At 49.6% G+C, this 116,947-nt stretch overlaps 4 protein-coding genes across 12 annotated transcripts; 1 reads left to right on the top strand and 3 right to left on the bottom strand.

Annotated features, from left to right (window-relative positions):
* Positions 1–3,653: 3,653 nt before the first annotated feature.
* LOC122391904 (protein eva-1 homolog C-like) lies at positions 3,654–78,272 on the top strand. Of its 8 annotated transcripts, none has more exons than XM_043386234.1 (8): positions 3,656–3,975; positions 44,928–45,118; positions 47,204–47,327; positions 48,748–48,894; positions 49,316–49,459; positions 55,219–55,356; positions 66,279–66,503; positions 76,956–78,272. In XM_043386234.1, the coding sequence occupies exons 1-8, from the start codon at positions 3,900–3,902 to the stop codon at positions 77,363–77,365; spliced, it is 1,455 nt and encodes a 484-aa protein (XP_043242169.1). In that variant the 5' UTR covers positions 3,656–3,899; the 3' UTR covers positions 77,366–78,272. The 8 variants fall into 8 exon arrangements, with proteins under 8 accessions (XP_043242172.1, XP_043242171.1, XP_043242169.1 ...); XM_043386232.1 differs by having other exon boundaries at positions 3,667–3,975; positions 44,916–45,118; XM_043386231.1 differs by lacking the exon at positions 3,656–3,975 and adding an exon at positions 37,033–37,173 and having other exon boundaries at positions 44,916–45,118.
* A 4,391-nt stretch (positions 78,273–82,663) lies between these two features.
* On the bottom strand, positions 82,664–90,365 carry LOC122391913. The gene is made up of 3 exons (XM_043386254.1): positions 90,244–90,365; positions 89,515–90,210; positions 82,664–82,832 (listed from the first exon to the last, which is right to left on the bottom strand). The coding sequence occupies exons 1-3, from the start codon at positions 90,363–90,365 to the stop codon at positions 82,664–82,666; spliced, it is 987 nt and encodes a 328-aa protein (XP_043242189.1).
* Positions 90,366–91,191: 826 nt separating this feature from the next.
* LOC122391912 (kielin/chordin-like protein) lies at positions 91,192–95,472 on the bottom strand. The gene is made up of 8 exons (XM_043386252.1): positions 95,304–95,472; positions 94,949–95,152; positions 94,538–94,750; positions 93,938–94,045; positions 93,162–93,374; positions 92,647–92,862; positions 92,250–92,348; positions 91,192–91,843 (listed from the first exon to the last, which is right to left on the bottom strand). Exons 1-8 carry the CDS (start codon positions 95,470–95,472, stop codon positions 91,710–91,712), a joined length of 1,356 nt encoding a protein of 451 aa, XP_043242187.1. The 3' UTR covers positions 91,192–91,709.
* A 996-nt stretch (positions 95,473–96,468) lies between these two features.
* On the bottom strand, positions 96,469–108,677 carry LOC122391915. 2 transcript variants are annotated; one of them, XR_006258423.1, is made up of 4 exons: positions 105,749–108,677; positions 104,970–105,144; positions 97,644–98,929; positions 96,469–97,272 (listed from the first exon to the last, which is right to left on the bottom strand). XR_006258423.1 is itself a non-coding variant. In XM_043386256.1 (3 exons), the coding sequence occupies exons 1-2, from the start codon at positions 107,289–107,291 to the stop codon at positions 105,017–105,019; spliced, it is 1,671 nt and encodes a 556-aa protein (XP_043242191.1). In that variant the 5' UTR covers positions 107,292–108,677; the 3' UTR covers positions 96,469–98,929; positions 104,970–105,016. The 2 variants fall into 2 exon arrangements, 1 of the variants encoding a protein (XP_043242191.1); XM_043386256.1 differs by having other exon boundaries at positions 96,469–98,929.
* Positions 108,678–116,947: the final 8,270 nt, after the last annotated feature.

The raw sequence follows: 116,947 nt of genomic DNA, 5'->3' as shown, positions 1-116,947 counted from the left end.
AAATATGTCCCTAAATAATTAATCAGCATCACCAAGCTAGGGCACTAGCGGTCACTGCTCGTTTCATGCGCGTGTCGTCAGATCGGTCACGTCCATGACGGACCTCCTGTGAGGTGAGGTGTGACGCACTGGGCGGCGCGTGGGTTGTTTATTTGCGCGCCAGAGTGGCCTGTTGTTGTTGTCACAGACGCCCCAGAGGCGTGTCAGACGCAGGGGGCGTGCTGGACCGTCTGACACCGTAATGGATCATGGGTGGGGGGTGTGAGGGCCGGGGGTGGAGGGTGCGTGGCCGGGAGGGGTGCCAGTGCGTAGACTAATGACGCTCGCAGCTGTCGGAAAATTTTGGTAGTGATTTTGTAATACCCAAGGACAGTGCGTAATTGGTTACTTTTATTTAATCGCCTGCACTTTGTTAGCACTTTGTTAACGACAAACAGAACTGTGCTCATCACAATTACGAGTATAAGAAGTGACAATGCGTTTGACCGTTTATCACCTCGCAAATGTTTGCCCGTGTCTTGAAGTGCGTGGGTTCGTGGTGCTATCGTTGCCATATTGTGTATTTGCAGAGATTCGAGTCCCAGGGCCAAAATTTTGTATATCACTTTACACTTAAAGGGAAATTAATCCTAGCGTTGATCTCTTTGAAGAAAATAGCAAAATAATAACGTTGCAGTTGTTGCTTTCTTTGCATTTCGCTTTGTTGTTGCCGGAATATGCACCTGATAATGTTGCTTCATGCTTGCATATCCTCAGGAATGCTCCTTAGAAGTTCCCCGAGATTAATTACGCCTTCATTATATCCTGGAAGGCCTGTGAAGAGTGCAATATTTCCTTGTTTGCCCGAACACAGGTTTTACGTTAAAGGGTGGTTAAATCTGACGACTTTTGCATAATGTTGTGCGTCATTTTTGCTGCGCATTTTTGCCCAAAGTCCATCTTCGGCTGCTTCCAGCTAGATTATGATGACGCACGCGCAAATCAAATTAGTGAGCAGCATCGATGGTCATGAGTAAAACGAGGGTGTAAAGTCTTCAGTCTTGTATTTGCCACGAACGGTGACAATACACACATCCAAGACCGACAACTTCGTCCCAGCACGGACCAACAGCCAATAATGCTCGCCACAGCCCCCGCTACCGGCGGCCCGGGCCCGGTCAGCTGATCGCTCACCGCCGGGGGGCAGGCCGAGCGCACACGAAACTCACGCGGCACCGACCGACCGAGCCGCCGCGCCCGCCAGCCGGCGCTCGAGCGTCCGGCATTCGGGCCACCCGCCCGGTAGACCGGCGGTATTCCCTAACAGAGGGGATTATAAAGGGTGTCATACATACAGGGTGATCCAAAAAAAAAATGGAACCCCTAACTTAAAATGTCTGTAAGTCCGAAAGTTTTCATTTTATTGACAAATTGCAAACATCATTAGAAAGAGCGCTCAATTCTCTATAAAACCAAGCTAATTGAACTTAACTATTGCTATAAATACCAGTATAACGCCTTTTGTGGCGACTAACGGAGCGAGCGAGAGGGTGGGCCTTGCACGTGCGAAATTGCGAGGGGGTACCTCCAGCTGACTTTTGCACGGCACCTTACTAACCGGTCTCTAGCGATGTGCCAAATTTGAGCACAATCGGCCCAGCCGTTCTCGAGATCTGGAAGCGGCACCCTGCACGTGCGCACGTGCAAAATGGGTCCCAACTGACTTGTGCACGGCACCCTACTAACTGGTCCCTAACCGTGTACCAAATTTGAGCGCAATCGGTCCAGCCGTTCTCGAGATCTGGAATCGACCCCTGCACGTGCGCACGTGCAGCAGCACCCCAACTCTGGCACATGGATATGCATTGCCTAGTGGGTGCCTACCTACATGCCAACTTTCAGCGCAATCGGCCCAGTAGTTACCGAGATATTGCAACAATTACAAAAGTGACACCTCTTCGTTTTGCACGTGGCACGTGCATAAGGGGTCACCCACATGCATCGGGAATAGTTCAATACTTGGTAGAAGGAATGAAGCTACCCTACAAAAATTACCGCATGTAAATCGGTCAAGTGGTTGCTGAGATATAAGCTTCGCAAAAGCGTGACCACGGCCGGCCGGCCGGCCGGCCGCTCATACTCAGAAATTTCCGGATTTTCTAAGGAAAGACTACGCTCGCTTCGCTCGCTCCGTAATTACCCTAGTTATATGCCTATAAAATTTGTGTCACGAAACTCAGTGAAACGGCTTTCAACATTATCCGCAAATCAGTGATTTGCGGTTTGCTGTTCTACTTCTGACCATGTCGCATGTCGGAGGTTCATGAATAAGAATAGCTCATTCACGTGCTATTGTAAATAATGAATTTAAATTACAACAGGAGCAAAAAAATGTCATTCGGTGCTCCGTGCCACACGGCCCACTCAGTGGTCGAGTTTCAGGAACAGGCCTGCCCGGTCTTCATCGAGCCAGATGCTTGGCCACCGAAGAGTCCTGTCCTCAACCCTTTTAACTTAGGTATTCGTGTGGAGCGAACTGGAGCGAATGGTGTACAGAGGTCAAGAGGATCAGCACCATCGAGGAGCTGAAGGAAAGGCTGACGGCCTGCTGGGACCAGTTGTCCCAGAGACTGCTGGCCCGCGCAGTTGGAGCCGTCCGCAAGCGACTGCAGGCCTGCGTGACGGCCCACGGAGCTCGGTTTGAGCACATGCTGAGATGAACAGCGGAAGCTAGGATGCGTGTATCTGTTTTATTGTGTGCTTCTGCGTAAACTTTTATGTAATAAAATTGAATGTGGATGTGGTATTATTCGTAAAAAACAACAGATGGAGTGCTAACGGATTTCAGTGTATTGTTAACAATTGGTGATTTCGTTTCACTCAGTTTTCTGACGCTCATTCCGAAACCTAACAGTGTGTCAATACTTTACATCATACATGCACCAACTTGACTTGATTTTATAGAGAATTTAATGCTCTTTCTAATGGTGTTTGCAATTTGTCAATAAAATGAATGCTTTTGGACTTATAGACATTTTAAGTTAGGGGGTTCCAAATTTTTTGGATCACCCTGTATTTGTGTGAAATTAAACGGAATTGTTTCTTTACGGCACAGTTTTCCCAGCCCGGCCATTCTGTGCCAGACAGCGGACACGTGCCTGAGATCATACTGCGCTATATGCAATAATTCACGCATATTTCTGATGTTCTTGCTCCCTGAGTCCCAACCATTTTACGGTAACATTCAGTGGGATCATTTGTGTCTGTGATTATCTAAGCTCGTTTTTACCAAATTTGCTGCAATAGTCGCACTCTAGCAAGGCATGGGTGAACTAAACCATCACTCAAAGTGAAAAAGTAAATGGTAGTAAACGGTTAGAATATACATGCCCACTTGCTGATTTGAAGCGTTGCAGCTTGAAATACAGTTGATTTGAAACCAAAGAGCTGAACTATGTAAATCAATCACCAGAATCGAAGCTGTCAGTGTTCCGTGAAAAGGCTGATGGCATCGATACCTCGCCTGGCTCAGTCCCCACTCCAGTCCGTCCCCACACGACTGTATCGTGCGGTAGTCACTCTGCAGCTTCCTCTCCTGCACGCGGCGGTACGGCGCAGCCCCCTGGCGGTCGCCGCGGGGGCGGCAGCGGCGGCGGCGGCGGGCGCCGGGACTTGCAGTGCCGGGCGGTCGGTCGTCGGGGTGGGTCGAATGGGGAGGCGTCCTGCCCGCAGGGAACTGAGGTTGTTTGTTTGCTGGTGCGAGAGAACTGCGGCTCAGCCGCTGCGAGTCGAGTGCAGGGACTGCAACTGCAGCTCGGCTGGTGACTGGGTCTGACAGGACGGTCACTCCGTACGTCGGCACTCTTTGAAGTGGAGTGCCGGAGAGTTCGCCGTGGGTCCGTCACCGCTGGGGACTCACGATGAAGCGCACTCTCGGCTCTGCCCAGGTTCTGCTGCTCCTGCTGCTACCGGCTGTTACGCTCGCCAACACATTAGGTAAGTTGCAACAGCTTGCTTACCCGACTCCCTGCCCGCGCCGAGCCGACGGAGTTGTGGTCGCGCTGCGGCCAAGTTGTGCCATTTGCATCACAATGTTGCGGGTCGAGTGACGGTGTTTGGGTGCCGCCGCGGCCCGGCCGCTCCGGCTGCGGTGACAGGTCGGGGCAGATAAGGCCTGCGCTTCAGAGAAACTCAATCGGCGACCCTCCGCAGCAATCATCACGCTAAATCCAATCAGAAAATTGAATGAAAATAACGTCTCAGTTGGCTATGTTTATGGTGTTATTTAGGACTTTAGATAGCTACAACTTTGATTGATAAACAATAACAAGCAACAACCGAGGCGTTTAGTTAGTTAGTGAAATAAATGTTAGCTAATTGACGGAACGCCTGATTATTGCTGACGCTGCTCTGGCATTTAAGACGTTATTAAGAGCATTTTGCTTCAGCTATGTTCATGCAATAGATATAAGCATTTCTTTAACTTTTAGGTAATTTTGATACAATATTATAAAGTTGATGAAACAAAACTAGAACTCTCATTGATTTAGCCAAAAGTATACATTTCCATAAGCACGTTGACTGTTGGATAATTGTACTCTGAGCACCTCGCTGCAAAAGGCAGACGCCCAGTCATGCATACTCTCCTGTCCATTCTCTCCTCAGTCCTCGTCTCTCTCGCTCTATACGACGGCCACGTGGGGGCGTGGGTAGTGTATGTGTGGGTGTATGGTATGTTCGTAATCCCGCCTGCGGCTGACGGGCAGAAAGAGCCGACACCGAACCCGTCCAACCGCCAGCTGACGACCGGCCCGCTAGGAGAATAGAGCCTTCCTCCACCTGAATGGAGCTGAATGGAGAGTAGGTTTATAGCCGGTCGTAACTGACCGCGTGCACGGCACCTACACCTGCTCTCTATCTCTTCCTCTCTCTCCCTCTCTCCTCACCCCCTGTCTTTTGACTCTCTCTCTCTCTCTCTCTCTCTCTTTCTCTCTTTCTCTCTCTCTCTCTCTCTCTCTCTATCTCTCTCTCTCTCTCTCTCTCTCTCTCTCTCTCTCTCTCTCTCTCTCTCTCTCTCTCTCTCTCTCTCTCTCTCTCTCTCTCTCTCTCTCTCTCTCTCTCTCTCTCTCTCTCTCTCTCTCTCTCTCTCTCTTCTTTTCTATCACTTCCTTCATAACCACATTTGCATGCGACCGATCAGGACCAAACCCGGCAGCGCGTTCCATGTCGTCCTCACAGTGCCCCCAGTCGTGAGTATGAGTCATCAGAACGGCCTGTTACTTCCAGGGAGGTCCCTCAGGCCCGGCCTCCCGCGTATCGAACAGCGTCGCCCACAAATACGCAAGCTTTGTTTATCCTAAATTGGAAACATGAGCGCTCATAGTCGCTGGAAGACGATTGCATTCACGAGTTTTTTTTTTTTCGCACGCCCGTTCAATGTAATCCAATATCGCAAGATATTGTTTTTATGGCAGCGTATCTGAACTAATTACGTTGCTCTTCCCTGGAAGCGTGACCTGAGGACGCATGTCACGGCGCGGGGTCATTGAGGTCATCGGACGGAGCTGAGAGCGCCATTTGGGCCGAACGACCGACCGACCGATGCAGGGGGTGTCTGGGGGGGGGGGGGTCCGTCGGATATCCGGGACGACCTGAGTGGGGGTTGTGTTGAGACTCCCTTTGTCAGGAGTCACGGACGCCAACAATAGTTTGACTGGAAACGTGGTTCGCTATGAAGCTGAGGATATCATGCTCAAACAAATGCATCGATCATGATATAATCTGCGACAAGTCACTATCGTTTATGTTTCCAGGCGCATACTTTTGGAAGTTTGAAACAAACTTTGTGTGTGAAATGTGACGATTACTGTCATGTGGCATCAGCGTTGCGTGTGACGGTCAATACTGTCCCATGACTGTCAGTGCCAAACTTTGTCAGTACTGTCCCGTGCCTATCAGTTATGTTCGATTTGATCACTGCATTGTCGGTACTTCCCTGTGCCTGCGTGCTGTGTCCACAGTCCAGCTGCTGGCAATGCTGTCTTGTTTCCCAAACTGCCCCCTCCAGGTCCGTAATAACGCCCCCGGCGTCGGCTCCTTGAGCAGCTCGTGCAGTGTTTTCCGCGCGGCGCGACCTCCCGGTACAGGGAACCGTTCGTTCTCGACCGCCGCGCCGCTGACAGAAATTAAACCCGTTTGTCGTCGGCAGCCCTATATCAGCCGCACATGGAGCCGAGCTCTCGTAACCAGTCGACGCCGACGGTCTCACTCGCATTCTGCCGCGCTCAGAGGACGGTTTTATCAGCGGGGCAGGCATTGGACACGTAAACACGGCTACCAATCCAAAATTGCCTGACTATTTGGAAATACAGAAACAAAATATGCTTGTAGCCGCCACGGAGTTTTGTTATCTCATTTAGTCCTTGGAGCTCAACTAAATCAAAAAATGTTCCAGGGAGCTACGAAATGTACAAATTTCTGCCTCCTTTATCCAGTAAATGCGTGAGAACCCTGCAGCATATATCACCACAATTAGGTATTTGTTATGCTTTACAACTCTCACCACAGCAGCGTTTGATCCATTTACAGTCCAACCCTACCCCTACCACCTCAGAGCGTCTCCTGCTGCTGCCGACAGGAAACCATGTGTCGGACAGGTGGCGGGTCGCCGTCGCCGTCGGTTATTCCCATCGCCTCTGTACCATAAAGCGCCGGGTCGGTCGGCCGCGTGCGGTCTGTAGGTATGGTTAACAATTACAGTGACTCTGTCGCTGTCCTTTAGTTATTCGTTTAGTACCATTCACTGAATCGCGCATCAAGTACAGTGTAATAGTGTAAATAGTTGGAGTCAGTGCTGTAAGTAGGCAAATCAATTTCGATGCTAACTAAAAACAAACTGACCGTAATGATGAGAAATATTGCTTCTACTTACCATCGAGCACAAAAGCTTGATTAGATAGCGCGACTCTTCTTTAGTGCGTTTCCTAAACTAATTGATTCCATTGTTATTAAAAACAGTACCTACAGTTTACAATACCCCGCTTCTTCTTTGAAGGGTGCGTTGTTTGAAAAGTAGATGTGTGTATTTACTTATAGCATCAAACAGAGAGACCGCTATAGGCAAAATGGCGCTATCGGAGCAGGTACGCGACAATCGGCTTTGGAAAATGGCATGGCTCTAAAACGTTTGCTAGAAGCGAGGGCGATCTAAATCTTGGTAATGCCGCTACAGAATAGTAATGCTGGCCCTGCTTTTGTGCTTATTTTTTGTTAAATAATAAATGGCACCCCTCCAACCATGCAGCAAAACCTTTTCCCCGCTGTATTCACTTTGTATTAAACCTCTCAATCTTTTTTCCGAACACATAGGCTGATATAACTTATATGGCCTTGGCTGAGACGACTGTTGCTCTACTATTGATACGAAAAACGCCAACTAGAACACCATTCTGATCTGTTAGCAACCGATAAAACAACATTGCAAGCCAGGGCTGGGTTGTTCTGCTTAAAAAGTTCTGACCAGCGTTCTATTTGCATCATGCTGCAGAAGGCAGACTCCTAACGGTCTTCTAATCAAAGGTATCTAAATTTATCATGCTGCCCACACGAATGTAATGGGCATGGCTGAAACTCGACCTGCTCCGGACCGTTTCCAGGAACGTGCAGCCTGGCCACCGTCCCGTACCGTGAATTGTTTGGCGCAGACGAAGCCTCTTTTCGGGCAGCGGCAGCGGTCTATAATGGGTGGAGGCGTTCTGCAGCTTCACTGGTCCCGATCTGTTCCGCTCGGCGCGTCTCGAGCGTTACCGATATAGCTGGCGGGAGAGCCCCTCCCTTCCCTCCCCTGCGGCCGTCAGGGGCGGACGACTGTATCGGAAAGTGGAGCCAATTCGCCTATCCTCTCAGCAGTGTTTTTCAGGGAATGCTGTGTGATGTAGTTTGCATAACATGGCATTGCATAACAAATAAAATGTGGATACCTAACAATTCTTGGGATATTGTGGTGAAAGCGATTATTATTGGCAGAGAGAATGCAACTCCCACGAACAGTGTACCTGCAACTTACAAGTACAACAGTCTTGACGCCAATAACTTCCGTCGCAGATATTTTCGCCTGTCATTCTTAGATATTTTTGACATGCATGTGGCGGTTTGACAGCTACCCTCTAATCTTACTGATCCTGCTCTTAGCTCATAGCACCGATAGTAAATTTGCTACTGTGTGTAAAGGAGAGAGACAAACTAGCCTGATACTGGTGTCGTGACTATCATCACAGCACACCCCATTAGCTCGGATGGAAGAACTGACTGGATTTCTGAGACGACTGACGGTGACAGCCCAGTTAGATTCACTATCGCGCTTGCCATTGGCTTCCAACGATAATAGTTTGGAGCTGCAACAGTATCGTTGCTACATGGATGCGAAGTAGTTTGAAAGCCCGTTAGTTGTCCTATATCTTCCGAAGAACTGCTCGCGATGGGCAGGTGCTGCTCGTGGTCTTACTGCACTATACCCCATTCGTCTCTTCAATCATACAAGTGAGGTTAGATAAGAACGTTTTCTGATGAGTGTTTCATTCTGTTACCTCTTGTGTTCCCACTATGGGAACTATACCTCCTGTGTTCCTTCCTTCCTTCATACCAATCTGTCTTTATCACTGCTTCTTCTGCCTCATTCGCTCAAGCTCTCAGCTTTCTCTTCTCACCACTCGTTCATCTTCTCTCACTCTCGCCCGTCCCCTCTTCCTCACCGAGTCCTCGGCCTCGGCAGTTCGCTGTACCCAGCGTCGAGTGTCGTCCGTCCCGGGGCCTCTCTTCTCTCTCACTCGGCCGGACAGCCGACACAATGCGCTCCACACTTGGCGGCGGCTCGAGCGGCGACACCCGTCGGCTGGGCGGGGGCGGCGGCGGCGGCGGGGGCGGCGGCGGCGGCAATCCATCTGTACGGACGCCGCTCTGCGCTGTTGCTGCTGCTGGGGACCGAGAACCGCGTACGAGCCGTCGCCGGACCGAGGGGCTCAGTGCAGAGTCGAGGCGTCTGCAGCGGTGTGAAGGTGATCGAACGTCTCGCAGGAGACGGCCGATGAATGGGCCGCTCACCGTGGATGAATGGCGCAAGACAGAACGAGTCGATAGTATCGGGAATGGCACGGAATTCCGTTGAGAATTGTATATGGGGGGGGGGGGGAGGATGGAACGATAACAGATGGGACTGCAAGGTACGAGATGACCTTAGAAGAAATAGGTCTGATGCTGCCTCAGTGGTCCTGCCATGCTGTGCCATTGGTCCAGGGATATACTCCTGGCCCCCTGCCCCGCCCCGCGTCGTCGGCCAGCGTCCCTTCAATGACCGCCAGCTCCCGGCTGTAATTGCGCCATATTAGTTGGGGCCGCGCCGTATGTGTCGGCTCTCCGGACGCGGGCTGCGATGACAGCTCACAGCCGCCATCTGGCGCCGACGCCGGCCGTCATCGGCGCTGATGACGCGCGATGGCGCGTGCAGCGCCGCGCCGAGGTGCCGCAACGAGGCGCTGCGCCCCACCCTCTGCCCTCTTCACTCCATTGGCCGGCAGCGACAGAGCGCTGTCCTTGCGGTGATCGAAGACAAATAAACAGGCATCGTGCATGATATTGCTAGCGTCATAAGCTCGTTGATGGTTGTAAGGGAAATGATGACATAGTGCTTGGCTTCATCGAAAATGCATTGAAACCTAACATTTTTTTTTTTATATCGGGTAACACCGATGATCCAGAAATGTTATACAAATTAATAGAATATAGCAAGCGGTCTGGTTGCAATTTTGTAAGCAGGTAACGGCTCGAAATTATATTGGTACTTAAAATGGTTTTGACTTTTGACTCATTTGAGGACTGGTGCATACCATTGCTTTCATCGTGATCACTCACTGAGTATGCCTACTGTCGTGACATTCAATGCTTAGGTATCTATAGCTGATTTAAATTGAAATCAAGAGACAGCATCCAATCAATGATTCCAATTCCTGCTAGATAATAAAAGCTGTAGATCAGTATCACCGTCAAGTCACAGTGGAATGTGCTACGTGTCCGAGAACTTCTCAAGGCCGCATCAGAACTCTGCTTTAATGACTTCAGTTCTGTTTGACATCAATTAAGCTGCCAACATCCCACTGGGTATCTTTTTAAACAGCTCTTCAGAATCTCTCCCTAAAACTATTTCCAACACATGATGATAACTGAAGACAGCTCCTCCAAACAATTCCTTGCCGTCAGAGCTCGGCGGGGCGGCTGTTCACTGAGGCCCAGCTCTGTCCGGGCTTTGTATCTGACTCCGGCCCGGCCATCCGTCAATCACTCGGCGACTTGTGTCTCCGGCCGCTGGAACCGACCGACGTCGGCCTGCAGTGACGTCCTGTCACTGCTCGGGACGGCGTCACTGGACGTCACCCGTCACTGTCTGATGCGACATCACTGAGAGTCACCCGTCTCTCTGACAGGGATGCCACTGGTCTCTGCGTCTTCACGGACGACCTTAGACTGTCTTTTGCGTCTTTACGATCTTCCTGACCATGGGTGGCTATCGGTAAATTCTCTTACTGGTGGTGCTGTCCGTGCTGACCCCTGATCTGATATAGCTGCCATTTTCGCCGTTGTCCCTAAGTTGCCACCGCGGCTGCTACCGCTGTTGCTGTTGCCGCCGCCGTGCAGCTGCCGCCGCTGCCATCTCCCCAATCTGAAGATAATGCGCGACAGGCTTCGTCGTAATTTTTGTCCGGCTGCGGTGGCCGGCGTGTCGTCCTCTCAGCTCCCCGGGCGTTCAGACGCCCGGCCGGACCGAAATGAGCCAATTCCGCCAACTTTCTATCTCCGCATTTTATAAATGGCCCACTGGATGGTAGTTCAGATACACCGCCGCCGGAATTTGACATATGTTGACTTATTTCTAACCGGCGCAGAGAGGAAGTTGGCGTCGGATCTAGCCGACCGTCTAAGCGTCGGATTTGGTGGACCCCATTCCCGTCATCTGGGATAAGGCGGATATAATGGGGGCTGATTCGGAAGGTTATGTATAACCGGATACGGTTGATCCCGTATCGTCGGCTGTTAGACATTTGGCTTTGCGTGCATCCGCCAGTATGCTTTGTCTGTCGTCACATTTATGACATCACAGAAGTAACACTATTATTTTATTTTTTTCAATGGATCTAGATAGGGTCAGGCCCTCCAGTTTCGTGAAGAGATCTATCCACTCGATACTGAGATCACCGATTCAATATTCGGATCCACGCTGGCATTGCAAATTCCTGGGTGCACTTTGCACCAGGCAAGGTTTCATAGCTAGCACAGCAATATGCTGCCAAACGCTGTAAAAATTGCGCAAAAACATTATCTGTTTGCGCGGAATATGAAAACCTGTGTGGCGAACAGATTCGAATAATGTGTCTCGGGAACCAAGCCATTTTTATTCCTTGTTTTCCATCACATTACTTACGTCGTTGGCAGTAAGTGACGTACGAAATGCAGCGGTACCATCCCTGATATTCATGAACTAGCTCACGCTCCGTAAATCGTTCGATCTGCTTGTTTCCTATTGACTGATTTCACTGAGTGGCTTTCACATTTGCAATATTTACCATAGTCGGCGTCTGGTTATTATTCATCAGACAGACGCTGTTCATTTCCCGCTGCTCAGACAGCCGCCGTCGATGGCATGCATTAGGTGCATTCTAATGGTGCCATAATCGCGTGTCATGCACGGGCATCACGTCGGCTGTCGTCTCTAATGCACGACATCCCGGGGCGCCGGGGCCGGCGCTGGCCGGTGCCAACTCGGTCAGGGTCCTGGGGGGGGGGGGGGGGGGCACTCTACCTACCGGCCGATCTGCAGAAACTGTTGGTCATCCTTCCGCGATTGACCAGACGGGGAGGGGAAGGGGTGCAGCAGCAGGAAGGCTGCCCAGTGACCAGTTCCGCTACCAAGCGGGAGTCGTGGGGCCTGCGAGGATGTGGTCAGCCAGGTGAGGGACTGTAAGGGACAGGGATAGAGAGAAGGAGAGAGAGAGAAAGAGAGAGAGAGAGAGAGAGAGAGAGAGAGAGAGAGAGAGAGAGAGAGAGAGAGAGAGAGAGAGAGAGAGAGAGAGAGAGAGAGAGAGAGAGAGAGAGCGTGAGCGTGAGAGAGAGAGCGCTCTCATAAAATGTCAGTCCGGCTTTGTAATGCGGAATCAATTAGGAAAATACCGAACATTGCACGCGACAAAGGGTGGAGAAGTATTTTCATAAAACTACAAGCGTCGCCCCGATTCGGGTTAGCCCTGTTGCTCAACATGGAAATGACTTTTCATTATTCAAATTTATATACTCTAGTAGGTCGTCAGCTCATTCCTAAGCAGCTGTTGGACCGGCCGTTTTCTAGCAATCTCGCTGTGCGCGGCTCTCGTTTCTCGTACTCCTGCACCTCTCTCCCTCTCCGTCTACCTCCACTGGATATGTGCATTGTGCACTGTGGGCCTGCACGCCGCACATCACACGGCGCGGGGCCGGACTGGCGTTCTCGGAAGGCCCGAGCCGTGCTGCGACGCACTGTCGCGGCGCTCTGATCAAACACTGCGCTCGGCACATATGCTGATTGTGCCGGTGTGAACCCGGCGGGAGGCGGCCCTCCCGGGACGGAGGGACGCCCCTGCCGCCGCCGGCTATTAGAGGCATCTCGGTGAACCCTGCACCGTCGCGGCGCACCCGTAACGCGATTCCACCCACTGGCCGGAGGCGCCGCTTTGTCATGCATATGCTACAGGACTACACTGCAGATGGAAACTGCTCATCGCTTAGAGCATTAAGCTAACGTGAGTATACTCAAGAGATCTTATGAATACGCCGCTTCAGATCAAAACGGACGGGAAGCTTTGCCCGCATATGCAGACACGCTGAATAAATGAAACGAAAACGGAGTCAGTCCCCGGAACGTTTCACATTACCTGGCTAATAGAGAGTCCCGGTGCGCCGACCGCACACGCTCCTGTCTGTCCGTCTGTCTGACGCGTTGCCCGTCTTTCTTTCCTTCGGGGAGTACGTGTGTCTAATTTTCGGTCCGTCTGTCCGTCTGTCCGTCCGTCCGTTTGTCCGTCCGTCCGTCTGTCCGCCTATCCGTCCGTCCGTCCGGCCGTCCGTCCGATGCAGCAATGCGCAGCGCCCCCGGATGGGCGGAGGCGAGACTTTCATCATCGCCATCGTCTCTCCTCATTCCGGCACCATTGGTATTGGTCATTAGTGGCGCTATCGACAGTCGTGGTGATCAGCGCTCGGGCCCGGCCCGCGGGACGGGCGTGGCGGGCCGTAGCGGCCGTAGCGGGCCGTGGTCGGAGCTCCCCGGGGTGCGCCCGGCCGCCTCAGACGGCCGCTCGGAGCCGGCGCACGGCCGTCGGCAGGCTATCATGCCTGCAGATGGTCGTGCCGAGCCCGCCCGGGGGTCACACGGCCTCCCGGGGACCGGTATCGGACCGAGTCTCTCGATCAGTGATGCTTGGATGGTGCTGATGAACGTGTTGCTGACCGATAGTGGATGGTGCTGCCGGCGCGCGATGGTGGAAACGACAGCGCAGTGATGACCGGTGCGGTGATGACGGGTCGGCGATCGGCTCCGTCGGCCCGACAGTTCTGCAGAATATTGAACCCGAGTGACGGATGTGACTACTTCTGACAGATGACGTTGATGACGGCCTGTGCTCAGCTGACGCCGCCATCACGACGTCGTCTGTTGCCTGTTGCTCTATCGCTCGATCCCCGTCTCGTTTCAAAATCTGGCGTCCAGCTGCTCACTCAACCCTCCCGCCCAGATGACTCCCCTGAGCCGCCGTAACTGCTCCATAAGCAGGCCAACTCGCACCCCGTGTATCCATAGCTGCTGTTTATTATTCCGCGTAAGCCTCCCGACGAACTAGGGAGGCAGCGTTCCGTGTTGTCGGGCTATCCAAACAGGACTGGGCTGCAGAAGACACGCACGGGGCCGATGGCGGCTCCCCGGGGCCGGCTCGGCACCGGGGCCGATGTCCTGAGGTGGTTCTCGTCTGGCTCGCCGGGCGGTGCGGGCAGATCAAACGGCAAACAGTCCCCGGCACGACACGGAGATAGTCCCAGTCGAGACTCGTCAGCCCCACCGGCGCCGATCCGCATACGGAATCACCGCGCCGCGCACTGACATTGATATGAACCGGCACGACCTGTGCGCGGGGGATTCGATGTGTTCTATGTCAAGATCTACACACTACAATGTATTTCATGCTTACTATTAGCATGTACCTCCAGCCTCATAAACGCATTGCCTAGTCTAACAGACTCGATGTGTTCTTATCGCATGGACAGAATCATACCTGCAAATGATGCCTGTCATTTGTCCTTACTTCATAAACGTATTACCTTCACAAGGCGCAATGATGAATTATTTATGCAAGGACCGATGTGCTCAATGTTCCCGATAACATCATTACCATGCCGTGAGCGCCGACGCCCCGTCGCACCTGTGGCATGGTCCGTCCCACGCTGACGCGATGATTACACCGCTCACGTAAGGTGCCGTGTGCCGGCGCGGCGGTAGTGGTGTCGAGTGGCGCGCGACCATCACATTACCATAAGGACGCCCATCTCATGGGAGTGGCCGCTGTCTCCGGCGTCCTCAGATGATCTGCCGGCCCGCTGGTCCGCTGGTCCGCTGGTCCACTGGTCCGCGGTCCCACTGTCTGGCTGACAGATGGTCCAGCAGCTCGACTGTCCGGTGGTCCAGTCCTCAGCCGCATAAGGTGCCGCTGTGTCTACATACGTGACAGCAGTGGTGGGAGGTAATCCGAGCTGCTGCGAGGCCGCGCGGAAGTGGCGTCCCCGCTGCTCTGCGCTGGGCGCCGTCTCCCCGGAATGCTTAATGTCGTCTCTGCGGGGAAGCTGAGGCCACTGCCGGGTGCCTGGGTCGGCGCAGTGACCTGCGGGCGTGGGGTACCTAATGGTGCTCTGAGCGGTCCCCGTCCCATGTCGCCGCAGATGATGCCGCGGCGACCGGCCAGCCACTCGCCCAGGCCATGCATAACCTGCAGTTCTGTTCTCGGCCCTTGGTCACGGACCGTGCGCCCGCCGGGACCGGAGGAAGCAGCCCACCTCTCCCTACAGGCCGCTGTCCTGTTCTGTATGCATACGGATTCGCCTGCAACTCATCGGGGAGATGAAAACCAACATCCGTGTGACACTATCGCTCAGTAATGTCGCATAAACGAGACACTCCAGGAAAATACAGCACCAGGACAAATTCAGAGGCGGGATGATGCTTCAAAGATGGTGCAGTCAGAACAATTTCATAATACAGAGCGGCACTGACTACTGACTGACTGACTGACTGACTGACTGACTGACTGACTGACTGACTGACTGACTGATGACTGACTGGCTGACTGACTGACTGAATGACTGACTGACTCGTCTCCTACCCGCGCTGGCTGACTGGCTGTTGCAGCACGCTCAGTTCCTGGTTCACAGCTCGTCAGAGACCGTCTGAGTGATGGCACCTGTCAGAGCGTCCCCAATGACAAACGACCGAGCCCTGGCACCGGTCCATTATCATAGGTACGCCCGGCAGCGATAAGGACTCATTTGTGAGCTGAGCCGCCCAACGGCTGGTCATAGGGCTGCATCGCAGGCTGATGTTACGAGATATTCCGCGAAGTCATGCAAAGCCATGCCAACGCGAACGGCCTGATGATAGCGTAAGGACGCTTGTCAAGAAGCCGAGCATTATCATCCCCTAGTGCATTTATCGAACCTTTGATGTGTCGTAAAATAGCTCAGACCGATAAATCACAGCGTAAATCATCAACCGTCCTGACTTGTAGTGGCGGCGAATGCGGAAACTGGAATAAATCAATAGCTGAGTGATGCATTGCACAATATGTTCAAAGAGCATAATCGGTAGCAACTGAAATGTTTTGCTGTGAACGTATCGAACTATTGCCCGAAACATCCTCCGTTTCATGGATACGTAGGTACTGTCTCATGAGTAGTTTCCATATTGGCGCCCAAGTTGACTTGATCGTGGTTTCGCCAGTTTTCACTGATTTTCAATTGCACCAAACATCGTAATATATCACAATGCTAACACGAAGTGATCAAAATGCACAATGAAAAACAAATACAGGCTGGCTCTGCAATTCCAATCAATCTGATTTCGTCGAAGGCGCCAGACTCGATGAGCGCAGCATTTCTAATGCAGGACAGACATTACCAGATTCGACGGAACCCCACTATCGGAAACCTCAGCGGCTTCTTCGTTCAGCCGGCGGGATCCGGAGATCGTTGCCATGCAGCCTGGAGCTAGTGACAGGAGATGGACGCCCACGAGGCTCGAATCACGTTCGATTTCCGCTCGACGTGCCATTCTGCCCACGGATCTCAGCGTTGTCAAATCCTCGTCGTTGTGAACAAACGGCAACGACAAGCACGATAACAATATAACAATGAAATTGTCATTGGATTGTAGGTTGCAATCACTACAGACAAGTAGTGGGGTGTTGCGTAAACGGGGTTGCTTGCAGTGACAGAAATCTGGAGGCGAAGGTTGCTAGTTTCTGGGATCTCCGAGGTTTGGCCTCAGTCGCAGGAAGTGCGGAGTCCCGGGACGGGTCGCAGTGGCTGAGAATTCCGGGACGGTGCTGCAATGACTATGGATTCCCGGAGCGGGCTGCTGTGACTCAGGGCTCGGGGGCGAGCCATATTACACAAGGAGTATGCGTGGGCTGTTCTGACACTGGGCTCAGGAGTGGGGCACAGACACAGCCACGGGATTGTGTGCTGGCCAGACTTCCCTCCGGCTGTAACCACAGCCGCGGGTGGGGCGATCCATACAGGGGACAGGCCCGGCGGGCGGCGCGGACCACACCCCTCGTCTGCACGCGATCGTGTCCCCTGGGAACCGGCCGTCCCCCCACTCATCAGAATTAGAGGTGCACCGTCGCCGACCCGCGCGGGCATGAGTGCCAGAGTTGAGCGCCGCTCCGTGCCGGCCGTGAAGGATGTCCATGACTGGACGGTGGCAGGAGTGGGCTCCTCATCAATGAAAGTCATGCTACCGAGTAGAGACGTCAATCGGATACCAACTTTTTGGTATACCGATACCAAACCGATACCAACTTGGTATTTGGTATTTCAATCGTAATGTGTTTGGTATTTTGTTGGTATCATAAGCCCTCACTAATGTATAATGGCCCTTTCACACGTAGCAACTTTTCAGTCGCCGGCGACAGCAGCAGTCGCCGGCGACCGCCAGCGACCGCCAGCCAACGATCGTGTGTGACGTAGGTATGACGTCAGCAAGTCGGTGGCGATCGCCGGGCCACGGCCGGGCAATCGCCAGCAACTGGTGACGTCAGATCCGCGTCACAGGCCAGTCGCCGGCGACTCTTCTCGAGCAGCGGACGCCGCCATGACAGTTTTGTCCTTGGTGAGTGGTTTAGGTGATTTGTGATGCATTTTTTCCTAAATTGGTTGGTGTGGCTACCTTAAATTTGTTGCACAGTAGCATAGGGATTATTATCTTGTAGTTTGCCTGTCGTGAAGCTGTTGTGACTTGAATTTAAGCTTGATTCGACAATATTGGAGGGTTTATGTCATTTGTGGCGCACTTGCCCATGATCACCCATGATTTTTATTTGTGATAAATATGTATTTTTTCATCAAAATTGAATATTTTAATGACATTGAAATTGACACTAATTTCATAAGGTAATGAAAACTTGCTTGTTGTGTCACAAGAACATTGTTTACATTCAGTATCAGTGCCCTTGAGGACAAAGTGCCTACCCATCAGTCAGCTATTTGCCTACCTATTCGTGCGACACAAGGAAATATTTGATAGCAACAAAATATTATATTGCTGCTCATTAATTAGCATGATCAAAATCAAACAGGTAGCTTTGCAATTTTGTTATTGTTTCTGCTGGAGTTTTCCTTGCTACCATGGATAAACAACCCAGGCCAAACTTAATCCGCATTGGGTTCGCATGTGTGTGCGTGCTCACATGGCAAATGATAATCCATGGCTTATTAGTACATAAATAATTGCAGTATGCCCAGTAGGTGGTATGTCATGTATTTTGGCAAGGTATTAGGTGGTATGTATTTTGGCCCTGGAGCTGTTTTCTATTCATTGCAGCAATGCTGCCGGCATGGCTTATGTGTACCATGCGCACACAAGCTCCACCAATGTAAAAATGTCATTTTCACACAAAACTCATAATTGGAGGAAGGTAGAGCAGACCAAGAATAAGCGGGCATTTGCTGCAGTGTGGAAAAAGTCACTAGAGGCTTGATACTTTTTTTTTACATGCAGCAACCTGGAGATGTCCACAGAGGCATGCCTGAGGATGTCCACAGAGGTGGATCCAGGCAATAGTTTTTACAATCTTCTCCCCTTGTGCCCGCTGTGTGTTGTGCTGACTGCTTGTCCCCCTTCTGGTGGTGCCTAGACTTGCCTCTGCATATCTCCCCAGGCTGCTGCATAATGTCTAAAAAAAACCCTCAAGCCTCTAGTGACTTTAATCACTCCAGTCTCTACAGCATATGCCCACTCATGCTACAGCTGCCTTAACAATACCAAAATTAGTAACAATGGTCTCATAACCATATTCAGTAGGAAATGAATTACCTAGAAAATTAGGTATATTAAAAAATACACTTGCTTTCAAAAAGAATGAGCACTGCCTTAAAATGCTAGGTGTGAAATAATGCTAGGTTTCTGAACCACAAATTCCAATTCTGTGTCACTGAATACTGATTGCCAATTGTGCAAGACAAAAAGCGTCAACAATGCTACATCAAAGATAATGATGTAAGATAGTTCTCATTTTAGCCTGAAGTGTAAAAACCAAACCTAACCTGATTTGGGTATTTGGGTAAACCAAGCCTAACCTGATTTGGGTATTTGGGTAGTTTTTATGATGCTAAGCAATAGCCTATTCCAGGCTTCCTAATTTGCAGAGCTTTTGGTTAAAAAATGATTTTTAAAAATGTATTTGAAGTATGTTCTGACATGTCCGCCCTCTGTGCCTGGCAGACAAGTCACAGCGTTACCTGATGAGTCAAGAGGTTCTGTACCTACCTGATGTACCTGATCAAGAGTACCTGATGATTCTGCAACACCACCTGATGGCCAACTCGACGGCATTGCTGACCCGAAAAGGAGTCTAGCAGCTGAATGTTCAACTTCTGCCACTGCACTGTTGACTCTGCCTAGAGACAGCATCTGCACCACGGCCCACAGACGATCTTCCGTGGGACGGTGTGCTGCGCACCAGTCACCACACTGACGGCGTTCACCTGTGTGCTGCACAACTTTCTGTGAGGTCAGGAGATCGACACTGACGGCCCCGGACGGTGTGCTCTGATTGCGCCGAGTGTGACTGTGCTCCCTCGTGTCCGGGCCTTGATGCCAATACCGCACGCGAGGCGGCGCGCGTCCGCCAAGCCCTCACATACTGCGTCCAAGGTGCAGGTGGTGTTCGGTGACAGTGTGCAGCTTCTGCCGGCCCCGTGGACGGCACCGCGTGTGACCATGGCATGTGCATTCGATTTTCTGACATAAGTGCAGTGAATTCATTTGTCATTTTGCTTCTGAATGCTGTCGCCGCTCGGTAGGGTCGATTCTGCCAGAGTAAAGAGGTCGCCACGATCGGCGCCGGTGGGCAAGGAGCAAGGCACTCAGCAATCAGCTGCCGGGAGGTGGCGGCGGCGGCGGCTGACGACTCGGGCCTCGAAAATCCTGTCGTGTGCGTTGCTGGCTATTATGCGTTGTTGGTGTGCGCTGTTTTGCAAGGCCTTTGGAGCGGCATGTCGAGTTTTGAGTTTTGGACGAAGGAGCCTTGGTGTTTTGTTGGTCTATTTTCGATAAAAACGGTCATGAAGAGTGAGCTGTGTCCAGGCTGATTTTAAGATTTCTGTCACAGTATTGTCACCTTTGACCTAGGCTTGTCTCTTCTTGGGTATCGGCATATTGTGCCACCGTCCTTGCCCCGTGTCCGCGCGTGCTGCATTTTTATGTGGTCGCGCGTATGGTGTCATACTGTCACCTCGCCATGTTTAGTGATATCCACTGTGTGGAAAAATGCATTTTGTTATAAGGGGGGGGGGGTACACTTGTGTTCCCCAATCCAGCGCTTTAGATAATACAGCATCTGTTTTTGACATAATGAAAGCCTGTGTTTTATGTGGGTGGTAGGCTTCGCCGTTCCTCAGGTCCGTTTCTGGCATTTGAATTTCTGCTACATTTCTAGAATGCCTTTTTTCTGTTTTTCACATACAAAGCACGGTTCAAATGTGTGACCACAAATCACTGTGATTGTCCCATGCTTACCACCAACCATTCCTTCAATGCTTATGTCGTTACAGCGAAGTTATTCATTTATTGAGAACAGGGTTGTGTTGAATAAACAAGACAGGTGAGCAAAATCTGCAGCACTCGTAGTCTTGGCTGATGCGTTAGGAAAAATGGAGGAACTGCAAGTACACATCACTTTTCAGTTTTATGCTTGAGTGCATTGAATTCCAATGTAGAAGAATCGCAGTTTGATTGTATTTTCATTGATATTATGTATTGTTTCAATAATAGATCTAATAAATATTATTCCAATATTACCTAGACGGTAGTTATCATCCTGCAAAACATGTCCAAATATTTGGTACCTTGAATAATGCAGTAAAATAAGCTGCGCCGCTGCATGTATCAGCAGCGCAATATCTGGTGCCAACTCAAGGTCAAGCGGGTCACGTGACAGTTGAGCGGCGGCTGGCTAGAACAGTCGCCGGCGACTTCAAAATGTTGGAAAAATTGAACTTTCTCGGCAACGCCGACAACTCTTCAATGATTGGCTGACACGACTGCTACGTCACACCCCGGCGACTGGTCAGCTGATATCGACAACTGCGGAGTTGCCGGCGACTGACCCCGGTCGCTGGCGATCGCCGGCGACTGACCCCGGTCGCTGGCGATCGCCGGCGACAGTTGCCGTCGCCGGCGACCGGAAAAGTTGCTACGTGTGAAAGGGCCATTAGAGGCTAAGAAATCGGTAAAAAGTTGGTTTTCCCTCAGTTTCCCAAGTTGGTTTGGTTTCGGTATTTTCCGTGGTTTTGGTTGGTATTTGGTTTGGTATCGGTATTTCGATTTTCCGTAATTGACATCACTACTACCGAGCCGACATCACGAATAAACGTCGGCAAGCTCGGATGTTCGATTCACAGAAACTCTAATCAATCTGAGTGTGGCGTGATATCTGATACACATACATCTGTAAGGCACTCATGTTAGATTCATGTAATGTTTAGTATGACAAAGCAGCCCAAGAGTCCTCGTCAATGTTCAGTAGAATTTAAAGGAGGATGTATTAAATCAGCACACAGACATGAGACAACGCCATTCGTTGCGCAATTCGCAGCCCTCGGGTCCTCCTGGCCACCCGCGGCTCGTAGGCCCAATCACTGAGAGGCATGGGGCACTGCTGCCTCTCCAGCGCCAGGGGACCCACCCGTCCGCTTCCTGCAGAACGGGTCAAAGGGTTATGTTTAGCTGAGCTCACCCTGCCGACTGGTAAGCGGGGCCTTTCGGGCCGCCCGTTCGGCCCAGCCAGTTGACATTTGATGGCTTTGCACCCGGAATAAACACGAAGTGACGATTCCCGGGCGGCCGTCACCAAAGCCGGAGCGAGCGAACGACTGTAAACAAACGGTCATGGCCCGCGCCATGGCTGTGATGTAGATCATATCAATCCTGCAAACATGTTGATAAGATCAGTTACTGCCAGGGAATTACATGAAATGTCGTCATCACATCGAATCGAGTGCTGCGCAAAATAACGTGTTTATGTTTAAACAACATACAATAGTATTGTAGTAGCATAACTTCACATACAGAAGACCTGAATAATGTAATTAGCTGCCGAATAATAATACAACATACAATAACATTACACTTCATTTACAAGACCGAATTCCCCAATACAACAAATCGTTCCACCGATAATTTCACAGCGTTCAACAATAATTTACCCATCCTGTCATTTCCGTCGGGGCTGCCCACATGGAACGATATCTGACTAGGCATTTAACCATCGTCAGTTGCGAATTCCGAGCCGCAGCCATTTCAACACGGCCGCTTTATAAATGGTCTCGGCCCAGTTAGTAGAGAATAAGAATCGTCGCATTAGCGTATTTATTGGGTGCATTTATAACGGGGAGTGGGCCGCGGGCCGGGCTTGCCACCGACGGAGGCTCCTCTGCATACGGAAACAGTCGGAAAAATAAGTGGAAACTGAGTCTCCAATGTCGATCAAGATCAGATATAGGAACTTTGGTATTGCTTTCCGCTCTGCATACTGCATACGCTTGCATGTTGCATTGAACTACTTACGAGACTGATCTAGAGCAAAGCGAAGCGATGTTCGCGGTCGCGTGCCGTACGCCAAACAATCAGTCATAAGACCAGGCTGTGTGACCGATTTCCTGACCTGATTATGATCTAGCTGTGCCTTATATGTGCGGTGGAATTCGGTCGGGCTCGGGCACGCAGTCTCCCGCAGCTCGCAGGCGCCGTGCGGGGCATGCCGGCTGGCCCCTGTATGAATCTTTGGTTGGACCCGTTCCGTTCTACACAGTTGCTGGTTAGACCCATCTCCACCGGCCACATTCAGCAGCTCACAGACTGATGCTTTTCCTGGTGACACTCGTGGTCGCTCGTGAGCTAAACCGGGATGTTGTCCTGCCTAGGTCAAGGCCGAGCGGAGGCCAGCCGGTGAACACCAGTCGTGACGCGATGTGGCCGTTCCACTCTTCCGGTACTGCATGCACTGTCAGTCCTGTCTTTGCAACCCTTCCGGTACTGGTCATGGCGATCACCCCACCCCCAGTGGCTGTGATATGCAGTCCCCTCTTCCCTCACGCTGCAGCGCTCGACTGCCACGAGGCCGCGAGCCGTCACGTCGCCCATCGTCCCCATTGTTCCGGCGGCCGCGGCGCGCCTTCCCTGCTAAATCCGTCGCTGTGCGGCCGCCGACAGCGCGCGGCAGCCGGGACGGCCGAGGTCATGACCGTTGGGCCCCGTCCGGCCACGCCCGACACGACAGGGGCGGTCCTGGAGCGGCGGAAACGAGCCGGCAGGTCGGCGCGGCGCGGGTGCCGCCGCCGCCCCGGCCGCCGCCCGGCCGCTTTAATTAACTGGTCCGCTATCATCGGCCGGTGAGGCCCATGGTCAGCCGACCGACCGCGGTCTGGGGCGGTCATGGGGACAGAGGCGGGCTGGTGATACACGGCCCCTCCACCTGACCGGAGAGCGTCCCTCTCTAACCGGCGCCGCCCGCCGGATGTGGTCAATACGTGGCGGCCAGGGCCGACAGGACGGCCGCCTTTGGAGCGCTGATGTGTGGGCATCGATGGACCTCCGGCTGCCATATCGCGGCTGCCATATCGCGGCGGCTGTATCGCTGCCGACGATGGATGTAAAATGGATGGCGGATAAAAGGCGCCGGTGGCAGAAAAATGGCCAAAGCTGAAAAGATTGCGTGTGGCGAGAAAGGCGATGCGGTGGCAGAAGACAGGTTAAATATTGTAGGCATTGACATGAAGCATAGGGATTTTACCTTGATTTGTAGGAGCAGGCAGACTGCAGAGGATGTGTCGACTGTCGAGCTTCCTCCGAAATGCTTACAAGTATTCATCATTTTCACATGATTTAGCTGGTTTTAGACAACGTTGGGCGGCACGGGTGGACATCGATAGCAGCGCCTTTATCGGTCACTAGGGAAAGCTGGGCTGTAGGCGACGAAATATCGGCTGAGTTGTCACACGTTGAATAGGTTTATAGACATCAGTCTTGTGAAAAAGTTGAACTTTTGCCTTCAATATTTCTACAGGCAATTTTAGAAGTATGTTCACATAGATTACAAAACCGTTTAGATTATTGTAATAACTTCAAGCCTTCCCTATTGTTCTTGACGCTGATGCAGGAACTATTTCTTATTAGCGTTTCTAGCTTAGTAAAAGAACATGTTGTGCAAACGATGAAAAAAGCATAAATGGAATATTTTAAATGCAATTTTCTCTAACAATTAATGGTAAATTCTCTACACATCAACGAAAAGGTGCATGCTAACTGATAATTTAAAGTTCTTGGGGCCAGTTGTTTTCTTCTTTTCTTACGTCGCCCCAATGGCCGCGAATACACTCGTGATAACGCCTATCGATAAATGATTAGGTAGTATTGTATAATTAGATACAAGCGAATATTGTGCCCATTCAATGTTATTCGTATACCAGTTTCTTACGTCAATTTCATTTCCGATACACAAACTTCAATGCACAAGTGTGCATTGATGTTTCACGGCTTTGAGCCCTTTGAAAAATGCGATAGACGCAAGTGTGGAAATTATCCAGTGTGGGAGCTAGTGATGTCAATTACGGAAAATCGTGATACCGATGTCAAACCAAATCTCTACAAAAAACAATACCGAAACCGAACCGACCTGGCAATATGAAGGAAATACCAACTTTTTACCAAATTATCAGCGTCTTTTACATTAGAGAGAATTTATAATACCAACAATTGCATAGAAATACCAAATACCAAGTTGGTATCAGTTTGGTATAGGTATACTAAAAAGTTGGTATCCGATAGACGTCTCTAGTGGGAGACCAATCAACCCAAAGACTCAGAGATCAAGTTAGCTACGCCACCCAGCACACTGTTGCTGTTTTATCGCAGCGTCAAAAGGTGACTCACGACTCAAGCGCACAAGTCGCTCCCTGTTTGATCAGCTTCTCCAATCTCGCAGATTCATCGAGCCAAGTGGCGCCGTTAGACAAACTTCTACTGAATTTGATGAGCAAGCACATTATGCTTTTATTCTAAGTTGCATCACTGTGTCCGTTTCTCTACATCTTCCAGTGTTTTGTGTTAGTGTTGGTAATGGCGCTGATGCCTAGGTTGGTGATGTTGTTGATGCTTCAAATAAATACTGGATGCTGGACTGGTAATGGCAATATAAATATATGAATGCTGGTGATATTAACGATTTAGATTGTGGCACACCTCGGCATGGCATATGGGAAGGAGGGGAAGAGCGAGAGAGTGAGGAGAGAGAGAGAGAGAGAGAGAGAGAGAGAGAGAGAGAGAGAGAGAGAGAGAGAGAGAAAGAGAGAGAGAGAGAGAGAGAGAGAGAGAGAGAGAGAGAGAGAGAGAGAGAGAGAGAGAGAGAGAGAGAGAGTGAGAGAGAGAGAGAGAGAGAGAGAGAGAGAGAGAGAGAGAGAGAGAGCGAAAGGCAGGAATGAGTAACAGGAAAGAAGGACCTGTTTGCAAACAAAATATCTGTTTATCAACTAAGATATCCAATGCGGTGGTCTTGCTTCAGCTACATCCTGCGCCATTATTGGTCACCTCTCACTGTTGGCAGTGTCGCTGAACCTGTCACCAGCCTGCCGGGGTGTGTTGGTTCTAAGCGGTAAAGAGGTCATTGCCGAACAGATATAATGGATGAGGTCGGCTTCTGTCTCGACCACTGCTGGTGTGATTTATGGCGAAAAAATGACAGGCCCGCCAGTGTCCAGAGTGCAGTTATTGGTGGGAAAGCCTGGTGGACGTGGGAACTGGCGTATTTATGTGTCAGCGCTGTCTGTGTGTCTGTTTGTCTACCTCTTCTATGCATGTACTGCGTAGCTTACCTACATCATTTTATAGTTGACTGCAAATAGATAGTGTATAACTCGAATAGGTATAGTTAGATAATGCGGTACGCTATTCTGCCTGATACGCAGTATAGCGACCTAGCACGACCCCAGAACGGCACTGCAGTAATTGATGTGTATCGCTATTAGAAGTAGCATATTACTTTGTATTCATTAGCGCGTTAAGTAGCGTTAGGGTAAACAAGCTGAATTGTTTATGGAGAAGATGGTGTTCAGATACTGCTGGAAAAACACGCTCAAATTGCGGCTGCGGTGCTTTCGAGGCACCTGCCGGCGCTATTTTACATAGCATTGTCGGTATCTGTCCATTTATCTTGGCCGTTAAGCGGTCAGATCAGGGCCCAGGTAATCAGCCTATTGAATTATCTTGACCATTCCCGCCGTAGCAGCGTAAGGTCAAAATTAAGTGGAGATTTTCACGACGCAAATAAAAGCCAGAAATGTAAGTTTTTTAGAGGAAATGTTGACACCAATGACCTTAGCATGGAAAGCGTGTTCGTCTCACCAATAAAATGTGCATTATTTTTCCGAATGCAGCCCCATATTTATCAGCATTGAGCTGAACTGCGGGCTGTGTAAACGGCCACTGTTGACAGTGTCCCGTGAGCACATCCCGTCTCTCCGCAGTGTTCAATCACAGTGTTTCGGACTGATAACATAGTTTCGCCCCGGTCACCCGGCTCGTGCCCATTGAGGCCCGCCTCGTGCCCGTTCGATCCAGAAGTGGAGGAGTCTGAGGGATCCGCTCGTGGGTCTCCTGGTCTTCGTGGGTGTCTGTTCTGCGGCGCTGCCACCCCCAGGTGGATTTATTTCAGTGCTGGTTTGCAGTAATGTGTCATTCTCAGTCTCAGCTTGAGCCAGTGCAGTGAGTTCAGCACCGTGTCATTGTCCTACGAGGTCGGTTCAGTGGGCTCAGCACTCCCACTGTTCCTTCAGGCAAACCCTGCTAGAGCTCTGCACCAGACATGACATGCCCGCGCACTTCCGTGCCAGGTGCGCTCTCATAGAGCCACCAAAGGGTAGCTGGGCGTCGACTCTGTTCTGGCTCGACTCTAACAACGCCGTTCATCTCTGTTCTGAGCTCACAGGGACTGGTGCGCGAGATACAGAGATTGTGTGCAGCCTCTCGGCTCAACCTTTGTCTGACCGACACTCGCAGTCCGCAGAGAAAACGCAGGTCACCGTTAGTGCCAGTTACTTCTCAGCACAGCTGACGGGGTCTGTCATTCCGGTGTTTCCTTGTTGGAGATCCGAGAATACAGCCAGTAGTGGCGGAACACCTTCAGTTAATTAAGAGGGGGGGGGGGGGGGGGGGCACTGCCGACTTTTGGTCCCATTCTTTCCATGCAACGCCCATAGGGCTAATGTTAAAATGCCAAAATCAAAGGGGGGCACGGTGCCCCGGTGCCCTCCCCGTTCCGCCGCCTATGAATACAGCGGAGGGTGACCTGGCAAGCGTTGACGGCATCTCTTTACTCCTTCCTCACACCTCCAAACAAATAGAGGGGCGAGTTGAGAGGAGTATGCCCGCTAGCGTGACCTGCGGCCATCAGCGGCCGGACACTGCGGGTCTGTGCTCCCATTTAACGCCCTTCTCCGCCATCTATAACAGAGACTACCGAACAAACAACCTCAGAAGCAGCAGCAGCAGCCTCAGTCCTACACGGCTTTGCGGATAATGTTGGACTGGACAGGCTTCAAAACACCACTCGGCAATGTGTTTTTCTTTTGTAGTGCTCCAACATATTTCAACATTGTTCAGGATATATCTCAGCCTTTACCTATATCAGTTAACCCATAAGATGTATGTCATTCTGTCTCTCTTTTCCTACTACATATATCGACACGACTCGGTCCCATCGCTGTTTGAATTGAAAATAATGATCCCTATGGGACACTATGCGAATCACGAACCTGTGAGTCTCTTCACATCCGGCGCATCTCGGAGCGCCTGTTCGCTTCTCTCCGCGTGTTGCGTGCATCTCAATGCACCACCCGACCTACCGGAGGCGTCTCGGGGGACCGTCTCCGTCCCCAAGGAGTCTGAGACAAACAGTCACCTGCCGGCGGCGCGCGTGGCTGATGTATAAGCACGCACTCTGTGTTGACAGTTGTGTCCCGTCTCGCTGATTGCCCCGAGCATAATCAGCCGGCCGACTGGAATCAAATCATCGCGACTGCAACTCACTGCAACGGCGCAACAAAGCGCGCTCACTGGAGAGGAAACGGGCTGTCGTCGGCGCCGCGAAACTCTCACTCATGTGTGACCAGTGTGCGTGCTGGCATGAAAAATGATTCGTTTTTTTTTTTTACATTTGGAAATGTTACAAGGGTCTGAGAACTCCTAATTTCAGTCATATGTTTCCTCCTTAATTGGTAAACAGAAGTCTTTCTTGCTTTATTCCATTTACCATCCACACTCCACTGTTTTCATTCATTCACTTTTGTGCAAATTGCAATTTACATTCATCAACTTGTAAACAAGCATGTAGATACATACCTGTGCCTGAACATATCAAACTGATAGATAGTGAATACTCAGTTGGTCGTTATGCATTTGCCAAAGCATTCGTCACAGTATAATTTTATAGTGAATAAAACTTCCTCTGCCTAGATGCCTGCATCGTATTAGTTTTTTTTTAATCACTGCGTAAGCAAGAACAAGCTTGCAAGAATGTCGATTTCTTACTAGGGGAAGTTGGGGGAACGCCGAATACTTTTTTTCTGACGCCCGTAGCACGCAAGGTAGACAACATAAGCTATTCTTGTTGGCGTCATTCGAGAGGCCAGTCTTTTGCCTTTCAAACATACCAGGCGCATTTGATGAATTCGCATACCGTTAAGCTCACGAACTAAAAATATCAAAGAAGTGACTTTTTCGGCGTTGCCCCGGACTGCGGGAAAGCCGAAAATGGGAGAAATGATCTACGGGGAATGCTGAAATTGATGTTTTGCCATTTTATCTCAAACTTTATCCAAAATTCATCAAAGCTGACACTTTTTATTAGTTTGAGGACGCTTGGTGCACACTGAAAGTTATAATTGTGTGATATAACAAGAAAAGACCAGGTAAATCATTCCTTATAGGAAACAGGCCGATGTGTCGGTTAAAATATGCGTTGCTATTCTACAGCAGTAAAGTCCACGTAAAGTAAAGTAAAGTAGCGTGCTTTAACGTGCGTAATTGCACGTTTTCGGCATTACCCCAGCCAGCCATACTTTCATTTGCAGGCCCATAACTTTTCAACGTGCTGTATGAATTTCAAATAGGCAGCACACTTATGCAAAGACATGCTGAAGATTACTTGACCGAATTGGCCAGACAAACGTTAGCATAATGAGTAAGAAATGCTGCTTGAAAGGCGCATGTAGTATAAGGAAAACGTACCTTAAAAACGCTCTTGGCGCCCTAACAGCCGAAGTATTCCGAATGACGACTCGTAACAAACATGCGATAATTGGTAGTCACCCCGCGCCCCGCTGGGCTATTCAGCCATACGCGCCCTGCTGGGGGGGGGGGGGGGGGCAGATTCTGCCCCCCCTGTCTAACTTCCGAACCGATGGTCGTAGAAAGACGGGGAAAACGGCAATCGAAAGCTCTCAACAAGGCGGATCTTAAGAGCCCAAATTTTTTTGCTTAACCTTCGCCCCAGTGGGGGGGGGGCATATGTTACCACCCTGTCGCGTTTTTTTTGCGTGTGAATAAAAAACCGCGGCGCGTAGCGCCGCGCCGCTTGGGGTAGCTTTTGGTACATCAATTTTGGACAATGTGTGAAATTTTTAACCCCAGGTCATGTCAGGTCAGGTCACCAGGTCAAGTTAACTGACCAAGCCTAAAAAAAAGTTTGCAATCATGTCCAGCCTGCAGTGTTTGTCTGAAAGGTTTCAAACTTGGTGGATTGCATGCTGTTATGGGTGCCTACAATTTGTATATCTCGGATTTTTTATATCCGTGACCTAAGGTCAGGTCAGTGGCGAAACCTTTCCATTACAAGTCAACGGAGAAAAATGAAAATGCCTCTAGATCCGTGTGTACGCATCGGAACAGTCCAAATATTTCAGAATCACAATGATTTAGTCCACTCGTGATGACCAAGGTGTCATTTTTGCTGATAGCCTCTAGACAGGTCATCCGAGGTCACTTGAGGCTACAAACAGTTTTTTGCCAATAACTCGCGATTGGAAAGAGATAGAACGCTGGAGATGGTCTCATTGTGTTTGCCTTGTTGAGACGCATCGACTGATATGCAACATGACCTTTTCCGGTAAGGTCATGACCTTGACCTGAGGTCAAATTTTCAACTTGACCTTTCAAGGTCAAATTATAGTTCATTCGACGCGTCTCGGCGAGAGGAACACGATTCTGGCAATAGAAATGTCGTGGCTTTTTGTAGTCGAAAGTTATTGTCGAAAACACTTTTCGTAAAAACAGCTATTTTTGGACTTTTTGCCCTCTGGAGGCCAAACCGTTGACCTGAGGTCAATATTGATAATGACCTTTTCAAAAGAAGAGTTCAAAAGCTATCGATTGCTCTTCCCTGCGTTATTCTAGCTACCATAGTTCCTGAGATAGCGGCATGTTTTCTGAAAAATATAATGACAATTGGCAAATTTTGACCTTTGATGACCTCTGGTGACCCCAATATTGCTCTAAGGTGAAAAATGACTGAAGTACTTTCAAACGTACGCATTGAGAGCTATCGACTGCTTTTTACCGCGTCTTTATAGCCCTCTTAGTTTTTGAGTTAGAAGTGGGTGGTAACATATGCCCCCCCTCACTAGGGCGAAGTTGGCTGAGACCGCCACTGGGGCGCGGGTTAAGTAGGTCAGAGGTCAGGTCAAGGTCAGGTCAAGGGTACAAAATGCAAATTTCTACAGTATCGGCCTTGCACCGTAGTTGCCGAAGAATGGACTGAGACTGATTGCCCAAAACGTGTTCTTAGACTACCAAGACAATATTCGTTGCATACAATGTCATTTAAAGGTCAAGGTCAAGGTCAGGTCAGGTCAGGTCAGGTCCCAGCCAGCAATTTTGCTCCGGGCCCAAGCAGGCTCAAGTGCGGATTGCCCGAGATTTTAAGTCGGGCTAAAGTCGGCTAGGGCTTGGGCTAAAGTCGGCGTATGACACAAAAACGCCGACTAAAGCCCATGCTCTGCCGGAGGTATGCCCGCTCTGCGAGCTCCGGACAGCCGTAGTTTAGCCCTAGTTGAGCGACGATTGGCGTTAGCCCGATTTAAGCCCGAGCAGTGAATCCATTTATATAATGGAGGTTACTCTGGGCCCGAGCGGGCTGAACTCCGCCAAGCCCACTCTGTGTGCCCTGTCTATCCCGACTTAACCCTCGCCGGCCGAGGGGGGGGGGCGGGTGCCGCCCCCCCCCCATAGGGTTTTTTTCGCGATAGCTCCGAACACGCTGGCGATAGAGAGCTGAAACTTGGCATACCTGACCTTTGATCCAAGCCGCATCTTTTGACACCAACCGCATTTTTGGGTCAGGTCAGGTCACTGACCTATGACGTCATAAGTGAACCTCTGCACGGTCTTCAGATGTCGCAACTTCGCAACGCCCTCACTGCCAGAGGAGATGTCACAGGGAAATGAAACTTGCAGGATCTAGTATCCATTATGAGTCTCACAACTTGTATATCTCGGATTTTTCCTAAAGGTCATATGAGGTCAGGTCATTTTCGTGACCTCACCATTATAAGTCAATGGGGAAAAATGAAAACTGCTATTCTGGCGCCGAGAACGATCTCCAACTATCTCAAGCACACAGAATCGTGATTTGATGCACTCCTTGCAAGGTTAGATGCGTCACTTTTGCAATGTTGACCTTGCGTGACGTCATTTATGACGTCATCAATGTCATATTAGTTTTTCGTCAATAACTCTTGATCAAATTGAGCTAGCGAGTCGAGAAAGCCACCAATGGACTCAGGAAGACCTGCCGAATCGAATGATATGCGACATGACCCCTTTCGACCAACTTCGTGACCTGGGGGTGCTGACCTGACCTTGACCTGAGGTCAACACCCCAAGTTGACCTGACCCGGACAAAAAGTATATCATTCGACGCGCCTGAGCGAGGCGAACACGATGCTGCCAAAATCGCGGCTCTGCGGCCGTTTTTGGCGAAGTTATTCACCAAAAACTGAACCGTACCCTGGGGCACTTGACCTGACCTCAGAGGTCACCGGTTGACCTAGGACCTTAAAATCGGGTACCAATCTCTGCGTCTCGTAACGGCGCACACGCTCGTTTTTTTCTGCGACGCGCTAGCTCCACCAGGGGCGAAACGGCGAGGGGGGGGGGGTTCGTACCCGCCCCCCCCCTCGGCCGGCGCGTATGTAGAAAACCAATAGGTCCGGCGAGGGTTAAGCCATAGAAGTGAATGGGGTTTATACATTGCAAACTGCTGTGGCTATGCTCGGGTTCGGCTCGAGTGACGGCTCCTGTTTTCTCAAGTCTCGACTTGACTTCATCTTGTTTTTGCTTCACGCTGGATCAAGTAGCAAGGAGCAGCCAATGCACTTTCAGCAGGTTGTGCGGTTACAATGCATATTCAAAATTGTTACGGTCACTCATGTGCTCTGTTAACCGGTCATCGAGCATTGCGAAAGGAAAGTAGTGGTTGACTTTGATTGAATGTATATTTCAAACGACTACAGACACGTCAAATGAAACGAAAATACATGAAACAGTGGACTGCAAACTGCAGCAATATTAAGGCATGAGTCATGAAAAAGCGCCATCAAAACTATAAAACAATAACAAGGCCCGCTAGCCTCCCTCTCCGTTCATAATACTTAGTTGAACACCCAACCGAAAGCATAAAGTAGGAACAGCAAGTAATCGCTCATAAGACATAAAGCAATTAGCAAACAATCGTTTATAAGGAACTTCACTCTGGTGAATGGGAGCTTTGTAGGCGTCTAGCTCCTCCACACACACACATCTGCAGTAGATGGTCGGCCAGCTTTCGGCGCAGTTTCCATATACATATGCAGGTGTACCTACTTAATTATAAGCAGACAGTTTCCGCTAAACCACTTGGCGAGGGCGACTGCGGCGTCCACCCGATCCTGGTTTGTATAACTATTCTTTTTTTTAACCATTTGCTCTAATGGTACGCACCTGAAAAAGAGATTAATTGGTTTAATTTACATTGCAAGTTTGCTTGAAAAATAACTTATTGTTGCATTTATACTGTAAAAGCACTTCTCATTGATCCGTATATAAAATGTTCATTCGATTTTCAACGCGGACAGAGAATGAGCGTGCTCGGTGATAAGTAGATAAATATTTGTGTTTTGTATTTCATTTTCCTGGTCCAGAAGTGCTGGTATTTCAGAAAGATATAAAGGCACGGAATGCGGCTTTTCTAAACGAGGGTATAAGTCGCCAGGCTGAACAGCTATTCACCTTCATGTTTGGTGGTGTGAAACTCAGTCAAAATCATGACGTTTACATACGATCAAGCGCACCATTCAATACACTTACCTACCGTAAAACTCCATGCCAGTCCACTTGATAAGAGCAGTGAGCACTATCCCTTCTTCGCGCTGCCACACGCGCCCAAATATCAACCACCAAATGCCCCAACACCGGTGTGTCGTTTCGTCGCACAGCGCACAGACTGTCACAAACGCTGCGCATGCGCGAACAGCCGAACAAGTATGGCTAAGCTCCGGCTTTACTCCAGTTAGCCGAAGGACACAGCCAGCTTGATCAGCCCGCGCTCCGCCCAAGTTAAGCCTGTTTTGGATGCGCGGGCAGATGTCGGGCTGAGCTACTGCTTTCCGCACGTGGGCATAGCTGCGGCATGCCCCAGCTCAGCCCTAGTAAAAAATACAATGGTTTTGATCAAAGTGGGCAAACCCAAGCTAAGCCCAAGCTGCCCGACGTTTGCCACAGTTCAGCCCAAGCGAATTGCTGGCTGGGGTCACCAAAAACAAAATATAGAAAAAGGCATGTGCGACACATGTTTTATGGGTCATTTTACTCATAGAATTCAATAGGCACACTCAATAAGTGATATGGACCACCTCTGGACGAATTTCAGGTCGAGGTCAGGTCAAGGTCAGGTCAAATAAGGTCAAATTTTGAAGTTGCTTGTTAAGGCCTAAAAAGGTGCCTATCTGATGCAGTTTTTCACGGCGAATCGAATGGTGCTATTTTCGTTTCCGTACGAGGTCTAGAACTTCCAAAAAAATCATTTTTCAAAATTTGTGTGTGTTGTGACGTCATAAAATTTTGAATAACTCCCACATTTTTGAACCGATTTTTCTAAAAATTGGTATGTAGGTGCACATAGACCTCTTCTCTGACATACATTCCGGTTTTTTCGATAGACTCAAAATTTTAGATTTTATTATTATTTTTCCAAAAAAGTCAGTTTTTTGAAAAAATTTGGGCCAAAATCCAAAATTTTCAAGAAACCGAGATAGCCATTTGATAGACAAAGTAGAATCACGTATAACCTTTTTTGTTACGTCTTGATTCCTTTACAAATGAAGATGTTAGCGGCGTTTGAAATTTTGCCGTTTTTGAGGCGAAAATTGCGAACATGACGTCACTAAAACGTCAATTTCACAAAAATTTTCCAACGGATTTCGCTCAAATTTTCAGGAAACATGTCAAATTGCTGTATGATAAGGTACCGAAAGTTTGACGTCGCTGGCGTAACGCGTTTAGAAGTTACTGGCGAAAAACGGGAGGGGGGGGGCAGATTCTGCCCCCCCCCCCCAGCGGGGCGCGGGTTAAGCTTCAGTGCATCACTGACAGGTGGCACCCATGTCGTACAGTTTTCGAAATATCTCGAATTTCGGCTTTGCCCCAACTCCGGCATTGCCCCAACTTCCCCTATCGCTTCATCGAATGTCGGATACCCATCCCAACCTCAGTCTCAATGTGTTAGTGCACAATCGGACTGATTTATCACTGAACCTGCTCCGCCCATCAGTGCTGTGTGAATGGGCCGAGTTGTGCAAACCGTGCCCATTATTCAGCGGTAGGTATACCCGGCGGACCTGGAGACTGCGCGGCGCTGTAGTGTTGTATCTTCACCGGGTCATGGCCACAGTTAGCTGGCGCCGCCTGGACTGGTGGGGACGGGGGGGGGGGGGGGGCGGAGCTGACCGTGACCGAGGCTCCATTGGGGCGGAGTGGGGTGGGGAGGGGGCAGTGCAGCCGTCCCGTGGGACATGGGCCCACTGGGCTCCACGGTCAGTGTAGTGCTGAAAAGTGGATGAGAGGGGAAGAATGGAAAACAGATGCAGTCATGCGAGATGGAATGAAGATATAACATACTCTGGCAGGCAGCCTCAAGATAGTATGCGGTATGTAAAATATGAACTAATCGACACGAGATGAAGAAATTTATGAATTATATACCTCTAATAGCATCACACTTGGCAGTTCTTTGCACGGGACGGGAGCGCAGGTAAAATGCGTTAAAACTAGATTGCGTTTGTGTTGTGACAAATACCTAGGTATGATTTTGATATGCAAAGCAAAATAATCAAGAACAATTCTCAAGAAGCAAGTATAGGTAGGTATGTAGCATTCAAATAACCAGTCTGTAGCTTTACAAGCGATTATGCAAATTTGATGGAGGAAAGGAAAACAACGTCGGTCATTTATTAAAAAAGGAATATGATAAGTATGTATTCGTTGTTGTGCCTTCCGTTCCGTCAATTTGCCAAGTGAGCACAGTAACTTCTGACTTCTGGGAAACACTGCATTACGCGTTCCTGAATCCAATTTACTCGAGTGGCCGCTTGCGATGCATAAGTCTGAGTTAATTTCTTTTTTATTCTGCCAGGAATCGGAGAGCCCATCCACTCCTCCCACCACGCTCCCTCGCCGCTTTCTCCTCTCTCCCTCTCTCTCTCTCTCTCTCTCTCTCTCTCTCTCTCTCTCTCTCTCTCTCTCTCTCTCTCTCTCTCTCTCTCTCTCTCTCTCTCCATCTTTCCCTCACCTGGCGCCCGTTCGGCGTTCTGCTCTGCCCGCAGACCGATGGGGCGGATTAGCTGTGACCGCCGGATGGTGTCCCCTTACCAATCGCCGCTCGTGTTTCTTCGGCGCGCCTCTGCCTCCGTCCTCCCCTCCCTCTCTCTCTCCCTCTCCCTCTCTAACTGCCCATCTCACGGTCGATTAGCCAGGTGGTGACTACTGACTACTGACTACTCCAGGCGGTCAGGAGGGAGGCGGGGAGGGTGAAGGCACGTGCCGCACGTCGGCATACAGAATCCGTCATATGATGTGACTGATGAACCTTGATGCGGCTGATTTACGTAGTTATGCACCTATCATACCCATTTGAGTTCTATGAATCAATTTTCATACAATTAATGTGTGCATATAGGTAGCTGTAGGAATGAAAATTGATTCGTGCAAAGCAAACCATCTGCTCATGCGGTCAGGAAATGAGCATTCCCGTTTTAAGCAGGGTTCTGTTTCTCTTTTTGTAATGCATACAGCTTGCAGTGCCACTGGAATGCATGTGCAATAAGTAAAATTAATTTTGAAGCATTTCATTTGGATACGTGTCTGTTATCCTCCTATATTGTCGGTGAATCGCTGTTTTCAGGATGTCATTTCACTGAAGTAGCATTTGGCGAGCCGTACTGCGGTCATTCTCCAAGATTGTGTGTTTGAGTGGACACTGCCGTGAGAATGGCACCGCGTCCACTTTAGCCATGCCCACAGTTAGCTCAGACAGGCCACTACGCCCTACGGTTAGCGGATGGCTTCGTTAACACCGTCTTACTGGCCGGTGAGCTACACAGTGCCCTTTTTACGAGCCCAGCTGCAGTCTGACAATGCGATCCTGACCCGTCGCCTTGTTTCACACCTGTATGCATTATCTCATGCCGTGCTGTGTGCAAAACCCTGGATACCTCACATCTTGCAATGGACCATGAACGGCACATTGGATGGTGTCTTGAATGACACGGTGTGATTTGTGCACGTGTTTTGCACCCTTCCTTCCTCGACCTGAATGAAGCGGCTCTGACCCACCAAACTCAGTCGTGTGCTGGCCGAGGTATTTTAGTCGACAGGGCCAGACCAGACCGGGCGCAGCTCACAAGGCCGTCCCTAGTTCGGCCGTACGACGGCAGGTGGCAGGTGCAGCGCCGCCAAGGCCTGACTGGTAGTTCCACGAGGGCCGTGGCGGTCGCAGCAGTTGTAAGAAGTGGGTGGGAGCGAGCTGCGCGCTCCAGCGAGGCGGCAGTGGACAGGGGCTGTGTCGGGTGGTGTGGAGGCAGCCGCGGCGGTCAGCGCAGACAGGTGACCCTGTGTGTGTCACGGGTGTGCAGGTGACCCTTGGTGACCTCTCCGGTCACCCAGGAGTCCGCGGTGTGCGGGTGTGATGGGAACGGCGGTGGGTCTGCTAGTTCTGTGGGCGATGGTGGCCACCGGCAGCGCGCAGCTCATCTACAGGGAGAACAGACTAGGTCGGTACCGACGAACAGACACAGTGGGCTGAGGTGCGAGCGGGTGTGACCCAGTTGCTGGCGAACTAGCGCCAACATTTTTCGTTGACATTTTACATTTGAAGTTGTCCCATCAGGTGACCATTATTGTGACATGTATGAACAATAACCTTTTTAACGCATTTAAAAGAACCTGAAAAATACGAATATGATTTTTGATTTTTCGGTGCGGCACTTCCTTCAGCATTCAGCATGAGGCTATCATTTATTCATAACAATTATAATCGTAGTAGAAGGTAATGCAGAAGAATTGTTTTAAGCCATCCCAAAACATCTTTAAACAATTTAACGACATTTCCGAAAAATGGACCCTATTTTTTATTTTCAAAGCATTGCTTCGCGTAATGAATTAAGCCATAAATCATAAGTGGTTTGCAACGGGTAATAACTGTCAATCAATTAGGGCTTTTGGAGTAAAAATTGCCGGTCTTGTTGAGAAAGATACGACTGTTTGAAAAGCAAAAGGAGCTCGGCAGAATACAGCCAATAGTGCGGTTTCATTCCTTGGGACATTGTGTCTGTTGATTCTCTCGCCCTTCACGCTGACGGCCGCCTAAAAGCTTCGACGAAGATCAATGTCTTCACCGAGAGTGACACATGGCTGTATCAACAACTTCTGCCGCCGCAGCTCTTGTGACCGGCCGTTCGGCTTCTGTTTTGCAACGAAGCTCAGTGAAGCTTTTGGCAAACTATTTTCAGAACCGCGACAGAGCCCATTTCTGTATTTCTCAGCAGAAAAACACACGACCTATTCTTTATCGCTCTGTCGGCGCCGACGGCAGTGGAATTCCTTTACGTCGCGCACGTCGGGCGATATTTTATCTCGGTGTCTCCTAGAGCCAACTGCCGCGGACAGAACAGAGCGAGCACGACCACAAGGCACGGCTGCTGCGTCATTGCGTCATACCACAAGTCGTGTCATCTCGTACCGAGGCACGCGATGTCTGCTGTGAGCCGTTACGTCTGTCACCGCCGACACTGAAATGAGTTCTGGCGTTCATTGAGCGCATCTCGTCTCGTCCACTGGCACTATCAGACCAATCGAATAGCTGGGTAGACGACGCCCACCACTTATGGCTCGTTGTGTTGGTTAGGGAGACGCCCCCAGTCATCTATACGGGTCTCATGTCTGAGTGATGACGGCTGAAGCGCGTGGACGCACGTACCACGTCCTGTCCCACGTCCTGTCCCACGTCATATCCTGCGATTTCTCCGGACAGTTCTCTATGTCGTCCACTCATATACTGATATACACTGTCCACTCATAAACTGTCCACTTATACACTGATACATATGTCTCTATGTATCGTATCAGGTCTCTATGTCGTCCACTGCAGCATCGTTCTTGGCTGTCAGATACGTGCACTCGTCCTCGTGGCCCAGTGCGCCGGCCCTGCGCTGCCTGGTCACAGGCACGGGTCGCTGGCCACCCGCCAGATCTCTCGTCCGCCCGTGCCCCGCGAGATTCCAGATGCGTTCCTCGAGCGTTAGTCGGCGTGACTGGCAGGCACTGGCTGGCGCGCGCTGATGGACGGGACCGCTTGGGAGTCACTTGTCAAATGATAGTAGACGTTTAGGAGGCAGATAACGCCTTCATTTTCGTCACACGTGCTTTTATGTTACCTCAGAAGATTCATGCTCCTCAGTTCTTGTTTCGTTACGCCGACGTCTAAGCCCACCGGACTTGAACTATCTAGCGTTTGTCTGAAGAACCCACACGGGATCCAAACTATCTTCTGTGTGCCTGCAGCGCTGACATTTGTATATATCTGCCAACAGCTCACCCTTGTTCCTCCTCCCGTCCCGTCCCAGAGTTTACCACCTTCCAGTCCGGTGTGTGTATGTTTATTCTCCACCGTTGTTCCTCAGTGTCGGCGCAGATGATACGCTCAGCGCTCGATTCCCACGCCCGGTAGGCGCCGTGGGAGATGGCGGGCCGTCCGTCATCCTCCCGCAGCTGACACGCAGCCGTACGTCTCAGTAGGACCTCCGCCAGAGACAGTGCGCACAGACCCCAGCGCGCCGTCGTCCCCCGAGTGATCCCCCGTGTGGTGTGTCTATCCGTGAGGGGGTATCTCTGTGTAGGCTGGTGCGTGTCCACGTGTGCCGATGTGTCTCCGAAAAGTGTTATTTTGTGTGTTGTGTGGTATATTTCTATCTAGCGATACCTACGTCTGTCTCTCCCTGTGCTCTTCCAGTGTCTACCCTTGTGGTGGCGTGCTTCCCCAAGTGGCACATCTCCCTATCTTGCTGCCAGTCCTCACATTATTCTTCCGTCGTCCCTTTGGGCTTCTGAGTGTGTATCGATCCCCGTGAAATGGCTCACCTAAGTGTTTGTTTACAGCGTATTAATGTTGAAATATGCTTTCCCTTCTGTTTCAGGTAAGACGATCCAAGAAGGATGTCGTATCTCATAAATTGGCAAACGCATGGATGCGAGCAACAGTAAGTCCGAAGGAATCGCAGTTCAACGAACCGAACCTGGATGAATACAGCCAACTGCCACGGAACTTAACCAGATTATAGGCATTCAGTCAGAAGTTCAGACACCATAGTGCCGCATGGTGTCGTCAGGTGAAGTATCTTTCTTTGATCATTACACCCAGCTAAAGCCGTGAAACTCCACCACCACACGCAACAGTTACATGCCTATCTCTGAGCAGGGGAGCGGAATGCCTCCGATTTACATATGTTAGAGTGCCGCAAGACCCCGACGCGGTCACGGAACACCTGCAGACGGTGAGGGTGGAGTGGGTGCCCTGCTCGCAGCCAATCTGCATAGAGATCTCACCGCTGGCACGCTAGCCAGCGGCGGCCATGTGGCGATCATAGGTGCTGCGGTTCACAGGAGCTGGGCACTCACTGCGGCAGTGGGCAGTTCAGGGTCGCGGTCACGATCAATTCCCGATGTGGCCAGCGGGTCGCGGGTCATGGTCTTTGGTTTGCAGGGCTGTGACCCGTGAGTGATGTTGAATGAGCAAAGGAGGACTTCTTTGATCATTTGCGACACTATGATCAACCCACCATGATCGGCGTGGGTTCCACCGACAGGTCACTGACCATCGGTCTCTGACCACCGCGGGTCACTGACCACTGGTCGCCGGCTGCTGTCAGATGACAATCCGCTATCAGGTGACAGAGACTTAGCCCAGAGCTGTGAGAAGCTCTCGGCGCACGTCTCTGTCCGGTGTCGTGCCGACCTTCAGAGCGCGGCCCATTCATGTCCATCCATCAGACTCAGCGCGGCCGGCGGCGGGGCTGGCGCGACGCTCACTCGAGTGACCTTCACGCAGCTCAGCAGGGCGCCTGAGGAGTGAGCAGTTGTCGCGGCCACGGGCCAGCCACGCGTGGCTGTGACCGGCCGGCCACTGCACGGAGCTCTCCTCTCGACCAGCCGGCCGGGCGAGCCTCCGGCGTCACACTCTGCGCGGCGCGCGGCGGGCTCTCTGTGCTCACAGCGGCGGTACAGAGTGGCCATAGTGGGGTCACGGGCCGCACTGAGTGGCGCCGCGGCAGCTCTATTGCTTCGTGGGCACCGCCGCGCCCGGCACCGTCCGCTGGCTGCGTGACCTGGCAGAGGGCCGCTCTGCACGGCTGACCGACCTGGCAGCGCGCGGCTGCGCTGACGGCGGCGCTGACGGCTGCCGCCAGTCATCAGCCGTCCGATTTACCCCGGCCTAGTGGGAGGTCCGACCGGCCCGGCCACCGGACGGCAAAAAACTACACTTCCGGCGTGGGTCCGGTGGCTGCCAGCTTTTACGTGGGATTCGGTGGGAAAGCGGGAAGCAGAAGAGCTGAAAGGTGGCCTGAAATGGGTTGTTTGAAAGGTGTGCCACTATGCTGGAGGGAATGAAGCAGCATGGTTTTATTTGGAAACTAAGACAACTATTTTTGCACATTCTTACCTGACAGCTTGGAGGAGGTAAACGGGAGCACAACAGGGCATCATATTCGCCAGTTTGGAGGATTTCTATGAGGCCACTGACGCGACACACTGCGCCACGAAATACCGAAGCTCTATTCACGAGACATTGGTTAACACACTCTATTTTTATGGCATTAGCTTCATGCTATGTGATTCATACGTTCAGGTAACATGCTATCACACCGTCTAGTTACGCAGGTATGCTAGCATATTTGTGCACTGTTGCTGTTAAAGTAAATGGTGCTTGCAAGTTGTAGTATCTATTATTATAAAATATTTATATGCATGCCTAACTTATTTTGCATTCTAGGTAATTCTGTTTGAGGCATGTGTGTATAAATTGTGTTTATACCTATTTAGGTTACTGGATATTCCGAAACATTGCTATTTGCGCATTCGCCATCAGAAGGCTTCATTTTTTCCGATTAGTATATTTTTTGGCATTCTAGGAAATATTCCAATCAAACATGCGAGTGCAATGCCACATACAATGAGTATTTGTACATGTAGTACGTATGTTACATGTTTGTGTGTTTGCATTTTGCAGCCTGATATGATATTTGTGTTGGTACTAATATCTTGTGGATGACAGTGTTTGGTATTCGTGGCATGCCGTGTGTATATAGACTACCTGCATAGCATAGCCAGTGGTCATGTCCGTAGTGAGCGAAGAAAACTCGTGCTTCATCATTCACTGATAACCAGGCATATTGTACAGCCCTCTGCAAACTGCGTGGTAGGTATTATTTTTTCGACAAAACCGAGAATAACGCGAATACTATGCCATCGGTCACTCGGAAATCGTAACAGTATGACGCGCGAGACTTCGCACCTTAGATTGGCATTATCATCGTGTTCATTTTCTATCCAGTTTGGCAACAAAATCCAAAAGTTTATATTTGCCCCCAAAACAGACTTTTGCATTTTGTTGCCACACAAGGCGTATACTTTGTCTAGTGATGGAACTAATCGAAGAAGTGGAGCATGGCGCGTCTATTTGCAGTGAGTTCCGACCGACTGATAACATAGCCTTTGAGTTATCACCGGTTTTGTCGAAAAAAGAATACCTACCACGCAGTCTGCTGAGGGCTGTACTTACATGCATATGGGCTACAGCTGTGATGATCAAATCAATCACAATATCTGACTGCATAGTGTATTATAGTGCTTTTACGTTCACAGTTGTGTTATTTTATTGATTTTGCACCTGAAAGAACTAATTCACGTTGCCCTAAAACAGAATTATCACACACGTTTTTGCATAAATCACTTTGCCGAACAAGTATACCAAACTTGTAATATACCATGCTGTTCATTTTTGTTTCGCTCTTTTCATGTTTCAAAACGCTCCTCTCCCCAGAGTCATATAAGAATAGACTTTGAGTAATGCATCCACGGCTGCTCTAAGTTATCTGTCCGGTGAAGAATGGCGCTCTGCCATGGATTTCTCGGCCAGCCCTGGAAGTGATTTTTATCTGGCGCAGACGTTACCGATAGTCCTCCGATACTTAATGAGGCTATTTGTCATTACTTGGGGGCAATCCTTCGTAAGTCGCGATTTTGCAGTTGTCTGAACATCAGTGAGGCAGATTTTCAAGGAACATGCATTTCAAAAGTTTCGCTGATAGTGCATATGTCAACGCATGTTCATTGTGCAGCTAGCATATTTCGCATGCATGTAAACTTTATTGGCTGTTTGGGAACAGAGGCGGCATTATCGTAACAGCTATTCATTCGAGGTGCCTGAATAGTTAGAATGCCTGAATGGTTAGAAACATTTGACGTTGCACAACACCGTGGCAAAATATTTTTAGATTCAGCTATCATAGTAGGCAACCATGATAATCCAACATCCGCTAAAAAGCTGACGATCCGGCTTACACTGTTCGAGATTATCTCGTTATTGCTTAACATGCACAACAGTATCAAAGTGTCAGCCCAAGAACATTGACTTGCCACTGAATACGTAGTGTAAAGGGCCTGAGTGGACTTTCATTTACCTGTCATTTACACCGACAAAGCCATGAGGGCACGACCTCGGCCGAATAGTCGAATAAGTGAATTACGAAGGAACTGAATTGCCTCTTGTTAACGTCATTCTGCAATGCACCATACAATACTACCATTCATAATAACATTTATTACACTGTGCTCATTCAGAAACTTCTAGATGATCTGTTGTAATGTGCTGTGATTGTTCAACTCTGTGCTAAATTGTTTTTGAGTTTTTCTTTTGTGATTTTATTCCGATTGTGTGAACAATGTGAATTAACCGATGACATGTCATCCCATTCCCGGGGCCTAGCAGCTTTACACTGCCTTTTTTCGCAACTGTTAAGGGCTACACCAGAGTTATTCCCTCGCTGGTCCCCTCTGCTTGTCGCTGGGTTTCGGTGCAATTTGGGACGTACCCCAGCCGCATACCCGGCCTCACAGCTGCTATGGGTGGCAGAAGCTGCACTAGCGGGCCGCGGCACTGCACTGGCCGGCTGCCGTTGGTATAGTTCGGGACGCAAATCGGGTGATGAGGCACTTACATACACACCTGGGGCTGCCTGTCACGGGTGAATTGCGGCAACCACGACTGACCGACAAGACGGTCTGGTCCGCTGTCCTCACCTCTTTTCCCCGCACGTGAGGTTCTTACTTCTTACCATATCCGGCTGCCGAGTTGGGACGGGGCACTTTTTCAGCTACGCTGACGACTGGCAAATGTCACGAGATGGGTGAATCCGGGCGCAAATCAGCTTTGATAAATTGATTGTTAAGCTTCTCCTTAAAGCAGTCTGCAAAGCTGTTCAATCAATCTACTGATTCGATTAGCTTCCCTGACTTTGGTAGGAGCTGATAGTCGGTAAATGCCGCGTAAATTAGGAAAGACCTGGTTTTTTTGCGCATGTGCATGACCTTGACCAATGCTGGTGTCAATATATGTTTCGCATGACGAGAATACGCAGTAAGATATATTTTCCTTCTACCTCCTGCACTGCCTTGATATCATCACTTCCATAGTCGCTATAAATCACGAAATCCATTGGGGGACCAACACCATTGGCATAGACTGACTGACCGGAATGAATCAAAATGCACTTGACGAGACCTGGCCTGAATTGAGTAGCTCTAGTTGCTCTCAGTTCAACAAAGCAGTCATTTGGCGTCACCCAGATTTGTCGTAACTGCAAGAATCTCGAACCAGAAGTGACTAAGTCTGACTTAACCTCAGCTAGGTCGTGACCTGTGACCGGTCTTCTTCCTCATCAGTCGGTTCCCTCTCCCCTCCAGTCCGACCGACCTGAGAGCGGCCCGACGGCCGGTCCGAGGGCGACCCGACCGCGCCTTCCATCGGCGCCGACGACCGTCGACGCACGGCGTCTGTCAAACGGAGCGGAGCGCTGGCACCGCGCCGATCTCCTCCGCCGCCCGGGTCCCTCCGTCTCGGATCGGACACGACACGCTCCGCGGCCGTGGGTCCCATGACAGACACGCCTCCCGATTGTGGGCGCTATTCTGGCCGCGGCACATCTGAGCTGCGGCCATCCCTGGGTTATTCCGAGGGAATCCTCTGTTTCCTTGTTTCAACTAAAGTGCATGCTCGGTAGCTTCATGTTCCATGCTTTACACCGCCACTGCATGTTTGTCTACCCGTTAATTGCATGGAGAACACTGATGCATTTCACACTTACAAAAGCTTCTTGCCATGCTTCAATCGCTTCGCACGCTTCGCTTCGGTGCCGGGTCCCTGACGCGCCGCTCCCCCGTCTGTCTGTTCTCATTCTAGCCCTCTTGTCAGGCACGCTGCGCACGTTTCAAGTAGCGTCCTGCGACGGCGACCAGCTCCGGCTCAGCTGCCCCATCAACACGGTCGTCGTCATCAAGCTGGTCCACTACGGCAGGCTGGCCTCCAAGCCGGGCCTCTGCGGCCACCCGAGCGACATGCAGCGCTTCAACAACTCGGACTGCATGGACAGGAGCGCGCTCAAGGTCAGTGAACGGTGGCGATATGTTGAGGTGCTTCGATCCTTCAAGGAAGTTCTCCTGAACGCTCAGTGACGATCCCAAACTGAAACTGGTGTATTGGAGCTAGTTTTAGCGGGCATGAATTGTGTTTATATCTTTAAGTTGAGCACAAAAAAGTCAATAAGACGATGGAAAAGTAGTGTGTAATGCACAATTGCACATACTCGTAAAAAGAGAAATAGGCTAAAATGGCTAGTGAAGGACTTGAATAGACAAAAAAGTTATCATATTTTCTCCAAAGATCTTACTTCAACACGCTGTTAGGGCCGTCAAATTCAGTTCAAACTTACTTCTCAGAACGTATTTGTTTAACCTATACCTCCTTTAACATTTTTGTTATGCTATGGCTTGCAACGCACTTCAAATACCTAATATTGTGACGGTCATGACCGTATACAATGCTCTCCAAAAATGTTCAAAGGTTTGGAATTGGTCATCATACAATGCATTCTATAACTATTATTTAGCACGAAGTTTCTTTATAGTTGTATAATATTTTGGATGCAGGAATGTCTTTCGGTAGACACATTGCGTTATCTAAGCACGCATTAAATGCCGATACAGTTTAGCATTATTGCAAGAGCTACAGACTTGGAATTATTATTGGCTGGCCTGATTAAGCCCCCATTTCATCTGGGATTCAGTTTGAGATGAAGCCAAATGGTGTTTTAACGACCTGCGCCTGGCGAAACCGTTGAACGAAACACACCCGTAAGGCGACGGGCTTTGGACGATAAATGAATTAGCGTTAAGTGGGCCCCAGTGGCCCTTTAATCCTGTCACGTTATTTGCTGGCGTTTGATTTACAAACTCAAATGGCCCATACGTTACAAATGGTCTGTCCATAAAACTTGTGATCGTTCATTCTATTTCGCTTGGCCGAACATTCCTGATTTCTGACCGGTCAAAAAGGATTCATTGAGATGACTGTAGAGTGGGTGCCCCGTCCCAGGCTCCACAATAAAATTGTTGTTGGCAGATATGAATCACTCCATTCCAATATGGGTAAGAAACGGCATTCCATTACATTCTTGTCAAAAACGACTTTCCATAGCACCCATCAACGGAATCAATATGTGTGTCATCAGCTCGTTACAACCACCGCAGAGTTGCATCAGCCATGCTGCTTGCAACATCCACGATGTTTTTAAGTATCTCGGTCCTACTACACTATTTTTATCATTTATTCGAACCCGTTTGCCATCAGGGCTGCTTCCTGGTACTCGGATCCTTTGCCCCAGACTCTCCCTTATTTACTGCAAACAGCAGTTCAACTGGAAACGAACGGCTCCAATTTTGATCAGCGTGATTGATAGGTGATTACCTGGGTCGGATCGTGACATGATTTCGATCGATCTAATGCGGATGCTGCTGTGCTCAGCATGAGTTGACTTCCTTATCGGTCTGATGCTATCTAGTATAATAGTCAGCTGCTTTTGTGTTTAGTTTTTCATCGATCAAATTCGCTTACAATGGGGTTTTATATGATATATTTAAGATATTTTTTAACAGAGTAGGCATTAGCCTAAGCTTACCTTCATTCTTGTGGGTTTAGAATGGCTGAGTTACGCAGAACATACTGACATTACGAACATCACGCAACATACAGAACATACAGAACATACAGAACATTATGCGGGTATATGAGTTACGCAGCCTGACGCACATCTGCACCTGAACTGTACGTGAATACCTCATTGTCATGCGTCCTGGCAAAAATCCACATGATGTGACACATCTTCACCTGACTAGTTTCACCTGACACAACCCATCAGACACATATCAGACACATCTAACCTGATGACACACTCCCACCTGACACACCTTTTCTGACAGTGGCGGCGAAACACCTTCAATTAAGGGGGCTCACCGCCGACTTTTTGTCCCATTCTTTTCATGCAACGCCCATAGGGCTAATATTAAAATGTCAAAATCAAAGGGGTCACAGTGCCCCGGTGCCCCCTCGTTCCGCCGCCTATGCTATCTGAGACACGCAACCTGACACACTCCCACCTGACACACCTTATCTGACACACCTATATCGACCAGGTGGTGATTGATGAGTGCGGTGGAAAGCAGGAGTGTCGTCTGCACACCTCGCCCAAAGCATTCGGCATCGACCCCTGCCCGGGCGTCCGCAAATTCGTCGAGGTGCTCTACAAATGTCGACCAAGTGAGTAATGATCTTGAGTGTTACCCACATCAACATAAGGAATGTCTTTGTGGTGGTGGAATGGAAAAACGGAGAAGAATGTGTCGAGCCTATAGCTCCGCACTATTGGTTTCGCCGTCGCGTATGCCGGTGGTGAGCAGCTGGTCATGATTATGTAAAAACATATTGATTGAGAATTTGTGCTTGGTTGTTTATAAAGTGATATTTGCATCACTTTATAACCATATAGTTTTGGAATCAGTGAGGCCTAAATATCTTTTGTAACTAATTACGCTAGCTGGGTCGCCAACATGGGAGAGATCAAACTTGTAACCTTTTTGCGATTCTCATGCATCACTTTTTATATTTTCTTTTGTCAAATTTATTATATCGGTTATGATAACATAATAAAACGTTTTACATGGCAACGCACAAGGTTGAAAGCCTGCTCACAGTTTACACCATGCACTTGACAAATAAAAAAGAATGTCACACAGCTGTGCCACCTGACCTGACTTTATAGTGTTCCTGGACCTACATAACTCTTGGATAAATCTGAAGGTGACTATAAATGGCCCCAGGGCGCACCTCAGTGTGATTGTAAAGGAGACGTTTGGTGTCCACGGGGACGGGGCGAGAGCACCCATTTCCGGCACTGATTGCTGCCAAAGCGCCATCGCGCGCCCCGAGGGCCGCGACTCTTGGACGAGTTCCGAATCACTAAACTACACGGACGTAGTCTTCTGCATCGCATATTGGTGCAGTCGCCGTGGGAGAAAAGTACTACCTTTCCATACTTTCCATACCAAATAGTGAGCTGCAGATGCGATAATAATATGCCGCAGAGTTTTGCCGAGAATAGTGCGTGTTTGTCGGGGGTCTTGGGCACGGCGACAACAGAACCACCATGCGCCCTTTCTATCAGCCCTGGATGTCAATGGGTAAATTGGCGGTTGTAAACTGATAGCAAAGTAATCAGCGGTTCTTACATTCATAAGCTGTCTTATTTGGCGATGTAATATAAATGTGTAGACTCATTCATGGGTTTGCTCGTATGCGTTAAAACATGCATCAGAAGCATTTACCAGAATACACAAAGTCTGATGAAAATGGTTGAATGTCGTATCAAGGTACGAAATCGTTACTTTATACAGGCTGGCACGTTTCATTAAGTGCCCTTTGATCTGAGCAGGCATGTACAGATCCTTCTACAGCAAACTTCAAACAACTATTGCTGTAACTGCTAAACTTAGTAATTTCATTGTAGCGCAATTCCCTAAATTCCTCGCTCGAATAATTGCTTGAATAATTTCATTATTAACAATGTGAAAATGAATTGGTTTCAAGACCAAAATGTCCTGTATAGTGTATAAGTGTATAGACTACAGATTCCTGTAGACGGCTGACACGCCATAATCCGTGTGTCTATCTGTCTGCACAGACGTGTTCCGAAACCTGGTGGTCTGCCAGGGCCAGCGACATCAGATCAACTGCAACGACGCCAAGATCGCCATCTACTCGGCCAGCTTCGGCGTCACCAAGCACGGCAGCGTGGAGTGTCCGCAGGCGCCCGGTGTCACCGTCACGGGTGGGTCCGCCTCCGCTCCTCAGATATTGCAGGGCTGGCCACTGAGCACTGAGCACTGGTCAGTAGTCACTGGTGGGCTCCGCCAGTGACCGGTTAATGACACAAAGTTGCAAGCTGCAGCTTTTGTTACTGCTGCCCAGTCCAGTGCTCACATGTAACAATTGGAAGTGCTCTGTTACATCCTGATGTTGCCATGCCAAATGGCACATGAGCTGCACACTGTACATGCTCGTAAGATGATACGCATACAATGGACGGTAAGAAAGATTCGTACGTAATTTACGCTCAACAACATCCACATACATAAACCATACGGTATTGTTTAATATAGGTAGCATAATTCGCCAACTGCGTCATTCGTTCTATTTTTATCTCATTCACCGATGACCGCTAACCCCCTTTCCTGTTATTCTTCTCGCAGATTGTCAGGCAAGCTTTACCTCGGAGAAGATGATCAACATGTGCCAGGGTCACTCCAGCTGTGAGCTGAACGCTGACGCAAACTTCTTCAACCGTCCCTGCCCCGCCGACCACAACGCCTACCTCAAGGTCACCTATACATGCGGTGGGTGCTTCTCAGCAGAGGAGGTACTGCCAGTTGCCACTCTTTTTCGTATCGGATGACAATGGGAATTACATGATAATTGAGTGAGCTGGGTGTTTATGAAGCGCCTTCTGTGATTTGTTTCACTCACTTATATACCAACGTATTTGCCCTATGTTCACAAGGCGGCGAAACTTTATTGCTCGTTCATTCAATGTTGGCGTTGCTGCAGTCTCTGGCGAGCCTTTGTACGCGAGCAGATTTACCACTGGTATAGATATACTCTCGGACAGAGTTGGGCTCCAGTAGCATTGTTTATCGTCACCGCTGACGAACTTACTACCATCGATCGCGGTTTCGGGTCCTCGTATCTCTGTTTGGCTTTTGTGAGCTATTTTCGTCAACATTTGCAGTAAGATGTCGAAAGGCGTTTTAGTGTCACTGTTATATAGATATCTAGAGTCTGATGTTTAATTAGGATACAAATTGTTTCATTGTTACACTGATGACATATTTTTACCGTCAGGCAGGCCCCAAAACAGCCATCAAAATTGAATTAGTTAACACATTGAAGCAATGCTCATTTTCTGAACAATTTACGCCACCAGCTGAAAAAAGAACGTAAATTTATGGATTCATGAGATGATGAAGCTCACACTTAAAATAGACGCAATTTTCTTTTCGTTCTTCACATAACTTGTAGGCACCGTCGTTGCTTCGGAACATTTTTTTCTACATATTTTACTTTTACTTATCTGCTTCTCTCGGAATAGGTGAAAAATTGGAGCTTGTGAATAGGGAATCACGGCAGCAGGGGGGGTCCGTCCCTTTACCGGGCCGTAGGAGGGAAATGGCTACCAAATGCTGCCAATGTGACGTCACTGGGATGGTCGAAAGCTGATTGGTCGCTGAGATTCAGGCGATGCTGTCAATTCTGGCGCACCGGCGCAGTGTTTTCCAGCCGTTGCGTGTATTGTTATACAGAGTTTGAATATTGTTTATTTGATATTAATATCACTTTTTATGTGTTTGAAGATCGGAAAAGCATACACATAAGTGGTATTCACACACTTGTCTCAAAGATCATGAAGAATGACCAGCTTCAGCAGTTCAGCTCAGGTATTCAATTCAACTGTATAAGCATGAGTATCATAGGCAGATCAGCCACGTTTCAGTTCAACCCGGTTTAACCTTTTTTGTCATTTTTGGCTTTCAAAGGGAGCATGATTAACTTATATTAAGTTGTAAAATGCCTTAGCATTGTTGAAAAGATAATGAGAAGGAGATGGAATGGTCGTAAATTGTTTCGGAAGAGGCTAGCTTCTATAAATATTAATACTTTGTGAAAATAACTACTTATTTGTAAAATAAAATAGCATCAAATAACAAATCAATCTATACTTACCTCCCAGACTGGAAAAAAATTCACACACTGTCAGATGCGTCAGGGGCTTTCTGCTTTCATGTCTCAATTCAGAGCAAGAGATTTCTCACCAAATTTTAGGCACATCTTGCGTGCAAAGTTGAAGCTTATTGTTACCTCTTTTCAATATTAATTGTTGCCAAATTTTATCATATGTATTTAAACTGTCAAATTTTGTGTGAAAATTTTGAATTTAAAAGGATTTCTGACATGATTATTGCTGAAAAGCCCATTCTTGTTCATGTAAAAGTTATGTAATTGACATTTGCTAACTAAACAAGCTCGTCCCCGTATATATTGGTTTCCATTTATACCACCTGTGCTACTACTTATTTCTATTTGTTAAGACTATTTACCTAATGCATTTCCTTCATATGATTTTATACGCAGACGCACCTGTGCATGGAACAGTAATGCCAGACTCAGATTCAAAATATTAATGAAATAAATTGTGTTATTTGCTTGTTTCACCTGAATTCTGAGTCAGGCCTGCAATCAATACATAAATATGAAATAGGTACATGTTTTGAGGCTTCATGTCAGCACATAGAAAAGGCAAAAAAAGGCACCTTTGGGGCATTGATTTTTTTTTTTTGCTTGCCATCGCCTAGTGAAATGTTTTTCATGTTGCATTGTGTTAATAAATTTGGTAATGTGTTTTGCAGGTCCGTGGCTGGTCCTCTTGACGGCGTGCAGGAGAGCGAGGACTGTGGCAACCTGCACATAACAGCACAATGACTGGCACCGAGCTCTGGGCATAAAATCACATCATATCGACTTCAGCATCTGTCTCCCAGCTTTGGAGACGTCGCCCGAGTCCCTGAGTGGCGAGCGCCAGTTTCCGAAAGGAAGTTAAGGAAGGCGACCCGAAAGCACCCGCTGGGCTGCCGACACTCCTGTGCTGCCAGCAGGGAGTGCTGCGCAGCAAAGCCTCGCTGCGTGGTCTGTACGACATCCGACACCGGCACCCAGACGTGCAGTTTCTGATGACATCCCACCTCAACCAGGGCTGCCCCGAGAATCTGCTGACTGCATGCTGCTGAGGCCGACCTGCTGAGCCTGTCGCCGCCCCGACGAACCTGCCGACGACCTGCCGGACCTGTCGCCGCCCTGGTGAGCCTGCGGCCGCCCTGGAACCTGCTGCCACCCCGGCGGACCTGTCGCCGCGTCTACGCTGCCGCCCTGGTGAAACTGCCGTCGCCCTGCCGGACCTGTCGCCGCCCTGGTGAGCCTGCGGCCGCCCTGGAACCTGCTGCCACCCCAGCGGGCCTGCCGCCGCGTCTACGCTGCCGCCCTGGTGAAACAGGTCCGTCGTCGCCCTGCCGGACCTGTCGCCGCCCTGGTAAACCTGCTGCCGACCTGTCGCACCAGCCACCGCCCTGGTGAATCTGCTGCCGACCTGCCTGACCTGTCGCTGCCGTGGTGAACCTGCCACCGACCTGCCGGACCTTTCTCGCCGCCTTGACGAGCTTGGGGAGCCTGTGCTGAGGTGCCACCGCTCTGCTTCACGTGTAATGTTGCCCGGTTCCTGGCTGTCGCGTGGTCAGTCGGCACATTGTGTTTGGAGAGGCGACATCTTGTACAACTTTCCGACAGTTCGGAGCATTTTAGTTTACCTACTCAAGTCGCAAGAGATTAGGCTTGTGCCTTATCTGTCCTCTACCAATCTGTCCAATATGGTTTTTAACTATAACTACGATTTATGGTATGACATAAACTGGTATATTGTGTACGCATTTGGTCCGTTCCAGTCATAAGTTTGGAATGTGTATGCTTGTGTTACGGTACAATTTCGGTTTGTGCAGTTCATACAACCTCTCTTAACCCTCGCCGGCACAGGCCATTTTGCGTCCTTCGACGGCACAAGGGTGGTACGACCCCCCCCCTCGCGTTTGGCCCCTGATCGAGCTAGAGCTTCGCGAAAAAAAACGAGCGTGTTGCCCGTCACGAGAGGAAGCCGATGTTACCCAATTTTAAGGTGCTAGGTCATCGGGTGACCTTCCAGGTCAGGTCAATGACCCGAAAACCGGGAAAATCGGGACCTGTTAGAAAGTCGTTAAGTGTGACTGTGGCTGCTATGTGGTTTTCCGGGGTGCTGATCACGAATATCGTGTTAGTTTTGATCAGAGATGATATCTTTAAGCATTTAGACCAGGTCGGGTCAGGTCAACCGGTAGGGGTTGTGACGGGTATTCGTAATACGTGTCAACCGCCTCTGACAGCTTCGTAACATGTTACGAAGGCACCAAAACTACTTCGTAAATGTTCAAATGGTTGCTAAATTCGAATTCAGCTCCAAAAACTAGCCTAGAAGCATGTGAAACTCGAAAAAGTGAACCGAGGTCACCCGAGGTCACCAAAGGTCAATGACCTGACCTGACCTTCAGGTGACCAAAACACCCACCCTAATGTATGGGAGCAACATCAAATCACATGTTTGAACGTTTGAAACCACGAAAAGCTTGCAAACGCGCGGCTAATGCGAGCCGACATATGCCGAATCGCGATTACGGCCAAACATGGTCTCGGAAAAGAGGTCACAGGTCAAAGGTCATTTGGGTCAGGGTCATGAAATTTTCAGGGTAGGTGTAAAATTCATCAATGCGAGGGTACTGAAAGTTTCGTAGCGATCGGCGCTTTTTACGCGAGTAATTCGCGAAAAACCTTAGGGGGTTGTTGCATCAACCCCCCCCCCTGTGCCGGCGAGGGTTAATTACGGGGCGAAATAGACGCAGAACCAGGGCTGCGGAGTCGGAGTCAGGGTCGACAGTTCTGACCGGACTCTGAGTCGATTTTGGAAACCGAGTCGGAGTCGGGGTCACCGAAAATCCATCGGCTCCGCAGACCTGGCAGGGCTGCGGAGTCGGAGTTGGAGTCGGTCGGAGTTGATAACTCAGCCCGGAGTCGGAGTCGGAGTTGGTTTTTGGAAGTCGCGGTTGGAGTCAGAGTCACCAGAAATCCATTGACTCCCAAGACTCGCGCAAAACTATGGCGATTTTCATCTACGAGAAAGCCGCCGATGTGCTGGCCGGATCACCGGCGGGGCGCACGTTGGCTCGGTCCGATCCCAATAATGCCGCCAAATCTTTGAGTTCGAGTAACAGCTGGTCCTGATTTGCTTCACTGAGGAAACATCACACCGTTCTGCCTTGCATCGGACATCAAAACTGCACTAAAATCCGCTGAAAACGTATTTGAACGTCCGTCCTCCATAATGGCTACGGACGGCGGCCGGCGAGTTACCATCCCAGTGACGTCACTCGGGCCCGGTAGGGGGACGGTAAAAAAAAGCCTGATGACCATACCTGGTTATATGGCCTTGCACGGCAGTAAGATGAGGATATCCATTGAAATGCACCTTCAGTGTTATTTCATTCCAACTAAGTGAGTTTTTGTTTTGATTTGTAGTTTAAGTCCCGTTCGGCCTGACCAGGCCTTTTTCAGAGCGGAAGGATGATGGGACTCAGGGGAGACATTGGTCCGGGCGGTCACCCTGGCGCGCCGCCGGGGCGGAGCCCGTCACAATGCAGGTTAACCAGCCCCACAAACGGTCACCCACACCGCACGTGAGCCTGCTCCTGAGGAGCTACTCATGTCGGACATAGGTGATAGTCCAGTCTGGATCAGGGTATCATAGGCGTGGAGGAGAAGGGGTTGATCCTCCTGAGGATGGAAAAGACTGAAAAGGTCACTAAATATTTCTGAAAGGATCGACTTTGTGATGTCTTCCAAGTGTCCTAAACTTAAAGGGACACTCCCACCTTAACATGAGTTTTGAGTTGAGATAGCCAAATTGGTGGCCATGGCCTGCAAATACCGGTTTGGGCACTCACAACATCGAAAAATGCTTTAATTCGAAGATTTGGAATTTCAAACTTGCAGTTTTCGGATTCTAAGGGGCTAATGCATTGGAATGCCCCCTTAGAATTTGTGACGTCAGCGGAGATCTAACGATTTTTAAATCTTAGACTAAAATCATCGTTAACACGTGGTGGTATATGCTGCTTTGCGCGCAACGTCTGCCGCACTTTAAGGCTGCCAAATTATTGCTTCCAAATAAAGTCGCTAGTAACAGGGGAGATCCCAAAAAGTAAACACAAGTAAAAGCCTAATATCTTGAAAACCAGTGAATATTTTTCGGTGAAATTTGGTAGACATTCGTTTTCGCTCTTTCTGAACCAAGGGACATCACTTTCATGCCAATTCATTAACTTTTTAGAAGGTGGGAGGGTCCCTTTAATTCTGTGCTTCCCGCTAGACAACGATGACTTACAATTTACCTGATGCTCTCATATTGCCTAAGAAGACTAATATGTATGCGTTGTGCGTGAACATAATTAAATAAATCTGTTTTCAGTTCCAAAGACAATCCTCCGTGAGAAGTACGATCAGGAAGAAATGGCTCGCAGACGAAACGCGACAGAAGCGCCCTCTGTAAAGCGAAAAGTTCTGCCTCCGGACCAGGACGCCTCGAGCCCGTCACCTAGCGGAAAAAGTGAGTACTAACGCTAGCTAGAGCTCGCTACTGGTTAGGTACTGGTTCGACCGGGACACTAAACCCATTTGACCGGGGATTGGCTCGACTTGCATGCTGTACACGATGATCTTCATCATGGCCCGTATTAGAGATGTCAATCGGATACCAACTTTTTGGTATACCGATACCAAACCGATACCAACTTGGTATTTAGTATTTCAATCGTAATGTGTTTGGTATTTTGTTGATATCATAAACCCCCAGTAATGTATAAGAGGGTAAGAAATCGGTAAAAAGTTGGTATTTCCCTTATTTTCCCAAGTTGGTTTGGTTTCGGTATTTTCCCGTGGTTTTAGTTGGTATTTGGTTTGGTATCGGTATTCTGATTTTCCCTAATTGACATCACTAGCCCGTATCACCTGTCTGTAAATAATACGTTGTCAGTTGATATAAAGCTAATGTGCAGTAGATTTCAAATCAAAATAAAACTTAACGCGTCCCGGTTCACATCCGCTAACATTCTAATCTAACACCACGAACGACTGTTCTACACATACCTAACTTATCTTAGAAGTGGACTATTTCTTTAGCGTTCTTATAAGTTATAAGTAAAAAAATGCATAACGTCTTGGCATCGGCATTAGTATGGAGATGCAACGAATTTTCTTGTCATGCTATACAATGTTGTATTAATTAATGTTGCGTTATCATTAGACACATACATGACTGCCAGGCGAAAGAAGATCACAGGCTGCTGATTAAATCATTAAAAGGCTGCTGATTGCTGCTGTGATTCACAGCAGCAATCAGCGTGGTTCTCAGCGGGTTATCAAAACCTTTTTAAAGAAATACTTTTGATGCTGACGTTATCAATCAACCACCACAGCACTGTTCGGTCGGTGGTGCTCTGGGGTCAGGCCTCATCTAGGCTTTCAGGGTGGTTATGGGGGAAACAATGGAGGACGCTGTTTGGCGCGTGACATGAGCCACTTTGTCATTTATATTTATGCAATATCGCATTAGAAAACAGTGTCTTACTAAGCATGCTCTGAAATGAGGAAGAGTGAAAAAGAGTGTCGTTGACACATTACCATTCCGTTATGATGAATTTGTACTATAATATATTACTACCATTATGGTAATTAAGTGTAGCAACAGCGCAAAGTGCAAACTGCAGTGCAACCAAAACGACGCTCGTTAAACATCAAAGGTAACAGTTATATCACTGGTGGCCATTGCTTTTGTGTTGCAAGGTACAAAACATTGTTGCGCACAAATAACCTATTATCAACCCTGTTTTTTAGAAAATTTTTTACTCGTCCCAGTATAATTCGAAGCTTGCGTTTAATTTTTAGCCTGCTTTAATTACCCGATCTATAATCAAGGAATCGATGCGTGACAAAACCGTTTTGTGTAACTGGCTGACTACCGACCGGTGGCCAGCGTAAACTGGCGGCCGGCACGCAAAGCTGCACCCAAATTCTGAGAAGTAATCGAAGACTCTGCAGTCAATCGTGTGCAAATTACGGTATATTTGATAGGGACTCTGTCCACGGTAAGGAGAGCCAGGACTGAGTGCTACAGGCTGCCCCTTGATTGGACTCCGGATGACGTCACCAGCACTGTCGCTTCTGTGCGAGCTATTTCGGTCTACTAATGACGCTCCGGTTCGGGTTGGTTTCCCGTGACCTTGTCGGCTATTTCTAGGGGCGAGCTATGTCAACATTGATGTATGTGGTTCAATATCGTAATTTATACGTGGTGCGAAATGCGTAGTATTTGCATGCTTATTGGTGACGATTATATAATCATATACTGAAGATTATAATTGGTCTCTCTGCGACACTGTGCGTGCACGTGAGGTGCAGGCCAGGGGATTCCGTGAACGCCTTATACTGTGAAAATGGACTCGGCCGGTGACCGTTATTGCCCGAAATCATGTTCCAACGGCAATTGCTTTGAAAGAGTAGGGTAACCGCTCGATTTTGCGAATTATTTTTGATACGTTATTAAAACATGCAAGACGTAGTCGCCCCTATTTTTAGAGGGGTTGAGGGTTTTTTCTTTCAAAAGGGTATGTGTACTCGATAATAGCAATTGTTAACCCATTTATGCCCAGGAATATTGACCATCATGAAAATCGACGAAATCAAAATATGTTATGCTCCTACCAGGGCCTTGTATGGAATCGAAAATAATTTTTGCCTGCAGCAAAAGTTTCTCGAGAAAAACGTAAAAAACATGCGTTGCGAAATCGCAACGAAGGGCACACCGGGCGCCATCAGCTTTGCGAAAACGCAACGACGGGCACAGCAGACGGACATAAAGTACACTGAACTGCCGTATATGCTAATATATTTTGACAAAACATCAATCAACTGTTGACAACTATTGCTTGAAAATGCGGAACCCACATCCGTCATGCTCTATAACCCGCCTATAAGAGCCTCAGTGAGGAAGCATAACTTCATGATTCGCGAACGGGGAGATGGCAACACGGTCATTATCAACCATTTACGTTGTCCATTGCTGTTCATTTAAAGTTGTGGTCGACACGTATCCAGGGTGATGCTTTCTTTTTGGAAGCTAGACAGATCCATTACCTCCACCTATCAGACCCTGCACAGTGCACACTGAATACAATTAAACGGAGGATTGGGAGTAAACCAGTGCCTCTCGTATGCGCGTATATCCGCAATCATTTTTAACCACCCTCCTAGGAGTAAAGTTAAATTCCATTGCAGGTTAGTCGTACCCACTCTCAGCAAAAAGAAAAAAGGACCGATCCGGCTCTAACAAATTACCCGCGTAAGGCGTAGCGCATCACAACAAATCGACTCCCAGTTTATCATGTTACCTAATCCAAAATTTTCATGGCCCCACTCTCAGCGACCTTCACGTGTAACCTCTTTCTCGAGACAATGCCAGGACAGAATGGTGATTCGACGTCAATCCGACCTTTCCATCTTCAGAATAGTTGAATCCTCCTCCACGCCTCATCCCCCTGTTCCGGGCTGGACCGGCAACGTATATCGCAATCGGGCAGTTCACATAGGAGCGCGCCTGTAGCCGGGTGCAGTGAGTGCTTGGGAGGGGGAAGGGGGTGGGTCATGGGTGGCGGCTGCCCACTGGCTGGGCTCAGTCTCCAGTCTACGATTGACCGTGTCCGGTCAGACAAATGTCTCCCCTAATTCCAATAATCCTGCTAGCTCTAAAAATGGTCTGATTAGATAAAAAGCCTATCAAAGTAAGAAAACAGGCGTATACTCCACATCAAGCAGCTTATGAATCTATGCGAGTTATGAATCCTAAACATTATTATTTTCCCATGGGTCCGCCCTCATTACCCCTGCCGAAGGGCTCAGCTACCCTCAGAGGGGGCCTATCCCACTATTTGCCGACCCTCAGTTATCTTTTCTAACGTAAATGCTGGTAGTCAGCAGATTCTATCCAGAGAATGGCGATGCCTATCTGTCGCCTGATACCAGAATACATCCCCGTTATTCATTATTTATGCACAATGTACATAGTAGATCCAATTTCCAAAGGACCTAATTATCTCTCAGCTCCGTTAGCATCGCCGACCGTTTGATGCATGGGTCCTTTTCCTACCATGCGATTTTCAGATGCATGGGAACACATTGCTTAGTGAACGAACAGCCCGAGGCCGAAAATCTGCGAGAGAAAAAGAAAGGAGTGTTTGTGGCTGTTTGAGCCAGCAAATATGAAATGTGTCGCAACATTTTACGTGCGAACGCACCTTGCACTAAACATACCTATATACGTCCCTCATGGCATAGGCGGCGGAGCGGGGAGAGGGGGCGCCGGGGCACCGTGCCCCCTTGATTTTGCCATTTTAACATTATCCCGATAGGCGTTGCAACTTGCATGGAAATGGAAATGGAAAGAATGAGACCAAAAGTCAGCAGTGCTCCCCCCTTTAATTGAAGATGTTCCGCCGCTACAGCCTCATGGCTACAAAATGAGAGAGAGAAAGAAAGAGAGAGAGAAAGAGAGAGAGAGAGAGGGGGGAGAGAGTTGGGGAACGAGGAGGAGAGGGAGGAAGATGGGGGAGACAAAGAGAGAACCCACAGCGTATCACGAGTGAAGTCTACTGTTGATATTCATACTTCCGCTACCCTGCCAATGTGCCCATCGTTGCGTTTTCGCAACACCGCTGTCTTTCCGATGTGCCCTTCGTTGCGTTCCCGCAACGCGACCGTAGTCATATTTGAAAATAGTCACAAACCCTTTTTGTAGCATTATTTCTTAACAAAATGCATATCTACGCTATTGTAGGGACTCTGCAGAATGCGTTTACACAATTTTCATTACGATGTTATTAAGCACTTAGCCTACTTATCTTGGTTTTCGTGACGTCATCACTCACAAAACCTTCGACTTCCCTCTGGGAGCTCTAGGCAGTAACTTACCGGCCGCACAGACTTGTAACTGCGTAGTATCATGCGCACAACCATGCTACACACGCTGAAACTTGTCTCATCGGTTAGTCTCTTTTACACACTTCTCAAGCTTCGATCACGTCGACGCTTGCTTGCGTTGCGAAAACGCAACGAAGGGCGTAAATGGGTTAATTCCAAGCTAATTCATGCCTAATATACACCATTTTGCTTGTACCTGAATATAAATAAATCTCATGCGTGATTCAACTATCTCGAAAAATACAGAACAAGCTGTCATCGTTCGTAGTGTTAGACACAATCGAACTTGACTGATTGCATGGGGTTCCATTGAAAATTCGTCTGTGTCGGAATACGACAGTCACAGCATCTGACAGGCTCCGGCTAGAGGTCCGTCTGCCGCGCCTTTCAGAGGCTGGTTCGTGACCGGTTGCCACCATCCGGTCTTTGTGACGACACTCGACAGAGATCTGGTACTCGTCGTGAGCTTTCTGCGCCTGTGTGCTGCGAATTCCCGGCTGGCTGAGAGACATCAGTCAGCTGCTGTTCACTCTTGGTTTGGGTTTGCTGAGCGTAATTAGGCCTTCCTGCGTGAGGCGGAGTTTTGAACTCCATTCAACCGCCTGGTATAACCGGCCCTCGCCAGGCACAAAACTGTCGCCAAACCTGCAGTCGTCGCGTCGTGGCGTGCTCGGATGTCGTTATAGGCTCGTGCCGCTATGCCGTTCATTTGAACAGCGCTCGGCCCCGAGCCGGAGTGCGTGTCAGGGGCGACGAGTTGGTCGCTACTGGTGACACCGCTGCCAGCAGTTTGAACAGATGGCGGTTCAGACGGTAGCCAAGCTAACTTGGAGGGTCAGGGACGAGCTGGTGCCCAGGCCACGCCAAAGTGAACGGAAAGAGTCACGAGGCACCTTTGTGGCATCGAAAGACAATATCTTGATGGGTTATCAGGATAGCGCTACAGCACACCAATAACGGGCTACTGACAGAAATATGACAGAATGATGACCGAGCTCTGCCGGACACTAACGGAGCTAACTATGTACGAACTCAGAGATAACAACCGAGCTATAACGGAATGCTGACATAGCCCTGACGGAACCCTGATGCACACCTGACCGGACACTGCATCATGGTATGCCAATGGAACGGCGGCAAACCCGCACAGTTGACAGACAGAGCCGGCGGCCGTGTGCCGTTTACTCAGCAGCCTATAGTGGCATGTAACGACATTGACTGGCCCTGTATGTACGGTCAACTTCTGGCCTGTAGCCTGAGCCTCGCCACCGGCGCATGTCGGGTCGATTGGTTGACACAGCACCAGCCACTATTGGTGGCTGATGCCTGCATGACCTTCTGGCTTCTGGGCCTCTCTGCAGTGAGTGGTTGATTGGATAGTCACCGCACTCATGAAAAAAACGTTTTGCTGCGTGGCCACTCGATGTTTAGGAAATATTAGTTTTCGGTTGGAGGCGTATTTGTCAAAACTGTGCTGTTTTTTTTTCTGGATTTTGTGACTTTAGGGTGAATAAGTACGCCTGGCCAGTGGCTTCATTCTTGCACTGTATCGATCATCTCATGATGAAGCGAATCTCCTGCGTGACTGGGGTCCCTCCTCACTTCGGAATAAATAATTGAGCGCCGATCGACCCTGTGTCTGTCTGCAGTATGAGCCGCTCGGAGGGCCTGTAAAAACCGCTCCAACAAAATGAAGTACAGTTTATAGACTGCACGTTTTCGAGTTTAAACTGCTGACCAGCGTTATTTTTTTTTAATTACATAGTTATTAGGCGATGCAACATTCAGAACAATGACTGGTATATGCTCATAGGACTTCTTAGAGGTGGAAATTATGACCCTAGCAACGCTCAATTCCGGTGAAAAAGACTTATCCCATTTTTTTTAAACAGAGGGTTTTGCATTTTTCACTGTTTTATAATATAGAAATATGTAATACCACTTTCACTAACTTAGCCAATAACAATAGTAGCCCCACACATTCGCTGGATAGTGCCGCTGTTAATGCATGCCCAGCCCCAGCAGCATTTCATTTTCTGGTGAATAAAGGTGTGTGTGTTGTGAATGAGTGTAATACACATTTCCCGCTACGACTAATAACTTATAATGCCTGCTGTAACCGTATCGTCCTGTCTTGAATAAGTGTTTCTCATATGCATCGCTTCATGCTGTCATAATAGTTCAATGTGCTCGTAGACAGTCACTTTTTAGCCATCATATCTATTGTACTCTTATGTTTGTGCTATACTCTGTAACAGTAGAGTTCAAAGCCATGTGTGTTTTATCTTGTTTTAATTTTATTTCTTCGCATTCATGTACTCATGTTCCTCATGTAACATACCTTCATGTCACAATGGTTTTTGTCTCCCAATGGTTCACCACTACCCAACCTACCGGTTTCTGCATCTCTCTGTAATAGGTCGATTTCACTCGACTGAGCCTAGACCAAAGTCCCATCGCCTGTCGACTGAGCCTAGACCAGACTTCCATCGCCTGTCGTAGCCAGATGTCCACCCGGGATCTATGCCTTCTGTCATTGATTTTTCTTCCAATACATATCCGGCCAAACAACGTCTTCCCATGCCACCTTGCATGGACTCATGGCCTGTCGTTTCCTAAGTACCTCGTTAGATTGCAGTTTATCCCGTCTTCAGATAATAACATTCTGCTGCCTATTGTTCATGGCATGCTCTTATAATTATGTTTTATAAGAAGATTTCTTCAAATGAACGACTCTAGGGGCTTCAAGACTGCTTCATTCCTGCTATTCTTAATTCACCTTCGAAATTTATCAATAAATAAAAATACATCAATATAGATCATATAAAGCAGCGTTACAACACAAACGTGCTGGTATGTCAAATTGTGCGATAACTTTTGCTATTGTCCCAGTAGATTACTGCGAAATTGAGAGATATCTACCGATCAATATTGATCTTACGATGCTTTCAGAAACTTTTGTGTAATAACTTTATAATGCGTTGCTTGTTATATTACCTCAATATTTTCCCTACATCCAATACTTTGCTCCAATCCATAAGCCTAAAAGCCTCAGAAACTGATCTTTTTTGCGCACGACCGATGGCTTTACTGTATCGTAGTTCATAGACTTTGTTCCTGTTCAATGTATTTTGAGCTGCATGCTTTATGTTGCATTCGGCTTCTGGTTCGAATGCTGCATTGCAAACTACTTATTATTGCTTTCAATAAGAAAAGTACTGCAGCGAATCATGCATTTTAATAACGGATCATCAAAATATTTGTTGAAGGCTCTAGGTAAGAGAAGCAAGAATTAGACCGAGTAAAAAGTGCTACAGGGAACTGCTGTGGACCAATATCGTCTCATTGAAAAAGTTATTTGTTAAGAAAATAAGTTCATGCTTCATTTTTTTAGTTTTCGAGTAGGCTATAGCCGTGAGTTTTATCACAAAGAAGAGACAAAAATGCCCACGTCAGGGATTACATTTTCCTCTGGCAAATCATCGTCGTCGTCTTTTCATATAACATGTTAACCCTATTAGTGGCAGGCTCCTGGCTACCCCCTATTAGTGGCAGGGGGGGGGGCTGTTTACGACCCCCCCTTGATATCTCGAGATCTAACGGGCCGATTTTCAAAATTCAAACGGCATTCGATTTCGCTCAACGTGATCTACATTTCTAAAAAATAAAAATTAAAAAATGTCAATAGGGGGGGGGGGTAGAGGGGGGTAAAAACGGGCAAATTGCAGATACATTTTAGACTGTTTATCACGGCCAGGTTTCTGAACCAATCTTAACGCAACTTTTGCCGATCGATAGAGAATGAACCAGGAATTCACATGGATCCTAAAAATATGCATTTTCAAAAATCATAGGCGGATACAGATCATTGAGATTGGGGGTACACAAAAAGTATAGTAAATAAGGTTTTTGTTGGTACTGTTTCTAAAAAGGGTGGTAATGGTCTTGTTATGTTATAATTTTCTTATGAGAGAACGACTAAAATTGTATTGGTCATGCATAGGCGGTGTCAGGGCACCTATGTTGGGAGGTAAAACATAACCCCCCTTTTTGGACGCCTGGATCCGCCTATTATAGCAAAAACGTGTCAAAAGAGGATGCACAATAACTGTATATGTTATCACATGATACCTTTTATTCACTGTTCGTAAAACTGGTGCAGCATCGTGATCTTCGCCCAAATGACTCGCTTCACGAATAGGACCCCCCAATTCCCAGTGCTCTGGAGCCGCCCCTGGTAAAGTTATGAACTTGAAATTTTCAGGGAATGTGCCCAATTTAGTTTTAGGAAAAGTCAGAAAATTTCAGCATCGTAGCTTCAGCGGTTTCGGAGTTATTCCCGAAAAACCTGAGGGGTGGATAAAAACACCCCCCCCCCCTGCCACTAATAGGGTTAAAGGAAATAGTTCACTTTTTAACATGGGTTTTGAACTGGAATAGCAGTTCCGTAGCTTGGGCTGAGACGAGCATAAATCAGGAGCTTTTACAGCCCAACGATCACCCTATGGCAAAGATATTCTATTTCTCGTCCCGATTGCGTTGAGGATGTGTGCCTTGCATAAATTTCCATCCAGTATGAAAAGAGCATGGGTCCCGAAAATTCTTCAGAAACTAAAGAAATTATCTACGAGAACTCTAGAGAAATTCTCGTACTGATCAATTAGGACATTCAGGGGAACATTATCAGATCGAGCAGATCGCCCAAATGCCGGTGGCTGCGATAATTTCTCTGTTTCTGAAGAATTTTCGGGACCCATGCTCTTTTCATACTGGATCGCGTGTGCCTTACAGAAACTGAAAAGTTCTTCCTATATCAAAATATAGAAAAAAAATCTTTTGTTATAAAAAGGTTTTATTTTCTTTGCTGATTATTTTGAACATAAAAAATAATAAATCGTTGCAAAAAAAATAATTTCGTGAAAGTGAACTATTTCCTTTAAGTAGTTTACAGGATACTATTTATAACACTTATGTAATTAGAGTGGACACATATGTAAGAAGATCTGGACCCATTGGATATTAACATCCTTCGTAAAATGTATTTTTTGGGGGGCTTCACAGTTCACATTAGTCCTTAGTTACTTTCAATGTTATAGTAAACTATTATTATTTTTACTTTGAAAATATTCTTTATTCTTACCGCATTGGCAGAAACTGTTTTATGGAAAAATCTTTTTATTAGCAATGGGACCAGCTTTTCACTTTTTTATATTGGCCCCATTCTCCAAAGGTCCTTCTTGCGTCCCATTGAAATTATCGACCTTAGTACATATATCTTATTTTTTAAGGCCACAATTAATCGGAGTTCTCTGGTAAGTCTTGGTCCTGCTTTCCTTAACCCTAGAACGCCTAGGGGGGGGGGTTGTATCAACCCCCCCTGAGGTTTTTTCGAAGTGCACGCTAAACGGCTTGTCGTAGCGGGCTGAAATTTTCAATACCCTCTGGGGCAACCTTTGCGCATCTTTTGCCGAAAAAATTGATCGGGTCATGTCAGGTCACGGAGGTATGACGTCATAAGAGGTACAGCCTCCGGCCGGATTTTCACAAACTGAGTGCCAACGCCCGAGGTTTCCTGCCGGTGGTACGGACATCGGTCGATGGATCGTGATGAAACTTCCCATGCATGTTGGGGCAAGTATTGGCTATCATATGGTATAAGAAATTTCACCGGGTCAGGTCAGGTCACGGAGCTATGACGTCACAAGAGGAACAGCGTCCGGTACTATTTTTGAAAAGCGCCCGAACCACTATTTTGCTAATTCTTGTCACCTCAATGGGAATATGCAGCAATATCAGCTTCTATAGGGAGCAAATGGACCTCCCAAATCCAAAAATACAATCAGATTTCAAAAATTTAAATTTTGATTTTTCGAATTTCTGCCGCCGACTGTGACCTTGCCGACTTCCGGCGCTCCCAACGCGCCATTTTTAGAGCTAGGGAAACGAAATACATACCAAACGATAGAGAATTGATCAAGGAACACGATAGTGAAGGTTTCAAGTCGATATCTCCCACCGTTTTGCCGCAATCGCCGCCGAAAGTTGAAAAAAGTCTATTTTTCCGAAAATTTGACCTTTGACCGGTCAAAAGTAGGTCAAATGTTGACCTAGGACCAAAAAATATACCACCAATCGCGAGATCTCGTTGAGAGCAATCCGTTGGTTTTTTCCGCTAAGCTCTACGACCTTCCGTTTCGAAACGCCAGGGGGGGGTCGTAACAACCCCCCCCCCCCCCATGGTCGTTCGTGTTATGAGAAATGGCCTGGTCGTGCGAGGGTTAACCTGGCAATGCTCCTTCCTCAATAGATTAAAATTCGAATTTAAACAAAATATCCTTTCTTGCTCGAATTAGGACGTTCCTGATTTTTTCCCTCTGGCTTATCTATACCGCTCCTCTGCAGATCCTCTTATTTCGCTCCTCACCACTCTTTCCTCCCAGGAGTCCTGCCCAGTCCTTTCGCAGCTCGCCATCGGCTGTAACTGCTGCCGCTCCACAGTGATCGCCTCTATCTACGATGGTATCCAGGGAGACATAAGCTACGCGGCGGCCCCGAGCCGACCGTCGCGCCCGGCGGCGGCCGCCCCCGCCCCCGCCCCCGCCCCGGCCGCCGGTCAGGAGGAGGAGTGTAACTCGACGGAGGTGTCGGTGCCGATGACGACCAGCCAGCGGCACGTCATCGGCTTCATCACCGAGTGGATCACCACCTACCGATACGTGTCAGGTATGACAGACAGATAGCAGAGATGAGTTTTGGAAGTAGGGGAAGGGCAGAGTGGTTCGGGACTGGGAATTTCGTCACTTTTTATCATCATCCCAGTCTGGAAACACAAATTTAGTGTCCCGGTCCGATATTTAGTGGGGGTATCGGTGGATATTTAGTGTCCGAGCAGACAAGATCCTCAGTTTTGTCATTTCGCACAATTCAGATGGCTCTCCTCAGTCCTGAAGCTGTGACTCGATAGAAAATTCAGTTGATTAGACGTCCCTACTGCATTGACGCGACACATAAGAGTAGACGAAGCAGACGTGTAGTGCGGTACTGCATAACTGCAGGCGTTCGATACTAGTGCCATCTATCAGGTGAGAGTTGTTGATCTGGTCCACAGGTGGCAGCAGTAGCTAGCGCCTGAATACATGCTGCACCGCACGACATCTACAGCTCGGCGACAGTTAGATGCTTGCTAGTTGTTATTGGTGGGCCAAATTACTTTACTAAGTGACCTATCCGTGCTTCTATCCTCAGGATACTGAAATCCTTCTCCTCCAAGCCGCAACCCCCCTCCGGGCTGGACAGGCAACTTTATCTCATGCGGGCTGCTCCCTTGGAGCGGCACCGCTGCTCCCGAGGGAGCGCACCCCGTAGCCGGGTGCAGTGAGTGCCTTGGGGCTGGGTGGCCTGTCCTCTGGACGGGCTCAGCCCCGGCGACTCACTAGGGTGCCTGCCCAGACCAATGTCTCCCCCTAATTCCTATCATCCTTCCGGCTCTGCAATGGTCTTGTCGACCGAAAGGGCCTAACCCAACAAAACAAACAAACAAACAAACAAACTTTACTAAGCGGATGCAGCATAAGACACAGGGGGGGGGGGGTGGCGGAGGGGGAGGGGGTTTCAGGGGCCCGTGTACCTACTTAGTACCTACGCCCCCGCTGTGGGGGGCCCATCCTGCCCTGGCTGTGTTTCTATGTTATATAGGAGCTAATCGCCCGGGCCTCACAGCGATCTCTCTCTTCCCATTCGCGTTATCAGAAAGGACCTGGGGGTTTCAGGGGCCCGTGTACCTACTTAGTACCTACGCCCCCGCTGTGGGGGGCCCATCCTGCCCTGGCTGTGTTTCTATGTTATATAGGAGCTAATCGCCCGGGCCTCACAGCGATCTCTCTCTTCCCATTCGCGTTATCAGAAAGGACCTGGGGGTTTCAGGGGCCCGTGTACCTACTTAGTACCTACGCCCCCGCTGTGGGGGGCCCATCCTGCCCTGGCTGTGTTTCTATGTTATATAGGAGCTAATCGCCCGGGCCTCACAGCGATCTCTCTTCCCATTCGCGTTATCAGAAAGGACCTGGCCTACTCTGGCTGATTGATTTTTACGATGCGCCGATAGCCGATAGCCTAACGAACATTTCTTTTCAATGTTATGTTTCCATACCCAGACAGTTTATGTTGGCAAGCAGTCATTTCAACTTACCCTTACTTGAGTGAAGTTGGGACAAAATGTTACGATAAGCATGCCATGGTGTGATGAATACAAGTGGTGTGATACAACGTAAAATATGGTAAGCATGCGCTCTGCAGTCGTCAATAGGTTTAGCATATCAAAATATGGTGCCGATAACTTCAGCTATCGATAGTAGGTATAACGAGCAATCGATGCCGGCAACGAGCATCAACAGTGCGACTAGAGGTATTGATATTGTCAGCAGTTATTGATGTCGGCCCATCAGGTCCTGACGCTATCTGCGGTCATTGTCCGTCTATTCAGCGGGCCGGCGCGGCCTTCGGGGGCCGATTCTCGGTCGGAGAGGTCGATCCAGCATCGATCCTCCTTCGGCACCGTCGTCATCGACCTCAGGCCACTCCGCGCGCTCCTACCTGGCGGCCGCTGTCTGCGACTGTCTCCTCAGCGGGACAGCTCTGTCTGGGACCGTCTGCCCACCTGGGACTGTCTAAGGTCACTGTCTGCGGCTATCTGCCTACCTGACATTTTGCCTACTATCTGCCGTCTGAGACTGCATTGTATCTGTTTATGATATGGTTCGTCCTATCTGCCGACCACTTTCTGCATCCTTTTCATCCAGCCGGAACTAAAAAAGGGTTTTCAGTCTTCGCTTTGAGAGTCCGGAGTTATTGTATTCCAGGAGAACCAAAGTAACCCACCCAGAAACGCTGAATGGCAGCTGTGCATTGTGCGCCGTGGATGCATGCGTGCAGGCCACACATACCTACTGCATGTCCCTTCAACACGGCACTATTTAGCCCAGGGTATGAGGACTTTGGATAATGGATATAGGGGGAGCGAGCTGCAGTACATGACAGTCATTAGCGGTTCGCGGAAACTGACGCCCTCGTCGTGCAGTCCATGCCAGAGGTGGTCTACCGAGTTCAAACTGCCGTCAGCTGCTTGGCTTCCAAGCCGTATAGCTGCTCGGCTGCTGAACATTCCATCTCCTTGGTATTCTAGCATGACCGACTGTTTAGCAATGCAGCTGGGTCAATGTCATGTGTCCAGCAGCTGGGCGGGTCCGCTGGGCCCTGTCGTGTCCAGCAGCTGGAATGGTCCGCTGGGTCCTATGGTGTCCAGCAGCTGGGCGGGTCCGCTGGGTCCTGTCGTGTCCAGCAGCTGGGCGGGTCCGCTGGGCCCTGTCGTGTCCAGCAGCTGGGCTGGTCTGCTGGGTCCTGTCGTGTCCAGCAGCTGGGCTGGTCCGCTGAGTCCTGTCGTGTGCAGCAGCTGAGCTATTCGGACCAGCTGCGGCCCTGACCGTGTCGCACCATGTCGCGCTCCGCAGACGGTGTCAAACGGGCGGCCATTAGCGGTGGTCGAACTGGCGCCTTTGTGTGCGTCTCTGTCCGGCCCCGCTCGCCGCCATTCAGCGCCGCACACAGCGCCCGACGCCCGCCGGTCAGCTGTTGCACGTGACGTCATCGGCGGCGATAATGGCGGCCCGCGGCGTTCGCGGCGCGCCGGAAATGTCCATTGATCAGTAATGGTGGTCCACTCTGAATGTAGCCGTGGCAGGACCGCCTGGCGTGTCCAAACAGCTCATGATGGCGCCGAACTAAAAACGTAGAACGTCACCGGTGTGAAAAGCATTGCGTGATGTACTTTATGTGAAGTAGGACAGAAGAATAGGTACTTGTGTTTTGGTTAGACGCGACGAACAATTTTTTCGATATATATCGATGCTAAACTTACCTATATCGACCGTTTCGGTATTTCATTCATTTTTACGCGTTCTGCGTCAATGAATCCTTTCTGTTGCCGTATAGATAGGCTGGGGGGATCCAGAGCGTCGTAAGTCGTAAGCCTTGTTATTGTTGATATCATTTTGGTCTCGTCTCCTAACGCTTCCAAATTGGCGTAACCAATAATGGAACACCATACGTATGTAAATAACTGGGATTCCTCATTTGCGGACTGCGGTATATCCTCATCATGCGGTATGTTCTCATTAGTATCATCTAAACTAAATGTATTTTCAAATAAGTTTATTCTAAGCCTACGATTTTATCTATTTTCGTGGGGCCGCTCCGGTGGTACAGCTCACTTTGCCGATTGATAACCCACAGGGGAGAGTCGTTTTGGTGCACCATTTTTCCATTGACCTGTCCCGGTGGATTTACTTTATGGGTGGAGCATAATTGACGTCGGCCCACAAGCCGTCGTTGTGCCACCAGCGGCCGTCCCATGGCCACGCCTTATGGCGCACTGCACGCATATACCGGACGGCCAGACGTCGGTCCCACATGCGTCACACGGCTCCGAACAGATTGGATAGAAATTAGGGCGTGTCGCGGCGTGTGCCGGCTATGTGCCGGGGCTGGGTCGGCGGCTTTACACCAGCGGCGCTATCGACTGACCGGCTCGGCCGCCAGCCGTGTTGCGTGTCTGTGCGTCGCTTTGACCGCCGGGAATCGAGTGGGCCACTTTGCGGCTCGCCTGTGGACGCCCAGCTGCTGGTGTTGCTTCACATCGCTGTCGGTTTACTCGTAACGGAAGGCCCGGGGGTGCTGCCTGGTTTGAAATGTCGTGTCCCCACGAGGCACAGGAAGGCATTAACCTTAGTTCGGGTGCTGACAACCAGGGTATACCTGCACTCAAGACAGGGTTAACAGTGTTGCCCTTTCACCAGGCCGATAGCTCGTTATGTCACGAAACAGCTGTAGTAACAATTTGTATAGTGGTGAAACGTGTACCGAATTCATTGAAATTTGCCTAGCCAAGCTGCACCATTTTGTGTGACAATATTTGTAGGAAGGGATTACGTAATGTAATCAATTCAATCGCTGCTCCTTTTTGTGACATCAAATTGTACCATGTAAGTGAAGGACAATGCTAGAATTCCTTGAACAGTGCTTAGTTATGCATTCTCTCTTCAATCGGTCTTTTTACGCTTATTCTCTCTTCAATTGGTCTTTTATCGCAACATTAAGATATCTCGCTATTTGATGAGATGACCTTGACCGCACCACTCCAATAACACATTTCGGGTCTTCGACTCGATAGCACCAGGACACTATGCCATCAACATAGCATGTCATCAGAACACGATAGCACCAGGACACGTTTGGACAAAGACAAGTTTCCAACTGACACGCCTGACACCAGGACACGTCAAGACAATGATACAAGGACTCAACTGACACGCCTGACATCAGGACACAATGCCACACCTGACACCGGGACACAATGACGCACCGACACCGGGACACAATGGCGCACCTGACCCAGGTGTGCCGGGCCGGCCGCTGCCGTGTCCCCCGGTCCGGCCGGCCCAGGACGGTGTGCAAACACCCTCTGACCGGCCCAGCCCGGTCGTTCGATATCGGCTGCCGGTCCGGGCCGGACCCGACTGCTCGTCACATAATGGAGCGTCCACCGGCCGCGCTGACCGACCCGAAACGCGTCACCGACCGTGACCGTAGTCAGAAGGACGCCCCAGTGAAGCCCGGCCGGCGACACGGCCGGCTGAATGGAGGCATTCAGGCCGGTGTGCCACTCAAGTAGCAGGCGCAGGCCATGCATTGAATGTATGAGATTAGACACGAGCGTCGGGGCGGCTCTAAGGAATTATGAATACAGAAGTTGATAGCCTGGCTAGGCGTGATAATCACTATCGTTTCGGAAGTCAAAATCGTCATCATATCTTGCCCGAATGTCGTATTGAGTTGAGTATTATGTAACTTCCCGGTATTAACGTTAACGTGTTTCAGTACTCTGCGAACAAGGACGCAAATGTGGCAAGGGCGTCATAACAACCATCAAATAAGCGCGATACTATAACCCTACCATATCTTGAGCCATTTTATATTTTGATGAGACAGCCACATGCATATTGCATATGTACCTACTGATAAGCATCAATAACCCAAAACATTGCTGATAGGGACAGAGGCGTACAGTTCATGTAAAAAGACCTTGGTATGTGTGGCATCAGGTTTTTGTATGGGCCAGGACAACCGGTTGCTGCAAATTGCGTGTCGTTGGCCAGCCGTGGGCAGACCCTTCTGATTGAGCGGCCTCTCCTAGAACCATACGGAAATCGAGCTGTGCATAATCGAGTGGATGCCGATGCCGCTCGTTTCCGACGATCGCGCACCGGTCACCGATCAGTCGCCAGACTCATGTCCCCAGGTCACCGATCGGCCGCCAGACTCATGTCCCCAGGCGGGGTCGACGGTATGCGAGGAGGCCATCTTGTCGACCCTTGTTTCCTCGTGAGGGTCTGATGATTGCGTTCTCTGTAAGTGAATATCTTTCAATTATAGTCATTCAATTCAATTATAGTACCGAGTATCTTGACTTCTGTGACAATTATACTTATTAAAAACACCTTCTCCAGCTAAGACATTATAAAACATCATTTTCTTGACTTCATCAGATATCGTATATTCAGCCTTCTACATATTCATTTCTATTTTTGCGCGTCCAGTGATACCATGTCGAAGGAACTCAGGATGTCTTCAGCCGTGTTTATTTCTTCATCTCTATATAGCTACTCTATACCGGGTGGCTCAGAAAAAACGTTCCGAACTTTAGAGGCCTGTATATCAAATACGAGTACAAATAGCGAGCCAAAATTTTCATCAAGTTTGCGTCATTTCTTTGCGCATTGGTGTGCCAAATTATAACACTATACCATCATTTTCAAGCTGGCAATCTTGAGTTGAATTAAGCAAGACCTTTTTGCTTTTTTTGCCGATGTGAAACGATAGTGATGATTGGGTTAGACGTCCCATGTTATAAAAAAGAATAAAAAATAGAGCACGTGAATGAAACCAACACGTATGTTCTTATTTTAAATATTTTTGTCTCACTTATGTGCCAAATATTCAAATACTGAGCCAAAATGGTGCTCATGGATGTCATTCGTTTCAACACCATATCATGTTTCGAGCAGGAGTGGCACGATGCATGGATTACTGCTGATTACCCTTTCAGTAGATCAAACAGTAAATCGACCGGATAAGGAAAACAAACTAAAGCAGACTGGTTCCTGTGCCAGAAGACCACAGAATAGCTTATGAAAAACAACATTGCCAGCAGATGCCAAAACAATATGGTTGAAAAGCTACCTTTTCCCAGGAATGTCAGCCAGGAAAGAATTTGAGCCACAAGATGGTTAGAAAACTGGAAACTTCTTCCGATGCCGCTGGCACAGAGCCATCGTGGTTGCCTGAGGGAATGTGTCATCCTGAGACCCGAACCATCAATGAGACTATAGCTGCCAGTAGAAGTCATGGCTCTAGGCCGCGGTGCCGCGGGGTGAAAGTGACCCGTTCACTCACATTTTTTAGTAAACATCGGAGCAAAAAAGTAATTTTTACATGGCATGCTTGAAACACGAACCGTTTTAAAAGTTATTTACCGAACACCATGAAAATCACACCATTTACTGAAAATGCGTGCCGCATTGACTATTCGAAGTTTCAATGTTGTATCTTTATCACTTTCTGAGAAATATTGATTTAAAGTTGGGAACGTTTTTTTCTGGGCCACCCGGTATAGCTATTGCCTCAGTGCCTAAGAAATCCAGCGTATCCAGTCCAGCCGGAAGTTTATCGCGTTCAGGTAGAGGTGACCGAGCTCTGTCGTCAATGTGTTTTCAGCAGCGAACACTGGTGGTCGATCGCCTATTGATCACACGCAGTCGTCCGTTCGTGCGTTTGTGTGTGGGTGTGGGTGTGGGTGCAGGGTGGCTGGCTGGTTGATTTGTGGTGCCGTGACGGAAAATAAGCAAAAGTGGATAACTTTTCCAGCTTCCGTGCGTGACCTGCAGGCAAGCCCAAGTTCGGTAGCTAAAATGCACAAAAACAAATTCAAAAATATGAAGTAATTATCTTCATTCCAGTACAGATGCAGCTCCAACAAAATTATTACATCCGTCATAACGTCTCCAATATCATGGATTACCAATCATACATGCCTATATCATTGCAACGAGGCTGTAAGTTTTGAAGAAGAGGAAACGATTGGATATGTTTTTCTTGCCAGAGCTAAGCAGCTTGCCCTAAGCCGCGTTTCTTGTGACACGAGGTTTGCGTTTTGGACGGTGTGTACCGGGTGGCGTGCCACGGGAAGTGCGCGTGGCCTCAGTCGCCACACTGGAGGTCGCACGGGTCCGTGACACGGTGGTCACGGCGGCCTACCACGTCACGTCACCTTCTGGCCCTCAGAAGGTCACTCTCTGTGACGTCAGAGATGCTGGTCCGCTCGACACCACGGTTTATTAACGTCCATGAACAAATATGGCACAGAATGGGGCATCAAATTGCAAGTCGCTGTATCAGTCTCTGCAGGTTTATAGCGTGACCTGGTAAAGCGCTGCGATCGTTACAAGATTTCATTGATTCATGCCATTATAGCTGGCTGAAAACGAGCGCTGCAAAATCTATGACTTCTTGCCGTAAAGTCTGCATCGTGGATAGGGGAACTGCACGACCACTGTCTTGCTTTCGGAGTGCATGCCGATGATAATAACATTCACATCCGAGTGTAATTCTTGTTTGCCTCTAGCCTTTTCTCACACGCAAAACGAAAAACTAGTCGAGACAAGAGAGGTGACAATGGGTAAAAGGTCCAAGAGCTATAATGACAGGATTTGTGTCATTTATAATGGGAAAAAGGAGGGTCTGAGTGGGACTGGTGGGACTCTAGTTCGATCAGATGCTACGGGGTAATATTTGCCGAACGGAAATGTCGCCGGTGCTGTAACTAATTCAGTACTAACAGGTGAGGCCCGCATCGTGACGTTTGTGTACCGGGCACGGCTGTCGAGGTAGTGTACGGAGCTGTATGTCGAGGGTAACACCGCCTGTTACATGCAGTATGGTACATTTGGGAGCGTCAGTACACAGTCGTGACCACCTGTCGTCCGTGGGTTATGCTAGGTTATTTCCCACATAGGTACGACTATATGCCGTGCCTCGTGGCAAATCCTCGTCTCAAGTGAAGGCTGTGCTGTGTTGCAGTATACAACTACCATAGGTGGGTATCGTTAATCAAAAAGTTAGTTTCGTTAATCGTTAATCCGTTAACTAAAAAGTTAGTTCCGTTAAACGATAATCCGTTAATTCACAACAAAAGTAACATAAGTTACTTTTGTCCGTTAATCGTTAGCATTTTACACGGTAATAAACAATATGAAAATGCTTGTGCATTTTTCTGAGGACAACTCGACCAACCTACGCTAACGGCTAGGCGCCACTCACTTGTCGTAGCGCGTTGCTGCTCTCGAAGACCTGCCAACAGTTGCGCCTGCTCGGTGACGGCATGGATAAGGTATTCCTATTTATAAATATGACGCATGGTGATGATATCTGTGATGCGAGTTGCGACCGATTTCAACCTGCGTTACCGACGATTCAGCTCGCCTGATAAACAGCTCTACCCTTTCTCTCCGAATCGATATATAGGTAGTTGTCAACTACCTATATATCGCTTCGCCTGTCGAGGAGCGTCAAAGCGCTATTTCATTACAAATAACAGGCTGGCCTAGGGCGATCGTTTTTACACAACTCCTTACCTTTATTCGTCTTCAATGAGGCTTACCTACTTATATAAGCGTACGGTTTTTGTGCCTACACCAGCTGCCTGCAAGGTAGCCTGCGCCGCAATACACATCAAGCATCACCTGCAAGATATACTGCACCGCAGTACACTTCTGCCGGTTATAGGGAGCTATCCGTTTCTGAGATGCGCGCGTGGTATACTGTGTGAAATTCGCCCATCAGCTATTCACAATGTAGACCTCGCCGCAGCATGTACTTACGCGGTATCGCCTCCCCGACGTGTGTAGTGTTTCGTCGTACCTTTGATGGTGTCCTTTATGAATCACCTGGCTTTTGGCCTTGACACAGCGGGCCGGCCCACGCGCAGTCAATAACGGCCCGGCTCCTCTGTGTGGCTATTGGAGTTGGTCTGTTTGGCCTTTGCTGAAACAGCTAATCGATCAGTATTAGCACATTCAACACTAACTAGTATTTATAACTGCAAGGTTTCCCGCTTCATTTGAGGCAGAATATGAATAAAATGGCATTATTTAATGGTATGTATAGGAACAAACACAATTTATTCAGCATGCTTCAATTGGGAAATCCTACCAGAAATTCCGCCAGCCATGTAACAATGTAACATTTACAGACCACACTGAAGCGTGACGTCATCAGTGGTTAAAAAGAAAACCCAAACGCACGTAGCAAGCCGCCACACCATTTGCTGAACGCCGACGAGCATGTCCTTGTGTGTACAGTTATTTGAGAGTCTGCTATATGTCGCGCGTCAGGTACTCGAAAGTCGCAGTATTCAGGTCCTCATCAACATCCATTCCCTGTTGGTTTTAGACGATCCTAGTGACGTAAGTCTTGAGAAAACTATAAACTGAACAATTATTCTTTAGTTAAAAAACTATGACAGTGGCACAAACACATCGCTGAAAGTTTGTTTTCAGGACATATCGTCAACGTTATCATCTTGCCCCATCGAAAATTTACGTAGAAAATAAGTGTTTGCAGCGAGCGGAATCACAGCCCTGACTTGTATACCAGTTGATGCCACTGCTCCTATAGTCGTGTACGTACGGCAGCATACCCTGTTGGCTCCATCAAACACCTCACTCTGGTAGGTTGGAAACAGAAACCACCGTGGCCGGTGGTGATGGCTAAGCCTCACCATCATGTCGCAACTTTCGGCGAACACCATGTGCCACTGATCTTCGTGGGACAAAGTATACCAGTCTGCGAATACTGTCTGCGTAACATTCTGTGTTGCTAATTGCTATCGTTATCAATAACACTGGTCCCACTCAAACGCAGTCGACTTGAAGCCTCTCCATCCCCCCCTCTCTCTCTCTCTCTCTCTCTCTCTCTCTCTCTCTCTCTCTCTCTCTCTCTCTCTCTCTCTCTCTCTCTCTCTCTCCGTCTCCATGTGTCTGAACTGTCCCACGTCCTGTGTTTCAGACAACAAGGAGAAGTTCATTCTCTACCTGACACTGAGCGTCACCGGCGGCCTGCTGCTCTGCCTCCTGACGGTCATACTGCGACTCTACTGCCAGCGACGACGCGCGAGACACGACGCCAAGGCTGTCTACCTGGACCGACCCACCGTGCTCGGCTTCGGCGACCAACTCAGTGAGTTGGACTCGGAGCTGGATCCGGGCCAGGGTCCGGGTCCGGGCCCGGGTCCGACCATCCTCAGCAGCGGCCGCCTCTCGCCGCCCTACACCGGACAGATGAGCTTCGGCAGCCGGCAGCCCGCCGAGCAGCCGAGCTACGCCAGCTCGGGACGCGGCACGCTGCGCCACCACCACGACGACACGAACCCGCGCAGCCTGGCGCACGACCTGCCAAATGTCTACTATTACAGCTAGTGACACCTGGTGGGGGTCACAGTAGATAGAGCTTACGGTCATGTGCGCCAGAGCTGGCGACAGGACCGCTGTCTGAGAGCGATTGGAATGAATGTGTGACTGTTGGGCGTTGATGGAAAATGTCTACTGTTGAATGGTGATTGTTGTTACTCCGTTGTGCCCTCGGGAGTATTTCGGTGTAACGTGATGTCACAGAAGCGCACTGTAACGTCACATTTAACGTGACCTCCCAGTTCGCGTATCGTCACTGTGGGACGGTGGCTCATATCAGACTGGTGGGTCATCTGGGACTTGCCCGCCTGGTCCAAACTCTTGCCGTTCGTTCTGGGAGCGCCCGACTCGAGTGTGGTCGAGTCGATACGATGGACCGCGGTGACTCACGTCTCAGCACCTGACCTCGCTGTCGCCTGGAGCGGTCGGTCGGCGGCCGAGAGACCGTCAAGTGCCTGAGCGCCGGCGGCCGTCTTTGTCGAGTAGTCTAGTCGGGGCGACAGGGTCCGGGTCCCCGCGCCGCGCGGCACATTGTCCGATTGCTGCCGGGCCGCCGAGGTCGCGTCTGGCAATATCCGCCGGCATTCTGTACATAACTCATTGTCCTCATCTGCGCAGGGGGAGCGGGAGGGTGGGGCCACTGGCCGCGGGCCAGCGCTATCTAGTCCGACACCAATGGTGTGTGAGAGGATCGGGACGCGGAGAGGCGGTGATGAGGCCCGAGCGAGCCTGACCCCGCCGGTGGGCGGCTGCGTCCTCCTAGTCGCTGGGTGCTCGTGGTCGGGGAGCGGCACCGTACAACTGCTGAGGGACGCACCGAGTGAACGTCTCTGTCACAGCTGCCGCCAGCGCCGAGTCTAAGTTATTGTGCTTTGTCTGTGTTCACGCATGTCACAAATATATGACTTGTCTATGTGAAGCTTACTTTGCCACCTCCACGTCTGTTTAAAATTTAAAATCAAATGGTATATGAAAACGATAAGCTATGCAAATCACGGCGACATAACAGCTCCATTTAGATACAGTGCGGTCACCGTGGATTTTGTACACACCACATACTGAACAGTATGCCTGTCTATCAGCGTCAATCCGTCGGTCTAAAACAAAATCGTATAGGATAGAGCGCCTTCAAAAGACGTCGTCTTGCTGTTTACTGATGCTCCCCTGAAGATCCAATGTAGTAAGATTACAACTTCCAACTGTCATTTACCGTGCATTCAAAATTCATAACCTTTTGCGACGTGTGGTGAGCTTCGATCAGTACTAATCAGGCGATTTATTCCAATGACATCATAAATAACCCACACTACTTTCACGCGTTGTAGCCATGTCTGGATGACAATAAGTGACAGGCCCGCCACACGCATGGTGCCTGTTCGGCGACAGTTGGCACGGGGCAGCGACAGTCAGCGACAGGGCAGCGACAGTCGGCGACAGTCGCGACAGGGCAGCGACAATCAGCGACAGGGCAGCGACAGGGCAGCGACAGTCGGCGACGCGTCATTACCGCCGGCTTTAGCCGAGCGTGGGTGCTGTCATAATCCACTGCTCCTCATCAGCGATGCAGTTAGACACACAAAAGTTACCTGTGGCTGTAGTTTACCTATAAACACACTGGAATCACGCAAAAACAGTTCATAAGATATGGTCACAAAAGTACTATTTTTATACATAGATAGGTACTTGAACAATGAACATATATCGCAAAACATCGCGACCAACTTGAGTTGCAAAGAACTTATAGGAGTTTTCGTTGCGTAGTTAATCCCATAATTCATAGGCTTGAATTCCATTTATAAGTTTTCAATCCATTCATACTTTTTCCTTTTTCTATCAATATTTCAGAGGCGGATCCAGCTCAGAGGTTTGGGGGGGGGGGGCAAACCATAACAATTTATCGATTCTTTCCATGCATCGTCCATAGGCGTAATGTTAAAATTATGCCGTTTGGGGGGGGGGGCAAATGCCCATTTTGCCCCCCCCCCCTGGATCCGCCACTGCAATATTTTCAATCCACTGATATTCCTGCCTTACTGAAAGGAATTAAGGGAAAGACGAATGAATTTTGAAAATACAGCCATTCGTTTCTTCAATCAATCTGCTATTTTATAACACGTTGCATATCAACTACTCGTATATTTCCAAGATACACTTTACATTGCATTCATTTCCATCATGATAGTCCTGCGTTGCCTTTGGGCTACATTCGTGTAACGGAGGGGTCGTACATTAAGCGGGACAGCGCTGTGAACGTTGGCCAACTCCACATACCCCAGCGCTGTTCAAATACCGTTTTCACTCAACGACGCGAAACAAAGTAACAAGTCACCATGGCACCAGTTCGTTCGATCGCGTGCCTTTGGCCGGCCAATAGCACTTCACTACAACCAACGTTCCCAAGGCTCCTCTTAGGCGCTCTTGCTCAGCGACCTGCCAAGCCAATGCGGTATCACATGCACTACAACACTGTCCACTCCTTAGTTGTCCAATTCCACTAAACGACGACGATTACGTGCGAGGATTGTGGAGGCTGACTAGAAATCAGGAGGTGGTTGTTTCACATGACAGCACCTTTACCGGACCCAGTCGTCGAAAACGACGATACTACTTACACCAAATTTATGACCATACCGCTGCAGATTGTGCGTTGAAGCTCTTGAACGTTCATAGTACAGGAAATTGATTGCATGACGGAGTAGAGTCATAACAGTTTCACACTTACCAGTCGTCCAAACCGGCTCAATACCCAGTTTGCTCTGTACAAAATTAGTGAGGTGTGAGTCATGGCATTATTGCTCAACAATACACCCGCATCCCTGAGGCTACGCTACACAAATCGGATGCTCACCTTACCCAGCCAATGGCACATATTGCGTGACAGGGTCACCTTCCGAGGACCGGCGAGGTCGCGGTCCTCTGTCCTCCAGACCATATCACAGTGTCCTCAGTCATATCAGTCCTCTGTTCAGTCCCTTGTGCACTGTGCAGTCTGTGGGCTCACTGCTCAGTCATCTGTTCAATAACGACCATAAAGGCAACTTTTGCCTAACGTACTGTGTCTTTACAATGTTCAATGAATGCCTTATTTATGTTGCCTTTTGTCTGGTGTTGATTTTAACATCAAAACTTAGCTGTCCTTGCAATGTCCGAATTCCGATGTGCCCACTTGAAACAGTGATGCACCATCCAGTACGTTTACAAGTCATCTGTCACGTCACCTGTGAAATGCATGTCGAATTGAATGTTTCTTGAACCGTCCTACGTCCTTCCTAACCAACTCTGTCTTTATACGTTGTCAATCATCTGTCAGTTTCATATCATCGGTCTTCAACAAGACACTTTTTATCACTTCTCCCGGCCAAGACATCAAATTTCCGACATCATCTCATCATATCTCGTCTGATGTACGGTCCTCACCGACGGCCACATCTCCTCGAGCCAAGCATCCCATTAACCCGCGACCTGGTGGGGGGGGGCTATTTTTTGCCCCCCTCCAGACTTTTCGATATATCTCCAGAACCACTCCGCCGATCGTCACCAAACTTTCAGTACCTACCCTCCCGGACATCAATTTTACACATTGTGACCAATAATTTTTCCAAAGGCTATGATAGGTTGGCCGGAAATGACGTCAGAGTGACGTCATGTTCTGCCGTTTTCGACCCAAAAAAGGGTTTCGCGGGAAGAGCTGTCAGGCCTATAGCTTTGCAAATACAGAAAAATGATTAAGACATAAAAGATGTAGAATAAATAGGGCTACAAAACTGTTATCTCGGATTTTTGAAATTTTTGGATTTTGACCCCTAAAAATCAAAAAATATTTTTTTTGATATAATTATCGAAAAATCCAAAAAGTTTTTTGATATTCGCAAAAACCAGAATACATGTGATAGTCCTTACCGCCATCCATCTATATACCAAATTTGAGATTGATACCTCTTTTTTGGCGAAGTTATAGCGAAAAAAACTGTTCAAAATTGATGACGTCAAATTTTCAAACTCAATTTTTAGCAATTCTAGACCCCGTAGCGCAAAACAAAGACCACCATTAGACTCCCCGTGACGAGCTGCATCGAATCAATACCCATTTTATGCAAAACTATCAACTTTAAAATTTGACCTTTTTTGGCCTGACCTTGACCTGACCTTAACCTGAACTTCACCAGAAAGTGACCTAAGCCGTACCTGATAGTCTTATAACCAACGCCATCGAGTTGGAAATGAAAAATTGGCCATAAAACATGCATCACACAACCTTAGCTAAGTTGGGCTCATGTGACCTGACCTGTGACCCTTGGTGACCTGACCTGTGACCTGACCTGGTATTGTCAGTGACCTCTAATAGTAACATATCTACTAGGCAACTGACGCCCTATCGCTGATTCTCGACAAAATGCGTTTTCCTCGGTGTTATAGCGCATTCCCTAGAAGACCCGTGAACGGTGAAATATTTCATCTTTGACCTGACCTGTGACGTCATCGGTGGCCCTGAGGTCAATGAAATTTGGTTTCTTACGACAAATTTGACAGGCCTTTCGAACGCCGTTTGAATTTTGCGGATCCGCCCAGTATTTTCGGAGATACGAGGGGGGCAAAAAATAGCCCCCCCCCCCCATCAGGTCGCGTTATAAACAGACCCCACCAGGGCGCGGGTTAACATTTCTCACATTTCTCAAACGCTTACATCTCACCACTCCTTTCACAACATCCCACCTCACATTACACCTCTCACCAAACGTCCATTTTCAGTATGTCGACATCAGAAGCAGTGACCTCTCCACTCGGTTCAGTAGCCCGCCCAGTCTTATCACTCTGTCCACCACTCTGTCCAACACTCTGTCCAACACTCTGTCTCACTTTAGACAGTTTCTCCCGACCTGGCCTCAGGGTAGTCTGCTCACCCGACCAGTCAGAGCTCCTCAGACGCACCCCCTCAATCGTGGCCACTGAGCCATCGCGCTGCGGCGGCGGCGGCGCTGGCGGCCGAGCCGGAGGAGAAGTAGAGTCCGTGCCCTCCACCTGATTGATGATGGCCCGTATCCGGCTCTCAATACTGTGACTGTCCCGGTCCTGATCTGTCTCATCTGTGGCCAAACTGAACGCCGAGCAGCGTCTGTTGTTGCGACCGGCCGGTGATCCACCGCGCGGTCGGAGCAGCACTATCGGCGACAGGAGTCCTGAGAGGGAGTCTCGGTGGCGCTGCTCCGCGTCCCCCCGTCGCTCCTCCGATTCCCTCCGGCGCTCCTCCGAGTCCCGGCGGCCCTCCGCGGGATCCCTAGATCCCACGGCCGGACCGCCGGCCTCCTGTCAGGGATCCGGTGGAGGTGAGAGTCGCGACTCGGAGGACGTTAGCGGCTTCATCTCCATGAGCTGCAGCTCGGCGGGCTGGGAGGAGACGGCCGACCCTCCGCGCTCCTCCATTACAGTGGAGAGGGTGGGAGCCGTCCGACTGGGCGACACGCCCGTGCTCCAGACCCTGCGGCCGGACAGGACAGGGGTCATATACATAGAGGTCACACTGGGATAGCATGGAGGTCACACAGAGGTCACACTGGGGTAGAATAGGAGTCACACAGAGGTCATATTGCGGTAACACAGGGGTCACAGTTAGGTCGCATGGAGGTCACCCAGAGGTCATATTGAGGTCACACAGAGGTCACGCGGAGGTAGAATCGAGGTCAGTCAGAGCCCAGAGGTCACATGTTGGTCGGGTCATATTGTGGTTGCATGGAGTACACATGAGTATCACAAAGAGGTTATTTGAAAGACCCCATGAAAGGATATGAACTTGAAAGCAACACTGAAGATCACATCGTGTTCACCATACAGTTTCGTCAACCTATGCCCGCTACTACACGCCTGACCGGAAGCATCAACAGGCAGCACTGGATAAATGAGTGATGTGAAAACACGTCACATTGCCAAAGTTAGTCCATCGGACGTCTCGAACGACTTATAAACTGCCCCTAATGCCGAGCTCCGCTACCGTGGCCTGTCACAAACGGATGCCCAACAGAATTGCGAAGTCTATCACAACAAATACAACGGCACTTTTAATCATCAATGGAATTGGAATAATAAACGTGCATGTAAATTCCACACACATTTCAGAAGGTTTGTAAGTGGATGCTGGGAAATACAAATGCTGCTTCACCTCGCCTGAGTCAGCCCATGAGTAACTCGTGTGTGAGCGAAACTCGACATCGTCCCCCATTCGGCTGGGAAATGATTATATCCAGTATACTTAGGATGGAATATATTTATTTCCAACTGAATCTATTCATTTCCAACTGTGGTTAATCGCAACTTCAAACAGCGATCAACCACACCAACAGCAGAGAAATGTATCAATCATCATATCACATCAATACAATTGGATCCGCTTCACTCAGCGAATCGTGTGCCGTTGGACAGATGAATTTAGGAGACCGTGGCGGCTGGTGGGCTGACCATATAGCCTTGGGACCGACCCAGGTGCTGGTGTCCAGTTCTATGGATGCACCATTTGACTGATTAACTGCCGACAGCCGTGCGTTTGTGGCCTCTGGGGAAGGGATGGTGTGGGGCGGAGAGGGTCGCAGCTGGCCAACAGAGTGCCGGCACGGCACCGACATCCAATCGCAGCCGTCATCCCGGCCGGCCGCGCACGCAACGGCTGGCACCGGGCGTCCCCCCCGTCCCAGGGCGTGGTCCAGCAGGGGGGGGGGGAAGGGGGGGGGGGCTGGCGCAGCTTCCGGGTTACTAGGGCAGCATCGCACGCCGAGCCGGACTTGGCAGAGATGATGACCCCAGATTTGCCAGCGATGTCCGATCCGACTCGGCTTTTCGCTGCAACGACTCCGAAGTGTCTTTCTATCGCGGCATAATGATGGAACGGGAAAATTATACGTCCTTATCTAGTACCGGTTCAGACCTTTGGCCTCCAGCCCAACCAATCTCATCCTTCCGCCGTGCCACCGGCAGCGCAGCTCGAGCTTCGTGTTCTGGCCACAGGCCAAATCCGGGTAGTTTGGAGCGGGTCGCCGTTCAGACCCCGTATCGCCCCTTCCATCCCGGTCGGAGAGGGTCGTGCCCAGCGTCCCTCGCGGCAAGCTGGCTAGTCGGGCTGACATCGCTGAGATACACGCTATTCTCCTGTTTGGGCCAGAAAGAACCACCAAGGTGGAAACGCCGTGCGACAGACTGCATACGACTGGAACTGTTCAGTTCCGAATCAATAGCGCCGGTTAATTTGGCCGGCTCACCGCAATGTCAAATCCATACGGTCCAGTCGATCGAGACCAGCGGTCACAGCACGGCAGATGAACCTGACCCACTTCGCGTGTTTGAAGCGCAAGGTGCAACTTTATCAAGTTTTGTTTTAGAGTAACTCATGTCATGTTGACGACACGTTTTCCACAACAGCCTACGTTTTCTATTATGCTTTTTTTGGAAAACCCGCAAAACATCGGCTGTACGCAATAGGATGCATTTCAACGCTCTTTTATAAGAAAGTTAAATGGATATGCTCAAGCCCACTCCAGCCGCGAAGACCCTCTACCATTGTTATCATTCAGATCTGCTCAGTGGCACCTTCATCAATCACCAGAGCAGAGCACCTGGCCAATCCTTCAGTGACAAACTATCTGAGCGACACGGTGAGCATTGAGCAAAGCTGTACTTCTTCCTTGCAGTCAGCCTCAATCTGGCCTCAGGCGACTTTGGGACGTCCTCAAGTAAAAGAGAAAGCCTGAATGAGGCTGCCTATGTCAAAATTTGGAAAGAATGGAGATTGAGATATTGTCCATGTCGATGCACGCCTTCACTTTGATAAATACGAAGAGACCTTCAATACAATACTTGTAAGTGTCTTCTGTGCTCGCAAAACGCCAAGACACCTTTGTATGGTATGCGCCTTGCTTGCACATCCGCAAAAAGCGCACTGTCCAATCATTATATCATGCTTGTCAATAATTCCTCAGATCGTTCGGGACATGCCAGCACGCGACCGTTCCTGTAATTTTGTGGATGCACAAAATGGCATGTTTTTCACCATCGCTTCCTGCATTCGTTTACAGTTAATATCGCGGCCGAGATGACACCTCAGTGTTTGTGCGCTATTGACTTGAGATATCGGCAATCCATTCCATTTGACAGTCCTTATCGCGAACACGACTGTTTGGGTGTGCGTCTCCATGGCAACGCTGAAACACGACGCGGCGTCGTGCACTAGGAGCGCGGTCCGGGACCGGTGCTATAGGTATATGTGGACACTTCACTCGCCCGGGGATTCGACAGATCGGCCCAAACAAACTGTTGCCCGCTGGGTCGGAAGTCACAAACAATCCTAGAAGGCCGAGGGCGGGGGAGGGGGCGGGTGCCGCTTTCCATAAGTTTGTTTTTTGCAAGGTAGCTCAGAAGACGCTGGCCATACAGAGCTGACATTTGCGGCAAATCTTGCCTTTGATTCAAGTCAGATCTTGTGATATCAACTGCATTTTCAGGTCAGGTCAGATCACTGACCTATGGTGCCATAAGTGAACATCTAAACGGTTCTAAAATGTCGCAAATTCGCAGCGCCCTCAGTGCCAGAGGAGCTTTTACAGGGAGATTAAACTTACAGGACCTAATAGCTTCCAGAGGTCTTACGGCATGTATATTTCGGATTTTCGTAAAGGTCACATGAGGTCAGGTCGTTGACGTGACCTCACCATTGCACAGTGGGCGATCCGGCCGGTGTAGCCTCGCGAAACCTATCGGCATTCTTAACATCCATGTTTTTGAAGCTAGAACCACAATATTTAGGAGCAACCTTCTTGAATATCCAATGAGCATATGTTTTAAATAAGGACTATCTCTATTAGGATTTGTGCTCTGTGGCGAGCTTGCAGTTTGCCTAATTGCCGCTCGAATAACGCATGAATACTTTTGAGGGTAGGTCGAAATTTATGACTATATGGGACATTGAAATGGTGTGTACCTCCGTAGAAAATTGCTTCGAAACCAACTTTTTATTCAAACGATATGCCCTACCAATTTATACATATCATGAAACAGCGTAAATCTCGCCCGGCAGGGCCCCATTTCATAACGTGACCCAAGCAGCGGGTTTGGTTTTTGGTAAATAACTTCGTAAAAAATGGCCGCAGAACCACGATTTTGACATCGTCGTGTTCGCCTTGCTCAGGCGCGTCGAATGGTATACTTTTTGTTTAGATGAGGCCACCGTAAGGTGTTGACCTCGAGTGAAGGTCAGGTCAGAGGTCATCAAATCACGAAGTTGGTCGAAGGAGGTCATGTCGCATATCATTCGATTCGGCAGGTCTTCCGGAGTCCATTGGTGACCTTGTCGACTCTCTAGCTCAATTTGATCGGGAGTTATTGAAGAAAAACTCGTATGACCCTAGTGACGTCATAAATGACGTCATGCAAGGCCAACAATACAAAAATGCAGCATCAGATCTTGCAAGGAGTGCATGAAGTAACGATTCCGTGTACTTGAGACAATTGAATATCATTCCTGGCGCCAAAATAGCAGTTTCCATATTCCCCATTGACTTATAGGTGAGGTCACGTGACCAACCTGACTTCATGTGACATTTAGGAAAAAATATGAAATATTTAAGTTGTAAGACCTCTAAAGGACAATAAGTTCTGCAAGTCTCACCTCCCTGTGAAAGTTACTCTGGCACTGAGAGCGTTGCAAGTTTGCGACATCTGAGGATCGTGCAGAGGTTCATTCATGACGTCATAGGTCAGTGACCTGACCTGACTTGAAAAAGCGGTTGGTGATACAAGATCCAGCGTGCATCAAAGGTCAGGTATGCCAAGTTGCAGCTCTCTATTGCCTGGGCGTTTTGAGCTATCGTGAAAACACCCTTTGGGGCATTTACCACTTGTGCTCAAGTGCACCAAGCCACGGCCAACCCTTAGAATAAAAAAGTGTTTGGATGCCAGGGCTGCAAGTGGCTGCAAAATTTCACTGGCTCCCCTAATAGATAAAGTCTTAGTGCATGCGATACAGCATTACATTCAGTTCATCCTCGTAAAACTTTTTTTGCTGGGTTTGGTTAATTCAGTGAGCGTAATGTTCAGTGGTAGAAAAAATATAAAAAGTTAACCTAGTAATTATAGGACATTTTGAACTGATTTTGTCTACTTGCTTTCTATGGCGGAATCGTCTAAATATCTGAATCTCACTTTCCATGCAAAATGGATGCTCAACACCTAGCAATTTCATCGTTCCGCAAAATATTCAAAGAGCGTAAAAATCGGCTGTGATTATCCCCCTTATGAAGTGTTACGAAACGCTGTCTTGAACGATACTTTTGTCAACGAAAAAATGTCTCCTGAGCCATGCAAATGCATAATCATAATCTTTGATGAATTTTCTGTCGACTAGTATGCGTTGTTTTCCAATTTTCGGAAAAAAGTGTCTTTGAGGTTTCGCGAGGCTAGACCGGCCCGATCGCCTACCGTGCATTGTGGGGAAATTTAGAAACCGTTAGTTTGGCACCCAGAATTATCTAAACCTAGCTCAAGTATATGGAATTGCAATTTCATATAATCCTTGCAAGGCCCCATGCTTCATTTTTTCATCGTTGACCTTATGTGACGTCATTTATTGCGTCACTATGGTCATAGGAGTTTTGGTAAATAACTCGCGATCAAATTGAGCCGGCGAGTAGGAAAAGCCAGCAATGGCCTCGGGAAGACCTGCAAAGTGAATGATATGCGACATAACCTCATTCGACCAGCTTTGTGACCTGGGTGGCTCTGACCTGACCTTGACCCGAGGTCAACACCTTATGGTGACCTCACCCGAACAAATAGTATAAGTACCATTCGACGCGCCTGAGCAATACAAATTCAATGGTGCAAATTTCTCGTCCCCGCGACCATTTTTGGTGAAGTTATTTACCAAAACTGAACCCGTGCCTTGGGGCACTTTACCTGACCTCAGAGGCCACCGGCTGACTTAAGACCTTGTCCCAATCGCTATGTCTCGTAACGGCGCACACGCTCGTTGTTTTTAGCGAGACTTGAGCTAATTTTGGGGCGAAACGGTGAGGGAGTGTCGTACCAGCCCCCCCCCCCTCGTCCTGCGCGTATGTATATAGAAAACCAATAGGTCCGACGAGGGATAAGCCAATAACTATATAGTAATTAACCCTCGCCGGACCTATTGGTTTTCTACATACGCTCCGGCCGAGGAAGGGGGGGGGGGGGTACGACGCCCCCTCGCTGTTTCGCCCCTGGTGGAGCTAGCGCGTCGCGGAAAAAGCGAGCGTGTGCGCCGTTACGAGACGCAGAGATTGGTACCCGATTTTAAGGTCCTAGGTCAAACAGTGACCTTTGAGGTCAGGTCAAGTGCCCCAAGGTACGGTTCAGTTTTTGGTGAATAACTTCGCAAAAAACGGCCGAAGAGCCGCGATTTTGGCAGCATCGTGCTCGTCTCGCTCAGGCGCGTCGAATGATATACTTCTTGTTCGGGTCAGGTCAACTTAGGGTGTTGACCTCAGGTCAAGGTCAGGTCGGCACCCCAGGTCACGAAGTTGGTCGAAAAAGGTCATATCGCATATCATTCGATTTGGCAGGTCTTCCTGAGTCCATTGGTGGCTGTCACGACTCGCTAGCTCAATTTGTTCAAGAGTTATTGACGAAAAACTAATATGACCTTGATGACGTCATAAATGACGTCACACAAGGTCTACATTGCAAAAGTGACGCATATAACCTTGCAAGGAGTGCATCAAATCACGATTCGGTGTGCTTGAGATAGTTGGAGATCGTTCCCGGCGCCAGAATAACAGTTTTCATTTTTCCCCATTGACTTAAAATGGCGAGGTCACGCAACACCGGGGAATGTTAAAAATAATATACTACGAACAGATAGGTGGCGACTTGTCCGGGATTGCCATCGGTCTTGTTCGGAAATGTTTAGTGGTCGCTTTTAGAAGTAGGTACATACCTAACTTATCACAAGTGAGTGGTAAATCTGACTGCAGAGTTATCACCCCCGTCTTATGTTGCACGTGACTGATGTGGCCTTTCAACTCAGATAGCGGAGAAAGGAGGCGGACAGTCGCGACTAGATACGGAGCATAAATGGCATGTGGGATAAGGATCTCATGGATCAGAGATACATGGCTGCTCAACAATTGCGTCCGTCTACTTACTGTTGTGACCGTTTGAGCTCGCCAGACGGCCGTCGCGGCGGTGCGGGTCGGCGCCGGCAGCGGGCAGGCCGCAGCTGGAGCACACATACAGTCACCGTGCCCAGGCAGATGGCGCCCAGCGGGATACCCAGCGCGTGCAGCACCTCCTCACCGGCCTGGCCGGGCTGAAACTCGGCCACCGCGATACTGGCGTTAGCGCCGCTGACAAAACACTGAAACACAGCACCCTCCCTGGCATATTCGTCCTCGAAGGCGGAACAGTTGACCCGCGGTGGGTAGCCGCATGTCTTTACGTTGACGACCAGGATCGCCTCTGCCGGGGGCGCGCCCTCGGTCGGCGTATGGCTCACATACACGTGCACGCAGTAGTACAGGTCGCTGGTGCAGCCCTCGCGACACGAGCTCCACGAGCAGTTGGAGTGGGTGCGGTAGCGTCGCACGCGTTCGGTGCGGCAGGCGGTCGGCCGCGCGGGAAAGTCAGCCTGGATGGTGGCCACGGCCGGGTCCACGACGATCGGCACCAGGAAGAGCAGAGCCGCGCCGCCGCCGATGATCAGCATCGCGGCCGTGAGATTGATGAGCGTGCACAGCCGCTGTTTGAAGGAGCGCCGGCTCTGGAGCGCCTTGCGAAGCCGCTCCTCGCGGATCAGCTGCGCGACCGAGATGGGCGGCTTGCCGTCGGCGCCGGCCTGCGGGCTGCCGGCGGCGGCCCAGGGCGCCGGCGGCTGCTGGTCGGGCGACTCCTCCCTGCTGGTGCCGCCGCTGCTGCTGGGCACCAGCTGCTGGCTGCTGGACGTGGGCTCCAGCACCCGGGACGAGCTGCGACCCAGTGAGTACGGCCGGTAGTGCATCGCCGCGGCGGCCGGGACCGAGGTGTTCTCGCCCTCGGCTGGCCCCCACTCAGCGGTGCCGTGTCCCCCGCTGGCCCGTGCACACCTGGGCAGCACGCACGCGGGCGGCACGCATTGATTGTCGAGCCCGGTGGCTGGTCGGGGACTGCCCGTCCGCCGCCCGCCGCCCCCGCCGCCCGCCGCCCCCGCCGCCAGAGGGCCGCCCAGACCTGAGCGCCGCCTGGTGACAAAGGACCGAACTACACAGCACCGTATCGGAAACCAATTCACGCCGTGCGTTTGCAGCGAGGTATGACAGGTGGAGATCCTCAGGAGGGACCAACTGCAGGTCAGGGAGTTTGAGCGGTGCGGCGACGGCGCTGCCACAATCGCTTGGTGACCGCATTTCTCGTAATTACGGTCACCGCAGCACCTATGTAGGTGACCACATGTTCCATAATATATTAATCATATTTCGGTCCCTATCCCAGTATAAAATAACAGGGAGACGTAACGGCAAAACACTGACGGCAGCTGAAAAACGTTAGACGGCAAAAATGTAAAAAACGAGCATGGTTCAAAAAGGTCATAATTACAAAGTTTGAAGGAGATGGCTGACTTCAAAGTTCTAGGACTATGTAAGAAAGCAAGACTTGAAAGCAAAGTTGGACATAACTATGTAAGCGAAACAAAGCTTGAAAGCAAACCTGGGCAGTAGGTACTATGGAAGGAAACCAAGCCTGAAAGCAGACACGACATTTATGTATTTTATGCATAGCCTTGCAGTTACATGCTTTGGTATGCTGTCGGATGTTTCAATAACAGCCACTGATAACGCTTCGATGTGCTGATCCAGCTTTGTTTATTGAGATAAGAACAGACTGCAATGACAAAATTGAGGCAAGCATCAAAGTGTGCATTGTGACTTCATAGTGCAATATGGTTATTCAATGACATCATTCATCATATCACATTGTGATCGTCACATTACACGACAATTGCAAAATGTTACGGATGGTTCATGTTGATTTATGCAACGTAAAGATGTTCAGGTTTGAAGATGCGCAACAGAGCGCTGAGGCAGTAGTGCTGAGCCGAGTAGATGGGGAGTAAGCTATGACCTGAAAGGCTCACCGTATGACTCGTCAGGTCAAACCAGCTGACCTGACAGGTCAAACCAGGTGAAAGGTGATATGACAAGTAAAATCAGCCGACCTGACAGATCACACCGACAAACCCGACATGTCACACCAGCTTTTCTGACAGTGCCACACCGTTCCAACGCTCAAACCGCGACATCGGCCGAGAATCATCTTCAATCTTCATTGCTGTAACCGTAGGCATTGCTGATTTGCCTTCCACGGTCTAATAGCCCTCCTCGGAGCTGTTCTCATCGCTTGAGGACTCATCCTTGCCGTAGCCTTGTCCCTCACCGTCCTCATCTTCCTCGGAGGACGAATTCTCGCCTCCCTGTGAGGAATCACCGTCCTCAGGCGACCCTGAAAAGAATGCAGTGAGAAGGCTATAGTGATGACAACGGTAGGCAATTGTAGGTAACTGATGACCTGACGGCTGACACAGTTTTCGAATTCCTGGAGGGCAAGACTCTAATTCCGGTAGGGCAAGACGAGGGCTGCACCTACGCTGCTCACTTGTGATTCAAGGGTATGCCCGACTCACGCATTAGGCATATGTCGTGAGTGGAATTGCACTTTACACCTTTACCATTATTCACGGATAATTCATAATTAAATCACGAAAGCAAAATGAATGTCGGTCTAGGCCAATGCGCAGTAGGACTTGACTGAGTACCTACTAGCAGTCCCTAGACAAACTATTTATGCATGAAAAGAATTCAGTAAGTATAGTAATCAGTAATCCTTGTACGGTTCATATTGTTCTCACCTGACTGGCTGCACTCTCGCATGGTACAGGCCGGGATACCGTCCTCCTGGCATATGCATAGATCGCAGCCCACGTTATACTCTGATCCGGGGATGCACTCTGAAACGGCAAGAAACACAAAACCAGTGATATTCTATCGTTCTTTGATACAAATGAAGAAAAAGGTCCGATTAAAAACTATCCAGCGCATTTATTCTCTGACGTGTAATGGTAAAGGCATGAATAGATCAGATTTCAAATCTAATTCTCTTATTCTTGTTAAGCAAAACGCACAGGACATATGTAGGCAGTAAGTCTGACAAACATCAATGCGCACCTGTGGAGGCATGCAACGTTTGGGCACAAAACGTGCACTACACTGAATGTTCGACATCAATCTGTTGTTTCACGAGCTCACCTTCCCTGGTGGGGGCCCGGCAAACCTTGGTGGTCAGCTGGGTGGGACCGGGCAGCGTGTACGGGGGACACTGCTGGTAAATAGGCACCGCCGTGTCCCCCGGCGCCAGCACGGGGCCGCACTGGCAGTAGGCGCAGTTCTCCTGGGTGGAGACGCGCACCGTGCCGCAGTCGGCCGGACACTCGAGGCTGTCGCAGATCTTCGTGTCGCCCTTCGCTGCATGGAGGAACACACGTCATCGAAGTTAAACTTATAGCATAAAAGTATATGCATTGTTTCAAAACAGCGGCACGTATGAGCTTCTTTCTGTCTTATTCGTGGAAACATTTAAAAAAACTATAAAAAAAACATTTTTTTTCGTCTCCGTTTTGTATTTCGTGGAAACATTGTGGGACAGCATGGCTGAACAATGAACAGTATGCTGGTTGATTAAGAAAAAAAAAACTAGGGGAAAGGAAGAAGATGGCACCCGTCGTTTTGGTCCAAGCAATAAAAACGATATTGCATTGACTCACGCAGTGTGTCGATGGGTCCACAGGCCTTGAAGAAGGCGCCCGACTCCCTGAAGTCGGTACCGGGAGGACAGGGCTCCTCGAACCCAACGTGGGTGTCTCCCGGCTCCCCCACGCCGCACTTGCACTCGAAGCAGTCCCTGCCGGCGTTGTAAGTCTTTCCGCAGTCTTGGGGACACCCGATCTGGCCTGATCCGTCACAGGTTGGCGTAAATGCTGCAAGTTGATAGGGTAGGGGTGATGTTATTGCAAAGTGAGCTAGATAGATGCATTTGAATAAGCAAACGTATTCATTTTGTCATTGTTCTGTTTGTAAAAGCAAGGCTTCCTGTCACCCTAAGAAGCATAATTATTAATTTGATAAGAAGATTGCCGAGTGTGAAAGTAACAGGCATGCTATTCCAATGTAATGGTCCCAAACATCACTCCGGTATTGGACGTTCCTTTGGAGTTTCCGGCTGTGATAGGATGCAGCAATATTTGTCGAGTCTTTTCAACAAAATGAACAGAAAAATTATCGGTTAAAAACATCAAATACCATGAAGGCATTCATTAGACAAAAACAAAACTTATAATTGTTATGCCGGCATGTAAATGGTCTTGCGACATTACTAAGGTATTAACATTATGTGTTTCATTTTTAGGTGTAGACATACGAGTAGATACAGAGCTAGGACCTCGTTATGCTACTAATTCCTGATGTTGTCTGCTCCATGCTTCGGAGTACTGGCAACAAACAATCTTCACAAGAAACTGCCGCTGTATATCCGGCCACTCACTGGAAGGTTCCCGTTTGCACGGCGTGCAAGCCGGCTCTCCACTGTCCGTGCACACACACCGGCTACAGCCGTCGTGGTGCACACTCCACTCCGAGCCCGGCTGGCAGCCTGGCGACAGAAATGGCGGAGGAACATTGAACACAGAGTGACGAGTGAAGGTGACGGCAGACAGGACACAAACACAGTAGATGATGATGTTTTGATGACAGCGCAACAGCCAAAGCAAGCAATGTGCATGAATGATAGGAATTGGATGCATGGAATTGTAAATACAGAGGCGAATAAACAGAAAAGGAGAAAGGGAAAATGAAGATACATTTGCAAAGCGTTTTCCCTAAAAAGTACATACGTGGCTGTCGCTAGCAAATCGTAAAAAAAACACTCAATTTCCCCTAGCAATACACCGAAAACTTCGCCTTGAAAGGCACTCCAACCCAACTCCACACCCAATATTGGATGTATTTGTTTTTGAATGAGTTTCAAAATGCATAATTGGTGAGACCTAAGCATCCATCAGTAGAAAAAGTCGTAACTAATGACATGACATACATATATGTAAGTACCTTGAGTATGTCTCTGTGCCCAGCCGCCCCCACTCACCCTGTCCGAGGCAGACTTTGGTGGCGAACTGGCTCGGTCCCTCGGCCAGTCCGGGCGGACAGGGGGCGTCGATGGCCACCTGGACGTCACCGAACTGCAGCTGCGGCCCGCACTGGCAGCGGTAACAGCCGGAGGCGGCGTCCAACACCTCGCCGCAGTCGGCTGGACACGGACCAGAACAGTACTGGCGGCCCTCGCGGCCACCGTCCGGGACTGGGGAGTGTGGGAAACATCACCGAATAAGGATAATACGTGTAATCACGTGAACTAGCATGCAGTGCAACTTTGACGGTTAACGGTTGAAGCCAGCAAAGATCAAACCTGAACGTGATGTAGACATCAGACTAACCCTCCATCCAATCTCAGGAAACTAAACTACCAAGCGTCAGGAGAGCGCGCAGAGGTCAGTACCTGGAGAGCAAGTTTTGGTGGCGAACTGGTGCTCTTTGGTGGTGAAGCCGGGCGGACACGGCTCGTCAATGGCCACAGTGATGTCGCCCTCCTCTAGGCGCGGCCCGCACTGGCAGTACTGGCAGTAGCTGTCGGAGCCGGCCGTGCCGCAGTCGGCCGGACAGCCCCGCAGCTGGCTGTCACACACCTGCACGTCGCCGTACTCTGGAGGAAATCGCAGCAGTCAGCGGGCAGGTCAATTTGATCAGAGCTAACTGTGGTAGTCGAGAGCTCAAATGTCTAATATGTGTTTTACATTATAAAACAAAACTGACTTATCTTTTCCCTATCGTAAATGAGTGGCGAAATTACTCACTTGGCAGACTGCAGTTCCGCTGCGTACAGGCCGGCACACCATCCTCTTGGCATAAGCAGATGTCGCATCCGATATTGTAGGTGTCGTAGGGAACGCACACATATTCCAAATTCCGGGATGGGTGGACTTTAGCGTATTTCGTCTTTCGGTGGACTTGAAAACTACGCATGCTGGGAGGATGACTTTTAGATGGCAGCACACGTCAGGTAGGTAGCAAGAAAATATCAACTGGCCGCTGTCCTATGCCGGTTAGTTTTGATGTGGTAGCCGGTCGAATTTGGGTGCAAAAAAGCGTTTCGGTGGACTGTACTTTTAGGTGGACATATTTTTTTTTGTCTTGAGATAACGGTATAAGTGGACATTTTTTTTTTGCTTTGAAATGTAGTGCATAGGTGGACGTACATTTTTGTTTTTAAATTGCACTTTAAGTTGACATATTTTTTACGTGCTTTATTACAAGCGAGCCAGCGGAGCGAGCGAAGCAAGCTTTCGTAGAATGGCGGAAAATTCTGAGTACCTATGAGCAACTTGGCAATGTATTTCAATGCGTCAACGACCAACGTTGAAGTGTACTACACGTGCGCACGTGGAGGGTGCCGCTTCCAGATCTCAGGAACGGCTGGACCGATTGTGCTCAGATTTGATACACCGATAGCGACCGGTTGGCAGGGTGCCGTGCAAAAGTCAGTTGGAAATACCCCCACTCAGTTTCGCACTTGCAGGGCTCATCCTTTTGCTCGCTCGCGTATCGCCCCGAAAGGCGTCTTACTGGTTCATTAACCCGCTCGGCGTTTTCACGCCCCCCCCCCCCCCCAGGTTTTCGCTGACATCTCAAAAACGGTTTGGTACAGCTTATTATACGTCTTTTCCGTACAGGCTTTGAAAATTTTAGCTCCAGGTCATCAAAGGTCAGGTCACCAGGTCAAGTTAAGTGACCCAACCCCCGAAAATAAATTCAAACACGCGCCCTGACCATAAGATACACGGCCCCACGGCCCCAGAGTTGGGGGGGGGGGCAAGCTGCCCCTACTGCCCCCTCCCCGGTTCCCGCGCCTATGTTTGAGGTCACATTATTCATCATTCGACGCGTCTTGATGAGAGAAATGCAATGGTGTTTGAAATGTAGACGGGTCCCGCCTCGCCAACCCGGCTCCGACACACAACCTTCACAGACGAGCTTGTATTCCACAACCGCCGCTCGCGCCGGCCAACCAGGACTCTCTGAACATGCGAGCGACAACAAACCGAAGAGACATCGGAAATTAAGGTACTAGGGCTGCAACTAAACAGAAAATAAAGGAACAGCGCCGTAAGTTATTATGACAATATAAAATAAATACTTAAGTGACGTGAATTAATCAGATATAAAATCGGACAAGTGACATCGCAGAAAACAATAAGAAACAGAAGAGAAGCCGGTACGAAATCAAACGGTGCGAATAAATCGACCGACTATACCCGACCCTCTTAACGAAAAGAAGCGAACATCGGCAACAAGCAACATTAAATTCGGAGATAGCACATATCAAAAGGCAGAAGGCGACGCAACACAACGGCGCGTGGCACTCCGTCCGAGCGCGGCACTCAGGCCACGGCAGTGAGCGGCACTCATGGCAGAGCGCAGCAATCACCACGCTGCGCGCGGCAGCCACCGTCCGAATACGGCACGCTCAACAGCGCGGCGCGCGGCACCCACCGCGTACGCAGCGCTCGGCAAAATCACTGCACAGTGCGCGGCGCCATCACTGCAGCGCACGGCATCGCGCAGGTCGCGGCACCCTCGCCGCGGCCACGATCACGGGACCACGGAGGGCCCAGCCACGGGAAGCACGGCCGCAGAGCACGACCGCAGAGCACGGCCGCAGAGCACGGCCGCTGGCAGCTCGGCCGCGGAGCTCAGCAGCGGGCAGCTTGGCCGCAGACGTCGCAACCGTGGAGCACGGCCGCGGACAGCACAGCCACGACAAAACTGTGAACAGAACGCATGAAAATAACCATGTCCTTTAGCACCGCTCAGCACTCCATTGAGACCACGCTGGACAGATTCGCCGATTTGAGGCGCTGGATGGCTGCATGCCATGTCGATCGGCGCGTTCCGTCAACAGAACAGCCAGACGGGCGTCCCCAACCAGCTTGCCACGACACTACTAAACAATTCGCCAGCAACGACCACAGCAAAATCGCAGTAAAAATTATCAGTTAGCAGCTGATCACGCGGCTCACATCACAAACGATGCACGATGAACACATATTTACAAAGACCTTAATTAGGGACAGAATCGGTTAGGCGGTCTCGACGCTCTCTCAGAGCACTGCAGGGCCGGCACCGGAGCTACTGACCTCTGTGCGTCGGTAGACACAGCAGCAGCTTGCCAGCCAGGAACCTCCCGGGCAGCGTCGACCACGCCAGACGGCGCAGGACTCGCCGGAGGAAACTCGTCGCCGGCGGGGTCGGCGGGAGCCGCGAATCGTTCGGCCCCCAATGGCGAGACCGCGACATGTACGAGTCGCCGCCCAGCGCCGCATACCGCGGCGGCGACGGAGACCGCGGACACGGCGGCTGTGCGCCATCGTCAGAGCCGGGCGACATCACTGCAGATCTGGGGACTGACGTGTCCGGGGCCGCGACTGGCGGCCCCGTCTGGGGTGCGCGTGGGCAACGACGGGCCGTATGGTTGCCCGTGTCAGTCATGAACACGTGACTCGGAGATAAGGTGAGGCGGGTATGGCGCTCAGCGCAGCCTTCGTCGGCTAAATGTGGACGCCATTCGACTACTGCGCCGCCATCGTCGGACTTACGCTGCGACACCCTGCTCGCCTGGGCCTACTTCCCTCCACTGGGACTGCTGGTGAAACAGCTAACCGGTGTTTAGTCAGTCAGTTCAGAGTCAGCCACTCGCCAAGGAGCTCTAACTCGCAACAACTACTCGCACTCCCATTACGAGAGGCGCAGTTCTGATTCGTGGTCGGTTCGTGGTCGTCAGGAATATCTACAAGCATCGTGCACGTGCGGCTCTTTTTCAGACGGCCAGTTCGTATATCGGAACTTAACGTTCAAAACAAGATATGTACTCCGTAACGGGAATGGTATATATGAACATCACAAATAGCACATAGCAATGCCAGTGACAAACATCTCTGGGCAAGCCGGTTTCGCGGAAACTCAAACCAGTGGCGGCATTCCGGTGACATCGCCGGACCTCGGTGCGGCAATGAACAATCAGTGACAATGGCCAACAATCAGTGACAATGGCCCGGCGCGGCCGTCCATTCGGCCAGCCACGCGGCTCCTCCCTACCTCCCTCAGATCGGCCGGCCTGGCCTGGTCCGGAGGGATGGGCGGGCGGCGCCCTCGGTCCACCTGTCCGTCACCGGAGCGTCAGGGCAGCGCGGCCAATTGAACGCTACGCCGGTGTCGCCGCGTTGGCCGAAAATCCATCACACTTGTGGCGTGTGCCAGTCGTCCGTAGCGGCGCGGCGGCCGACTCGCACGGCGGCGGCCGGGGCCGGCGGCGGCCCCGTCCGTTTAACGGAAAGTTACGCGAAACACTAATGCTAAAAACGGAGGAATCAGTGCAGAGCTTGCCATTCGCATTCTTGCACCACTGCTGGGTCAATGTGCATGCCTGTGAATCAAGAGATATAATATCAACGTTTGTTCCAGAACACATCTTTCCATTCATGTAGAACGGATCATAGAGGTCTTATATACATAGAGATGCCCTGACGCTTATTATCCTGCCGTTTCATTGGAGGAATTCAAGTTAGGGAATGTGAGCTGAAACATCGTGCGAGCTTGATTTCACGACTTTTAACTGACAAATTTAGCTTTACTTTGGATTTATTTCCCCGAAGGAGGTTTCCGAAAACGAAATAGGGTACGACTTTACTGAAATATTTTGACGACAGTGATGGTCGATGACCTTTGAACATCTCATTTTACTCGTTTTCTACCAAGGAGAATGCTGATACCATCGATCACGAGTGTAAAGCAGTCAGACGGCAGAAAATAAAGTGTTTCGACATTGGATGGGCATCTTCATGTAGATAAAATATCTATGGAACGAATGACTTAGAGATAATGCAGGCAATTACACCAGAACAAGAGACACAAAGTAAACAAGCTGATAATTATTCACTGGACCCACCAACGATAAATTCACAACCAGATTGACTAACCAGTCACACTAACGCCTTGACATACCTAGAATGTACTGTACATTGCAACCCGGGTCACATTTTGTTATACGATCTACAAGTTCCGATGATGAAGTTCGTTCAGCATGTGAATTCAACTACGCAATTTAACCCTCGCCCGCACATGCCACTTTCCCATCCTAGAACGCACATGGGGGGGGGGGGGGGGGTTGCCACCCCCGCGCCATTTCGTTCCTGCTGGAGATAGAGCTTCGCGGTAAAGACTAAAAAGATTTTTTTGGGAAGAGACGAATCCAATGATACACAGTTTTACCTTCTCAGGTCAGTCAGTGACCTTCCAGGTCAGGTCAAACAAAAAATGTTGCTGTTTGGGGTCACCGTTGGATATCAAGTGCGCTGCTTATCATATACCGATGACGCTGACGTATTGTGGTGCCAAGCCAGCAAGAACCTCTTTGTTACACTATCCGACTAGGTTTTGGCTGGCTGAGGCCATTTCAGGTCAAGTTAGGTCAAGGTCACTGATATGTGTTTGTATGTCTGTGGGTTTGTGTGTCTGTACAACCTAGGTCATCTAAAAACATTGCGTTTTAGGCAAGCTGAATTTACTTTTCGTGAAGTTCTTTGACTGTATTTTTGGTAAATGTTCGAGAGAAAACGTACTGTGCCGTGGAGGAGACGGCAGCGATCGGCGGGCTCAGCCGAGCCTCGCCGCCCACGTGGTGTACTGGGGCCCGCGTGGTCATCTGGGGCACATGTGTGCGATGACCGGCCCGACGCGCCGGGCCGGCCGCCGCCGGCCGGCTCGGCAGTTCGCGACGCGACGACGACGGCGACGCGGCTCCGCCGGCGCAACGGCGACGGCGTCGTACGATACGATTAACGTGCATTGTGTGGTGAATATTCAAGAAATAGACATTCACCAAAGAACTCTTTTGGTCCTCCAGTTAATGAAACGATTCGATCAGATACGCAATTATTAGTGAACTCGACGATTACACGAACACTTTGGTCTGCCGTGCTGGATCAGAGTGAACGATCACGATTCACACGAACATTTTGGTCCTCCGGGCCGGATGTATGTGAACTAGTGAGTGAATGGACGTACAGTCCGGACGCGAGTGCAGTGAAGGAGTGATGTCAGACGCAAAATCCGACGCGAAATCGAACGCCAGGTCGGACGCAAGGGCGGTCGCACAGTGTGACGCGAAATCTACGCGCAGCTCGCGGACATGCCATACCCGCAGCGAGACCTTCGGCAGCGCAGCGTCGTCCACCATCAGCGCAGCCCGCCGCCGAGCCGCGCTGAGCAAACTCGCAGCGGAGCAGGGCCAGCGAGCGGCCGCAGCAAAGGTGGAGCTGGCACGGCAAGAGGCGGAGACGCAGGCGGAGCGGGCGCGTCGCGAGGCGGAGACGCAGGCGGAGCGGGCACGGCAGGAGGCGGAGACGCAGGCGGAGCGGGCGCGGTAAGAGGCGGAACTGGCACGACAGCGGGCAGCTCTCGAAGCTCAACAGCTCGCCGACGAAGCGGAACGCCGTCAGCTGGAGCTGGAGCTGCTCGAGGAGGAGGAGTATGATCACCAGCCATCTGCCGTCGACCGTCAGGCTCTAGCTCGGCCTGCTGCCGCAGCTCCAAGTGAGCCAGCCGCCCAGCTGCGTGAGCCGCTGCAGCCGGGTGACAGGTCCTCACGCACCCGGGACTGGGTGGAGCAGTCCTCCCAGTACGGACAACTGGTGAGCGCGCAGCCATACGACGACCGTCACCAGCAGGAAGCACGACGTCCGCTACAGCCCGTGAGACAGCAAACGACTCCACAGCTGCCTCGAGTGACCCTGGATAAGTTCAGCGGCTCCGCTCTGGAATGGCCGAGATGGATCGCGCTGTTCAGGGCTCTAGTGCACGATCGAGACGACCTGACTGACGTCGAGCGCCTGACCTATCTCCAGGCTCATCTCACCGGGCCGGCCAAGGAATCAGTGCGCGGTATGTTGTGCGACTCTTCTCTGTACGGTGAGGCTATGCGTGAGCTAGAGGAGGAGTTCGGTGACCCTGCACGGGTCATTCACGCGACGATGAAAAAACTGCTCGATTCGCGGCCGGTGAAAGATGGTGATATGTCGGCTGTGACAGAGCTGTCACGTGACCTTCGCACCGCGGTTCGTGTGCTACAGTGCCTTCACTACGACGCGGACATCTCGGCTGCCACCAATGTAACAGCCGTGATCTCCAAGCTTCCTGCTGCGCTGGCTTTGAAATGGGGCGAGCACTCTGTGCACAACGGACTCGTCCGCCCCACGCTCCCCGACCTGGACAGCTGGCTGCGCGGCTACGTGGCTGCTGGGCGTGCGTCCCTGACCCTGACGGGCCACCAGCAATCCAAGGCCGAGGTCAACAGTGGGGAGAGCCGGCAGCGGCGTGTTTACGCGACTGCGCTAGCGCCGGCCGCGCCCCGAGAGGTCGTAAAACAGAAAATTAGTGCAATAAAGGCAGCGCCGGTCGCGAGTGAGGACGCATGTGTATTCTGTCAGGGGACACACGTCGTAGAGCGCTGTGACAGGTTCCTACAGCTGACAGCGAGCGAGAGAGCAGAGGTTGCCGGTTGTAACGGACTCTGCTTCAATTGTCTCGCGCGAGGTCACATCAGCGCCGCGTGCCCGTCCGGTACAAACTGTGGACACGAGAACTGTGGAAAACGTCACCACACGCTTCTGCACAACGGAGGCCGTGTGTTTCCACGGCGCAGTGCTGCCGGCAGCGCGCCGTCACCAGTGAAACATGTCGGCACTGCGGTGGTCGAGCCACCCTGTAAGGTGCTGCTGCAGACACTGCCGATAACGGTGCATGGTCCTGCTGGGCGCTGCACGACCCACGCGCTTCTCGACCTCGGGAGCCAGGTAACGCTGGTGACCGAAGGCCTGAGCGACCGTCTCGGCATCTCTGGACCCATTGACAGTTCGGTCCTGAGTACCATAAACGGAAGTGAAACTCAGATCATGCCGTGTGTCCTTCGTGATCGAGCCTGTCAGCAGCGGTGGCACACGTCACGAAATACGGAACGCCCAAACGACGCCGACGCTGAGTGTGTCAAATCACGCCATGGACTGGTCACGGGAGAAGGGCAAATGGCCTCATCTCGCTGACCTGGATCTGCCGAGTGCGACTCGAGGTCCAGTAGAAGTACTTCTGGGCGCTGACGTCATAGAACTGATCGTGGCACGTGAGGTGATCGACGGACCACCGGGTGCGCCGTGCGCCGTGAGAACACTGCTCGGCTGGACGGTCACCGGCCGCGCGCCGTACCAGAACCTGCCAGTCAACAAGGACGTGCACCATATCCGTGTCAGCGAGGAAACCCAGGACGCTTCGGAAGTGACTCGATGGCAAAACGTGCCAGGGTCACTGAACTCATCGAACATAGGCAGCCGAGGCTGCTCGGTGGCTGAGGTGGCACCGGGCGAAGAGTGGGGCCAAGGTCGCGCCGTCCTGTCGCGCCGTCCTCAGGACCGGCCCGCCGCGCCGCCCCGCCCGACAGAGCGCCCGAGAGACGAGGAAACGGCCGAAATGAGAGCACCAGCCTGCGTCATCAGGGGAGCTGAGCCGGCCATAAACCCCAGCCGGTTCTCATCGTGGCTCAGGCTGCTGCGTGTGACAGCGTGGGTGCGCAGGTTCGCTTACAACAGCCGCAGCCGGGCAGCAGCTGATCGGCGGACGGGACCGCTGACTGCTGAAGAGCTGAGAGAAGCTGAGCGCGTCTGGCTGCTCAGCACACAGGCCGAGCATTTCGGCGATGATATCGCCGCTCTCCAGCACGGAAGGCGGCTTCCCCCGAACAGCCAGCTGCACCGGCTTAACCCCTTCCTGGACTCGAGCGGCCTTCTAAGAGTCGGGGGCCAGCTGCGCCACGCTCAGCTAGACTTCAAGGTCAAGCACCGGGTGATTCTACCTGCACGCGGAGACATCACTCGGCTGATAGTCACCGATCGACACAAGAAGCTCTCCCATTCTGGCGCAGAGCACGTTTTGACTCACCTGCGGCACCAATTCTGGGTCATCAGTGGCAGGGCCGCTGCGGAGCGGTACACACCTGCCTGCATGCCGTGCCGGAAACGGTCAGCCCAGCCAGCGCCGACGCCGACGAGTGACCTACAGCCTTCCAAGTGGGCAAGCCGGCCCCGGGCCGCACCTCCGGACGCTCACCACACGGGTGAAGTGACGCGCAGACCCGGCAGACGTGCAGCTCGACGAATTAGCGCTGGTGACAAAGGACAACCTGCCTCGCGGGCACTGGCTATTGGAGCGAGTGGTGACCGTGTTCCCTGGCGCCGACAGCCGAGTGCAGGTGGTCAAAGTGTTAGTGGCCACCGCCACTGGTCGGAAATTCGGAATAGGCGGTCGGTCTCTGGTCTCTGCCGTCTCGAGCGCGACGGTGACGGACAGTAAATGGACTCAGAGTGGTAATGTGCGCGTGTGAGACGACTGAGGTGAGTCGTTTACGACCCCTCTGTGCCGCCGGCGAGTAGTGTCGGAGTCTGGCCATCTATTAGTGTTTACTGCGTCCGCCATTCGCGGTGTTAACGTGTGCGTGTGCGAGAATGAGTCGTTCATTCTGTGCGCCGGTCATTTGTGTTTGGTGTTTAGCCATTAGCCAACAGCTGTGAGCCGTCCGACAGTCGCCAGCGTTCACACTGTCGCAGTGTCGCTCCTGGCTCATTTAGCCGGTTGGTCTTGTACGAGTTAGAAGTTTACAGCCTTAGAGTGTAGCAGCCTTAGATCGGGACCGACGCGCGGCGCAGCCGACGTAGTTTACAGTCTTAGCTTTAGTGGTCGTTTATTGCTGTACGATACAGACAGAGACACTGCCTGCGAGCAGCTGTTTGTTGTTTCGCTAATGTTTTCTCTCTTACGTTTAGAATTTCCGCGAGCGAGGCGAAAATTCGGGCCGGCCATGTTTGAGAGAAAACGTACTGTGCCGTGGAGGAGACGGCAGCGATCGGCGGGCTCAGCCGAGCCTCGCCGCCCACGTGGTGTACTGGGGCCCGCGTGGTCATCTGGGGCACATGTGTGCGATGACCGGCCCGACGCCGGCCGGCTCGGCAGTTCGCGACGCGACGACGACGGCGACGCGGCTCCGCCGGCGCAACGGCGCCGGCGTCGTACGATACGATTAACGTGCATTGTGTGGTGAATATTCAAGAAATAGACATTCACCAAAGAACTCTTTTGGTCCTCCGGTTAATGAAACGATTCGATCAGATACGCAATTATTAGTGAACTTGACGATTACACGAACACTTTGGTCTGCCGTGCTGGATCAGAGTGAACGATCACGATTCACACGAACAGTAAAAGTTTCTCATTTCATGATCTAATTTAATAGGGACACATAAACAATCAGTGCACTTATCAGTATAGTATTAACCTTAAGTATTTACCTTAAGTAAAGGTCACGAAGGTGAAAACAAACTATGACAAGCGTTATGAAGCATCAGATCAATAAGATCGTGTACCTGTGCCGAGCTGTGCCAGGTCCTGTGCGGTGGCGGTGAGCTGCTGGTCAAGTGCTCCTGCTGGCGTCAGGAACCGTAGCGCCTACTTGACGTCGGAGCCGGCTGCCTGTTGGCCGTGGCCGAGCAGGTGGGTCGCTGACACGGCCAGCCGTAGCGCCGACTGCATTTGACGCTCCTGGCGGCCACACAGACAAAACACTATGACCCAACACAGTGATAGGGCACACGAGGACCGCTGGTGGCAGTGTGACAGAGCAAACACAACCGAAAGTACACAACAGAAAGTACTAAGGATAAATATCTCGATACCTTACGAACTGCGGACAGTGTTACTGGGCCGCAACTATTGTATGTAAATCAGATGTGTTACAGTTACGGAGATAAGAACAGCTTCTGAATAAACAAGCCGCAGCACTTGATGCCTCGGGTCGAAAATCGTCGCGTCGAAAATGGGCCCTCACTTAAATTTCACTTTTCATTCCACGGGCTGCGCGGGTGTAGTGGACAAGGCCACGCATGCTGGTGTACATGCTAGGATTTGACATGCGGTGCACATCTGTTTTGAAGCACAGAACGACAATAATTAAAGCGGACATGTATGGGGCCGACCCGAAAAACACGGTGACATCCAGCTCAATTGTGCTTGCTTTAGCGTTTACAATTACATGTATTTCCTGAGAATGGTAAAATTAATAAATAAGAACAACCGGTAATTACCAACAAGCTATTTATGCGTTATTCAGACAAATTACGTATTCTGAATGGTAAATGGTACTGACCTTCAGCATCATCGTCGAGATTGGCTCCAAGCGTTTCTTCGGTAGACAGTAGAAGTTTCGCTATTTTCGCGAGTTCTACTGTGCTGTCCGGTAGGCGATAATATTTTCTGTGAACGGTTATATCGTGTCCGAGGTGTGAGGCAATCTGATCCATTTCATTTTCTGATAGGTTCATGATCTGGGCGATCGTGGCTAGATATTTGCGCATATTTGTTGAAGTGATGGCGTTTATGTCTCGGCAACCAGCATCTCTGCATTCTTTCTTCAGCTGATACCACCCGTTTACGAGTCTTCCTTCCGGAGCCTTTGAGAAGAGGAGCGCCTCTTCTGGTACACTATCACGCAGACCCACCGACTCACGGAGAGAAACCAGAAGATCGATCGCCCGTTTCTCCATCTGTGGTATGAGAACCGGCACAGTCCTTCCACGTTTGCCACGCGTTTTGATCAGGCACATCTTGTCCATGATCTGTTTCTCCAAGTCTGATAGCGAATTGACGACTGTCTCGTTTTGGGTGTACGCCGCTCTTGAAGTGTAATCACGGACACGAATCTTCATGGACTCTCCACCTCTACGTTTGTTGAACACCATGAGGCTGACGGCTGTTACGCACGCCAAGGTGTTGTATGACTTGACGCTAGGCTTTCTACTCACAGACTCCATCGTGGATGCCAGTTTGGTCTGAAGGTGGTTCTGTAGCCGTTTCATATCTTCGGTGGTTGGCAGCTGTTTCTCTGCGTTCTGTTTTCTCAAATTCAATGTTTCGAGTGAGGCGCGCCCCATTTTATCGCCCCATTCGTTTTCTAGCAGTCTCTTGAAGATGGAGATTCGGTTCTGCATCTCCGTGTTTCCTTCTCGCATACTGACGCCCAGTAGTACATGGCAAACCTTCCCCAACGCAGTTCCCACTGTTCTTGGCACAGTAGGCACTAGGAACGTTGGTGGGGTCAGCTTAGTGCCTTCCCTGTATCCCGCTGCTTGCTTTGTCACATGCACAATGTCGTCAAAGTATCGAGCGTCACAAAGCTCATCCATAGTGAGGTTTGGCTGACTCTTCCTGTCCCGTACATCTAGGAGAACTTTGGCTAGTTTGGTCACTCTGGTTTTTATTGGCTTCAAGTGGTTTTCGTTTTTTCCTTTGCTTTCTACGGTGTAGTTGGCATATGCCACCAACGTTCTGTCGCCACAAACTACGTCCCTTATAGCTTTGTCTCGTATCTCCCTTACGAACTCAGGTACGTCTCCTGGATCAAACCTGCGCAGCAGGTTTTCCGCCTTGGTGGTGATCATTGCGTTGTCCAGACTGTCCATGTTGTCTGCAGGACAAACTGGATGATGCTGCTGCAGGTCCTCACGCAACATAAACGCCAGGCATCCAGGACATGGCAGGAACTTGGTGACTGGTATGTCGGGCTTCTTGGGTCTCCTCTTCAACATAAGTTCCCCTTTCCCAGCTTCCAGTACTTCCAAGTTGTGCTCAAAGTTACCCCGGCTGATAAGAAGGGAAAACTTTCTGTCCTGTTGATCAGCTGTCCCCGTCATGGCATGCGCCACTTGCTGTTTGTCTGAATGTTTGTTTTCAAATGGCGGCGCATTTTCTGTTTGATTTTCTTTTTACAAAACAGGCATGAGTTTACTGTATCGTACGTTTTAGCAGTAGGCGACACTCTATAAAAGACACCATGACTGGGGGATCCTTCCAGGTGAGGTTCATCCTCGCGAGATGTACTCGCTGTCGGTACATTCACTGCAGGTTGGGTCGTCAAAGTATCTGCAGCGGGTGCGGGTGCGGCAGGTGCGGCAGAAGCGTCTGCAGCTGCGGGTGCGGGTGGCAAGAGGGCGTCCGCAGATGCTCCCGCGACAGGTGAGTAGGTGGCGTGTGACTGCAGTGATGGGTTCGAATCTGCGTGATCGGGTGAATTGGGAAGAATCTCACCTCTCACTTCAGGAAATATTTCACACACTTCGTCGAGGGACCACGTCCGGTCAAGCATGTCAGCAGACTCGTTGCTGGGAGGCATCCAGTCAGGATCAGAGTCTGTGTCTGACACCACGTCATCCAGTCTGTCATCATTGGAATCATTTTGTACACGTATCGTGGGGAGAACTTGCGCAACCTTGTTAAATGACGACATGTTTTCACGCGTGGCCACCATCCGATTTCTGTGCCGCTGTAGCGGAGGCGTTCGCATTTCAATCAAAGGTGCGTCCTCTGCAGGTTCATTTGCAGCGGGCGAGTGTGCTGGTCTGTCTGCAGCGGGTGCGTCTGCAGCTGATGCTCCCGCCACCGTTTTGTCCAGGTCCAGTTGTAGGTGAGCGCCAGCAGAGTCCGGTACAGGTGCGTCTGCAGCTGATGCTCCCGCCACCGTTTTGTCCAGGTCCAGTTGTAGGTGAGCGCCAGCAGAGTCCGGTACAGGTGCGTCTGCAGCTGATGCTCCCGCCACCGTTTTGTCCAGGTCCAGTTGTAGGTGAGCGCCAGCAGAGTCCGGTACAGGTTCGTCTGCAGCTGATGCTCCCGCCACCGTTTTGTCCAGGTCCAGTTGTAGGTGAGCGCCAGCAGAGTCCGGTACAGGTGCGTCTGCAGCTGATGCTCCCGCCACCGTTTTGTCCAGGTCCAGTTGTAGGTGAGCGCCAGCAGAGTCCGGTACAGGTGCGTCTGCAGCTGATGCTCCCGCCACCGTTTTGTCCAGGTCCAGTTGTAGGTGAGCGCCAGCAGAGTCCGGTACAGGAATGCCGAGGTTTTCTGGAAGACGCAAAACATTAACAATAAAAACAAAGGCCAATTTTAGTGTTACTGCACAAAGCCTTAAAAAAATGTATAATGAGTGGCATCCGAACCAGCCTTTCACCGTGGGGATACATATAAGCACAGTGTACCAAAATCATATTTTTGCTTGGGTGTCAGAGGGGAAAATTGCTGACCAAAAAAAGGATGAAAGTGAAAATTGTCGGTCAGGTAAGGCCCAAAAAGAGTGGGAAAATGATCAAAAACATTAATCTATCTACAACTGTGACAGATGTAAAACAACCATTCCCGCAATTGCTCCTTCTCGGTGGGATTGGGAGTGGAAAATTGGGCTTGAAAACTGGAGGTGAGAGTGGAAAATGATCTGCATTTCGATGTCGTTTCCCACCCACATCTACAAATTTTGGGACACTGTATAAGCAAATTCTGGTTTCGAAGTTATGACCCTGTAATATGACAGACTTCCTCTTTTTAGGATCTGACCAAAGCAGTTAACGTTCGCAGGACGCTTTTCTGCATTAAATCGTTCTACATTATATTGACATCATTCTTTCTGCATCATACTTGCATTGGTACAGTTACACCAGTCAGTCAGGAAGGTCGCCCACCAAAACGTAATAGACAGCTCCGGGACAGGTACCACTACCAGGCCTAAACTGCTGCGTTTCATAACTACTAAAACAGTTTACAAAGAGCCATCTATACCGTTCAGACTTAACCCGCGCCCGTAGGTCTATCGGCGGAACTTACCCACCCCCCTTAGATCTCGGAAAGTTACCGGCCGATTTTCAAAATTCAAACGGCTTTGGATAGCGCTAACAGGGAACTACCTTGTGACCTAATTTCATTGACCTCGGCCTAACCGATGACGTCACAGGTCAGGTCAAAGTTCGAATTTTCACCGTTTACAGGCATTTCAAGAAATGTGTTGTAAAAACGAGTAAAAAGGAGCACCATTGAAAATCATCGATTGGGCATTGTCCGTCAAACACATCTTTTGCTATTTGAGGTCACTGATACCAGGTCAGATCATAGAGGTCAGGTCACTGAGCATAGGCGGCGGAACGGGGAGGGCACCGGGGCACCGTGCCCCCCTTTGATTTTGGCATTTTAACATTAGCCCTATGGGCGTTGCATGGAAAGAATGGGACCAAAAGTCGGCAGTGCCCTCCCTTAATTGAAGGTGTTACGCCGCTACTGTCACTGAGGTTCACAATAAAAGTGTCGTGTGATACATGTTTTATGGTCCATTTTACATGACAAATGCGATTATGTGGGTTAGGCGACATTTGGGGCCAGTTTAGGTTACGTTCTGGTGAAGGCCAGGTCAAGGTCAGGTCAAATTAGGTGAAAGTTGATATTTTTTTAGTTTTTACATAAAATGGGTATCGATTCGATGCAGCTTGTCGCGGGGAGTCTAATGGTGGTCTTTGTTTTGCGAGACCAGTATCCCACCTTAACATTATATTTGAGAGATAGCGAAGTTAACCCAGCAGGCGGTGGGCCTCCAGGCCACCTTCCACGCGGTGGGGGGACTTTATTGCCCCCTTAACGTTTTCCCAAAAATCTTCTAAATGTCTGGGTGTATCAAAACAAAACTTTTGCACACAACAGGATGCAAAAGTTTGCACACAACAGGAAACTTTTGCACACCTAGGGTAATGTGTACACAATTTTGGAAGTATCAAATGTCAGGTTAGATCACGGCAATGTCAGAAGTCAGATTTAAGGATCGTGATTTACCATAAGTGTAATGGGTTGCCAGATAAAGCTTAGATGTTCCTTGGCATAAAAGTAGAGACAATTTGTACTAAAATACAGTTATGCAGAGATATATGCGTAATAATAAGTGTTGACTTGACCTGACCTGACCTGGCCTGCCCTCTACAGTAACTTTGTTAAATAGGTCGTCATGGGTATCGTTGGAACGAAGGAAAACTGAAGGGAAATACGATGATGGGCTTAGGGATTTTATGTCATTCAGACATCTTAGTCATAATAATGGTTGACTTGACCTGACCTTATCTGGCCTGAAAGGATACCATTTTGGTATTATACTTAAGTAGTACACCAGTCAAAACTAAAAAACTCTTATGAAAAAAAAAAAAAATTCAACTAGTAGGTTAGCGTCTAGGGTACACAATATTAACCCGCGACCTGGTGGGGGGGGGGGGGGGGGCTATTTTTTGCCCCCTCCAGACTTTTCGATATATCTCCAGAACCGCTGCGCCGATCGTCACCAAACTTTCAGTACCCTCCCGGACATCAATTTTACACATTGTGACCAAAAATTTTTCCAAAGGCTATGATAGGTTGGCCGGAAATGACGTCAGAGTAACATCATGTTCTGCCGTTTTCGAACCAAAAAAGGTTTCGCGGGAAGAGCTGTCAGGCCTATAGCTTTGCAAATACAGAAAAATGATAAACATAAAAAAGCATAAAACATAAATAAACATAAATGACATAAAAGCTGTAGAATTGACAGGGCTACAAAACTGCCATCTCGGATTTTTAAAATTTTTGGATTTTGATCCCAAAAATCAAAAAAAAAATTTTTGGATTTAATAGTCGAAAAATCCAAAACGTTTTTTGAATTTCGCAAAAACCGGAATATATGTGGTAGTCCTTACCGCCTTCTATCCACATACCAAATTTGAGATTGATACCTCTTTTTTGGCGAAGTTATAGCGAAAAAACTGTTCAAAATTGATGATGTCAAATTTTCAAACTCAATTTTTAGCAATTCTAGACCCCGTAGCGCAAAACAAAGACCACCATTAGACTCCCCCGTGACGAGCTGCATCGAATCAATACCCATTTTATGCAAAACTATCAACTTTAAAATTTGACCTTTTTGGCCTGACCTTGACCTGACCTTCACCAGAAAGTGACCTAAGCCGTACCTGATAGTCTTATAACCAACACCATTGAGTTGGAAATGAAAAATTGGCCATAAAACATGCATCACACAACCTTAGTAAAGTTGGGTTCATGTGACCTGACCTGTGACCCTTGGTGACCTGACCTGGTATTGTCAGTGACCTCTAATAGTAACATATCTACTAGGCAACTGACGCCCTATCGCTGATTCTCGACAAAATGCGTTTTCCTTGGTGTTATAGCGCATTCCCTAGAAGACCCGTGAACGGTGAAACATTTCATCTTTGACCTGACCTGTGACGTCATCGGTGACCCCGAGGTCAATGAAATTTGATTTCCGTAGACAAATTTGACAGGCCTTTCGAACGCCGTTTGAGTTTTGCGGATCCGTCCAGTAGTTTCGGAGATACGAGGGGGAATAGTTCCCCCCCCCCAACCAGGTCGCGTTATAAACAGACCCCACCAGGGCGCGGGTTAAAGCTGAATGCTCCCAGTGACGTCACTAGGATGCAGTAGGTAGTAGGCTGCCATTCCGGCTACGCCCGCTTTAACATCCAAAAGGGTAGGGGTGATGGCTCATGCAAATCTTCTGGCACCGGGACCCTAACAGGACGGGCACTAGCAGGACGCGGGCCCCTGATCCTGACCGGCTGGCCCCTACGTAATTGATGGCTGGTCCCCCTCTGGTATTCTGATCCCCGGCAGCTCGGATCCTTAACAGTCCGTGCCCCGGGTATCACAGACCGACGAGCCCCCGAAAGGCCCGGTACCCCAGAAGCGCTTGGCACTTGGCTCTCGCCTATCGGGCACCTGGCATCCAGGGCTCCCGACAACGCCGGCAGCACAGGCCTTCGAGGACGGGCCCAGCAGCACAGGTCGATTCCTTTACTATACCTTTACATTTGACCGATTTAACTGTTTAACCATTATGCATATAGGAGGCGACACTGGTTATGGAGGTATAGTCACGATGAATGACTTTTACCGAACTGATACTGTATAGTTATCCAGATCTGTCAAAGGCAAATGCAAACAGGTGTAATAACATATGTAGACCATCTGGCTGCCCGGGTCCCTGGAAGAACGAGCCACTGCAGGCCTAGTTCCCCGCCAACATGGCCCTTTGAAGGTCAAAGCCCCTCCCCCGAAGACGGGTGGGTCTCTGGTACTTGGGCACTCAACGGCACGGGTCCCCTGATTGGCCGGCTCCCCGAAAGGACCCAGTTCGGGTAACCAGAAGGGTGGGCCCCATGTAGCTAGGACCCCTTTCAGCCCAGGCCTCTAGCAGCACATGGCCCAGAAGCCAGGCGCCCGGTCATCCGGGACCCCTAACCTCGCCTGCAGGTCCTCTTGAGCCACTACTAACTCCTAGAAATACAGGGTCCTTGGTATATCAAGGACCCCCTTCACGTGGTCCCTCACTGTTTGGTCTAGAGGTCTGCACCGGCCGGCTGCAGCCGCGGCTGGCTGCAGCCCCACGGCTGTGGGCCGGGGCGGCTGCAAATATCTCCAAGAACACGGCTACGGCTGTGGCCACGGCTGTGAGATTTCAAGCTCAATCTTAAGTACTCAAATATAAAATTTTAAATCCTTAATCTTACATTCTGATAAGCAGTCTAGCCTGTAAAAATCATGCAAAGGATGCCCAGCAACATTGAAAGTGGTGAAGCCTTTGAGAACCTGTAATGGTTTTACCATTTGCTGTAGGGGAGTTTGCACTCTGGTACAGAATACTAATAATAGGTACCAATTGTTCCTTCATCATCAAGAGCTTGACAGTTTCAGAAAATGCAACATGTTGCATTGTCACATCCCTCTCAAATCAATCTCACCTGGTCATTAGGAGAGCACCTTACAGCTATTGAAGACGAGCGTTCAATAATTCTTTCAGGTAATAGAAAAAGAAATCATGCCTAGGTAAAGGCAGGTAAAGGCTTAATAAAATATTATCTAAATACCTCTTAGATGAATTTCTGGATTTTCGGGCAAGTCCAATTACGTAATATAAAACTGGCGCTTTATGTTCTAACTGGTGTGTGAGTGACCGCTACCAGAAAATGCCGATCAATGAAGCCAATGGAAGTAGATTATAAGTGAGCATGAACCTTACTTACGGTTAATTCACATGATGGTGAAAACCCTGAACACGTAATTCACATGACGGTGAAAACCCTGAACACAATATTTTTTACGCGAGCTGTTGACTTTACTAACAAAATGACGTCTTCTTCTAAAAATGTAAAAATTTGATACTTGATCTTTGTTTTAGAGCAAGTTTTTAACTGCATAGCGTTATTATTAAAAAAATTATAATTTTTATGGCTGTTTATAGTGAAACAAAACAATTTATTGCCACTTCCTTTCTATTGACGTCATTAAAAACTTAAGTAAAATTTTTGATTGAAACAGGCAATTGTGGCTCGCACGTCCTTGGGGATTTGAGCGAAGATCATTATTTGGAAAAATCAAAATAGATGAATGTTTTTTCTTTCTTGGATGCTCACTAGTGTTTTGATGCCTTGCATATCAAATTAGTTTGAGACTTGCTCAGAAGGCTGCTTCAAGCCTGGCATATCACACCCCAGAAAATATGCAAGGTTAGAAAGAAGCAAGAGTTTTGACTAGACAATCACTGTTTGACAGTCCATCAACTTCAGTTTCATTTTCCATACCTAACATTGATAATGAAAAGCATCAGGGTCTGTTGTTCTGTCCCACAACCATGCTTCAGGATTTGGCATTAGATGTCTACACACTGCTAGTGCTTCTATTCTGGTTCGTTGTTTATGTTTTCTGTTACCTACCTACCCATCTTTCTTAACCCCTTGCAAGGGCTTGTGTAGGCATGCGATGCGCATCAGGCTTCAGGCCTTCCGCCTAAAGCCAGATACACAACCACTTAACCTATGATGCTTCATGAGCTTGAAAATCTATAGCCCATTGCAATGTGCCTTTGGCTATATGTTTCAACTAAAAACAACTTATTATATACTATTTGGTTGCATTTCATTGAAAGTATCCACGGCCGGCTGACGGCTGGCTGCCCACAGTTTGCCACGGCTGTGGGCGGCTGTGGCTGTGGAGCCATGGCTGCGGGGCGGCTAGGCTGTGGAAAATTGCAGCCGTGCAGAACTCTAGTTTGGTCCCAATGGAAAAACGGGTCCCTGGCACCAGCACAGGTGACAGGTCCCCTGGACGCCCTGGCCATAGACAAAAACAGATGTCGATCACGTCCCCTGAATTCCGTCCACTGCCCTAACCTGGAGGTCAAGCCCCCCCCCCCAACCTCTGGAGGTCAAGCCCCCCGGACCTCTGGAGGTCAAGCCCCTCCCCTGAAGGTCAAGCCCCCCCTTGGAAATCGTGTCCTTCCTAAGGAAAATCCTGTATCCGCGCCTAGCTCCTTTAACCAGCGCCCCGCTGGGGATCCTGGATTTCTACGCCCTGCTGGGGGGGGGGGGGGTTGAACACCCCCATTCTAACTCGGCTCCTGGACCACGTAGTGATACGCGGAAGGCGGCGTTCGAAAGCGCGCCAAAAATAATGAGAACATCACTTCAGTCACTTTTTGGTCAGGTCAAAGGTCAGGTCAAAGGTCAGGTCACCAGAGGTCATTGAAGTCAAAATTTCGCCGATTTTCAGGTCGAATGTCGACAATTTCCAAAATGCCAAAGCATAACTCGGGAAGCAATAGAGCGCCGCGGAAAACGCATTCGATAGCCCTATTAGCGCCATTTCTGAGTAATTCTCTCAGATTTGACCTAGCGTCAACGGTTTTGGCCTGCAGGGGGCAAAAACTGCCAAAATAGCCGATTTTTTCGGAAACAGTTTTTCTGTAATAACTTTTGACCCAAGCTTTGCACTAGCTTACTTTTACCGGCATCGTGTTCCTCTCGTCAAGCGCATCGAATGAACCATTATTTGACCTTGGAAGGTCAACTTGAAAATTTGACCTCAGGTCAAGGTCATGACCTGACCGGAAAGGGTCATGTTGCATATCAGTCGATCCGTATCGTCGAGCTGAACACATCTAAGGCGTTTTCATCGCCCTATCATGCTTCTATCAAAGTTATTCGCGAAAAACTGTTAGATACCATTCGTGACCTGAGATGACCTCAAGGGCATAAACAGGGGTCATGGATACCATTTTAATGCTCAGTGTGTCTAAGTTCCTTGTAATTCAGTGTTCGGTAGTGTTTATAATGGCTTTCGTCCAAAAGAGGCGCCTTTCAATTTTCTCCCATTGACTTATGATGGGGAGGTCGCAAAATTGACCTGACCTTAGGTCACCGATATCAAAATTCCGAGATATACATTTTATACATACTACTGATCTTAGGAATCGCTGAAAGTTTCAAAGCGATGGGTCACTCGGTGTAGCTGTGGCAGACATTGAAACTTTTTATGAGGTGAGGTCACTTCAAGTGATTTGGTGACCTGACCTTGAACGACCTTGGTCTGAAATTTTTACATGTGTAGAATTGATGTATGATAAGGTGTGCCAAAAACGGCGGCGATATTCGCGAAAAACCACAGGGGGGAGGGGTGTTCAAACACCCCCCTTGTACATACACAATCACAAGGCACAAATATACAGGGTGATTTTTTTTACTTGTTAAAAAGTAATGAGGTCTAGTGGGGTTAAAATGCAAATATATCTTGCAAAATTATATGCCAGGATGACGAGCATTCTGGGACATTTTGATTTCATGCAGACACGATGCGAAGGAACGTCCATCGTGTATTTTACTCGTGCTTGAAGTTACCCCCTCTCTCACCGACACGACTCAGCCCGCCTGAGCACGTGTTGAACAGTACCATGGACTCTCATACTCATTAGGCGGACTGAAAAGGCTCCTATCGCCCATTTTCAGCTCTGCCAGATATTTCCAATGTTTTCTTGTTATATCTGCCATAGCTGGGTCCAAAAACTAGAAGTCTAGGGAGGGCAGGTCGAGGATTTTGATACTGGCGGCCCTGATGGTGTCTGACTCGCTGTTTTTCTTTCCCCTGAAGACTGATTCTTCAAAAGCTGCTCATACGCCAGATGGACCGTTTGAAGGTTATTTATGACTACAAGCTTGTTCATGCGTTATTTAACGTCTTCTGAGGTATCTCCTTGATCATCGTATGCTTCGAACTGCCTCAATGCTTCAGAATCATCGTTTTGTGTCGTTCCTTACTGAACGGCGGTGGACCATGCGTGCCCGATTGGTGGGCATTTTCAGGCTCCATTGGGGCCGAGGCCGTCGGTCAAAAGGGACAAATGATGACACCATACAAAATGTCCCAGATTTATCTATCACGTGCATTGCTTTTTTGCACGCGATTTTTCGATTTAGGGACCACCATTGACGTTTACTTTTAACAGTTAAAAAAAATCACCCTGTAGGTACACAGTACACACACGGCAATTAATGATTTTGGTTTTAGGGGCACCCGACTGCCACATCATTGGCTCATATGACACGCAATGGGCAGACCAGTCACACGTCCTGGGAAACCACCACTGGCTTTCGCAGCGTTCAAGAAAACAAAATCGCATCATAAATTATGTAGAAATCTTATAAAGGAT

This window comes from Amphibalanus amphitrite, unplaced genomic scaffold (assembly GCF_019059575.1).
Source record: "Amphibalanus amphitrite isolate SeventyFive unplaced genomic scaffold, NRLGWU_Aamphi_draft 000461F_arrow, whole genome shotgun sequence".
Taxonomy (NCBI): Eukaryota; Metazoa; Arthropoda; class Thecostraca; order Balanomorpha; family Balanidae; genus Amphibalanus; species Amphibalanus amphitrite.
This window is presented reverse-complemented; position numbering and strand designations above follow the sequence as displayed.

Excerpts from the sequence above, each read along its gene's own strand:
- LOC122391912 (XM_043386252.1), bottom strand. The coding sequence starts at position 95,472 with ATGCGTAGTTTTCAAGTCCACCGAAAGACGAAATACGCTAAAGTCCAC. Across the intron at positions 93,375-93,937 it reads GTGCAAACGGGAACCTTCCA|CATTTACGCCAACCTGTGAC; the intron begins GTGAGTGGCCGG and ends ATCAACTTGCAG. Across the intron at positions 92,349-92,646 it reads CCGGGCCCCCACCAGGGAAG|AGTGCATCCCCGGATCAGAG; the intron begins GTGAGCTCGTGA and ends TTGCCGTTTCAG.
- LOC122391913 (XM_043386254.1), bottom strand. The coding sequence starts at position 90,365 with ATGCACTACCGGCCGTACTCACTGGGTCGCAGCTCGTCCCGGGTGCTG. Across the intron at positions 90,211-90,243 it reads AGGGAGGAGTCGCCCGACCA|CCCGCAGGCCGGCGCCGACG; the intron begins GCAGCCGCCGGC and ends CGCCGCCGGCAG. Across the intron at positions 82,833-89,514 it reads GAGCTCAAACGGTCACAACA|GGTCTGGAGCACGGGCGTGT; the intron begins GTAAGTAGACGG and ends GTCCGGCCGCAG.
- LOC122391915 (XM_043386256.1), bottom strand. The coding sequence starts at position 107,291 with ATGACGGGGACAGCTGATCAACAGGACAGAAAGTTTTCCCTTCTTATC. Across the intron at positions 105,145-105,748 it reads TCTCGACGATGATGCTGAAG|GAGCGTCAAATGCAGTCGGC; the intron begins GTCAGTACCATT and ends TGTGGCCGCCAG.
- LOC122391904 (XM_043386231.1), top strand. The coding sequence starts at position 37,089 with ATGGGAACGGCGGTGGGTCTGCTAGTTCTGTGGGCGATGGTGGCCACC. Across the intron at positions 37,174-44,915 it reads CTACAGGGAGAACAGACTAG|CCCTCTTGTCAGGCACGCTG; the intron begins GTCGGTACCGAC and ends TTCTCATTCTAG. Across the intron at positions 49,460-55,218 it reads CAAGGTCACCTATACATGCG|TTCCAAAGACAATCCTCCGT; the intron begins GTGGGTGCTTCT and ends ATCTGTTTTCAG.